Below are 144,179 nucleotides of genomic sequence, written 5' to 3' on the forward strand. Positions count from 1 at the left end.
ACTAATCAGTAGCCTCCTTCACATGAACGTCTTTTGCCACAGAGCGAGTGTCCGTGTGGATCACATGCGTGTCCATGTGATCCACACGGAGACAAGTCCATTTTTGGCCGTCACCACGGATGTCACACGGCAAGAATCGTGGTATGTGTTAAGGGGGGGGTCCACTGAGACTCTTTCGCCCGGGGCCCTCAAAAACCTGGAGCCGGCCCTGCACCAGAGGACCATGGAACAGATCCTAGACCCTCACAATAAGTATGCCACAGCTTACCTGGATATTGTGATCTTCGGACCGGATTGGGTAAGTCAGGTTGTGCTGAGGAAGGCGGGGTTTACCATAAACCCAAAGAAGTGCCCCATGCAGAAGGAGGAGGCCAAATACTTAGGCTATATTGTCATGAGGGGCAAAATAAAGCCACATGTGAACAAAGTAATGGTAATCCAAAATTGGCCGTAACCAGTCTCCAAAAAACAGGTTAGGGCATTTCTTGGAATTTTGGGATTCTATCTGCAGTTTATCCCAAATTTCACCATGATAGCCACACCCCTGACCAACTTTCTTAAGGGCACAAAGAAGTCAATGGCCAAGTGGTCATGCAAAGAGGAGACAGCATTCCAAGGGTTGCAGCTTGCCCTGTGTAAACAGCCAGTCTTGGTTGCACCTGACTTCAGTAAGGAGTTCATGGTCCAGTCGGATGCTTCAGAAGTTGGGTTGGGAGCCGTGTTGTCCCAGGAAATGAATGGTGAGAAACGTCCAATCATATACAGTACCTTGTCACGCCGCGCTCGCCTGGAGGCAGGACCTTCACGCCGCGCTCATCTGGAGCCGGGACTTTGGTCCCGATGTCATCTCTTCCGGAGCCGTGGTCGCTCCAGGGGTCCCGTTGGGTGCGCACGCGCACTTCTCGTACCCAGGCTCCCACCTCCTCCATGTTGGTTATGCGCTTGCACGCTCTTGTCAGTTCAGTCTCCAGGTCCGTCCTCTCTATGGTAATGGAGGCCTTGACCCAGAAGCTTTAGTGGTTATGTGCTATATCAGGCTACCTCCCCCTAGGGGAGGTGCCTGATTATTGTTGTGCTTGCTGGCTTGGTCTGGTGTGTCCCTGCCTGGCTGTGCGCTGTATTCAGGCCCTGTCCTATACTCAGCCGTGCCTCTCGGTACTCGCTCTGAACCTGCACTCTGTCTTGGACTCTATCGTGCCTCTTGGCACACGCTCTGAATCCGCTTTCTGCTTTGTACTCAGTTGTGCCTCCTGGCACACACTCTGTCCCTGTACTCTGTTACACCTCCTGGCACACATGCTGCCCCACTCAGTACTCTGACGCGCTCCTCGCACGCGTTCTGTTTGGCTCACCCCCGGATGTACTAGTCGCTGCACGCCATACGTGCTGTCGTGTACCCATCTTGCACTATCCTGTATCTAGCGCACTCCCGTGTACACACCCTGTGTTCCCGAGTACACCCTGCACCTCCCTGCAGACACACTCACGCGTGTCTCCTGTGAGCCGGCCGCCTGGTGCCAGCAGTCTTGGTACCTTATCCCCTGGGGCTTGCTCCTGACACTTTCTGTATAGGGGTGGTCCTCACTAGGCCAGCTCGCCCTGGGAGGGTTGGTGCCACGACCCAAGGGTCCACTCCAGGAGTCGTCACATACCTAAGTAGGTAACTCTACTCTTGTGAAAAGAATTATGCTATAGTAGAAAAAGAATACTTGGCCATCAAATATGGAACAAATGGAAATGGAGGACAGATGGTGAAGTGAACATTCGTTTAATTAAATTTTCGTGGAACCACAGGACCACTGTGCAGGGGGCTCCGAAGGGGGCGTGACTAAGCAAACCCCAGACCCCCGTAGCAAGAACCCTCAAACAGGGCCAGGTTGGAATGCCCAAGGGACGCAAGGAGCTACTGTTAGGACGGCGGAACGCACCAAATATAAAATAACAGGAGGTGCGTTCGCCGCCCGGAGTCCACAGTGCGGTAGGTGACAAGACCGCTGCTGAACAATGGCAGATGCACCTAATCAATGAGGTACTGCGCTCGGGTTAACGTCACCCGAACGCTAAAAACAGCTCTGTTCTGGCACAGAGTCGCAAGAGGCAATGTGATGCCGAGACGCGGCTCTGTTAATGTCACAGAGGCCTGCGTGTGGCGTCGCAACAGCGACCAAGAGTAGCTGCGGTTAGTGCAGCGCAGCGGCAGGTAAAGCCGCAGACGTCGGAGCTGAGACACAGGCGCCGACGGACGTTAGTGTAGGCGAGGATCACGTGGCGTGTAGCTTGCCACAAGCTGAGACTGACTATCCAACTCTCTGTCACCATTCGTAATATCCGAGGGAAGGGGTTTCATAATGCGTCAGTCACCAGTCCACACATCCGTCACCATACACACACAGCATATTATGCTACACTAGCGCATCGCCGAGCCGCCATGCGGGCTTTTTATAGCGATGCGCTTCTGGGACCTTCCATTAGCTTGGGAAGGACCAATCAGATCCGACGTAGGACCTGATCATGTGACCCCTGCTCTCCAGTGAGAGGTCAAGTTGCGGGCATGCCCAGTAGCACGGCATGAGGACTTAGCCTCAGGAGCAGTTCCCTGCAGAGCAGGTTGCGCTGCTATTACTACACCAGAGGTGGCAGCAACATCCAGGCTGTCAGAGCGAGTCTGAGCAGCAAGCCTGGCTCGCCATGTTTGCTGAGCAACACCTGGAGCAGTCGAGGAAGAATGGGAGACCGCAGGATGTCTGGCTCTGGACTCCCGCTGTGCAGTGCCAGGAATCCGACGCCTAACATTACCCCCCCTAGGGTCCCCTCCCCTCTGAGCCTCACTGCGCTCAAAAGCTGCGACCAGGAGCGGTGCATGAATATTCTCCACCGGCTCCCAGGTCCGAGCCTCGGGACCATGACCCTTCCAGTCCACCAAATAGAACTTTTTGCCACGGACAAACCTGCGCCCCACGATGGCGTTAACCTCATACTCGTCAGCAATTTATTTTATCTGTAACTGAAATTTTGTTAAAAAACAACTACTTTATGTTTAAAAGGAAAAGCAATTTGTTCCTTCAATTACAAGGATGTGCGATGGGGGCGAAATTTTCCCCATCGTTTGCAAATATATTTGTTACTTGGTGGGAGGAAGAAAAAATTTATGGTCAGGAAAATATTTTTATGGATCATATAGAATTTTTTGGAAGATTCATTGATGATCTGATAATAATATGGAAGGGTGATCCAGATAATATAAAAGAATTCATAAAATTCCTTAATACTAATAATCATAATCTCAAATTTACATATCATATGAATAAAGAACGAATTGCTTTTCTTGACATGATGTTGATTGGAAATGAAGCAGATTTTAGGGTTGAAGTATGTTTATATAGAAAACCGCAATCAGGTAATTCTTTGCTGCATGCTAGCAGCAACCATCCCAAACATGTCATTAATAATCTCCCAGTAGGTGAATTTGTGCGTGCCAAGAGGTGCTGCACAACTGATTCATTTTACAGACAGGAATGTGAAGTAATTGATGAACGATTAAAGACTAGAGGTTATCGCAAGCATCAAATTAATAGGGGTAAAATTGTAGCAGAAAGAAAAACAAGAGATGATTATTTGGAAATAAAATCAAAATTTAGTAATTTTGAGGAGAAACCAGTTTTTATTACTAAATATAGTGATCAATTTAATCAAATAACGGAAATTATTAAATCAAATCTACCTATTTTACGGGTGGATCCAACTTTGAGAACTATATTGGATAAAGGCTGCAATTTTATTCCTAAAAAAGGAACTACAATTGCGAATATTTTGTCCCCCAGTGATCACACTTTGCGTTTTTCATCAGAAAATAATTCAAGCTGGTTATCTGTCTCTGGTAGCTATCGTTGTGGAATAAGATCATGCGGTTTATGTAAATTCATGTATAATACGTCTACATTTAAATCCACAGTTACAAAAAATGAATATGTCATAAATATGTTTGCCAACTGTAGTTCCACATATGTTATTTATTTAATAACATGTGAAACATGCTGCATTCAATATGTGGGCAACACCACACGTCCTCTTCGCAAAAGGATTTCTGAACATCTTTATGATTCATGTAATAAAACTACAAGGAGTCCCTCGGGAGCCTTTCAGCATTTTATTTCTGTACATGGAGGAGATGTCAGTACTTGTAGGGTTAATATAATAGAAACTGTCCCAAACCCCAAGAGGGGAGGTGATAGAAAAAAGGAATTGCAGCGCAAAGAAGCAATGTGGATTTTTAAGTTAAAAACACGATATCCCGCAGGCATGAATTTAAAATCTGATCTTTTATATATATATGATTAACATGATGTGGTGATTTCCTCCATGTTCAGATACTATGCCTTTTTTTTTTTTTTTCTTTTTTTTTTTTGAGAAAATCCTCCCTTCCTGCTATTGTGGACCTCCGCCCATTTTGTTTCCCTCCCACTTTACTTCAGCCAGCAAGTGTATATAGGTATATGCTTATTTGTAAGATGTTAAGCTATGAGTAAGGACCCTCTAGTCCGAAACGCGTAAGCGTCTGTCACATTGGTGAACCATATGTTTTTTATGCATCTATTCTGTTTTTAATCATTTTTTTGGAATAAAGTCTTTTGATTTTAACCAACCTTTGGTCGAAGTTGCTGGAACATCTCCCAAGTATTGTGCCTACAAGATTTTCCGGAATCCAAGTTCCCTGCACCGCCCAGGATTGATTGCATTCCTCCAGACTTCGCATTTGCTATGGTTTGGTGAGCTGACAAAAAAACTTTTTCCTTCGTCAGACGATAAGTCTGATGACCCGGTGGATGGCTCAGAAAACCGGACCATGTGAACTGGTTTGAGGAGGGACACATGAAACACGTCCGATATGGCCAAATGAGGAGGAAGAGCCAGGTGGTAGACCACTGAGCTAAGTCGCTCGAGGACCTTGAACGGTCCAATGTATCGTGGTGCAAACTTGGGAGACTCGACCCGCAATTTAATGTTCCGAGTGGAGAGCCACACCATGTCGCCAGGGGAGAAGCTTGGCGCGGGTCGCCGGTGCGTGTCGGTGGACGCCCTCATCCTTTCTGTAGATGCCCGGATAGCATCCTGAGTGCGATCCCAAATGTCCCAGGCCTCCACTGCCCAGTCTGCCACCCTGGAGTCAGTGGAGGACACCGGCACTGGGACAGGGACGCGTGGATGTTGACCATAATTTAGGAGAAAGGGCGTCTGACCAGTAGAATCGGCCACCGCATTGTTTAGGGCAAATTCAGCCCAAGGCAGCAAGGATGCCCAGTCATCCTGCCTGGCAGAGACAAAATGTCGTAGATAGGTGACCAAGGTCTGATTGGCCCTTTCGACCAAGCCATTCGTCTCGGGATGGTAGGCGGAGGACAGATTTAGCTCGATGCTGTGTAAGCTGCAGAGCTCCCTCCAAAAACGAGACGCAAACTGGGGACCTCGGTCACTTACGATTTTGTCCGGCATACCATGTAAACGGAATACATGCTTAATGAACAGGACGGCCAGACCTCGGGCGGAAGGTAGGCGTGCGAGTGGCACCAGATGTACCATTTTGGAAAAATGGTCGGTAACCACCCAGATGACCGTACTGCCACTGGACTTGGGCAGGCCAACTATAAAGTCCATGCCCACCATTTCCCATGGTCTATCCGCTACTGGCAGGGGAAACAAGAGCCCCGCCGGCCTCTGTCTAGAGGGCCTGTTCCGGGCACACGAGACGCATGCTTTCACGTATGCCTTGACGTCTCGAGCCATATGTGGCCACCAGTATGACCTTGCCAGGAGTTCGGTGGTCCGTTTATTACCAAAATGACCACCTAGCCTGGATTCTTTAGAGTAAATTCATGGACTTCAGTGCGCTGCTAGACAAATTCACTGAGTACAGACTGTGTCTCCTCCCCTCTTCAAACAGCAGGAGCTCGACCCCAGGTACAGCAGGAGCTCGACCCCGGTACAGGTGGGGGGTCCCTCCAGAATTAATTAAAGACCTTTGATTAAGCAACGGATAAGGACTAGAGGATCAAGAGGGAAAGAGGAGAGAGGTGGGGAATTGTATGTATGTATATGCCTATTTGGGGGTCAAGCTCCTGCTGTTTGAAGAGGGGAGGAGACACAGTCTGTACTCAGTGAATTTGTCTAGCAGCGCACTGAAGTCCATGAATTTACTCTAAAGAATCTGAAGTTTTACGGTCACAGAGCTGACCTTTGGACGTGCAGCAAGCTGACTATGGATCTTATATGCCTGAACCTCTCCTGAAAAGGGTGAGTAGATTTTAATTTATTCTTCTAATAATAACCCGGATAAGACCCTATTGCGCTTTTTGTTCCTTTAGTTTGATTGCACCTAGCCTGGAGGCATGTGCCCAGGCAAGAACCTCCGGCCGTAGCCGAGAGGGCACCAAGGTCTTGCCTGGCGGTACCAACTCGAGAGCGATAGGAGCCACGGTCGTAAAACTCTCCGAAGGGAGAATTAACCGGGGCTCAGCCTCTCCTTCTTCCGCTGAGACCACCGAGCACGAGAGGGCATCTGCTCGGATGTTCTTCTCCCCGGAGAGGTAGTGCAGGGTGAAGCGGAAGCGAGAGAAGAAGAGCGACCACCTGGTCTGACGGAAATTCAGGCGTTGGGCCGTCTGAAGATAGACCAGGTTTTTGTGGTCTGTGAACACCTGAGAGGGGAACCGGGCTCCCTCCAGGAGATGTCTCCACTTGGAGAAAGCCAATTTCATGGCCAGCAGCTCCCTGTTGCCGATGGAGTAATTTTTCTCCGCCGGTGAAAAGGTCTTAGAATAGAAGAAGCAAGGATGCTTCCGACCTTGAGCATCCTTTTGGTAAAGGACTGCTCCTGCACCGACGGAAGAAGCGTCTACCTCAAGAATAAACGGCTTATCCACATCGGGACGGTGTAAAATGGGAGCGCCTGCAAAGTGGGACTTTATGGAGGAATAAAGCCTTAGAACCTGTTCGGTCCACGCCTTAGGATTAGCTCCTTTTTTCGTGAGAGCATCCAAAGGAGCTACCAGAGTGGAGAAGTGGGGTATAAACTGACGGTAATAATTAACGAACCCCAAAAAGCGCTGCACCGCTTTAAGAGAATGGGGTTCCTGCCAGTCCATAACCGCTTGCAGTTTGGCCGGATCCATAGCCAACCCCTGGGCCGAGATGACGTAGCCCAGAAATGGCAAGGACTCCTGCTCAAACTGACACTTCTCCAGCTTGGCGAACAGGGAATTCACCCGCAGGAGGTTGAATACCCTGCAGACATCTTTCCAGTGGGTGGGCAAATCTGGCGAAAAGATGAGGATGTCATCCAGATAGACCACCACCGAGGTAGAAAGCATGTCACGGAAGACGTCGTTGACGAAGTCCTGGAAGGCAGCGGGCACATTACAAAGGCAGAAGGGCATGACCAGATATTCATAATGGCCATCCCGAGTATTAAAAGCTGTCTTCCATTCGTCTCCCTCGCGAATACGGATCAGGTTGTATGCCCCTCGTAGGTCTAGCTTTGTAAATAGCCGCGCCCCACGCAACCTGTCGAACAACTCGGAGATCAACGGGAGAGGGTACTTATTCTTTACCGTGATGTGTTATGAATGAGTCACCGTAGGAGGCAGACACAAAAATAGAAGCTACGTCCAGAAAACCAGAGAAGTTGGCAACTATCAGATTGCAGACCCCTGAACCTATCAACACAACTAGCAGTAGCTGTGGGGGGTTCCTACGGTGCCCTAGACCCCTCGATCACAGCCGGAGAGCTAAATAGCCTAAAGACAGAAAAGGAAATCTAAACTGCTCCAGAGCAGACCCCAAAGTAAAAGGCAGCCCCCAACATATAATGACGGTGACGCAAGATGAAAAAACACTCACACAGACAGAAAGATAGGCTGAGCAAACGATGGGGCCCAAGCTAAACTAAACAGGACAGGAAAGGAAGGTTGCTGTCTGCAATCTGCCAAAACCCTATCAAAGACATAAGCCAACAGCTGATATGGAAAAAGACCCTGAAGCAGCTAGGCTTCAAAAACTATACCAGCACTCAGGTATCTTCAGAAGACAGAGCTAAAGGAATTGTTACACCGCTCGGCCATACTCACCCGGCCTCCGCTCCCACGCCGCAGTCGCCCTCCGGTCCCACGCCGCAGCCTCTCTCCACCCGACGGCCGCGGCGGTCACCTGAGACAGGCCCGCGACCGATGCCTTCCCTGCATGCTATGCGCATGCGCCATAGGCCGCGGCCGCGCCTCCTTCCTGCTTCTTATGCTCCGGCTGTGCCCTGACCCGGAAGCACCTTTGGACCAATGGCTGACCAGACGGGGCCATATCAGGCCGCTTCCCCCTGAGGGAGGCGCCTGATCGTTGTGTTTCCTGACACTCTGGCCTCGCTCCATCGTGCACACTCTGCTCCTGCAGTTCCTGTCTCGGCTGCTCCTCACAGCAGCTTCTCAGTCCTGCTACCCGTGTTCCTGGTTACCTACTCCAGTCCTGCCTTGTGTTCCTGCCGTCCTACTCCAGTCCTGCCTTCAGTGTTCCTGTCGTCCTACTCCAGTCCTGCCTTGTGTTCCTGCCGTCCTACTCCAGTCCTGCCTTCAGTGTTCCTGCCGTCCTACTCCAGTCCTGCCTTGTGTTCCTGCCGTCCTACTCCAGTCCTGCCTTCAGTGTTCCTGTCGTCCTACGCCAGTCCTGCCTTGTGTTCCTGCCGTCCTACTCCAGTCCTGCCTTCAGTGTTCCTGCCGTCCTACTCCAGTCCTGCCTTCAGTGTTCCTGCCGTCCTACTCCAGTCCTGCCTTGTGTTCCTGCCGTCCTACTCCAGTCCTGTCTTCAGTGCTCCTGCCGTCCTACTCCAGTCTCAGTCTTACTCCGGTCCATCCTGAGCCGCCCCTCTCGGTACCGGCTACCGTGGTACTCGAACCCCTGGGCCTGCTCCTAACGGTCCCTGTATAGGGGTCGGTTCCACCTGGCAGCTCACCCGGGGCCCCTCGGTGCCACGGTCCAGAGGGTCCACTCTCGGAGTTCCCGCTCCTGACCACCCGCGCTAACAGTACGATCAGGCCATGGACTCCGCCGGTACTACGGCTGCTACCCAGAAAGAGTTGCTATTCCTACGGGAGAATCAGGGGCGCATTATGTCAATCATGAAGTCGATGGACACCCGTTTGTCGGCCTTACAGGTGGCCGATTCTGGAAATGCCACTCAGCTGGCCAGTCTCCAACAGGAGCTGGGTCAGCAGCAAGATGCTCAAACCCACATTTTGTCCTACATGGCCTCCTTTGATAGTCGCTTGTCAGCCCTCCAGGCTGCCGCTGCAGTGCCGACTCCTCCCCCTGCGTCTACTGCTCCTCCGACGCCCCGCCTCGCCAAGCCGCCTCGTTTCACCGGGGATCCCAAGCTCTGTAGGGGGTTCTTAAATCAGTGTAGTCTCCACTTTGAATGGCTGCTGCAGCAATATCCCTCGGACCGGGCCAAAGTGGCCTTCATCATGTCCCATCTGGAGGGAGAGGCCCTTGCTTGGGTAAACCCGCTCTGGGAACGTGACGACCCGGTCGTTTCGAGTCTCCCGGTTTTCCTGGATACGTTTCGTAAGGTTTTCGATGAGCCGGGCCGGTTAGCCTCTCTCACTGAGTCACTCTTTAACTTACACCAGGGCTCTCTCACGGTCGGACAGTACGCTATTCGCTTTCGCACTATTTCCTCCGAGCTCGGCTGGAATAACGCAGCTTTGGTGGGGGCATTCTGGCGCGGTCTTTCTAGTAAAATAAAGGATGAACTCGCAGGTCGAGATACCCCGTCCACCTTAGAGGACCTTATCTCGCTGGCTACCCGCATTGACCTGCGCTTCCTGGAGCGCGCTCGGGAGTCAGTGAGAGACAGGCGCTCCTCCAGGTCAGTTTCTCCTTTCACTCAGTCGGCCAGCTCACGTTCAGTCGGATCTTCTTCCCTCTCTTCGGGTGAGCCCATGCAGATAGATCATCTCAGGTTGGCCGAGTTACGTCAGAGAGAGAGACGGGCACAAGGTCTGTGCCTCTATTGCGGTCATTCGTCACACTATATCCGCACCTGTCCTAAGAGACAGGGAAACGACTCCACCTAGGTCAGGTAAGAGAGGCCTTCCTAGGTGATGATGATGATTCCTCTCAACCCCTTACGATTTCTGTGCTTTTGGTATCAGGAGGGAGGCGTGGTTCCGAGGTGGCCTACGTGGATTCGGGCTCAGCGGGTAACTTCATTCGGACGGAAGAGGTAGACAAATACCAAATTCCTGTAGTCACTCTATCTAACCCAATTCAGATTGCCACCGTGGATGGCAAACCGCTACAGGTGACCGTCACCTTGGTCACTGAAGAGGTGGAATTGCAAATCGGAGCCTTACATCGAGAGAAGATAGCCTTTTACGTTTTACCTAAGCTCTCTCACGCCATTCTACTCGGTCTTCCATGGTTAAGGACTCATCAGTCTGTTCTCGACTAGTCTTCTGGGGAGATACTCCGCTGGGGGCACCCGTGCCAAGCTCGCTGTCTGACTCCTGTCCGCCTGGCGGCCGCTCCTCGGTCACCTCCAGACCTCCCGGGTCTTCCTCCAGCTTACAGCTCCTACGCCGATGTTTTTGATAAGAAGGAAGCGGAGGTCCTCCCTCCACACCGGCCGTTTGACTGCCCAATTGAACTTGTTTCTGGTTCAACCCCCCCAAGGGGCAGAATCTACCCTCTGTCTCCCGCGGAGACCACCGCCATGTCTGAGTACGTCCGAGAGAACCTCGCCAAAGGCTTTATACGGAAATCCTCTTCGCCCGCGGGAGCCGGGTTCTTCTTCGTCAAAAAGAAGGTCGGGACTCTACGGCCATGCATTGACTATAGGGGCTTGAATGAGATTACCATCAAGAACAGGTACCCTCTTCCACTCATTCCAGAACTGTTTGACCGTCTCAGAGGGGCTCGGGTCTTTACCAAGCTGGACCTCAGAGGAGCCTACAACCTGGTCCGTATCCGTGCAGGTGACGAGTGGAAGACCGCTTTCAACACTCGAGATGGCCATTACGAGTACCTGGTCATGCCCTTCGGTCTTTGCAATGCTCCTGCAGTCTTTCAAGAGTTCGTCAATGAGATCTTCCGGGATCTCTTGTACTCCTGTGTGGTCGTGTACTTAGACGACATCCTCGTCTTCTCGCCGGACCTCTCGTCCCACAGAAAGAGTGTCCGCCTGGTGCTTCAGCGGCTTCGGGAGAACCGTCTGTATGCAAAGATCGAGAAATGTCTCTTCGAACAGACCTCTCTGCCATTTCTGGGATACATTATCTCTGACGCTGGTCTAAGGATGGATCCCGAGAAGTTGTCTGCCATCCTCAAATGGCCTCGCCCCGTCGGATTAAAGGCGATACAACGATTCCTCGGGTTCGCCAACTATTACCGGCAATTTGTCTCCCACTTCTCCGCGATCACAAGACCCATTTCTGTGCTCACCCGTAAAGGGTCTACTTCCAAGGATTGGTCTCCTGAGGCAGAGGAGGCCTTTCTTACCCTAAAACGGGCTTTCTCCACGGCTCCGGTCCTGCATCGCCCTGAGAGCGATCGACCTTTTGTACTCGAGGTGGACGCTTCCTCGACTGGTGCCGGGGCGGTGCTGTCCCAGAGAACCGCCTCCGGTCGCCTGCACCCTTGCGGCTTCTTCTCGAAGGCCTTTTCTCCATCCGAGTGTAACTACTCGATCGGTGACCGGGAACTTTTGGCCATCAAGTTGGCCTTGGAGGAATGGCGCCACCTCCTGGAAGGAGCTGTCCATCCTTTTGTCATCTTCTCGGACCACAAGAATCTGGCCTATCTCCAGTCTGCCCAGAGACTAAACCCTCGCCAGGCCAGATGGTCTTTATTTTTCGCCCGATTTGATTTCGAGCTCCGATTCCGTCCCGGCAACAAGAATTCCAAAGCCGACGCCCTGTCCAGGGTCTTCCAACCACACGAATCCACGGAGGAACCGTCACATATCATTGATCCCACTAGGATCATCACCGTGGCTCCAGTGAACTGGCTTACTCCTCCGCCTGGCAAGACGCTTGTGCCAGAGAATCTCAAGCAAAAGGTTCTTCTATGGGGGCACTCCTCCAAACTGGCCGGCCATGCCGGAACTAAGAAGACCCTTGACCTTATCAAACGTCACTACTGGTGGCCCTCACTTCGCCAAGATGTACTTGACTTTGTGGCTTCTTGTCCATCCTGTGCAAAAAAACAAGGTGCCACGGAGATCTCCGTCCGGCTTGTTGCTTCCGTTGCCTGTCCCTACGGTTCCTTGGGAGAACATCGCCATGGATTTCATCACCGACCTACCCTGCTCTGCGGGCTGCACAGTCATCCTGGTGGTGGTGGATCGTTTTTCCAAGATGGCTCACTTCATCCCTCTGCCCGGTCTTCCCTCAGCGCCAGAGCTGGCCGAAATCTTCATTCATCAAGTCTTCAGGCTTCATGGACTACCTCGACGCATTGTGTCTGATCGAGGGGTTCAGTTTACCTCCAAGTTCAGGTGTTCGCTTTGTAAGCTCATGAACGTTTCCCTCGACTTCTCCTCGGCCTACCATCCACAGTCCAACGGACAAATAGAGCGTACCAACCAGACGCTTACGGGATACTTACGCCACTTCTCTAACGCCCACCAGAACGATTGGGTCAACTTAGTCCCCTGGGCAGAGTTCGCTTATAACAACCATGCTGGTGAGTCTTCGGCCAAATCTCCGTTTTTCATTGTTTTTGGCAGACATCCTGGTATTCCTCTTCCGATAACCCCTGCCTCTGAGGTACCCGCGGCCAATGCCTTGTCCTCGGAATTTTCTAAGATTTGGGCTGAGACCAACACATCACTCAAGAGATCCGCTGATCAGATGAAGAACTATGCAGACAAAAAGAGGTTGGATTCTCCTCCGTATCGTGTTGGCGACAAGGTCTGGCTCTCCTCCAAATTCGTCCGACTAAAACTGCCCTCCTACAAGTTGGGTCCACGCTACATTGGTCCGTTTGAAATTCTGGGACGTATTAACGAAGTTGCCTACAAATTGAGGTTGCCTGCTTCGCTCCGGATCCCGAACACCTTTCACGTCTCTCTCCTGAAGCCTGTGGTACTGAATCGTTTCCATTCCTCGCTTGATCTTTGTCCTCAGCCGGTGGGTGCTGACAACATTTTTGAAGTGCAGGACATCCTCGCTGTGAAAAGGGTTAGAGGTAGGACTTTCTTTCTCGTTGAATGGAAGGGCTTTGGTCCTGAGGAGAGATCCTGGGAGCCTCGGGAGAATATTAATGCTCCCCGTATCCTCAAGAGGTTTCTTGTTAACCTCCGGGGGGGGCGGCTTAGGGGAGGGGGTACTGTTACACCGCTCCGCCATACTCACCCGGCCTCCGCTCCCACGCCGCAGTCGCCCTCCGCTCCCACGCCGCAGCCTCTCTCCACCCGACGGCCGCGGCGGTCACCTGAGACAGGCCCGCGACCGATGCCTTCCCTGCATGTGCGCATGCGCCATAGGCCGCGGCCGCGCCTCCTTCCTGCTTCTTATGCTCCGGCTGTGCCCTGACCCGGAAGCACCTTTGGACCAATGGCTGACCAGTCGGGGCCATATCAGGCCGCTTCCCCCTGAGGGAGGCGCCTGATCGTTGTGTTTCCTGACACTCTGGCCTCGCTCCATCGTGCACACTCTGCTCCTGCAGTTCCTGTCTCGGCTGCTCCTCACAGCAGCTTCTCAGTCCTGCTACCCGTGTTCCTGGTTACCTACTCCAGTCCTGCCTTTTGTTCCTGCCGTCCTACTCCAGTCCTGCCTTCAGTGTTCCTGTCGTCCTACTCCAGTCCTGCCTTGTGTTCCTGCCGTCCTACTCCAGTCCTGCCTTCAGTGTTCCTGCCGTCCTACTCCAGTCCTGCCTTGTGTTCCTGCCGTCCTACTCCAGTCCTGCCTTCAGTGTTCCTGTCGTCCTACGCCAGTCCTGCCTTGTGTTCCTGCCGTCCTACTCCAGTCCTGCCTTCAGTGTTCCTGCCGTCCTACTCCAGTCCTGCCTTCAGTGTTCCTGCCGTCCTACTCCAGTCCTGCCTTGTGTTCCTGCCGTCCTACTCCAGTCCTGTCTTCAGTGCTCCTGCCGTCCTACTCCAGTCTCAGTCTTACTCCGGTCCATCCTGAGCCGCCCCTCTCGGTACCGGCTACCGTGGTACTCGAACCCCTGGGCCTGCTCCTAACGGTCCCTGTATAGGGGTCGGTTCCACCTGGCAGCTCGCCCGGGGCCCCTCGGTGCCACGGTCCAGAGGGTCCACTCTCGGAGTTCCCGCTCCTGACCACCCGCGCTAACAGGAATTCTGCTCACCCCAGCAGGGAATGGCAGAAGTCCAGAAAAACAAAGCAAACAAAGTCAAAGCACAAATGCAAAAAGCAGACCAGAAAAACTTAGCTTTAGAAGAGCAGGAATTCAGACTGGTCTCCAAGGATCCCACAGAGAAATCACCCGCAGGGCAGAAGGGCGTCGGCAGCCTTATATCCAGTCCGTAACTCCACTCAGCCAGTCATCATCATTAGGCTCAGGTGGCAGATAATCAGGCTCATTACCTTTCCTTACCAGAAGAGGGAGTTCATCAGGCCTCAGTAGTGAAGGGGAAAATGAACTCACAACAGTGATGGCATTGAGACCCTGGTAGTCGATACAGGGACGTAACTCCCCGGTCTTCTTCTGAACGAAGAAGAAGCCTGCCCCAGCCGGTGACACCGACTTCCTGATAAAGCCCCGCGCCAGGTTCTCCCGGATATATTGGGACATTGCCTCTGTCTCCGGAAGAGACAATGGGTAGACACATCCTCGAGGAGGTTCTGTGCCCGGCAGGAGGTCAATCGGGCAATCATAGGGACGGTGCGGCGGGAGTGTCTCCGCAGACTTCTTAGAGAAGACGTCCGCATACTGATGGTAAGGTTCAGGAAGCGTGGAGAGATCTGTAGGCAGCTCCGTAGACGCTACCCGAAGACTGTCCCTTAGACACCTTCCCTCGCAGTCCTTGCTCCAGCCCAGTATTCTCCCCGACGCCCAATCAATGTGAGGGGAGTGACAACGAAGCCAGGGAACCCCGAGGAGTACCTGATCGATACCATGAAGCATAATAAGCAAGGACAGGGTCTCCCGATGTGAGGGGGACATGGCGAGACCGAGTGGGACCGTCTGATGGGTCACTTGAGACGGCAATGGTGCCCCATCCACCACCCTGATGGTCAGAGCTTGTGGGAGTAATACCAGGGGGATAGAGTGATTCTGGGCAAAACTCGAGGACATAAAGTTCCCCTCGGCCCCGGAGTCCAGAGTAACCTCTGCCTCCCAGGTGGAGGAACCATTATCCAGAGTACCCCGGAATACCGGCTTAGGCGAAAAGGGCTCCATCTGGGACTGGCCACCACCTACAACCATGGAACGGGGTCGTCCCTTTGGCCGCTGAGGACATGTGCCAGCCGAGTGGCCAAAGTTTCGGCAGTGATAACAGCACACAGAGCCCCGCACCTGACGTGGCTTAGTACCGGTGCGAGATACCTCCTTGGGCTCGATGGAGGGAGGCTCCTGAGCTGAATGGCTCAGCGGTTCGGTAAAGGTGGGAGCCAGATTAATCTTACGTCTGGATTGAGTCCTCTCCAGCCCGCGCTCCGTGAACCGGAGATCAATACGGGTGGAGACGGAGATCAATTCCTCCAGAGTTGTGGGAATATCTCGGGTGGCTAGAGCATCCTTGACGTGCTCAGCTAGGCTTCTCCAGAACACTGGGACTGACACTTTGTCCGGCCACTCCAGTTCGGAAGCCAATGTCCGAAACCGGACAGCATAATGGCTAACCGATTGTGACCCTTGTGTTAACGCTAACAGTTGGAGAGCCGTATCGTGTGTGACCCGTGGTCCCAAGAAGACCTGCTTCAGAGCCGCCAGGAACTGAGCAGGCCCCTAAACCATGGGATCATCACGTTCCCACAACGGTGTGGCCCACTGCAATGCCCGGCCAGCTAACAAGGAGACAATAAAGCCCACCTTGGCCCGCTCTGTAGGGAACCGTGCAGCCAGCAACTCCAGGTGAATGGAGCACTGACTGACGAATCCCCTACAGGTGGCGCTTTCACCCGAAAACTTATCGGGGAGTGGGAGAAAAGAGATTGTTGGCGAGGGCAAAAGTGTGGGCACACGTGAGACGGCCTCAGCGACCGTCTGGGCGGCAGCTAACACAGCATTCGCAGCTGAGTTGGTGCTCTCGATAGCCGCCAACCTGCTCTCCAGCTGCCGAATGTAGCGCTGCAGCTGCTGCACGTCTGCCATTGTCAGCCAGACCCTGGCGCTAGTGTAATGTTAGGATGGCGGAACGCACCAAATATAAAATAACAGGAGGTGCGTTCGCCGCCCGGAGTCCACCGTGCGGTAGGTGACAAGACCGCTGCTGAACAATGGCAGATGCACCTAATCAATGAGGTACTGCGCTCGGGTTAACGTCACCCGAACGCTAAAAACGGCTCTGTTCTGGCACAGAGTCGCAAGAGGCAATGTGATGCCGAGACGCGGCTCTGTTAATGTCACAGAGGCCTGCGTGTGGCGTCGCAACAGCGACCAAGAGTAGCTGCGGTTAGTGCAGCGCAGCGGCAGGTAAAGCCGCAGACGTCGGCGCTGAGACACAGGCTCCGACGGACGCTAGTGTAGGCGAGGATCACGTGGCGTGTAGCTTGCCACAAGCTGAGACTGACTATCCAGCTCTCTGTCACCATTCGTAATATCCGAGGGAAGGGGTTTCATAATGCGTCAGTCACCAGTCCACACATCCGTCACCATACACACACAGCATATTATGCTACACTAGCGCATCACCGAGCCGCCATGTGGGCTTTTTATAGCGATGCGCTTCCGGGACCTTCCATTAGCTTGGGAAGGACCAATCAGATCCGACGTAGGACCTGAGCATGTGACCCCTGCTCTCCAGTGAGAGGTCAAGTTGCGGGCATGCCCAGTAGCACGGCATGAGGACTTAGCCTCAGGAGCAGTTCTCTGCAGATCAGGTTGCGCTGCTATTGCTGCACCAGAGGTGGCAGCAACATCCAGGCTGTCAGAGCGAGTCTGAGTAGCAAGCCTGGCTCGCCGTGTTTGCTGAGCAACACCCGGAGCGGTCGAGGAAGAATAGGAGACCGCAGGATGTCTGGCTCTGGACTCCCGCTGTGCAGTGCCAGGAATCCGACGCCTAACAGCTACCTCCAGTTAGACCCCGAACAAGTGGAAGCTGACTCAACTGGACAGGCAGGCTGGCAGGAGCTGCAGGCGGAGTGGAACTAAGCACATGGCAGAAGGTGGGAGTGAACAACAGGCAACCGCTGGCAGGGACTGGTGCAGGAGGTACTGGCGTAGTTTGAAGAAGTGTGGTGAGACTCGGCAGACACTCTTGTGGAGACAAACCGGAGTTTAGCAAGATGCTTGCAGAGTACTGGCATGCTGATACAGGAACCTGAGAATAGAATCGGGAATCACTTGTTGCTCAGGTACCTACCTAAGGGCAGAGGTGCCTGAAATAGTGCAAGATACTCACCCATTGGTTAAGACCTAATCCAGGAAATAGTGTGATGTCTCTTTAAGAGACCGGGAGTGCACGTGCACGCCCTTAGAACCGTGCCCGGAGACCTGCAGGCTGCACGCTGGGACCAAGAAGCGGTAGCAGAAGAAGACAGCGTGGGACATGGGACGGAGGCCTCCGGGGAATGGGACCGGGAGGTAAACCTAGGCGCGGTGCTACAAAACGGTCAATTAACAGTCTGAGGTACTACCTGCTAGACTGAAAGCTCAGCCTAGTGTCAGACCATGCGCACCTGAGATGGATGAGAGAAAGGAAAAGGACGAATGCCTGGTGACTAGGTGGTTTTTATTACTCCAGGACTTCAGCTTCCATGTGGAACATAGGCTGGGAAACTACACGGTAATCCAGATGCCCTGTCTAAACTTGTTTAGTGACTGAAGGTGCCAAAAACCCCAACTTTGGGCAAAAAGAAGGGATATGTAAGAAGGTCACTGGTAAAATACTGCAGGGGAGAAATGTGTCACAGCGGATGTTAGCCTCAGTGATGTGAACCTGGAAAAATGCTCCAGCATATAGTGCTGGCAGGGGTTAATTGGCTATGTTAAGGGATAGGTTTAGTGAACAGCTGAAGAGTGGGTGGGAGGCTGTTCACCTTATCTCCATCTTGGTGAGGTTCAGAAGCTAAATGTGGATCCTTTAGACTCATTCACTGTCTGTGTCTGGAGATGAGAGAGAACTGAACCGTGTGGTTTTTTTCCTGAGAGGGCAGATCCCCGCAGCCACACAGACTGTACTGTATGTTATTTTGTTCTTCCCATTATGCCAGAAGGGTAGTGTTTATTTACTTAACTTTGCACTGGTTTATGCAGTACGTTTTTAATAAGCCAGTTGAAAACTTAAATGAAAAGTGTTCCTGTGACTATCTATGGTAGCATCTGAGTGAGCCGATCTACCACAAGCGATACTAGATTTATATTGGATTTTTATGTTTAGCAGCTGTCACACACGAAAAGATGCTTTCTTAAAAAAAAAAAAGAGTTTTTACATCCCCATATTTTTAGAGCTATAATTTTTCCACATTTCTGCTGACAAAGTCATGTATGGGCTTATTTTTTGCTGGTTGATGTTTTTATTGGTACCATTTTTGAGCATATGACATTTTTTGATTCCTTTCTATTCTATTCGGATTTTTGGGAGGCAAAGTGAACAAAGACCAGCAATACAGGAATTGTATTTGTCTTTTTTTTTATGTTATTCGCATGTGGTAAAATTGATAAGGCAGCTTTATTCTTCTAGTCAGTACGATCTTACTGACTTGCTAGTCCTGGTGACCCGGATGTTGTCACAACGATATCGGGTCACCGTGGCAATGATTTGCCCCTCAAGATGACATCGCTGGGGCGCCGTTCAGAGGGCCGAGGGAGCCAAGAGTAGTGCGGGCGGAATAGGGCTAAGCAACAGCACATGTGAAAAAGACTTGGGTATACTAATAGATCATAAACTGAACACGAGTTAAACGTGTGATCACGTGAAGTCATTATTGTTAGGCGCCAGGTTTCTGCGTCTTCTCTGCAGGAATCCAGAGCCTCACATTCTGCCATCTCCTGCTGTCTATCTACTGCAGAGAAGATAACTTTGCAGCAGACCGCTCCAGAGACTAAGTTCCTCTGTGCTCATACTGTGCATGCTCATGAGACGATCTCCCATTGGAGATCGGGAGTCATGTGCCCAGGTCCTGCTCCAGATCTCATTGGTCCATCTTGGAGAGCTGGAAGGTCCCGCACGGCTATAAAAAACGCGCATGGCCGTTTGGCCATGAGCTAGTATAGACTATACTTGCTATGTGTGAATGGTGACAGATGTATGATTCTGGTGACTGACTTATTAAGAAACCCCTTCCCTCTGATATTACACATGTGGATAGGGAATTAGTTCAGCAGTCAGCTCCAGTCAGTGGCAAGCCTTAGGCCACTGTGCACACCGCACCTCTGTGCTAGCATCTGACATTGCGCCTGCTTTGTAGCTGTGTCGTCCTGCGGCAGTGTCCTACGCCGTGCTGCAGTTGCAGCCCTTCTTGGCGCTCGCAGTAGGGACGCCGCACACACGGTAGGTCTAGACGGACGCAGCTCCTCTGTCTTAGGTCCTGCTCCTGTGACCTGATACCGTGTGTGCATATTAACTGAACTCTGTGACACTAACAGGTTCAGTGTTCTTTGTGTCTTTGTGTTGCGGCATCTGTGTGTGTGAACAAAGCCCGCTCTGCGCACTATGGGTGAAGTTAAACCCGTGCGCATTATACCGCCATATTGCTCCTGCCATCACTCAGCAGCGGTTGTAACACCTACTTCACGGTGAACCCCGTGCGGCGAACGCACTTTATTATCATTTTTATTTAGTGCGTTCCGCCGTTCCTAACAAAGGGGGAGGAACAACATGGGCCTATGTGCTTTCAAATGCCAGGGCTGAATATCATTCCCAGTCGATTCCGGCTAATAAGCGTACAATTATATTGAGAACTAAACCATTAGATCAATCAAGTACATGGAAATATTTTGGATTACGTGCACATGATATTATCAGTCAGTCACTTAAAGCATTACTAAAAGCTCATGGGCCCAGTCCAAAATCTTCAACGGGGCCTTCAGCTATCTCTGGTATTCAGTAGGATCAACGTGTCGACTAAATACCCTGTATTTGTTATCCAGCACTTGCTGATTACTGACATTTTTTATTGCAGGGTATTTTTGCAAATCTGTCATTCTGTGTTTTCTTGTTGTATCTCGGTTAGTGGGTGGTGTGAGCATTGTCTGATCGACGTGTTCACATTTGTGCATGTCACATGTGTTTTTGGTCCATTTTTTTCCTTGCTTAGCATGGTTTGAGAGACCCCAACTCTCTCTTGTGTGACGTGCACATAAGAGCTGTCTCAGACCACAAGCCCATACTTGGGAGCAGCCTGTCTGAATCCTGTTCATATTAGACACTGTTCACATGTTCAGGTTTTTAATACATTAGATAGGGACTGCTTCAATAGGGGTTACCTTGACGTGGTGGAGCGACTTGGTGTACATTTTTTTGCGCAAAGGAATGTGTCGACTAAATACCCTGTATTTGTTATCCAGCACTTGCTGATTACTGCCATTTTTTATTGCAGAGTATTTTTGCAAATCTGTCATTCTGTGTTTTCTTGTTGTATCTCGGTTAGTGGGTGGTGTGAGCATTGTCTGATCGACGTGTTCACATTTGTGCATGTCACATGTGTGTTTTTGGTCTGATACCGTGTGTGCATTTACCTGAGGCCTGTGATACTAACAGGCTCAGTGTTTTTGTATGTTTATGTTGCGGCGCCTCTGTGTGTGAACAGAGCCCGCTTTGCGCACTTTGGGTGAAGTCTAACCCGTGCGCGTTATACCGCCATATTGCTTGTCTGTCATTACCTAGCAGCGGTGTAACATCTACTGCACGGTGGACCCCGAGCAGCGAACGCACTTTATTATTTATTTTTATTTAGTGCGTTCCGCCGTTCCTAACAAGTATTACCCCCTACTGCTCTTTGGTCAGACCTTATCTGGAATACTGTGTCCAGTTTTGGGCACCACATTTAAAAAAAGACATCAACAAACTGAAGCAAGTTCAGAGAAGAACGACCAGAATGGTGACCGGTCTGCAAACCATGTTCTATGAAGAACGGTTACGGGATTTGGGAATGTTTAGCTTGCAAAAAAGAAGACTGAGAGGAGACTTAATAGCTGTCTACAAATATCTCAAGGGCTGTCACATTGTAGATGCATCATCTTTATTCTCATTTGCGCAAGGGAAGACTAGAAGCAATGGGATGAAACTGAATGGGAGGAGACACAGATTAGATATTAGAAAACACTTTTTGACAATTAGGGTGATCAATGAGTTGAACAGGCTGCCACGGGAGGTGGTGAGTTCTCCTTCTGGGTCGCCCTCCCAGGGCAGCGGGGGTTACTCGGTACCGGGCCGGTGTCAGGGGGATGTGTCACAGCGGCGGTGACCCGGTCCGTGGCCCTGGGCGCCCAAATCAATGGTGGTTTTTAATGTAGTTTATGAGAATAGTTCGTGACGCCACCTGTGGTGTTCGGCAAGGGAGATGTTAAGCCGACGCTGCATGCAGATCCGCTGGGACTGATGGTGTGGTGCAGCAAAGATGGTGTAGCTCCCCACAGGTGGAGCTGTAGTCCCAGGACAGTGTAGGCGCTATGGATCAGGAGAGGCGCAGGATGGTAGGGATGCTGGTACCCAGATGTAGCGGTACTGAAGGTGTTAGCGCACAAATAAATGGAGGACACCAGAGCTTGCAGTTTCAAAGCTTTACTCACAGTTCGTGGTACACACTGGTGCCTGCCTCTGCGCCGTGTCCTCCGGGGTAAAGACTCAACCAACCTCCCGGGCAAGTCAGGGCTCTCCTCTCCAACACTCCGCCAACATGTACCTTCCTGAACGACTCCGCCAATGCGCCTTGTAGTGTGAAGCACTCCAGTACTTAGTAACCCTGGAATGCCTCCTAAGAGATGTTCCTAGAACTCTACTTGCACGGCAGACAGCTGTAGCCTGCTTCGGAGACGCCTCACACCCGGCTCTCTATCTGTGTTGCTGCTGTGCCTCAAGTCTTGGATGGGAGTAATGCATTTACAGCCAACTACTCCACCAATGTCTGCTGCAAATCCATAAGTGTCCATACAACCTCGGGGACTGGGCCCCGGCCTTGCGCTGAGAACCTATAGGCAGGGTTCCTCTTCCAACCCACGTCTCCTCTCTGTTCTCTACTCCTTCATTCCGTACTTGACTCTCTTTCTTATGGAAACTTAGGTTACAGTTCTACGTCTTTCTCCTTTCTCTCCTTTCCCGTGCCAGCTGGCTCAGGTCACTGAGGCAGCTGCAGCACTGCTTCCTCCATCCCTTCTTCCAGGGATCCCCACTCCTCTCCGAGTGGGTTCCTCCCTCAGACTCCCCGTCTGACTGACCTCCTGTCAGACTGAACTGTAATTCTAAACCTTCCCAGTCTTTTAAGTATTCTAACTCCACCCACCTCCCAGCACGTCCAGTGTTCCAAGCAGGGAACCACCAAAGGTGCTCTGCTACTCTCTAAGTACAGAGCCGCTTGTGGCTGTGCAGAACTACCCTGTGTGTGTGGGGTGCGAGCGAGTGTTGGAGCGTGGAAAGGAGCTCCCAACTTACCCAGACGGTGGGGCACTACACCTTAGGAGAAGGTGCAGTACCTCTGTGGCGACTGAGCCTCAGGGGCGCCCCACTTCCATGGAAGTCTTCAAACAGAGGCTGGACAGACATCTGTCTGGGATGATTTAATGAATCCTGCTTTGAGCAGGGGGTTGGACCAGATGACCCAGGAGGTCCTTTCCAACACTACCATTCTAAGATTCTATGATTCTATGACTGAGTGATTAGTACTTACTTTGATTGAGGTGTAAGAAGTTGAAAGTGTTTCCCACGTTTTCCCTTGAAGACATGAGTATTGCTATAATGCGTTATGATGTTTGTGGGTTTAACTACAGTATTTGCATTGCTATGTGCTGAGGTTGCATTATGCCCAGCAGCAGGGATTTAATAGGGAAAGATAGGGATAATAGTTAGGACTAACCCAGAGTGGGAGAGGCTAAACTGACGATACAGGAGAGAGGTTCCTGTTAAGGGTCAGATAAGGATGAGCCTGCAGTAGTAGCAGACCACAGATCTGATTGAGGAGCTGAACCATGTGCAGTGGGTGTCCTGTGGCAATAGAGAAATGACTAAGCGGATAGTATAATCCTACAGAGAAGGGAGTCGCAGTCTGAAGTTGGTTCAGAGTAAAAGGGAGGAAAGAAGTATTGGGCAGGAACCCTAGCGGGATGGTATGTAGTTGTTTGTCATTTGGGTAACGGGACAGAGAAGGAAGGACAAGCGGCACAAAATGGAAAAGCCCTGTGTTGTGGTCCAGAGGTGTCAATACAGGAAGAAGCTAAGTAGCAGCCATATTGGCATAGAAAACTCTCCTAAGGGGAGTAAGGCGCTGAACCGTGGGTGAAAGCATAGGACTCCTGCTTGGTGGACTGTATTGGTGCCGTTATTGGGGGACGGGGAGACTCCCAGGTAGTGTTTTGAGCTGTGTTGAGACAGAAGAGCTAAGAGAAGCGGAAATATAGAGTGACTCCAGGAAAAGAGAGGAAGAATGTGTGATACTGTGCCACATCATTCCTCAGAAGTCATTTTTCATAAAAATATGTTTCTTTATGGACCATGGCCTCTCTCACTGAACTCTGTAACCCCTGGTGCTGGTTGGCCAAAAACAAAGGCCCCATCCACACCCAGCCAGGATCCCCATTATTACATAGCGTGCAGGGGCATAACACACAAGTACCTCGCCCATGGCTGCCAGGAGGGTACATGGGCAACACTAGCACTGGAGCAGCGGGGGATCGTAAAGTATCATTTCTTTATATCAGTCTCAGACCTTTACCAAAAATGTTGTGGTGCTGGATCGTCCCTTTAAATGCCCAGTGGGTCACTATGATTGTTCTTCATATAATCTGCGACTGAAATCTGTGAATAAACCTGTGATTCCTGCCTCAGAGCTGTTGCTTGATTACAGCATGGATGATCCGTGGTTTTTCCGTGGAGTGTTTATACACATGTTCTCATCACATCATAAAGCGCTCACTTCTCCCAGTGCAGCGGAGTCTCCGCGGGCTCAGGATTAGGTAGAATCCTATGTACACATCTGCAGTCAACTGGAGGCAAAAAATGGGGCATTATTTAGGGCATTATTATTATGATGTGATATGTCTGCCAGCTGCCCCCACCAACCATCAGGCCCTGGCTATACCTCCTGCCACTGAGATCCTGGCACTAACCCCATACACACCCACTACTCAGTATAAGGGGACATCGTGAGCCTGATCCGTTCTACTCACATGGTAAACTCCCGTAACACTTGTCTATTCCAACTCAGAGCAAACACATATACAGCTCTGGCAAAAATTAAGAGACCACTGCACAGTTTTAAAAAAAATCAGCTTCCCTACATGTCTGACAGCCGTTCCATTGCATTGTCAGTTGAATTCCAACCAGAGTACACCTCATTCTACTTAAAGGGAATCTGTCACCTGGTTTTGGCAGGCTATTTAAATGAGGTCTGTGTGGTCCGATGGGCGGTGTTTCGGATCTTTGCCTCCTCCCCATCCTTGGCTGCCGTCTGCAGTTTTTTCATGAATAGGAGTAGGTGTCCGCCATCTTTCGCGCGTGCGCTAAGCATCCTTGGCTCGTGCATGCGAAGTATGCTTTGCCCAACTGCGGGCAAAGCCGAAAAGCCTTACTGCGCATGCGCCGGTTAACTAAGCCCCGAAAGTATTTTGCGGTGTTCCGGGGCCTTCTTATTTAACGAAGGAAAGTATAAAAAACCCTGCTGTGGTGTTCACAATCCTCTTGCAATAGGACAAGCTGGATGGCAAAACAAGTGCTAGTAACATTCCAAAAGTAATAGGAATGAAAAAATAACTTTTAACCATGCCAAATGAGTTGGAAAGAAAAGTCTTGAATGAGGAAAAGAAGGGCTCAATTCTGGCTTTACTAGCAGAGGGATATAGTGAGTGTGCAACATTCCTTAAAATTTCTAAGAAGGCAGTCCATTACAAGTTCAAGCAGCAGACATTGGGGAAAACAAAGCTACAGACCAGCAGAGGGTGAAAACGATTCCACTGACCGGGATGACCATCACCTTATTCGAATGTCACTCAGCAACCGCAGGATGACATCAAGTCACCTACAAAAGGAATGGCAAATGGCAACTGGGGTGAAGTGCATGGCACTAACAGTTTGTAACAGGCTCCTAGAGACAGGGCTCAAGTCATGTAAAGCTAGAAAAAAGCCTTTCATCAATGAGAAGCAAAGGAGAGCCAGGCTGAGGTTTGCCAAAGACCATAAGGATTGGACCATAGAGGACTGGAGTAAGGTAATCTTCTCTGTTGAGTCTAATTTTCAGCTTTGCCAAACAACTGGTCGTCTAATGGTTAGACGGAGACCTGGAGAGGCGTACAAGCCACAGTGTCTTGTACCCATTGTGAAATTTGGTGGAGGATCGGTGATGATCTGAGGATGCTTCAGCACAGCTGGAATTGGGCAGGTTAATCTTTGCGAAGGACGCATGAATCAAGCTACATACAAGGTTATCCTGGAAAAACAGTTGATTCCTTCTGCTCAGGCAATGTTCTCCAACTCTGGGGACTGGTTTTTCCAGCAGGACAATGCGCCATGCCACACAGCTAGGTCAATCAATGTGTGGATGAAGGACCACCACATCAAATCCCTGTCATGGTCAGCCCAATCTCCAGACCTGAACCCCACTGAAAACCTCTGGAATGTAATCAAGAGGAAGATGGATAGTCACAAGCCATCAAACAAATAACTGCTTAAATTTTTGTACCAGGAATGGCATAAGGTCACCCAAAAGCAGTGTGAAAGACTGATGGAAAGCATGCCAAGACGCATGAAAGCTGTGATTAAAAATCAAGGTTATTCCACAAAATATTGATTTCTGAACTCTTCATGAGGTAAAACATTAGTATTGTTGTTTCTAAATGATTATGAACTTGTTTTCTTAGCATTATTTGAGGTCTGCATTTTTGTTATTTTGATCATTTCTCATTTTCTGAAAATACAAAATTTATTGCTTTGCAATTCAGACATGTCAGTAGTTTATAGAATAAAAGAACAATTTATATTTTACTCAAAAATATACCTATAAAGAGAAAAATCAGACAAACTGAAAATGTTGCATACATATATAGCAATACCAGCAGCTATCAGCTGGAGGCGCCATTTACACGGTATGCACCAAAAAAGCCAGACCCCCAAACGTCACCATCACCACTTAGCCTTTCCTATTGGAAGGCGGAGCCACCGCCACTGCACAAAGACGACGAAAGGAGGGAGGAGCCAGATAAAATTCACCCAGTAAGCCACACTCAGCAGGGGCGGGGCTACTGACAGGTCATGTGACATTCCTGGAGTTTCCGCCTCCTGTTACTTCCGGGTTGTTGTTGTGCGCCGCGGCTGGTGGAAGATACAAAGTAATGGAGCGGTAGAACGTATGTATGGGAGAAACCACTGAGCGCTCACTGAGGGGGGTTCTCTGCTTCTTACGTATTAGGACGGAAAGCGCTAGTGTCGTTGTATGCGGGGAGTCCTCGCTCATTGATATGAATGGTTTGCACCGGCGATAGAGGGTTCTAGTCGTCACGCTGAGCCATAGTGATAGGAGCCGCTGTGTCGGGTCATACAGTGAACAGTCCATATTTGCTGTCTGTAAGGACAGTGTGGGGTCACAGCGCTGCTTGCTGTCAGTGAATGCAGCTGCTGCGGTGTCATGTGACGGTCACACCAGGCTCAGCGCGGCTGTGTGTGGTCACATGACCGGGACAGGTTCTCATTCACTGCCAGCAAGCAGAGCCCTGCAGAATGTGTCAGTGAGGTGAGAGGAGGGCGGGCATTGTGCTCACAGCTTTCCAGAGAGTCCTGGTGCTCCAGTGATATGCGGACATGATTACAGAGCCTGGTGACGTGAACATGTAGAGACCTGTCCAGTCGGCGGACCGGACATTACTGTTAAGGCCCCGTCTCACTAATCAATCTCGGTAGCGAGATCGCTGCTGAGTCACAACTTTTGTGACGTAACAGCGATCTCACCAGCAAGATCGCCGTGTGTGACAGCGATCAGCGAGCGGCCCCCCTGCCGGTATCGCTGATCGCTGCAAGAAATCTCTGGACATTTCTTTGGTCGCTGGTCTCCCGCTGGCCAGCACGCATCGCTGTGTGTAACAGGCGAGAGACCAGCGATCAGGTGTAAAAAATATAGTTATTCTCACCTTCCGATGTCCCGTTCAGCCATCCCGCCTCTCTCCACGCTCCGGTCCCAGTGATCCTTTGCACGAATGACCGCGAGACTTTGTTATCCCGCGAGACTGTGACATCTCGCGGTCATTCGTGCACAGGATCACTGGGACCGGAGCGTGGAGAGAGGCGGGATGGCTGAACAGGACGTCGGAAGGTGAGAATAACTATATTTTTTATTTTGATTCTATTTGTTACAGGGATGGCCAGCGATGCCGGGCGCTGGGCGTCGCTGTGCTGATCGCTGGTGAAGCTGTCTGTGTGACAGCTCACCAGCGATCACATAGCGATTTACCAGCGATCCTGACACCTTCATATCGGTGTCGGGATCGCTGGTAAGTCGCTTAGTGTGACGGGGCCTTAAGACTTACATATGGGCTTTAGTGACTTTATTAGGGCTGGTACAGACACCTGTTCTCTCTCCATCCAAGAAACGCATCCTGATCAGAGCAGCATCAGGGTTCCTACATCCTGTCAGTTTGGGAGAGTCGGACCGGGCCGAGACGTCGTCGTCGGTTTGGGAGAGTCGGACCGGGCCGAGACGTCGTCGTCGGTTTGGGAGAGTCGGACCGGGCCGAGACGTCGTCGTCGGTTTGGGAGAGTCGGACCGGGCCGAGACGTCGTCGTCGGTTTGGGAGAGTCGGACCGGGCCGAGACGTCGTCGTCGGTTTGGGAGAGTCGGACCGGGCCGAGACGTCGTCGTCGGTTTGGGAGAGTCGGACCGGGCCGAGACGTCGTCGTCGGTTTGGGAGAGTCGGACCGGGCCGAGACGTCGTCGTCGGTTTGGGAGAGTCGGACCGGGCCGAGACGTCGTCTGAATGTGGTCCCATGTTTTTCAAGGACCCATAGACTCACTTTGCTGACTTTGATCTGACACTCGGACCATTCACACATGTGTACAGCCCCATAAAATATCATAGCTGTGAGTGTGATCCGTGAAAACCACAGAACTCGTCCGAGAAAATGGGTCTTGTGGCTGAGCCCTCAGTGCTCAGGCTGTGGAGGAGGGAGCACTTAGCACACACGGTGTCAGTTTTCCCTGCTTGTCCCAATCTGCCTTTTCGTGTTTCCTCTATATATGAGTCATGCTCTGTCCACATTTGCTATAGGGGTCTGTCCAGCGCCCCCCTCACAGCACGGCGTGTGATGCCATATTATCCAGTAATAGACGTACGCCACAATGGAGACCCAACGACACCCTACTACATGACGTGCTGACAAGTGTCAGGTGTAATGGATGATATGCGTGACAATATGGTCCTGATACCATACCGTGTAGGTTTCTTTTGCACACTGAGTCGAGCGAGCATGCGGATGGGGATGGCTGCTATCTGTATGGAGACCTTTGTGGTCACGTTCTTCGCACTGCAGACGAGCCGTTCTTGCCGCTGCAGATATTGGTGACTGCAAGGCGACATTCACACTTCCATTTGTTTCTGTTTTGAGGAACAGCCACACAGAATTTGTCCAAAACGGATCCGTTGAGAAGTGACGCAAGATATAATTATTTTGTGGACCATCTGAGGTCAGGTTTCTTTTAGTTTTCATTCTAAAATCTCTGCACAATACAGCTGTCCTTCTGTACTAAATGCAGACACACATCAGACCCTCCTCACCCCTCTGCTCCCACTTGTATCAGTTATACAATGGTTCTGTTTTGGACATACATGTTGTTTGTTTCTCTCTGTACGGCAGTGTGAAGAAAGCCGAATTCCACAGATCCCTTTTGCATTGACGGATGAATTTCGCCCTGGCGTACACGGATACGTTGGCAAGATGTAATTAGAAATCCTGTTTTTGCTGCATGTGTTTTTGCCTCGTTTGTATGGAGATTTCTTAAATCCCTGTTTGTCCCGAAAAATGTACTGATTTGTTTTTCCTGTGGAAAATCAGGACCGAGAATCCTCTATGTTTACTATGAAGCCAATTCCGTAGAATCGCTATAGCATAAGCAGTTGTCCGGGAACAATCTGACTGTTCACACGCAGCTGGTTTTATTTCTGCTTTTTTTTTCTGTAGAAGCTTTGTTTTACAAGATCAGCAAAAGCGATGAAATTACACAAATCTCGTGCACTTGTTTTATTTTCTGACTGAATTTGAGAACTGCTGCGTTTTTGAAACCTGCAACGTGTCACTTCTTTCAGTGTTTTTGCAGCATTATTTCGCCTATAGGAAGAATGAGAGCAAAAATTTTTCGTTGCATTTTTCTTCTCTATAACTACCTTTTTTATTAAACATGTACTGTAGACAAATCACACATTTAATCCGCACGAAAAAAGTAGCAAAACCTGCATTTAGAACAGCGTGAATAGAGCAGGTTTAGGCTGCCAAAAAAAAACCCTGTGACATGTGAACATAGCCTTAGCGGGCTGCATCCGCGCTCCGTGATGTGTTGCGGAGGATTTCGGATAGTGTCTGGTAGTAATTATCCTGTTATCCAGTGCTGATCTGCTGGACAGATGATATCAGGTCCCTGCTGCTTGTGGTAAACTGACATTAATATAACTGTCATTGGAACGAATCTCTTATTATCACATCATTATACTTTTCAGCAGCACATTATTTGTTTTGCTCCCTGAGATACAGTAGCTATTATACTAACTGTAGGGTTTAGGTCAGTCTTCTAATTGTAGACTTGGGATTGGCTGATCCGCACCTGATATGACATTGATAGATAAAATATTCAATTAACCAGTTATTTTTTTTGCCTTTGGGTGATTGGCACTGTAAAATCTTTGTAATTCCCTACCGTACTGTTGAGTATGATAGAATGCTTTCACATCGCTGGGTAGGATGGTATTGTGCACATGGTGTCTTTTAGTCACCAGCGGAAACATATAGTTTTCCAAGTAAAAAAAGCATTTCAGGAAAACGCAGGCAGCCGTGTCCCTGAAGCATCCTCGCCAGTGTTTTTTCATTAATTTTTGCGGCCAACTTAGCTCTGTACTTTCAGGCAAAGACTGAACATGTTACTACTTTTAGCCTCTCCAAAGCTTCCAAACTCTTAAGCAGTTAAAAGTGACCAGGGCTGTGGGGTCTGCAAGCCAAACCTCCAACTCCGCAATATTCCTGACTCCAACTCCACAGCTCTGGTCACTGCTGAGCATGTACATAAATTGCAGCCAGGGCCGGATTTGGCATTCATGCTGCCCTCTGCACTTTTAAGTGGTCACGCCCCCTATTGGTAAGTCAAAGGCCCCATGCAGGTGTCTGTGTTACATGTACAGATTAAATCCGTATTTTTCACGGCTACAACAGGTAACCATTATAGTCTATTAGGCCGTTCACGTATCTGTGATTATTTTCAGACATTGTGCCCATGCAAAACCTACAGAGAGATGTCCGGTTTTTTACAGTACAACATATGAACAGTGTTAATGCAAGTCTATGGGTCCAGAAAAAACAAATATAGCACACAGTATCAGTATACAGTCTGTGCCATCCGTGTGCTGTCTGGTCAATATTGCAAAGTATAGGAGAATCTTTTTCATTTATCTATCTGTGAAAACCACTGCTGATGACTGATGGCAAAAATGGGCGCACGGCCCGTATGCTGGTGGCATCGGAACAATTTTGCACGCATGTGTTTAAACACAAACGTGACTGATGGCTGCGAGTTTGATCATTCCCTTTAGATAGCAGTTAAGGTCCCCATACACATTAGACTAAGGTCGGCAAAACCTGCTGATATCGCCGTGCTCGGCCAACAATCTGATGCTAGATTCACACATCTGTGTGTTACAATCTGAGAGAAACACTGATTTTTATTTTCTCAGTTGACATCCTGGTTGCTTCTTTCATTTATATATTTTTCTTTCCTTCACTGAAGAGGTGCTCACCTCCAGCCAATACAAAACCCTTGGAAGGCCACGTTCACTAAGCAACAAATGCAATCAATTAAATTTTATTGAGAGAAGCTTAATACACGTAGTCGGCATGTGACTGCAAATATGTACATTGCATGCACGCGGTGACATTGCGTCCTGCTCTCACCACTAGTATTCGAGAATCCTGACTGCGCGCCATGCACATGCTGTGGAGATTCAGGAGTCTGCAGTCACAGGCTATTAAATGGCTGCCAATCGGCTTCATATAACCGGTCGACGGTCGTTTATATACAGCGATTGTCCAGTCTTTCAGAGTGACAGCAGCCAAACATAAAAACCCAATATAAATCTGCTATCTCTGTAATCACTCTGACCCAAAGAATAAAGTCATCTAATCGCATTACAAGGGACGGCGTAAGAAAGAAAACAATTTTTTACTTACTGTTCATGCTGCCTCTCAAAGATCGCAGCAAGGCTCGGCACACATTTATCCTACGCTCTACGCTGAGCACTTACATCTTCGTTTCCGTGTAAATCTCTGAAATATATGACTCAGATGGAGCCCATGACATACAGTGGGGCAAAAAAGTATTTAGTCAGTCAGCAATAGTGCAAGTTCCACCACTTAAAAAGATGAGAGGCGTCTGTAATTTACATCATAGGTAGACCTCAACTATGGGAGACAAACTGAGAAAAAAAAATCCAGAAAATCACATTCTGTTTTTTTTTCATTTTATTTGCATATTATGGTGTAAAATAAGTATTTGGTCAGAAACAAAATTTCATCTCAATACTTTGTGATATATCCTTTGTTGGCAATGACAGAGGTCAAACGTTTTCTGTAAGTCTTCACAAGGTTGCCACACACTGTTGTTGGTATGTTGGCCCATTCCTCCATGCAGATCTCCTCTAGAGCAGTGATGTTTTTGGCTTTTCGCTTGGCAACACGGACTTTCAACTCCCTCCAAAGGTTTTCTATAGGGTTGAGATCTGGAGACTGGCTAGGCCACTCCAGGACCTTGAAATGCTTCTTACGAAGCCACTCCTTCATTGCCCTGGCGGTGTGCTTTGGTTCATTGTCATGTTGAAAGACCCAGCCACGTTTCATCTTCAATGCCCTTGCTGATGGAAGGAGGTTTGCACTCAAAATCTCACGATACATGGCCCCATTCATTATTTCATGTACCCGGATCAGTCGTCCTGGCCCCTTTGCAGAGAAACAGCCCCAAAGCATGATCTTTCCACCACCATGCTTTACAGTAGGTATGGTGTTTGATGGATGCAACTCAGTATTCTTTTTCCTCCAAACACGACAAGTTGTGTTTCTACCAAACAGTTCCAGTTTGGTTTCATCAGACCATAGGACATTCTCCCAAAACTCCTCTGGATCATCCAAATGCTCTCTAGCAAACTTCAGACGGGCCCGGACATGTACAGGCTTAAGCAGTGGGACACGTCTGGCACTGCAGGATCTGAGTCCATGGTGGCGTAGTGTGTTACTTATGGTAGGCCTTGTTACATTGGTCCCAGCTCTCTGCAGTTCATTCACTAGGTCCCCCCGCGTGGTTCTGGGATTTTTGCTCACCGTTCTTGTGATCATTCTGACCCCACGGGGTGGGATTTTGCGTGGAGCACCAGATCGAGGGAGATTATCAGTGGTCTTGTATGTCTTCCATTTTCTAATTATTGCTCCCACAGTTGATTTCTTCACTCCAAGCTGTTTGGCTATTGCAGATTCAGTCTTCCCAGCCTGGTGCAGGGCTACAATTTTGTTTCTGGTGTCCTTTGACAGCTCTTTGGTCTTCACCATAGTGGAGTTTGGAGTCAGACTGTTTGAGGGTGTGCACAGGTGTCTTTTTATACTGATAAGTTTAAACAGGTGCCATTACTACAGGTAATGAGTGGAGGAAAGAGGAGACTCTTAAAGAAGAAGTTACAGGTCTGTGAGAGCCAGAAATCTTGATTGCTTGTTTCTGACCAAATACTTATTTTCCACCATAATATGCAAATAAAATGAAAAAAAAAACAGACAATGTGATTTTCTGGATTTTTTTTTTTCTCAGTTTGTCTCCCATAGTTGAGGTCTACCTATGATGTAAATTACAGACGCCTCTCATCTTTTTAAGTGGTGGAACTTGCACTATTGCTGACTGACTAAATACCTTTTTTGCCCCACTGTATATAGGGTGCTTCAACATTACAGTAGTACAAAGGCATTGGATAAGCGCTATGGCTCCTTACCCCTTAAAAGAAATTCAGCAATTTCTCTGCTCCTAAATCCAAATGCCCCCCTCCTTTCTGAAACCCACAGTGTGCCTAAATCACATCTGGCGCCCACATGTTTTGCATTTCTGTAGTGATGATGACCCACCTAATTTACAGGTTCATGTCTCCAGAAGCATGAGCTGGGCACTACAATGTAGTGGTCACTAAACCTTTCTGAGCACTACAACGTACAGGGGACTACAACGTACTATTCACTATATTGATAGTTTGAAATTTTTCTGCTGCCCATGACAGCAGCAAGGAGAGTGGGGATCCGCCCTTCAACATAAGGGCAGCTCCTCTCTCTGCATCAGTGGTTTCCTGTCCTTGACGGGCGATCCTTTAGTCCTGCATGGCAACAGAAAGAAGACAAGTCCCCAGACCTGGTCCAGTTGGTTAGGGCAGGGCATTGGCGGAAGCCGGCACTGGGAGTGCTGAAAGCACCGTGGGAGGCCCGATGGGGTCTCGTTCGTTGGACGGGTGAAGGTCTGCGGCGCCATCACCGCATGGTAAGCCAGCAGCCACACGTCCTGGTGGGTCACAGAGCGCGGCCAGAAACCAGAAGTCGTGCTCTGATACGGCCAGGACCTTTTGCCTGGACTACTTCCTGGGTGGGTACCGGAAGCTGCAGATCCCTTGGAGTATGATACTTAAGGGTGGATCAGGGGCACGTGTGTAGACATGGATGCACAGCAACCCTCTCCACAGTGGCAGCATCATATGGCATTGCAGCTACTGCAGCACTTGGAGCCAAAGCAGCCACAGCGTCTCCAACCCCGGTGTCAGAAGTGTCCTCCGAAGGAGCGGCCACACCAGGATAGGAGTGTCGGATGCTCAAGTGGGAGTACACAAGTCCAAGGACTCCAGGACAAGTCAGCCCAGTTTAAGTAGAATGGAAGATTCCGTGGTCTCTAGAGGAGACATTTCTAAGATAAGATAATCCTTTAATCGTCCCACCATGGGGAAATTCAGAGCATTACAGCAGCAAGGCAGGAACAAGTACAGATACAGATGCATAAAGGCATTACTTTAACAGTAGGTAGGTACATATACGGAAAAAAAATATATATATATATATATATAACCGGACTATCACAACTTTGGATCTATCTATTCTGCCTCCTGTTCCGGTACCCTTCATTTGCTCTGAGTGGCGAGTGAGCTACGAGAATATTATTTTAATAATGAAAGTCTCTTTCTCCTTCTCACTCTGTCCCCTTACTTCTCTGGCTCTGAACCCCCTAGAAAATGTGCAGAAAAAACAAAATGCAGGTCTTGTGCTCTGTGCGGTCAGGGATTATCTAGAGTATGGCACAATTTTTTGGGACAAGCATGCATCAATGATACGATAGCAAATGAGACTCTGGATTTCTCCTCCAACTTAAAGACCTCTAGGACAGAGGTAGAGAACTCGCTAAGATCCCTACCCAGTTAGAGGAAGCACCCCACAGAGACAGGGCTTCATGTCCTTCAAACAGTCCTTTCGGAGGAAAAAGTTCAGCGGAAGGAGACCGGCTGCGCAACACAATAGGTGGGACGATCGGCCCAGGAAAGGCAAGGGATTCTTGTTCGGTTTTCCATCCCAGGATAATAGAAAACCCCCTAAATGACATTGTTCCCCAGGTGGAAGGAAGACTCTTATCTTTTCCTTCCAGCCTGGGAGAAGATTTCCTCCAGCACTTGGATTCTCAGTCTGGTAAAATCAGGATTGAGGTTGGAGTTCCTAAAAATCTCCACCAGAGAGGTTTCTCATAACTGCACCACGAGTGTCCATCTCGAAACAGAGGTACTGCTGCCGGCACTCGGGACCAGAGTGTGCGGCTGCATGTATTTCTATGCAGTTGAACGTTCCGGTCCTGAAAGCCGGCGGCTGTGCCGGGTATTGAGGCGAGAGACTTGAGCGGGTTTCTCTTGCATTGCAGTTGCAAGTGTGACCCTGGCCAAAAGTGTTTTATTCTGCCCTGTTTCTGATAAAGAATCCAGGTGGCTCATACAGGACAATTATCAACCTGAAAGGCTTGAACAAGTTTCCTGGTTGTTATATGGCCATCCTATACCTAAGAGACGCATATCACCACATGCCAATACACGCAACATTCCAAAAATTTCTCAGGGTCGCAGTAACAATAGGGGGCATCAGAAGGCACTTTCAATACAGAGTCCTCCCCTTTGGCCTGGCACCAGCTTCTTGTATGTTCCCGAAACTAATAGCAGAAGTTACGGCGCACTTCAGGGAAGAAAACAGGCTGGTCATCCCATACTTAGACGATTTCCTAATAGTTGGACGTTCGTTCAGTCATTACCAGAGGCAGGTGGAAGTGAGAGAGCCACCATCTTAAACTTAGGTTAGTGTTTAAGCCTGGAAAAATCAAGGTTAGACCCACGAAGCACACAGATCTTTGAGTCTCTTGCTGGACTCGTACTGACGACTGACGGGAATGTCTCCTACAGGATCAGAAGAAGTTAATCAGTCTCCTCTCTACATTAATACAGGATCGATCTGGTAATGTCCCTCTGGAAAGCTATGCCCCTTCTGGGTTCCCTCACCTTCTGTATCCCGGCAAGAAAATGGGCCCAGATCCACTCGAGGGAGTTACAGTGGCATGTATTAGAAAGCCAACATTCCTTGCCTGGTTATCTGGAAGGTACTTCCTTAGGAAGTAATACACTTACTCCATTGGAGATTAAGGATAGAATCCCTCCGGGAGGGGGTCCCTTGGGTTCCTAACATCTCCAGGGTAGTTGCCACAGATGCCAGTCCCAGGGGATGGGGAGCTAATCTGGGCAACCATCTGGTCCAAGGAACATGGTCAGGAGTAGAAAGAGAAGGGCTCCTCAAACATGTGGGAGCTTCTTTCAGTAGACAATGCCCTGTACAGTCTTCTACCCTTCCTATGAAGACACCATGTAAAGTGTAGTGCAGCAGTAGTACACTTATGCAGTGAGAAGGCAGTGACCCAACAGCGTTTCAACACAAAGTCTCTTTAATGCGGTTACTTCACAGCATTAATATTCAGTTCACACAAGTATATATCATTAAAGTCCAATTCACAGCACTTCATAATACACAGTATCCTCCGGATCGCTGCCGGGCACTAGACAGTCCACCTCTGAGACTGTTGCCGTGGGCGACTGCACCACCGTGTTAAATGTCTCTTTATTCACAGCTTTTCACAGTACATGATATCCTTCAATTGACAGTCACTAAGCTCGCCAATCCTCTGACCGTTACCGTGGGTGACTGCACCGCTGTGGATGCCAGGCGTCTCGGCTCCCCTGGCTGCTTGGCTCTGTTTGCCTGTGTTTCCTCACACAGGAGCTCTGCAGAGCCGATTGCTCTTCCCTCTAGCATACACCAGACGGTTATTGACTCTGACCCTGGACCTGACACACCCAAACACTTTCCTGCAGGGCTTTTAACAAAGAAACTTGTGGCCTTCAGCCACATGGAAAACCCAGGCCTGGAATGAAACAAACTGCACGACTACTATCCTGCAGTCTGTTTCACAACAGAACATCCCAGAGCAGGTTTTCCCTGTACGTCCAAGACTAGCTCTCTTTTATTATTTCTAGTCTGCATTGCAGCCACCGCTACACTTGTGACTGCCATGCACTCCTATGGCCTTCATAAGCCTCCCTGCACAACCTGGGGAGAACACACAGTGACCCCTACCTGTGACATCAGTCACTGCTTCACCATTGCAATCACAGCTACACCTTCGACTGCAATGCCTCCTCATGACCTCAATACACTTTCGTGCTCATCCTGAGGAGCACAAACAGGGACCCCTACCTATGACACCAGTCACTGCCTCTCAAAATGTTTTCTCGGACAACCAGGTCACAGTCGCTTACTTAAATAATCTGAACCATAATGCAGATTACAAAGCGCCTTTTCAGCCTTGTAGAGGCTAACATTTTATCATTATCTGCTCTTCATATCTGATGGAAGTACAGCATCAGGGCAGATTTTCTGAGCCGCAAACTGTTGCTACAGGGCGAGTGGTCCCTCAAGAACACGGTGTTCAGACAGATCGTGGCCATGTGGGGTTAACTGCAGATCGACCTTTTTGCAATCTGGCAGAATAGCAAGTTAAAGTTGTTTTTCTTGGACCCAAAAGAAAACCCTCAAACAGTGGACGCTTTTCTGATCAAATGGGACTTCTCTCTTGCCTACACCTTTCCCCCGATTTCTGATTCCAGCTGTACTAAGGAAGGTTAGATAGGATGGGGCGAGGGTGGTTTTCATAGCTCCCTGCTAGCCCAAGAGACCTTGGATCTTTTGGCTGAGGATCACGTTGGTCACAGACCATTGGGTCTTCCAGAGATCCCGGACCTTCTGGCCCATATTCCATCCTCAGGTGACTGGACTGTACTTAACAGCCCGGAACTGAAACATAAGTGCTAGAAAATAAAGGGTTCTCTCCCAACCTGGTCTCTACCTTACTCAGTAGTAGGAAACCAATCACTATGAAGATTTATGGTAGGACTTGGAAAAAGTTCCTGTCATCCACAGGGTGTACTTTGGGGGGAAGGGTGCCCCTAAAAGAAATTCTGGAGTTCCTTCCGAGGGGGCTTGAGCAAGATCTGGTAGTTAGCATTTTAAACAGGGCTGTGGAGTCGGTAAGCCAAACCTGCGACTCCGACTCCTCAATTTCCCTTACACCGACTCCAACTCCGTCTCCACGACTCCGACTCCGACTCCCACACATATTGCTTATATTTAAGTGAAAAATTTATTGTAGTACAATGTGAACCTCAGACATTTAATCATTTTTATGATCCAATAATCAAGATATTTAGATAGAACAGAATATATATTGGTGTACTACCCGGTTTTCATTCTTTTTGGTACAGATACGATATGGATAGACAGATATGGATAAATGGATAGATATAGCAGATTTCTAATCTGTTTTTGCTATTGAAAACATTATCTATGAGCTCAAAAACCTTTCAGGTGATGCAGTTTTTTAAAAAGATGATCAACTTTTGCAGCTGAAAAACGTATCCTCAAAAAACACAGGAAAAACGCTGTGTGTGAATGTAGCCTTAGATCAGGAATATAACAGCCATTTATAGGACATTTCATAACTTTCCCAAACTCCTATGAAAAAATATTCAGCACATCCTGCATTGAACTACTGTGCCCAATTTATTATATATTTTAGGAGTCGGTCCATTTTATACCGACTCCAACTCCGACTCCGACTCCACCAAAATGAGCTCCGACTCCGACTCCACAGCCCTGATTTTAAAAGACCAAATTTCTGCCCTAGGTGCGTCTTGCGTGTAATCAGTGGGTGGTTAGGTTTTTTAAAGCTTGTGTTTGATCCAGACCAGTCCCGGTAGCTAAAACCCCTCCATGGGATTTAAATTTTCTTCGAAATGCTTTAATAGAAGCCCCCTTTTAACCTGTGAGTTCAGGGTCTATAAAATTGATCACTCCTTAGACTATACTGTTGGTAGCCCTAACATCAGCCCGCAGGGTGAGTGATATTCAAGCTTTGTCTGCAGACCCTCCCTTTACCCTGTTTATGGATGATAGAATAGTCTTAAGACATGACCCAGCTTATCTGTCTAAAGTAATATCCAAATTCCATAGGTCACAGGAGATAGCTCTGCCGTCCTTCTACCCTGACCCCAAGAATAGTAAAGAAGTTTCACACTTTAGATATTAGGAGGTGCCTTCTTCACTATTTAACAGCGACAAAGCCTTGGAGGAAGGATGGGGTTCTTTTTCTCCTTTCAGGGCTCTAGGAAGAGAGTCTCATAAGGTAACCTATCCAGGTGGATAAGAGAGGCCATCAAGTTGGTCTATGCAGGCGCAGGAAGACCAGCTGCGGACAACCGGAAGGACCAGTCTACGAGAGCAATGGCAGTGTCTTGTGCAGAAAGAGCAAACCTGTGCATTGAGCAGATCTGTACAGCAGCTATGTGGTCATCACCCTCTACTGTTTATAGCCACTATAGACTAGATCTATCTGCCTCTTCTGATCTCACCCTTGCGAAAAGGGTTCTAAAGGCTGTGGTCACTCCCTAATATGAGTATGAGTAATTCTCTGTAAGTCTCTCGTTGGTGCTGTGATAAGTGACAGAAAAACACGTATGTTACTTACCAGTAATGTGGTTTTTTGGAACCCATGACAGGACCTTTATATTTCCTCCCTATACTAAGTTCATCACCTTCCGATTGGTGGGGTTTTTTTTTATATCTTGCACCACTTACGGTTGTTAGAAATAGTTTGTATATGTGTATAGATGTGTGTACACTAACTCGGAGGTCCTCTCATGCCCTGTAATCTGATGATGCGGAGATAGGCGCTGGCCTTTTTATCTTGAAGGTTTCCTGTCCTTGAAGGAAACATTTTAAGGCTGTGTGCCCACGTAGCGATTTTTAAGCGTTTTTGCCACGATTTTCGGCACGAAAACGTTTAAAAATCGTGTACAGAACGCCCCCCATGCATTCCTATGGCATTCCGCACATGCTGTGCTAATGCTGCGCTTTTTTCCGCGGTGGAATCGCATCGCGGAAAAAAGCGCAGCATACTCATTCTTTTGTGCGGAATCGCAAAGAATTGCCGCGATTCCGCACCCATAGGAATGCATGAGAATAGCTTACTTCCCGCATGTGGCTATGCCCACCATGCGGGAAGTTGAGCGTCTCATGTGCGGTTGGTACCCACGGTGTGGAGGAGAGGAGACTGTCCTCCAGGCCCTGGGTACCATACCCCTGTAAAAAAAAGAATAAAAAATCGGGGTATATTTACCTTCCGGCGTCCTGCGCTGCATTCCCGGGCCACAGCGTTCCCAGTAATGCCTTGCGGCAAGGCCCTGTAATGACGTAGTGTCGCATGACTCTAGCGGTCTCTCGAGATCGCTATAGCAACGTGAGACTACGTCATCACAGGTCTCGCAAGGCATTACTGGGAACGCTGTGGCCCGGGAATGCAGCGCGGGACGCCGGAAGGTAAATATACCCAGATTTTTTTTTTTTTTTTTTTTTTTTATTTTTTTTATTTTTTTTTTAGCATTTTAACATCCTATCTTTTACTATTGTTGCTGCATAGGCGGCCTCAATAGTAAAAACCTGGTCACACTTGTCAAACACTATGTTTGACGAGTGTGACCAACCTGTCAATCACTTTCCAAGCGATGCTTCAAATCGCTTGGAAAGTGCTTGAATATCGCACGCGAAAATCGCGGCAAAATCGCGATCATAATCGCGGTGAAATCGCGCAGAAAAAAACGCGCGATTTCTGGGAAGGAGTCCGGTTTTTAGTGAGCGTTTTAAAACGCTACGTAGGCACATAGCCTAAAGGATAAAAATCAACAGCCACAATTATAAATAATAGTGAAACCGAGTGGTATTTTACTGTTGGGAGCCTGAATGGACCAGTGGGTATTAACTACTAGGACAGTCGAAAACTACTGAAAAAGGCTAAAACAAAAAAACACAAATCGACCAGAAAGTCCCAGATAAAATTATAAATTTTATTAACCCCTTACCTACAATGGACGTAATATTCCGTCCATGTGACCCTGGACCTAATTACCATGGACGGAATATTACGTCCCAGTGATCAGCGGCGCCCACGTGGTGAGCGCCGCTGATCGCGGCGGGGTGTCAGCTGATTATCACAGCTGACACCCGGCACAATGTGTCAGGGGCGATCACGGACCGCCCCCGACACGTTAACCCCTTGTACACCGCGATCAAACGCGATTGCGGTGTACCGGGGGTTAAAGGGAAGCATCGGCAGGGAGGGGGCTCCCTCCGTGCTTCCCTGAGCCCCCCACAGCAGCGCAATGTGCAGCGCTGCTGCGGGGGTCTCTCCCTACAGGCCCCCGGATCCAAGATGGCGACGGGGGCCTGTAGGGAGCTGACTTCCTCACTGCCTGCAAAGCGCAGGCATGAGGAAGTCTGCAGAACTGCCTGTGACAGATTGCTGATCTGTCACAGTGATCTGTAATGTGACAGATCAGCGATCTGTCACAGGACAGTGATGTCCCACCTGGGACAAGGTAATAAAGTTAAAAAAAAAAAAAAAGTGTTAAAAATAATTTTAAAAAAATCGCTAAATAAATTAGTAAAAAAAAAAAAAAAATATTCCCCAATAAATCCATTTTTTCAAAATAAAAAAAAACAATAAAAGTACACATATTTGGTATCGACGCGTCCGTAGCGACCCGCCCTATAAAACAGTCCCATTAGTTAACCCCTTTAGCGAACTCCTTAAAAAATAAAAATAAAAAACGAAACAAAAAATGATTTATCATACCACCGAACAAAAAGTGCAATAACGCGCGATCAAAAAGACGCATATAAATATCCATGGTACCGCTGAAAACGTCATCTTGTCCCGCAAAAAACGAGCCGCCATACAGCATCATCCGCAAAAAAATAAAAAAGTTATAGCTCGCAGAATAAAGCGATACAAAAATAATTATTTTTTGTATAAAATTGTTTTCATTGCAAAAAAACCGACAAAACATAAAAAAACGACCTAAATGAGGTATCGCTGTAACCGTACTGACCCGAAGAATAAAACCGCTTTATCAATTTTACCGCACACGGAACGGTGTAAACGCAACCCCCAAAAGAAATTCATGAAACGCTGGTTTTTGTTCATTCTGCGTCCCAAAAATCGGAATAAAAAGCGATCAAAAAATGTCACGTGCCCGAAAATGGTACCAATGAAAACGTCAACTCGTCCCGCAAAAAATAAGACCTCACATGACTCGGTGGGTCAAAATACGGAAAAATTATAGCTCTCAATATGTGGTGATGCAAAAACTATTTTTACAAAAAAAAGCGTCTTTTAGCGTCTGACAGCCGCCAAACATAAAAACCGCCATAAATAGTAAATCAAACCCCCCGTTATCACCCCCTAAGTTAGGGAAAAATAATAAAACTAAAAGAAAATGTATTTATTTCCATTTTCCCATTAGGGTTAGGGCTAGGGTTAGGGCTAGGGCTCAGATTAGGGTTAGGGGTGTGTTGGGGTTCGGGTTGGAGTTAGAATTGGGGGTTTCCACTGTTTGAGCACATCAGGGGCTCTCCAAAGGCAACATGGCGTCTGATCTCAATTCCAGCCAATTCTGCGTTGAAAAAGTCAAATGGTGCTCCTTCACTTCCAAGCTCTGCCATGCGCCCAAACAGTGTTTTACCCCCACATGTAGGGTATCGGCCTACTCAGGACAAATTACAAAACAACTTTTGGGGTCCAATTTCTCCAGTTACCCTTAGGAAAATAAAAAATTGGGGGCAAAAATATAATTTTTGCGGAAAAAAAATGATTTTTTTATTTTCACGCCCGGACGTTATAAACTTCTGTGAAGCACTGGGGGGTTCAAAGTGCTAACGACACATCTAGATAAGTTCATTAGGGGGTCTAGTTTCCAAAATGGGGTCACTTGTGGGGGATTTCCACTGTTTAGGTACATCAGGGGCTCTCCAAAAGCAACATGACTCCCGCAGACCAATCTATCAAAGTCTGCATTCCAAAACGTCACTACTTCCCTTCCGAGCCCCGATGTGTGCCCATACAGTAGTTTTCTCCCATATATGAGGTATCAGCGTACTCGGGACAAATTGGACAACAACTTTTCGGATCCAATTTCTCCTGTTACCCTTGGGAAAATAAAAAAAATGGGGACTAAAAGATGAGGTTTGTGGAAAAAATACGATTTTTTTATTTTCACGCCCGGGCGTTATAAACTTCTGTGAAGCACTGGGGGGTTCAAAGTGCTCACCACACATCTAGATAAGTTGCTTGGGGGGTCTAGTTTCCAAAATGGTGTCATTTGTGGGGGGTTTCTACTGTTTTGGTACATCAGGGGCTTTCCAATCGCGACATGGTGTCCGATCTCAATTCTAGCCAAAAACGTCAAATGGCGCTGCTTCCCTTCCGAGCTCTGCTATGCGCCCAAATAGTCATTTACACCCACATATGGGGTATCAGCGTACTCAGGACAAATTGCACAATAACTTTTAGGGTCCTGTTACCCTTGGAAAAATAAAAATTGGGGGTGAAAAGATCATTTTTGTGGAAAAAATATGATTTTTTAATTGTACCGCTGTACGTTATAAACTTCTGTGAAGCCCTTGTGGGTTCAAAGTTCTCACCACATATCCAGATAAGTTCCTTGGGGGGTCTAGTTTCCAAAATGGGGTCACTTGGAGGGGTTTCCACTGTTTAGGTACATCAGGGGCTCTCCAAACGCGACATGGCGTCCGATCTGAATTCCAGCCAATTTTGCATTGAAAAAGTCAAACGGCACTCCTTCCATTCTGAGCTCTGCCATGTGCCGAAACAGTGGTTCCCCCCCACATATCAGGTATCAGCGTACTCAGGACAAATTGCACAATAACTTTTGCAGTCCAATTTCTCCTGTTACCCTTGGTAAAATAAAGAAAATTGAATTTGAAGTATTTTTTTTTGTGAAAAAAAGTTAAATGCTATTTTTTTTTTTAAATATTCAAAAAATTCCTGTGACGCACCTAAAGGGTTAATAAACTTCTTGAATGTGGTTTTAAGCACCTTAAGGGGTGCAGTTTTTAGAATGGTGTCACTTTTGGGTATTTTCTATCATATAGACCCCTCAAAGTGGCTTCAAATGTGATGTGGTCCCTAAAAATAAAATGGTGTTGCAAAAATGAGAAATCGCTGGTCAATTTTTAACCCTTATAACTTCCTAACAAAAAAAAAGTTTGGTTCCAAAATTGTGCTGATGTAAAGTAAACATGTGGGAAATGTTATTTATTAAGTTTTTTGTGTGCCGTATCGCTGTGATTTAAGGGCATAAAAATTCAAAGTTGGAAAATTGCGAAATTTTCAAAATTTTCGCCAAATTTCCGTTTTTTTCACAAATAAACGCAAGTTATTTGAATGCAATTTTACCACTAACATGAAGTACAATATGTCACGAGAAAACATTGTCAGAATCACCGGGATCCATGGAAGCGTTTCAGAGTTATGACCTCATAAAGGTCAGAATTGTAAAAATTGGCCCGGGAGTTAACGTGCAAACCACCCTTGGTAGTGAAAGGGTTAATATAGTAGGAATATAATAGAGAAAAGCATCATTGTACAGATTAAAAAAAATTTTTTTGTATATGTTAAAAAAAAATTGGGGCAATACTATCCTGATTATAGGGGCGTACCAATACAACAAATGGTGCTAATAAATAATTACCTACCACTGTGTAGTGACTTAAAAATTTAAAGATAAAAATAAAAACCGCATCAATGTGAACTAGATGGGCATTTCCTGAAGGAAGTACATCTTGCTTGAACTGCGCTGCCAGCTTTACAGCAGTATATCAGGCGTCGACTGTAAGAAAGTAAAGTTAGAATATGAATGCATTACACATCCCCGTTCTAGTGATTTGGGCTGTTTCTAAGTAATTTTTTTACACAGTCAGCCTTTGGGGGGTGCCCTGATCCTAATGCACACACTTAAAATGAAATCTGTGATGAAAAAGTCACTCAGACCCCGTTTTTCGGGGTATTTTTTCGTCGCAGTCGAATGTTAATGTGTGCAGTAGCATCAGCTAAGGATTCCTCAGATTTTCCCGCAAAAAACGCATGCGATATTTGAAAACCGCATGCGTTTTTAAAAAAATCTGATGCTACTGCACACATGAAAATTGCACTGCGATGCCAAAATACCCCGTAAACCGGGGGCAGAGTGACCTTTTCTTCACAATCACCTCTGAGAACCTGCCCCCAGGCTCTTCCAGCCTCTGAGAACCTGCCCCCAGGCTCTTCCAGCCTCTGAGAACCTGCCCCCAGGCTCTTCCAGCCTCTGAGAACCTGCCCCCAGGCTCTTCCAGCCTCTGAGAACCTGCCCCCAGGCTCTTCCAGCCTCTGAGAACCTGCCCCCAGGCTCTTCCAGCCTCTGAGAACCTGCCCCCAGGCTCTTCCAGCCTCTGACAACCTGCCCCCAGGCTCTTCCAGCCTCTGACAACCTGCCCCCAGGCTCTTCCAGCCTCTGACAACCTGCCCCCAGGCTCTTCCAGCCTCTGACAACCTGCCCCCAGGCTCTTCCAGCCTCTGACAACCTGCCCCCAGGCTCTTCCAGCCTCTGACAACCTGCCCCCAGGCTCTGACAACCTTCCCCCAGGCTCTGACAACCTTCCCCCAGGCTCTGACAACCTTCCCCCAGGCTCTGACAACCTTCCCCCAGGCTCTGACAACCTGCCCCCAAGCTGCATTTGCATAGCTGCCATCTTTGTAAGGTCACTGCACCTGCGCTGTGGCTTCAATCCATGTCAGTTGCGGGTCATGGAAAGGTCGCCATTAATTCCTATGGGAACATTTTGCTTAAAATGAGATTTATTTCTTTTTTTCTACAAATCGGATCATAGCACACCTGTCCCCACTGAGGGCTTCGAAAAGCCGCCTGAACGGGGTCTCTGCACCAAGCGGTTCAGGCCGCATTAAGTGCAGAAAACGTGGAGAAGAAGTAGTAGAATAAACCAGATGTGTATTTCCTGAAGGAAGTACAGATAGTGCTTTGAAATAGTGCCTGGGCTGGCCCTTTAAGAGAGAATTGCCTGCTGCCCCTGCAAGACTTTCAACTCAGGATCCGTTTTAACTGTGGGTGCCTCTCAGGGGCCACTTTGGCCTCAGGGTCTGATTTGGTGGGTGGGGCCCCTCAGGATCCGATTATGTGGCCTGGGCCCCTCGGGGTGCGATTTTGTGGCCGGGGCCCCTCGGGGTGCGATTTTGTGGCCGGGGCCCCTCGGGGTGCGATTTTGTGGCCGGGGCCCCTCGGGGTGCGATTTTGTGGCCGGGGCCCCTCGGGGTGCGATTTTGTGGCCGGGGCCCCTCGGGGTGCGATTTGGCACGCCGGCCCTTTAAGAATCACTTTGGCGCCTCAGCCCTTTAAGAGCCAGTTTGGCTCACTGGGCTTCTAAATCCACTTTGGCACACATTCTCTCTCAGGGGCATGCGTCATGTGATGAAGCTAGATTTGCATTTGTGCTGTGGGTTTCGCTTTAAGAGCTGATATTATCTGCCAGAAACTGTGTCCTGGGGGGGTCATGTGACGTTCGTAGGCGTTGGCATAGTAACTGGGTCTGCCTGCGCATATCAATGAGCTTAACTGCCATTTGAATCGCCTCAGGGCATGTTTTCCCTGTGGCAACATTTTCCCATTGAAATGCATTGAGGAAAATGTTTTTTCAAACGCAAATTGCGCAAAAACTACAAATCCGATCGACACAAAAATTACTTAGCACACCACTTGTGGACGCTGGCTTCGAAATGACACCTCAACGGAGTCTGTGCGTGTAGCGGTTCGGGCCGCGTTAATTGCGGAAAATCAACTGAATAATAATAAGAAGCAGAAAAAGAAGAATAAGTTAGCAGCGTTCGGATTACATGATAGTGCTTTCTTTAAACCACTATAAATATAAGAAATCAGATTACAATATGTTGCTTGAACCTAGAGGTTCAAGCACCATAATTATACATTAATAATCTGCATAACTGCCTACTATTGTACATTGACTTAAAAAATAAAAACAGCAGCAAATTGAAACATACATTAATAATGTGCATGAAAATATATAGTATTTATAGGGTTAAAGTGCAACAAATAAGTGCAGTGCAAATACAAAAAGCACCAGTAGGTGTCAGTATAAGATATGCCTCATTAGAGATTTAGCCTATTACTTAGACACCAAAGGGTGTACTAGTGTATATAGACCAGGAAAACAATAATAATAAAGGTACAGTTGTAAAATAGAGGTTAATAGTGACTCACAATATGTATAGCTCCTGGATAGACGTCCTCCCCAACGCGCGTTTCGGCATGTTGCCTTCCTGTTGCCTGGGACTTTTTGGTCGATTTGTGGTTCTTTCTGTTTTAGGCTTTTTCTGTCCTTGAAGGGCGGATCACCTGTCTTTTTGATGCTGTTATGGGTTCCGAAAAAAACACATTACCTGTAAGTAATATACATGTAATATACATGTTTTCACTTGACCTCATCCACTACTACTTGTTTCCTGAAAACACCCATGGAGTCAAATCTTCACTTAAGGCGGAGTCAAACAGCTGACATCACCACCGGAGCCCACCTCAAAGCAGGGGATACTGACCGCTGACATACTATCCTGTCAGCGATCAGTAAGGGGTTAGTTCCTAACAAGGCACAATTTTTGAAACATCTACTTTTATGTAAAGTAGACATTTGGCAAATGTTATTTATTAACGCTGACATAACTCTCTGATTTAAGTGTATATAAATTAAAAGTTTGAAAATTGCTAAATATTTAAATTTTCAAAAAATTTCCGTTATTTTCACAAACACAAGTCATATTGAACAAATTTTTACCTTTTCACATGAAGTACAATATGTCCTGAAAAACATTCTTAGAATCAGTAGGATCCGTTGAAGCGTTCCAGAGCTATTACCACATAAAGTGACACTGGTCCAAATTGAAAAAATTGGTCATTAAGGTGAAGACAGGCTCGGGGGGTGAAGGGGTTAAAGCACCACTGGAGTGGAGTGGTGAACCCTGCCCACGCTGCAGTTGTGCTTTAAGAGTGTAAGGCTATGTGCACACGTTGCGGATAGTAAGCGTTTTTCCGCGTTTTTTGCCGCAAAATCACATACAAAATGCAACCCATTGAATTCAATGGCATTCCACAATGCTGTGCTAATGCTGCGTATTTTTCCAGGGCGGAATCACATCGCGGAAAAATACGCAGGATGCTCATTCTTTGCGGTATTGCCTCAGAAATTTCCGCCGCAATTCCGAACGAGTGCACATAGCCTAAGAGATTGTTCACATGCTTCATTTTTGTCATGTTAAGAAATGCAGTTTGTTACAGTACCATCTGAGTGAATGACACATCTTTAAAGGGAATCTGTCACCCCATTTTAGCCCTATCAGCTGCGGCCACCGCCATCAGGGGCTTATCTACAGCATTCTGTAGATAAGTCTCCGATGTTACCTGAAAGAGAAGAAAAAAAGAGTTAGATTATACTCACCCCGGCATCCGGTCCGATGGGTGTTGCTGTTCCGTCCGGTGCCCCCATCTTCATACGATGACGTCCTCCTTCTTGCTTCTCCCTCGGCTCCTGCGCAGGCGTGCTTTAGGGCAAAAATGTTGAGGGCAGAGTTAAGTACTGCAGTGCGTAGGCGCTGAACCTCTCTGATCTTTCCCGGCGCCTGCGCACTGCAGTACTTTACTCTGCCCTCAACAGGGCAGATAAAGTACACCTGCGCAGGAGCCGAGGGAGAAGCAAGAAGGACATCATTGTATGAAGAGAGGAGGCGCCGGACTGCGACACCCACCGCACCCGACTCCGCCCCCCGGTGAGTATAATATAACTCGTTTTTCTTCTCTTTCAGGTTACATCTGCTGTAGATAAGCCCCTGATGGCGGTGCCTGCAGATGATAGGGCTATAATGGGGTGACAGATTCCCTTTAAATGTCATGCACACACTGCTTATTTTTTCATTACAGATTTGAACCATCGAAACGTTTTTTGTTTTTTTTTCAGATTTGCAGAATTCCATTCTTCCAGTGTTTTTTGCAGCATTTTTCAACCACTCAAATGGATGGGGGGGGGAAATGCTCCAAAAACACATTAAAAACGGACATATTTTATGCAGTGTTTTGGTTACAGAAAAATCTGCTGCAAATACTCAACATGTGCACTCAGCCTGATTGGGATCTGTAGTGCAGTAAGTTCTGGTCATTACCTCCATTTTACAGCTACAAATGGTGGCTAAACTGCTGCCGTGTCCAGCAATCCTGAATAGGGACCCGAGATGTCTGTCAACAAGATTGTTGACTGTTTCCATTGAAGACAAGCAATATTTTCGAAAGATGGCAGCTGTTTCTTTTTTAATCACTCTTGATGTAATCTTCTTTTCTCTGCCCCTGACAGATGGACCACCACTTCTGATACTGAAGGCCTCTCTCATTGCCAAGATGAGTAAATTCCCAGAAGATTTCAGATCTGACTTGGAGAGGAGTCTACCAGCGATCGCCTCCATCAACTCTTCCTTGAGTCAGAGTTTCTCACCGCAATTCTACCTCCCCCCGGAGCAGCGCCGGGCGATCTCGGATGTGCGCCGTACATTCTGCCTTTTTGTCACATTTGATCTGCTCTTCATATCTCTCTTGTGGATCATTGAGCTGAATGTGAGTACAATATACTTCAGATAGCACACTCGGGCTTTCGTAGTTCGCTACTGATGTGACCGCTGAATTTGTCATTGTAAGAGGCATCATTATAATATAACTTGTGATCTGTGTTGTTTTTACATGGGACTGCAGGAAAACATTCTACACATTATTTTTAAAGGAGTTTTCCACTGCTTTATTACTATAAATGGGCTCAGGGTGGGGCTTACATAAAAAAAAAGTGTGCTTGCTTATCAGACCTGGGACAATCCTCTGTACTTATGTCAGTGTCCCTGGTGTCCTCCTGGCATCCTCTTCCAGGCAGAACATTGGGTGACTCAATCACAATCTGGTAGGGCCTTAAAGAAACCATCTCCTAACTCATTCTGCCAGCACGGACAGTCTATAATCGCTGCAGCTAATCAGTGGCTGCTGGCAGGGAGCAGCGGTCACTGACACCCCTTCGGAAGAGTTGGAAAAAGGTCAGCAGGGGTCACTGTCAGCAGTATGGAGGAGCTGCAAGGGTCTTCTGGACAAGTAGGGATTTTTATTTGTATGTTTCCACCACCATAAGCATTTGCAAACCAAGTTAAAACAGTGGACAACTTTTAATACAGAGTTTTCACAATCTAAAAACACCTCAACAAACACATTTGGCTCTGTGTGTAGTCTCCTGGTTTTACTATACATTGTTTTAACTTGGAAATAAGTATTTAAAAAATAAAAGGGATTTTCCACTTTCAGGAAAGTGGACCCTCAAAAGCTCTATAATAAAAAACAGAACAGGTACTCGCCCTCCCCGCTCCCATTTTCCAGTCAGTACTGGGTTTCGTTGTTTTTACTGAAGGCATGACGTCACGTTGATCACCGCTGTAGCCAATCACTCAGCTTAGTGGCTTGTGGCATCTACCACCGCACAGCCACTGAGCTCTGAGATTTGCTTTTTAATACCAGTAATTTCATGTTCATGGTGCTGTGATCAGGCATACAAAAATGTCTGGCCATAGGTAGATCTATTCCTTTTTCTTTCATTGTGTCGCAATGAGAATGCATCCTTGTTCTAAGCTTTTGCCCTCTCCCTTCCACTAAGCTTTTGCCCTGTCACCCCCACTTGGACATTTAGTACAAATAATTAAGTACACTATATTAGATGTGATGCAGCTGAAAGTACCAGGGATCGTGTAATCCTGATGTGAGTTGAAGATCTTTATCTTGTCCATGGTCATTGTCAATGGACATGTTTTACAATTTATTTTAAAATGACTTCAAATCTCAGAGAGACAGAGGAGTCTGGGTGTACAAACTTATGACAACCTTTGGCACACTTCATGCAGGAATGAATGTGTCTCATGTATTTGTCTTTCTATATCCACTACAGAATTTGCTCCTCAGACCTTGTGGGGGCATCACAACACAGAACCAGACCCCAATCAGAGGACAATAAAACATTCACACTCCTTATCTATGAAGTGCTCCAATATTTACAGCCACAACTGTAAATCCCTCTCCCATAATGATAGTTCTGCTTCCCTTTCACTTGTCTTATCTATTGCATTATTTCTGTGCTGTGTTGTGTATAAATGTGATTCTTCAGATTGTGTTATTCTATGCCTAATGAAGAGACCTGAGTAGTCACGAAAGCTTGCTACTGTTACCTTTAATGGCTAACTGGAAAGATGGTATTAGCCACTGAGGACTCTCAAATCTTAATACTTTATGCCCCTAATAAACGCCAACATTCATCTTGTTTAAGGGTTCATGTTATTTTTAGTAGAGAGATAACGGGCTGCCAAAACCTACTGGTTTCACTTATCAGGGAACAGGAAGGAGTCAAGAGGTTAATATGAAGTCAGTCCAACCATTGTGTACCCTGACTGCACATGCCAGAGGTATACTGTAGCTGCTGTATCCTCTCACACACACAGATAATTCTGCTGCCATCATCCAGTGTATGTAATGTGCAGAACCAGCTAATGGGATTAGGGCTCACTCACACTGCCGTATACATCAGACAATTGCTATTCAATTTTTTATTTTTAAATTCTAATTGGATAGCACTCGGACCAATCTTAAGGCCCTTTTACATTTAGCGATGCACCAGCGATCCGACGAGCGATCCGACCCGGTCAGGATCGTTGGTGCATCGCTAAATGATCGCTAGTGAGCTTTCACACAGAAAGACCTCACAGCGATGCAGCAGCGACGCAGCGCACGATACTCACCTTTCACACACAGCGATCCTGGCGTCCTCCCGCCCGGCTCCACGCGTCGCTCGTCGTCACAGCAGGAAGCTGACGACGAGAAAAGGAGCCGGACATTCTCGCGCGATCAGCGATGGACAGCGGGGGAGCCGGTCGGAGGTAAATATCACACATAGCGATATCGCTAGCAATATCGCTATAATGTCACAAAACCGGTGACGTTTTAGCGATATTGCTTAGTGTAAAACCCCCTTTACTCAATGAGACAGCGCTGATGACCAATTTTTTTCCACTTTACAGAATCTGTTAGTGAGAAAAATCACAGCATGCTGCAATTTCACTTTGAAATTAGATCATGCACAGCTATCAGAGTCTATGGGTGCTTGGAAAACATCGGCCTGCACTCAGGTGACATCTGAGTGCAGTCAGCTTTCCGCGCACTGACACAATGGAAACATTATGTTCTCCATCTTCTCACAGTGTACTGCAATTCTCTTATCTGAGCGAATCAAATCGCACTATATTGACAGGTCAAAGATTAATCAGAGTCATTGGCATAATCGACCCGATTCTCTCGTGTGACCCTGCCCTTAGAAAAAAAATGGCTGCATTCTTCTGGAAAAAGCAGCACACTGGTTGTTTGGTTGCGTCTGGAACCGCAGCACACCTCTATTGATGTAAATGATGCGGAGCTGTAATACCAGAGTCAACCTGAGAAGAAAGAAGGCAGACACATTTTTCCAGACCTCTCTATTATCTCCCAATATATGAGCAGTGTTCTAGCATCAATAAATAACCTTGTCGAGTAATTCTGCCCTTTGGAGCTTGCAATCCACAGAGGCCATCCAGGTTATTGTTTTACAGGTGACTTTGACAAATGAGCTTCACGTTTCTGCTTCTAGCTTTCCCCTGATAAGGTCATTTATCAGTATGAAATGTGGAAATTGGGATTTTATGTGCAGCAGGCATAGTGCCCATCCATCTATCACTGGCTAATAGGGCAGGTAACACAGTTAGTATTGACTCTGCCTCCTGCTGGGACTTATGGTAACGGCAGTCACATTTCCACTAAGAAAATATCTTCGTGCTATTTTCTCCTTGACTTACAAAGCGATTGTATTTAGAACATAAATTGGTACCGAGTGCCCCATGATTATCTCGCATACAAAAAACCCTTTCATCAAAGCCAAGTATTTCTTGAAACTCGTTACAAAATAACCCTGTTACACAAAGTATTAACGGGGCATGAGAACCAAACTATAGACAATAGATATATCCAAAAGCCAAGTGGGTAAAAGTGGTCCCCGGGGGCTTGTGTACCTATATACCAACGCGTACTGATCGAATGCACTGTGTATGTACCAGGCAGGCAGTTTAAATGAGCGCTTACGTCGCCTGCCCTGCCTCACCCTGGAGGGTCACTTAAAGGAACTCTGCCCTCCTTTTCGTGCAGTAGAAAAAGATGATTTATTTGTGAGCAATCCAAAAACACAGTCATGGCCGAAAGTGTTCCAGAAAATGGAAGTATTTCTCACAAAAAATTATTGCAATTTTTATATATTTTGTTATGAACATGTTTATTACATTTGTGTGTATTGGAAATTGGAAAAATACAAAAAAACAGAAAAAAAGGAAAATTGCGCACAGTTTCACACAAAAGCCCCAAAGTCGGTGGGACAAAATTGTTGGCACCTTTCAAAAATTTTAAGCAAACTATTTTGTTTCAAGCATGTGCTGCACATTCAAACTCACCTACAGCAAGTAACAGGTGTGGGCAACATAGAAATCACACCTGAGACCAGATAAAAAGGGGAGAAGTTGACTCAATCTTTTAATTGTGTGTTTGTGTGCACCACACTAAGCATGGTGAACAGAAAGAGAAGAGAATTTTCTGACCACTTGAGAACCAAAATTGTTGCAAAATATCAACAATCTCAAGGTTGCAAGTCCATCTTTAGAGACCTTCATGTTCTTTTGTCTACAGTGTGCAACATAATCAAGAAGTTTACAACCCATGGCACTGTAGCTGATCTCCCTTGACATGGACGGCAGATAAAAATTGCTGAAATGTTGCAATGAAGGATAGTCCGGATGGTGGATAAGCAGACCTAATCAAGCTTTACTTCAGGCACAGAGTGCATTAGTGTCAGCGCGAACATCTGTCAACATTTTAATGAAATTAAATGCAATGGCAGGAGATCTAAGAGGACCACATTGCTGACACAGAGACCTAAAAAAGCTTGTCTGCATTTTGCCAAAATGTACGTTAGTAAGCCAAAATCCTTCTGGGAAAGCGTCTTGTGGACAGTTTAGACCAAGATGGAGCTTTTTGGTAAAACATATTCTACTATTTAACAAATACTGATGAGGCCTACAAAGAAAAGAACACAGTACCTACAGTCAAATATGGTGAAGGTTCAAATATTTTTGGGGTTGTTTTGCTGCCTATGGCACTGGGTGCCTTCACTGTGTGCAAACCATCATGAAATCTGAAGATTACCAATGGATTTTAGGCCGCTATGTAGTGCCTAGTGTCAGAAAGCTGGGTTTGTGTCCTAGGTCATGGGTCTTCCAGCAGGATAATGACCCCAAACATACATCAAGAAGCACCCAGAAATGGATGGAAACAAAGTGCTGGAGATGTCGGAGTAGCTATTGAGGGAGGGCTAAATTAACCCTTCACGGTTGAGCCAGTGATGTCCAAATTATTCCACAGAGTGTTGCTAGCAACTCAAATGACCACACGGAGTTGCTAGCAACTCAAATGACCACACGGAGACGGGGGTCTCTGTACGGGAGGATCGAGACAGATCACCAGTCCCCTTTATTTTAGTCACTTCTTTTATAATCTTTGCTTAATTATGCGAAGTTCTCAACTACCAATAGCATCATTTCACTTTATAAGCCAATAATATTGCAAGAAAACTGGAAACTACATATATGTCCGTATCCAAATAGAAACTAGTATAATGGCATATTCTTCAGAGTTCTACACCCCCGGTTCCCTTATCTTGCATCTGATGGGAACACTCTGGTTTCATGACAGCCCATCCCAATTACAAAAATTTATCTTACAGCAACAAAAATGGAGAAACGAAACCTTCAGAGAATGGATACAACGAAACTTCAGCTTTGATTTTAGTTTTAACCCTTCACAATCCCCCCTAGATAAAAAATTTTTTAACACATGCAGCATCAGAGGTGCTATCCCAAGCTAACAGCATGAGGGGTACTGGTCTTCACATGACTGATGCCGTGTTACCAGTTATGGCTGTCGCGACGCACCCATCCCCCTGTATACTGCAGTTCATGAATAACAATTTTTGATGACGGTGGTGGAGATCTCTTGTAGGTTGCCATGTGCTTGGCTTCAACATCTTCATCAAGTAACTTTTTGAGATCGATGTAGAGAAGAGCAGGGGTGACAGCGTCTTTGGTATCATCATTAGCTGTCTTAGTGCAGAATTTCCTAATACATACAGAAATACACCAAAGAACAAGTTTTAGTATCACATATGCAACAAGGATACAGGCAGCAATGTGGCAGCTTTGCAAAAGATCCCAGCTACCCAGCTCTCAATTCCCTTAAATCAATTGGCTGGATTGAGTAAAGAGAAAGTGTCTGACCACCAACTGTCCTTATTACGATCATTATCTTTATCGTATTGATCTCTGAGTCTTTGAATATCTTCTAACTTTAACTTTTAACTTCTACCAATAATAATATGGAAAATGCGAAAAACCAAAACATTATGCCCCTTTATTTGCTATTGGCTGGTTGGGTAATGAGGAGAACTTGATAGGGACCGTCATACAAGGGTTCTAGTCCGTGCTTCCTGACATGCCTTTTCACGACTACCAAATCACCAGGCTTCAGGTTATAACAGGTATCGGTTTCTGCTGAATCTGGAAAAGAAGAGGAAACTAGAGCATAGGTGTTAGCAAGATTTTTACTAAGCTGAATAACATATTGAACAGCACGGTCAGTTTCTTCTGATAACTGCTGAGGCTGGAAATTTGCAACTGGGGGCCTACTACCAAACAATATCTCATATGGGGACAGGCCATATTTTGTAATAGGGGTAGTACGAATATGGTATAGTACAATGGGTAGGAGCTCTGGCCATGGAGCCATAGTCTCCTGCATCATTTTGGTCAATTGTCCCTTCAGTGTGCCGTTCAACCTCTCAACTTTCCCACTGGATTGTGGGTGGTACGGAGTATGGAGGGCTACAGTGGATCCAAGCATTGTCAGAACTTTTTGGTACACATGAGAAGAAAGGGCCGGGCCTTGATCACTTTCAACAACTTCTGGAACCCCATATCTGCATATGACTTTCATCACCAGTTTCTTCGCTGTGGTCTTCGCAGTCATGTTGGTAACAGGGAATGCTTCCGGCCAACTGGAGAACCGGGGCCCAGTAGAATTTTTGCACCAGGGCGAGGGCCTGATTCTTTCCTCGATGTGTAGGTCCATGTGCCCATGTGGCAATAGCAGGGTACATCCGCTTAGGGAGACACACGAGTTGGTCCTTTTTCCAGAGACCATTATCCATTCATGCCCCGTCAGTCTTTCATTGCTTCACCTCTTCCTTTGGAGACATTCTCTGCGTTGTCATTAAGCGGTCTCGCAGGGTCCGACAGAAAACTTCAGTCTGTTGTAGATCATCAGGTTCTTATAGGGTCAATGCTTCTTGTAACTGTTTACGCTGAGAGCGTGTGGTCACCATAGTTGGTATGGTTGGTTCAACAGGTAAGAGAGCGGCGGCTTTTGCTTGCATATCCGCAAATGCGTTGCCAACAGTCTGTGGTCTGGTCCTAGGACCGTGCGCCTGAACTTTGATAATGGCCACCTGAATAGGTAATTTGATCGAGTCCATGAGGGTTTTAACAGCTTCAGCATTTTTCACTGGGGTTCCGGCAGTAATAATAAACCCTCGATTGGCCCATAGAGCCCCAAAATCGTGAGCAATACCAAATGCATACCGTGAGTCCGTGTATATATTAGCCCGTCTGTTCTTGGCCAAAGTACATGCAGTAGACAGAGCCTGGAGTTCTTCTTGTGCTGACTGTGAGGGCGCCAGATCAGGATTTGGGAGTGAATTCTCACTGACATTTGGTGGAGTAGCTGTTTCTTCAGTCAGAAGTTGGGAACAATCATGTTGGAGATAATCCTCATCACTGCCATCTTTCCTTATAGTTCATTATACCATCTTTCAAGGCATTGTAAAGGGTTGGATTATGCGGGATGCATCCGGTATCCACTGACAACAAGTGCATAGTCCAAGAAAACGCTGGAGTTCAGTTTCATCTCGTTTCATCTTTTGGGAAAGAAAGGGAGCTGACAGCTATTTTTCTTTCTTCTCCGAAGTGTCTGGCACCCTGAAGGAGACAGTAACCCAAGAATATCACTTGACCAAGGCAGAACTGAAGTCTCGAGGCCGAAAACCGACAGTTCAGTGCTGCCAGATGCTTGAGGAGGCTAACAGTGGCAACAATGGCAAAAGACACCTGCTCATATATATATATTTTTTTTTTTTTTTTCAAACTGGTTGGGACTGTTTTGGGCCCCTTGTGGAATCTGTGGGAAAGGCATGCAAAATACAGATTTTCTCACTGTTTTCATCAACATAGGGATTATATAACATAAGAACCATCTGACCATCATCTTGGAATTGTATTCTGGAGCGGAACTGTGATCATAAATCTGCCCCTAGTAAATTTACTGGACATGTGGGTAGTAACATCGGGGAAAGGTCCCACAGGGATGGGGTTTATAAAAGTATATTAATTGGGTCTGCCATCTACTCCAATTAAAACAGCGGCCTGTATGACAATCTGTCTGAAAGTGTCCGAATTGGGCACAGCGCCAGAATTGCAGACAAGAATTAGCAGGGAGGGGCTGGGGTTTGCGGTGTGTGAACGAGCTGCGGTGGGGGCGATGTGGGAGGGGGAGCTGGGATTGGAGGGAGAACTGGAGCAGCTGCAGTTGCTAGCTTGCTTTCTTTATTATTTTTTTTTTTCTTTCCCTGCTGATACAGAGCTGGTTAAAGTCTTCTGAAAACTTTTTTTTTTTTTTCTGGATCTGGAAGGGGGTGGATACTCATAACCACTAGCAATATTAGGCATAATAGGGACTGAGGCTGGCGGCGGGGGCTGATAATAGATACCGTGAGCGTTTAACAAAGAAAAGGTGAGGGCTGCGACTCTCGGTTTCCTTGTACAATTGTCATCTAGCAGGAAGACCTCTTCTTTCAAATCATTCTTAACTATTTATCTGCCTGACACATTAGTCTCGATATCAGTTTCTTCTTTAATCACTTCCTCAATTCTCACACCACAATCACTTTCTTGAACCACAATACATCCAGTCCCTGTCATAATAATAGACAATTTTTCCTTCTTCAACATAGCAGTAACAGAAACAATCAGAATTCACTTCCTCTGTTCTTCCTAACACCTTTTGTCACACAATTCATGTGCCAAGCCACAAAATTCTTCTTTTCCTTCCACGGATTCTCTCATTTAGAGCTAAATATCTTTACTTCAGTTGTGCACTGATCTGGAGCGGCCGTATCAGTCTGTTCCACAGGGTCAATAATCCCCCTCTGGGATTGCCCAAGATTCAACGCGGTACTCAGTGAAAGGAGGAGGGTGTCTCAGATTAGCCCTCCGGACACCTCTATTTATATTTATCTACCTATATATACCTGAGTTACGTATCCTACCCAGTCTTCGATCACATCACCACGCCTGACTCTAACAGTGAATTCAGGATTTCAGGATATTTTGACTATAAAGAGAATCGCAATCACTGGTCAATCCAAGGTGTCCGTCCCTTATGAGGTACGGTTCGAGCACTGGGCCCCCAATGGGACTGCACCTCTATATGATTCCACCCATGAATCACCCCACCACGGGGACAAACCTCAGATCCTCTTTGCAGCAACAAGCACAGGAAAACCACACCAACGGTCAGTCTGAACAGTATAACTGCCAACTTACCGTGGTTGTTGTGGGGGATGATCAGTCCCAATTTTCCAGCACCTGTGTCCGCTCCGAGGGTCCTTTGTCTTGTTGTCCTCCGGGGGCAGAGGCGTCCCTATTTGGGGGCCCCACGTTGGGTGCCAGCTGTCGGGGTAGCTATTGAGGGAGGGCTAAATTAACCCTTCACGGTTGAGCCAGTGATGTCCAAATTATTCCACAGAGTGTTGCTAGCAACTCAAATGACCACACGGAGACGGGGGTCTCTGTACGGGAGGATCGAGACAGATCACCAGTCCCCTTTATTTTAGTCACTTCTTTTATAATCTTTCGCTTAATTATGCAAAGTTCTCAACTACCAATAGCATCATTTCACTTTATAAGCCAATAATATTGCAAGAAAACTGGAAACTACATATATGTCCGTATCCAAATAGAAAATAGTATAATGGCATATTCTTCAGAGTTCTACACCCCCCGGTTCCCTTATCTCGCACCTGATGGGAACAGTCTGGTTTCATGACAGCCCATCCCAATTACAAACATTTATCTTACAGCAACAAAAATGGAGAAGCGAAACCTTCAGAGAATGGATAAAACGAAACTTCAGCTTTGATTTTAGTTTTAACCCTTCACAGAGAGTTCTGAATTGACCAGCAATGAGTCTGATCTAAATCCCATTGAACACCTGTGGAAAGATCTTAAAATTGCTGTTGGGAAAAGGCACCTTTCAAATATGAGAAACCTTGAGTAGTTTGCAAAAGAGGAATGGTCCAAACTTCTAGTTGAGAGGTGTAAGAAGCTTGTTGATGGTTATAGGAAGCAAATAATCGCAGTTATTTGTTCAAAAGGGTGTGCAACCAAATATTAAGTTGATGGTGTCAACAATTTTGTCCAGCCCATTTTTGGGGTTTTGTTTAAAATTATGTCCAGTTTGCTCTATTTTCCCTGCTTTTTTGTGCTGTTCCAATATACAGACAGAGGAAATAAACTTGTATATAGCAAAACAATACTTGCAGTAATTTTCTGGGATAAATACTTCATTTACTAGAACAATTTCACGGGTTCCAACACTTTCGGCCATGACTGTAGTTACATGTGACTTTTCGGTCAACAATCCGGAACATCATAACACAGGACAGATCACAAAGTTACTAGTGATGAGTGAGTATGCTCATGGCTCGGGTTTCCCCGAGCATGCTTGTGTGATCTGAGTCTTTTGGCGTGCTCGGAGATTTAGTTTCTGTCCCCGCAGCTGCATGATTTGCGGCTACTTGACAGCCTGAATACATGTGGGGGTTGCCTGTTAGGGAATCTCCACATGTAAGGGCTGTCTAGCAGCTGCAAATTATGCAGCTGCGGGGACAGAAACTAAATCTCGGAGCAACAAGCATACTCGCTCATCACTAAAAGTTACTAGTAGCAAGAAGGCACGTCGGTAGTGCTGAAGGCAGTGACATCTCTCGCCATGAGACAGGTGCTAGTCCATGGAGATTGGCACCCTAAATATGATGATGTTATGGTGCCCCCCCCTCCTCATAGGCTCACCCTTCGTGATATGCGCTTGCTCAATTCTCAAATCTAGCGGAATACAGATGCTTCAGGTGTTGTGGTCCCTATATGATGTTGGATTTCATATGCCTCTTTTCGGCGCATTTCATTTTTGTGTTGGTATTGTGTTTTACCCAGGAATGCTTACTGTACTTTTCCTATTGGCCCTCCTGGAGACCCTCAACGCATTTCATTATACCCACATTTGTGTCCTGACATAAACCACCGGAGGCAGCACGTTATCAGATTAACTTCCAGCAAAATGGCGCCTCTGGCGGTGCATGCGCAGATCGAGATCTCGGAGGGGTTATTGCACCAAAACATATAAAGTGAATGAAACAAGAACCAGGCTATGGATTTTTTCACTATAGAGATCAGTAAAATATGTACAGTATAACGGGGCCATTATGGCCATACCTTTTACTTTTAACAGGTTAAATTCTGATGACAGGTTCTCTTTAACAGATTTTTGATACCTTGATAAAAGATGATTGTTTAAAGGCCTGAATTGCCTTGGATGTCACATGTTAGAATGGGGAGCTACGTACAAGATCCTTTTCTATGAGCTATATAGCGGATTTCTACAAAGTATGAGGTGATAGAACATGTTTTTACTCCAGAATTAGTGATCCCTGCTAGCGATGATCTTCGGCGTACTTGAATGCATTGTTCGAGTCCCTATGGCTGCACATCTTGTGGCTGTTCAACAATCGTAACACATGCAGGGATTGGCTAACAAGCAAGCAATCCATGCATGTGTTGAAGCTGTTGAACAGCCGTGAGACGTGCAACCATAGGGACTCGAACATCGGATTCAAGCACACTGAAAATACTCTATTAGCACATGAGCATGCTCGCTCATCACTAATCCCTACCTCTTACCAATGATCTCCATTGTTGGGGAAAATTCACAAGAAATAGATCTCCTGATAGGTCCCATCTTCTGCCAGGAATACCAGTAGTCAGCTGTGATCTGTGGGGAAACTTAACTGGTGTTTTAATTTCCCTGCATTTCTCCCACAAGAGAAATAAAGAATGACTCAGTTCTCATTGAAATCAATAGTCTGGCTTCTGCAGATGTGTGTCTGGTCCTCCAGGCTAGAAGTGTTGTCACTTTTCTACTCTCTGGCTAATGTATGAGGTCCTAGCCCCAACTAATCATCAACACAGAATTTCCTAATTCCATACAACTGACTTATGTACTTTCTCTTTCTGTCTTTCAGACTAATAATGGGATTGAGAAGAACTTGGAAAAAGAGATTTTGGATTACCAGTTTAGTACCTCGTTTTTTGACATCTTTGTAAGTTATTACGCTCTCCGCTGTACTGGACACCATGTTCTTAGCTTAGGAGATCCACGTAGATCTAGCTGTGTGTAGTATGCAGTGCCTGTGCACATGACTGTCCATATAAAACTTTACTTGTACCCATGGATCTGAGTCGCACAATATTTATATTGTTTCCAGATTTTCCCTCCCAAATAATGATTAATTCTACTATAAGAAGTCTCACATACACAATAGACTATCAGCCGAATCTGCATATATCGACTGTGTATGTTGCTCCCGGAGGACTGATTGATTCCTCCCGGAGGACTGATCGGGCATGTCCAATATCGGACTGCCGATAGCGTTGTTCTCCCAGAGATGAGCCATTGTCAGTCCTGTCTAGCGACGGCTCTCTCATAGAGTACACTGGAGCGCTGGGCTGAGTGAGTGCTGCTGTGTATGGGAGAGCCGGAACCATCATTCTACTGACAGCCAACTCGTGTGTATGGCGGGCTCGGTACTGCCAAACCTCTTTGCCTTTTCTCTGATCTTAGTTTAGTTCCAGTTGCACTCTGAGCTGAAGACCCAAATGATCTACAGCAGTATAGATACTAGAGATCCTGCTAGAAATCCATTGAAAACTAATTTTTTTTCTCTGTTGGACAGGATTTATCCATTTGGCTCGGAGCTGGCGGCAAGTGGTGGCTTTGTGCTAGCTGATCAGTGTCAGCAGTAGTAATGTTCTGTCTTCTGTGCTTTTAATCAAATCATTGTGAAAAAACATTTAGGTGGAGAATTTCCCTAAAGGGTCTGTAGGCAGGGCTTAAGGAAGTGGTACATGAGATATGCATTATTTTTACTATTTATGGAATAGCTGTGTCTTGTACCGTACCCTTAGAACCAGGTTTAAAGGGATTATCCGAATTCCGTAAAACTTAGGCATGCTAATGCTTTACATTACCAGTGTATGTCCCGGCGCTTTACCAGTGTATGCCCCTGCAGCTCCAGTGCTGCTTCCTGATTGGTCGACGTTTACAGGGCTGCAGTAGTGATATCTTGTCTGCATCACGTGATTGCTGCAACCAATCATTGGGTTTGGTGGGCTTGTGTTGTCTACCATTGTTGAGACTAGTAATTGGTAGCTTCAGTAACGTGTTGTAGACATAATGACCCAGAGCCATTTTCAGGTGAGCTTATTCATTTGCTTAGTAGGAGACAGTGGGACACGTTGCAGAATAGGTTTTATCTAGAGCAAGGTTGGGAAATCACTTTTCCCAAGGAGACACATGAGACTGTGACTGTTGCGTAGGTTTTAACCAACCTTCTGCTCATTATTACTGTTTTATATCACATTTTAGCACTTACCGTAATATTGAGCTGAATTAAGTTGGTGACTAGCTGCTAAATCTGATATGGTATCAAAGGGTTTATATAACGTGTATTTGTACTTGTAGCAGCTAATCAAAACCATATAATTTACTGCTTTTTATAAACTTTTTATACAAAGCAATAATTCATACTGTTCCTGTTATTCAGCCCTTTTTACAACAATCAACAGCTCATGACACAGTATGATGTCCTTGCATAGCCTCTCAAATAGTATGATGTCCCAGCACAGCCCTCCATGCAGTATGATCTCCTCACACAGCCTCCCTTACATAGTATTATATCCCCACACAGTCCCTCACATGGGCCCTTTGGGGCACAGCACTTTGATTCCCACAATATACTGTTAGGGAGGGAAATAAACCACAGCTACTTGTGTACCCCTGTTCCCCCCGCTCCTCCGGTCTGCGCTGTGTACTGCGATGCAGCTCACACAATGTTATGACGTCAATTCTCAGATGCACGGGCCCAACGATGAAAGAGGGAGCTGATCGTTTCCTGTTCTGTCATTGTGCTCACTGATATCTGTATCCCGAGGATGCAGATACCAGTGAAAGTGAGACGCCCACATGGTGCAAGCTACAAATCCACGAAGCCCTTTGGCTGACCTGGTCTATGAGCCGCATCTGAACAGCAAAAGAGCTGTACCGTGCCCAGGTCTGATCTATAAGGATCTGTGGCTTAGTCTTGTTTATTTGCTGGAATGCCAACGCAGTATTCACATTAAATAGATTTATTGTCCTCTGTGTTGTAGCCTTAACATTGTATGTTTCATATTCTCAGATCCTGGCAGTCTTCCGGTTCTCTGTTCTGCTGCTAGGATATGCGATCCTCCGACTTCGACATTGGTGGGCTATTGCTGTAAGTCCTTCTGGAAATAAGTATAAGTACTAAATTAGAATATCATTAAAAAGTTAACTTATTTCAGTTTTTCCATACAAAAAGTGAAACTCATATATAGAGTCATTACAAGCAGAGTGATCTTTCTCGTTCGCCTTATTGGGGGACACAGAGACCATGGGTGTATGCTTTGCTGCCACTAGGAGGCTGACACTATGCACAAAAAAATGTTAGCTCCTCCTCCGCAGTATACACCCCACCGACCGGCACCAATTTCCTCAGTTTAGCTTAGTGTCAGTAGGAGGTGGACACGGGTCTTTCATTAGACCCATATCTACCTCGTCGTGCGTCGTTCCTTTGCAGGTTCTACGGAGGGATACAGAGTGAAAAGTTACACCTGTACTCCCACATGGAGTCTGCGAGTACGGCGTGTACTGCCACCCCGTATCCTTGCAGTTCTCCGCGGCAGGACCAGCCAGACGGACGCCGACACCAAGACGTGCCAGCGACTCCAGGGGTCCTTGTCGCCAGTCTCCCTCCCACTCGCCTACCAGAGCCTGTCGGTTGGATGAGACGCAGGACTTCTTCAGACCCAGGTAACGGATCGGGGATGGGTGAGTATAAATTTTTTTTTTTTTTTTTTTTAATTTTTATTACCTGGCTGCTCATTCCCGACGGACAGGGGGCCTCTTCAATGGCACAGGGACGCGGGCGCTGCGGTCGCTCGCAGTCGCCCTACATCTATAGGCACACCATGCTCTTTTTTTTTTTTTTTTTTGCTGGCCCTGCATTCCCCCCTTCTCCTCCCCCTTTCTGGGGACAGGGAGCACAGGGCCTTTCCTTTCCTCCCCTTGAGAGCGGCTTGCGGCTGCGGCGTCACCTTCTTCCGACCTCCGCGCCGACCCCCTGCTGACAGGCTGCCGCCGCAACTATTTTAGGCCCCGGCTTCAGTTCGGGCCTACCGCTGCGTCGCGGCCACGCCCCCCGCCCCTTTCTTCTAAGCGGGCTTCTCTCCCGCTCTTCCCAGGCCCTCCCACCGCCTGTCCTTCACCTGCCCAGCCTGCTATTGGCTAGAGGCCAGTAAATTTTAACCCTGCGATGTGCTCCGCCCTCCCTCCTCTCCTGGACGCGCGCTCTTTCTCAGGCAGGCGCCATTTTACCAGCCTGTTAGCCGGACACCAGCTCGTTCCCGGATCATCTGCCAGCTGTTTTTTTTTCCGTTCAGGAGGTCTATCGGCCGGATTTCGCTCTGACCTGCATCCACTGACAGGTCGCAGAGCATCGCTTCTGGGGACACCGGACCGTGAGTAGCTCTGCACTGCAGACTGACCCTTCTCCGCCATCTGTCCCCCAACCTTCCAGCATTACCTCAGCTTTTCACTATGTCTACCTCTAAGTCTGATCGTACCCGCTCTACTGCCCCCCCCTGCACTTTAGTCAAGTTCTTTGCATGTTCTTCGTGCAATCGCAAACTTCCCTCAGGCCAGTCCACTCCCCTCTGCCTGGATTGTAGCAACCCAATTCAGCCTGATGCTGTCCAGGAGCCATCTACGGCTCCAGGTGAGAGTGAACCCCCCCCCCCCATGCCTGGCTGGGCCTTCTTGCTATCTCAATCAGTGGCAGACCTCACCAAGGTGTCTCAGTCCCTGGTGGCCGTTCTTGATAAGTTGCCCCTGGACTCTTCAGCAGGGCCAAGCAGGTCCCAAATTGTTCCATCTGAGTCAGCCAGCGTTAGTCGCAAAAGACCCAGGCAAGATGCCCAGCCGGATTCCTCTCCTAGTCCCATCTCACCGCGTAGCCCTTCTCAGCAGCCTCCCTCTCGGGCCTCCTCTCCCGAGTCAGGTGAAGCGCTTTCGGACAGGTCATCTGAGGGGATTTTAGAGCTGGATTCAGACCAGGATGCAAACATGAAGGTCACAGTGCAGAACCTCATTGCAGCGATCCATCATACTTTCGATATTGCTGACTCCCCTGCGAAATCCTCAGATCAGGAGGTTTCGTTCAGACGGGCAGAAACTCCCTCCAGGGTTTTTCCTTTCCATTCCGAGTTTGGGAAGATTTTTACCAAGGAAATAGAGGATCCGACCAGACGCTTTCAAAGAGGAAAACGTCTAGGCGTACTCTACCCATTTGCTAAGGAGCTCACAGACAACTGGTCGGCCTCTCCCTCGGTGGATCCGCCCGTGTCCAGGCTTTCCAATAACACGGTTCTCGCGCTTTCAGGCGTGGCGTCCCTAAAGGATTCTAATGACAGGATTATAGAATCCCTGGCGAAGTCTGCCTTTGAAGCGGCTTCAGCGGCTGTGTGCCCAATCTTTGCTTCATCCTGGGCAGCAAAGGCCATAGCCACATGGGCAGACGACCTTCGTCAAGGCGTCTTAGATAAGGCGCAACCGGAGCGTTTGGCCGATCCCGCCAATCAGATCTCCCATGCTGGGGACTATCTTCTTTCCGCTTCACTGGATGCCGCATCCTGTGCTGTTCAGGCGTCAAGCAACGTAGTTGCAATTCGACGTACAGTTTGGCTGAAGGCCTGGCAAGCGGACTTGTCTTCTAAAAAGTCCCTCACTAACCTGGCTTTTCAGGGGGTGCACCTCTTTGGGTCCCAATTGGACCAGATTATTAAGGACGCCACCGGAGGCACGAGTTCACTCCTCCCTCAGTCCAATCCTCGCAGACCTCCTCTAAGGCGTCAATTTCGACCCTTTCGGACTTTCCGCCGTTTCAATACGGCGGACAACTCCAGCCAACAGAGACCGCAGGCTCGCCAGGAGAGAAAGTTTCCTTCAGACCCACTCCTTCCTGGCGATCCCACTCTTCCCAGGGCAGACCGTCCAGATCTGGACGGTCTACTTCAGCATGACTATCGTTGGACACGCGAGGGGCCTTTCCAATTGGGAGGCCGACTTCCTTCCTTCAGGGACGTTTGGCTGGCCTCCGTAGAGGACGCTTGGGTCAGGGAGGTCGTATCCTCAGGATACAAGATACAGTTCGTCTCTCTCCCACGGGATCGTTTCTTCTAATCCCGGCCTCCAAAGGATCCAGCCTTGATCCCGGGGTTCTCTACGGCTATCGCCTCTCTCCTCAGACAGCACCACTACCAGCTCGTCGCACTGCCCTTCGGTCTTGCCACCGCTCCCAGACTCTTCGCGAAGATCGTGGCTGCGTTGATGGCTTTGTTGAGAGTCAGAGGTCTCGTTCTTTTCCCGTACCTAGACGATATTCTGATCAGGGCTCCCTCATTTCAGCAGGCTCACCAAAGTTTGTCAATCGTCCTGGACACTCTTTCTGATTTCGGGTGGATCGTCAACAGGAAAAAGTCCTGTCTGGTTCCTACCCAACGCCTGGTCTTTCTTGGCCTTCTGTTCGACACTCGTCGGTCAAGGGTCTTTCTCCCACAAGAGAAGATTCTCTCTCTGCAGCAGGAAGTACGATCGCTGCAGATCTCACGATTCCCGTCCCTCCGTGCAGCCAGGAGGGTCCCGGGAAAGATGGTGGCGGCGATAGAGGCAGTTCCCTTTGCCCAATTTCACGCCAGACCTCTCCAGCAGGATTCTTCCTTCCCATTCGCTGGCAGATAGTAACCACAGATGCCAGTCTCCTCGGTTGGGGCGCAGTGTTCCGCAACCACACTGTTCAGGGTTGATGGTCGGATCGGGAATCAGTACCAATCAACATTCTGGAGATTCGAGCTATCCATCTTGCTCTCGTTCACTGGGAAAGGCTCCTCAAGGGACTGCCGGTACGGATTCAGACAGACATCGCCACAGCGGTGGCATATGTCTACCGCCAAGGGGGAACACGGAGTGTCTCAGCCCTGGCGGAGGGGTCCAAGATTCTTCGTTGGGCGGAGATTTCCGTTCGACAATTTCCGCGGTGCGCATTCCCGGCGTAGACAACTGGGCCGACGATTTTCTCAGCCGCAAGGGTCTCGCGGCGGGAGAGTGGTCCCTCCATCCGGAGGTGTTTCATCTGCTCTGCCTTCGGTGGGGAACCCCGGATGTAGACCTCATGGCGTCTCGCCTCAACAGGAAAGTCCCACAATTCGTGTCCAGGTCTTGGGACCCTCTGGCAGTGGGCGCCGCCGCCCTGGCCGTTCCTTGGTCCCAGTTCGACCTTCCCTACCTGTTCCCTCCTCTGCCTCTTCTTCCCAACCTGTTGAAAAAGATCAAGGCAGAAGGAATTCCAGTCATTCTCATCGCCCCGAATTGGCCCAGAAGGTCTTGGTTCGCGGACATTGTCAACCTTCTCGCGGATGCCCCCTGGAAGCTTCCAGACAGAACAGATCTGCTGTCTCAGGGACCAATTTGCCACCCCAATTCTCGGCCGCTCAATTTAACGGCGTGGCTGTTGAGACCGAGGTTCTGAAACGGGCAGGATTTTCCGACCAGGTAGTTCAGACCATGATCCGAGCCAGAAAGCCATCATCTTCCAAGATCTACTACCGTACTTGGAAGGCCTATTTCACTTGGTGTGAGACCAATGACATCGCGCCCATGTCCTTTTCGCTCCCTTCAGTCATAGCGTTTCTTCAGGCGGGATTGGATGCGGGCCTTGCCCTCAGTTCCCTGAAGGGTCAAGTTTCGGCGCTGTCCATTCTATTTCAGAAAACATTGGCTTCCTGTCCTCAGGTTAAGACCTTTCTTCAGGGCGTGGCTCACACGGTTCCGCCGTACCGGACGCCCGTGGATCCATGGGATCTTAATCTGGTTCTTGGGGTTCTGCAAGGTCCTCCCTTTGAACCCAGCAGGGATAATTCCCTTTCTCTCCTTTCTTGGAAGGTAGCCTTTCTGGTGGCCATCACCTCCGTCCGGCTCGTGTCGGAATTGGCAGCTCTTTCGTGCCGCTCCCCTTTTCTGGTGCTCCACCAGGATAAGGTAGTTCTGCGGCCTCCGCCCTCTTTCCTGCCGAAGGTGGTGTCCTCGTTTCACCTCAACGAGGATATCGTGCTACCATCCTTTTGTCCGTATCCAACTCATCCCCGAGAGCGGTCCTTGAACAAGCTGGACCTGGTTAGGGCGATAAGAGTCTATCTGTCTAGGACGACTTCCTTGCGAAAGACAGAGTCTCTTTTCATTATCCCTGATGGGGCGCGGAAAGGTCACTCGGCGTCAAAGGCCACTATTGCTCGCTGGATCAGACCGGCAATTTTGGAAGCCTACCGAGTTAAGCGTCGCGGAGCCCCTCCGGGGATCAGGGCCCACTCTACTCGGGCAGTGGGTGCCTCCTGGGCGGTGCACCACAGAGCTTCCGCGCTGCAGCTTTGCAAAGCTGCAACATGGTCATCGGTTCACACGTTTGTGAAATTCTACAGAGTCCACACCTACGCTTCGGCGGACGCCAGCCTAGGTAGACGGATTCTGCAGGCCGCGGTGGTGAGTCCGCTGGCCTGATGGAAATTTGTTTCCCACCCCAGGGACTGCTTTGGGACGTCCCATGGTCTCTGTGTCCCCCAATAAGGCGAACGAGAAAACAGGATTTTTTGGGTTGCTTACCGTAAAATCTGTTTCTCGGAGCCTTCATTGGGGGACACAGCACCCTCCCATGTTTTACAACTCCTGTTCTTATGTTTGTCAGTTGGTTACAGTTGAGTTGTCTGTTCTGTTTTCATTCTGTTTTGTTACTTCTCCTACTGCTTTCTCACTAACTGAGGAAATTGGTGCCGGTCGGTGGGGTGTATACTGCGGAGGAGGAGCTAACATTTTTTTGTGCATAGTGTCAGCCTCCTAGTGGCAGCAAAGCATACACCCATGGTCTCTGTGTCCCCCAATGAAGGCTCTGAGAAACAGATTTTACGGTAAGCAACCCAAAAAATCCTGTTATTTCAAGTTTATTTCTGTTAATGTTGATTATGGCTTACAGCCAATGAAAACCCAAAAGTCATTATCTCAGTAAATTAGAATACTTTATAACACCAGCTTGAAAAATGAATTTAAAATCTGAAATCTTGGCCTACTGAAATGTATGTTCAGTAAATGCACTTAATACTTGGTCAGGGCTCCTTTTGCATCTATTACTGCATCAATGCGGCGTGGCATGGAGGTGATCAGCCTGTGGCACTGCTGAGGTGTTATGGAAGCCCAGGTTGCTTTGATAGCAGTCTTCAGCTCGTCTGCATTGTGGGGTCTGGTGTCTCTCATCTTCCTGCTGACAATACCCCATAAATTCTCTATGGGGTTAACCCCTTAACGACCCATGACGCCTACGTAGGCGTCATGAAAAGTCATGCCCAAACGACCTATGACGCCTACGTAGGCGTCATGCTATAAATAGCCCCCCTGCGGGTCGGGTGACCGGGGTCACTGAAAGGTCACCCGACCCGCACACAAAGGACACTCTACAGTTAATCCCTGGGGGCGTGGCTTAGCCCCCACGTGCCTACGATCGCTCTGATTGGCTGTTAAAAGTGAAACAGCCAATCAGAGCGATTTGTAATATTTCACCAATGAAATTTGGTGAAATATTACAATCCAGCCATGGCCGATGCTGCAATAGCATCGGACATGGCTGGACACCGACCCCCCCCCACACACGGGCTGGCGGGGCCGATCGGCCCCCGCCACCGATGGACGGCGGCGATCGTTCGCCGCCGTCATCATCTGCTCCCCCTCCCCTGTCTATTGCTCCCTCCCACCTTCAGATCCCCCCAGGACCTCCGATCGTGCTCCCGGTGTCCCGCCGTGGCTCCCGGCGTCCGGATCATGGGCGCCGCCATCTGGCAAAATGGCGGGCGCATGCGCAGTGCGCCTGCCATTGTCCAAGATGGCGGCGCCCATGAATTTGCCGGTTGCCCATTCATTTTTCATTTTGATCACTGTGATACACTCTCACAGTGATCAAAATGAAAAAAAAAGTAAATACACCCCCCTTTTATCACCCCCATAGCCAGGCGCAAATAATAAAATAAAAAAAATATTTTTTTTTCCATTTAGGGTTCGAACTAGGGTTAGGGTTGGAATAAGGGTTACAGATAGGGTTAGGGTTAGAAATAGGGTTAGGGCTAGAATTAGGGTTAGGGTTGGAATTAGGGTTAAAATTAGGGTTAGGGTTAAAATTAGGGTTAGGGTTGGAATTAGGGTTAGGGCTAGAATTAGGGTTGGAATTAGGGTTAGGGCTGGAATTAGGGTTAGGGCTGGAATTAGGGTTGGGGTGGGTTGGGATTAGGGTTAGGCTTGTAGTTAGGGTTAGAGTTGGGATTAGGGTTAGGGGTGTGTTGGCGTTAGGGCTGTGGTTAGGGTTATTATTAGGGTTGGGCTAGGGTTAGGGGTGTGTTGGGGTTAGGGTTGGAGTTAGAATTGAGGGGTTTCCACTGTTTAGGCACATCACGGGGTCTCCGAACGCGACATGACGCCACGATTTATTCCAGCCAATTTTGCGTTCAAAATTTCAAACAGCACTCTCTCCATTCCGAGCCCCGACGTGTGCCCAAACAGTGGTTTACCCCCACATATGGGGTATCAGCGTACTCAGGAAAAATTGCACAACAACTTTGGGGGTCTAATTTCTCCTGTTGCCCTTGGGAAAATAAAAATTTGGGGGCTAAAAAAATGATTTTTGTGAAAAAAATTGTTTTTTTTTTTGTTTTCACGGCTCTGAGTTATAAACTTCGGTGAAGCACTTGGGGGTTCAAAGTGCTCATCAAACATCTAGATAAGTTCCTTGGGGGGTCTAGTTTCCAAAATGGGGTCACTTGTGGGGGGTTTCCACTGTTTAGGCACATCAGGGGCTCTGCAAACGTAACATGACGCCCGCAGACCATTCCATTAAGTCGGTATTTCAAAACGTCACTACTTCCCTTCCGAGCCCCGACGTGTGCCCAAACAGTGGTCCCCCCCACATATTGGGTACCAGCGTACTCAGGACAAACTGGACAACAACTTTTGGGGTCCAATTTCTCCTGTTACTATTGTGAAAATAAAAAATAGCGGGCTAAAAAAAATCATTTTTTGAGGAAAAAAAAATATTTTTATTTTCACAGCTCTGCGTTATACACTTCTGTAAAGCACCTGGGGGTTCAAAGTGCTCACTATGCATCTAGATAACTTCCTTAGGGGGTCTAGTTTCCAAAATGGGGTGATATGTGGGGGAGCTCCAAATTGTAGGCAGACAGGGCCTCTCTAAACACGACATGGTGTCCGCTAACGATTGGAGCTAATTTTCCATTCAAAAAGTCAAATGGCGCTCCTTCCCTTCTGAGCCCTGCCGTGCGCCCAAACAGTGGTTCCCTCCCACATATGGGGTGCCACCGTACTCAGGACAAACTGAACAGCAACTTTAGGGGTCCAATTTATCCTGTTACCCTTGTGAAAATAAAAAATAGCGGGCTAAAAAATCATTTTTGAGGAAAAAAAAAAGATTTTTTATTTTCATGGCTCTGCGTTTATAAACTTCTGTGAAGCACTTGGGGGTTCAAAGTGCTCACTACACATCTAGATAAGCTCCTTGGGGGGTCTAGTTTCAAAAATGGGGTCACTTGTGGGGGGTTTCTACTGTTTAGGCACATCAGGGGCTCTGCAAACGCAACATGATGCCCGCAGAACATCCCATCAGTCTGCATTCCAAAATTGCGCTCCTTCCCTTCTGAGCTCTCCCATGCGCCCAAACAGTGGTTTCCCCTGACATATGGGGTATCGGTGTACTCAGGACAAATTACACAACAACTTTTGTGGTCCAATTTCTCCTGTTAGCCTTGTGAAAATAAAAAATAGCGGGCTAAAAAATCATTTTTGAGGAAAAAAAATTATTTTTTTATTTTCACTTTTCTGCATCATAAACTTCTGTGAAGCACTTGTGGGTTCAAAGTCCTCACCACACATCTAGAAAAGTTCCTTGGGTGGTCTAGTTTCCAAAATGGGGTCACTTGTGGGGGAGCTCTAATGTTTAGGCACACAGGGGCTCTCCAAACACGACAAGGTGTCCACTAATGATTGGAGCTAATTTTCCATTCAAAAAGTCAAATGGTGCTCCTTCCCTTCGGGACCCTGCCGTGTGCCCAAACAGTGGTTTATGACCACATATGAGGTATCTGTGCACTCAGGAGAAATTGCCCAACAAATTTTAGGATCCATTTTATCCCATTGCCCATGTGAAAATGAAAAAACTGAGGCTAAAAGAAAATTTTTGTGAAAAAAAAAAAGTCCTTTTTTTTTTATGGATCAATTTGTGAAACACCTGGCGGTTCAAAGTGCTCACTATGCATCTAAATAAGTTCCTTGAAGAGTCTAGTTTCCAAAATGGGGTCACTTGTGGGGGAGCTCCAATGTTTAGGCGCACAGGGACTCTCCAAACGCGACATGGCAACCGCTAAATATTCCAGCATATTTTCCATTCAAAAAGTCAAATGACGCTCCTTCCCTTCTGAGCCCTGCCATGCGCCCAAACAGTGGTTTATGACCACATATGAGGTATCGGTGTACTCAGGAGAAATTGCCGAACAAATTTTAGGATCCATTTTATCCTGTTGCCCATGTGAAAATGAAAAAATTGATGCTAAAAGAAATTTTTTATTGGAAAAATTAAAATGTTTATTTTTTCCTTCCACATTGCTTTAGTTGCTGTGAAGCACCTCAAGGGTTAATAATCTTTTTGAATATAGTTTTGAGTAGCTTGAGGGGTGCAGTTTTTAGAATGGTTTCACTTTGGGGTATTTTCTGCCATATAGACCCCTCAAAGTGACTTCAAATGTGAGGTGGTCCCTAAAAAAAAAATGGTTTTGTAAATTTTGTTGTAAAAATGAGAAATCGCTGGTCAACTTTTAACCCTTATAACTTCCCAACAAAAAAAAAATTTTGTTTCCAAAATTGTGCTGATGTAAAGTAGACATGTGGGAAATGTTATTTATTAACTATTTTGTGTCACATAACTCTCTGGTTTAACGGAATAAAAATTAAAAATGTGAAAATTGCGACATTTTCAAAATTTTCGCCAAATTTCCGTTTTTTTCACAAATAAATGAAAACATTATTGACCTAAGTTTACCACTAACATGAAGCCAAATATGTCACGAAAAAACAATCTCAGAATCGCTAGGATCCGTTGAAGCGTTCCTGAGTTATTACCTCATAAAGAGACACTGGTCAATATTGCCAAAAATGGCCAGGTCATTAAGGTCAAAATAGGCTGGGTCATGAAGGGGTTAAGGTCAGGTGAGTTTGCTGGCCAATCAAGCACAGTGATCACGTGAAGTCATTATTTCACTCTACTCCTCTTTGGTCAGACCTCATCTGGAATATTGTGTCCAGTTTTGGGCACCACATTTTAAAAAAGACATCAACAAACTGGAGCAAGTTCAGAAAAGAGCGACCAGAATGGTGACCGGTCTGCAAACCCTGTCTTATGAGGAAAGGTTGCAGGATTTGGGAATGTTTAGTTTGCAAAAGAGAAGACTGAGAGGAGACTTAATAGCTGTCTACAAATATCTAAAGGGCTGTCACATTGTAGAAGGATCAACTTTATTCTCATTTGCACAAGGAAAGACTAGAAGCAATGGGATGAAACTGAATGGGAGGAGACACAGATTAGATATTAGAAAAAACTTTTTGACAGAGTGATCAATGAGTGGAACAGGCTGCCACGAGAAGTGGTGAGTTCTCCTTCAATGGAAGTCTTCAAACAGAGGCTGGACAGACATCTGACTGGGATGATTTAGCGAATCCTGCCTTGAGCAGGGGGTTAGACCAGATGGCCCAGGAGGTCCCTTCCAACTCTACGATTCTATGATTCTATGATACTGTTGTTTGTAAACCAGGTATTGGTACTTTTGGCAGTGTGGACAGGTGCCAAGTCCTGCTGGAGAATGAAATTTCCTCCAAAAAGCTTGTCAGAGGGAAGCATGAAGTGCTCTAAAATTTCCTGGTAGACGGCTGCGCTGAATTTGGTCTTGATAAAACACAGTGGACCTACACCAGCAGATGACATGGCTCCCCAAACCATCATTGATTGTGGAAACTTCACACTAGACCTCGAGCAGCTCAGCTTTCCATTAATATGGATACAGCACTCTGTGAACAGCCGGCTTCTTTAGCAATGACCTTTTGTGGCTTACCCTCCTTGTGGAGTGTGTCAATGATTGCCTTCTGGACATCTGTCAAGTCAGCAGTCTTCCCCATGATTGTGGAACCTACTGAAACAGACTAAGGGACCTTTTTAAACGCTTAGGAAGACTTTACAGGTGTTTTTTGTTAATTATTCTAATTTACTGAGATAATGACGTTTGGGCTTTCATTGGCTGTAAGCCATAATCATCAACATTAACAGAAATAAACACATAAAATAGATCACTCTGTCTGTAATGACTCTTTATAATTTGAGTTTCACTTTTTGTATTGAAGAACTGAAGTTAACTTTTTGATATTCTAATTTAGTGAGAAGCATTTGTATTTCCTTATATAATAATTCAGTAACGTAGATGACGTCTGAAATGACATGGATGACAGTTGTAAAATTTAAAGAATAACTAAACTTCCTTCATGTTTTGTTCTTATTTAGCAGGCACTAAAATTGCCTGCAGATTAGTGAGGGATCCGGATTCTGAGATAAGTGGAGTGCGGCTCGTCACATATGCTCAGTTGTTCTCCCCACAGTCAGGTCATTGTATAGTGATCGTAATCACCAAATAGCTATAATAAGCAGGGGAGAGAGCATTCAATATCACAGTCTCCTGCTTGGAGTTGAGCTATGTTCACACTGTGTTTTTACAGCTCCTTTTTTTCTGCAGCACAGAACTTGCTTTTTACAGTAATGGCGAGAACTATGAGGGGGGAATTTCTGACTGAATTTCAGCATTGCATCATTTTTTTAAATCTGCAGCATGTAAATTCTCTCAGCGTTTTTGCAGGATTTTTTTTCACCCAAATAAAGCAGTGAGTGCAAAAAAAACCACAAAAAAGGTTTTACAGTGTTTTATGTTGCATTCTTGGTGATTAAAGCAATCTTGTATTCAACATGTGCTGTAAGCAAATCACACACGCAATCTGAACCCAGAAAATGCTGCATGTGAACATAGCCTTGGAGTTCTGAGAGCTGCCAGGAAGGCAGCCATTCACTTCAATGCAAAGCGTGTAATACTCCTTCACTTCCTTGATGGGCACATAATTATTTTTTTATATAACCCGCTATGACATTACAGATCCTTGATGCATCATTATACAATTCGCAACCTCTCCACAGCAATGTATTATGGATCTGACCCAGTTAGCAGGCATTGCACCCTCGTGCCCCCTACTCACTGTAGTAAGCAAGATACAGATTTTTAGCTGAGAAACTAGCAATCTTGTTTCTTTTATCAGATTACAACCCTGGTGACCAGCGCCTTTCTCATTGTTAAAGTCATTATGTCACAAGTAAGTAGTCCACAGTTCCAGACCTTGTATGAGAGAATTAAAGTCAAATGTTAAAGTGGTCTCATCTTCTTAAATGGGTAAAATTGCAAAGTCCCTGTAAAATCAAACAACTTTTCTATTTACCTTTTATTAAATATCTTTCCTTTCTCAAGAACGAAGGCATTTTTAATTCTATAATTTACTGCGCGTTGCCTAGGTTACGGCCACCTCTGCATTCTGATTTTCTAGAGAAGCATAATTATGCCTACAAATATCCACCTTTGCTATAGCGCTTGTAAGGTCTGCTCTGAAGCTGGTGGGACCGGTGGATTCGGCCAGCTTCAGTGCCCATGCCAGAATACAACAGTTAGTTTTCTTATATTGCATTACTATATGTCTTAAAAGTTAAATTACCAGACTATGTACAGATATTAATTCGACACAAAATTCCTAGAGATTTCAGCTCTGAGTTGTTAACGCAGCTCTGGACTGTGACACAGATAGTAATTCATTATCACTGCAAGATAAGTATTGCACAATATTTACAAGTAACTCAACATTTTGTACCGATTTATTAATTCTACACATATGAACTTCAAAACCTTTGTTTTTATTTCTCATTCTCAGCTTTTATCCAAAGGGGCTTTTGGGTATCTTTTGCCTATTATTTCTTTTGTATTGGCTTGGCTGGAAACATGGTTCCTGGACTTCAAGGTTTTGACTCAAGAAGCAGAGGAAGAGCGATGTGAGTGACTGCCACTATAAAGGTCTTAATAAGGGTCGATATCCATAGCCAAAAATGAAATGTGACCAGGCTAATAATGGGATTACGACAAATAGTTCTGCTTATGATGGTGGTATATTTCTCCTCTCATGGTAATCATCTGTATTGTCTTATTCAGGGTATCTGGCTGCACAAGCTGCCGCTCTTCGGCCCTCACTCTTGTTCCCAGGCGCTCCCTCAGAAGGGCCGTTTTACTCCCCACCAGAGTCCTTTGCAGGTCAGGGTTTCCCTATTGTTCTGCACCTTGCATGTTGTGACATATGCCTTTACTTCCTGCCATTGGCATCCTTAATCTATAATTCCTAGACATTGTCCCTGAGGCTTGATCAGTGACAGATTACATTTGCCTCCTCTGTCACCATAGGGTCAGATAATGAGTTTGATGACGACGATGAAGCTGTGGGCCGGAAGGCTGTTACCCTTCAAGAACGAGAGTATGTAAGGAAGGGAAAGGAGGCAATGGAGATCGTAGAGCAGATATTGGCGCAGGAAGTCAGCTGGAATTTTGAAAAGAGCAATGTGAGTATCCTGCGTCCTCCTCTTTTATAACCACAAGTTTGATTGTGGCCTTGCAGTTTGACTTTAAAAGGTCATTCCCACTCGGCAATCCCATAGACAATAAATAAAGCCAAGGCTATGTGCGCGCACCTCTTCTTTATTCAGGATGGCTGCAGAGCCCTGTTCTTTGGTTTCTAAAGTCCCAATCTCAGGTTCCTAGTGGTTATAGGTAGTATAAGGTGTGATGATTATCACAGGGAATCGGACAGCTGTGATCATCAGCAATCTGCTGCAAAGTGCGATGACCCAGCAGCAAGTGTTCAATCCTCTGTTGGGGAAATATGGCTTTACATGTAATGCCGGGATCCTACCTAGTTAGAGACGTTCTGGCTAAAGGGCTGTTTACATGGACCGACCAGCGGCATAATACGACTGCCGATCAGTAAATTTTACCAATCGGTGGTTATTTAAATGCCATTTAACCCAGGCAGACCAAAGTAAATGATGCGCTCTCATACTCGATCGCTCAGTGCGCGTAGGTTGCCCTTGTCCTCAGCAGCCCGAGTCAACTTTGCACAGGACGATGCGTTGCCGAGAATGGCGATCTTTAGCAATGCACAAGATCATTTCACCCGATGAATGAGCGATTTTCTTGTTCATCTGGTGATCTGCAGCCTGTTTATCCTGCAGGAAACAAGCGTTTTTAACACCCGTTCTTGATAATCTTGCAATGTAAATGCCTCTTAAGAGCTGAGGTTTCATATGGTGGATCCTCACTTCTAAGGGTCCCGTTTCACATAGCGACGCACCAGCGATCCCGACAATGATACAACCTGGTAGGGATCGCTGGTGTGTCGCTACATGGTCGCTAGTAAGCTGCCAAACAGGCAGATCTCTTCAACGACGCACCAGCAATCCCGACAACGATACGACCTGGTAAGGATCGCTGGTGCGTTGTCACACAGCAGCTATTCTGAACGATTCCAGCCTGCGTCCCTGAGATCTGCGTCGCCAACGAGGTCGCTAGTCGGCGTCAAACACAGCGATGCATGCTGGCCAGCGGGACGCCGACGATGAAAAAATGGCCCAGGACATTCAAGCACGATCAGCGATATCCAGTGGGGGGGCCGGTCGCCGCTATGTGTCACATGTAGCGAGATCGCTGTTGCGTCACAAAATCTGTGACACATCAGCGATCTTGCTAGCAATCTCGCTATGTGAGACGGAGCCTTAAGCATATTGGTTTTATGCTGCGTCTGATAATTGGATTTCTAGATCAGACCAACCACTTAACATCTCTGCATTTTAGGATGTTGGAGACGTTGTGTACACATTAGACGTGCCTTTCCATGGAAGATCGTTCATCCTAAAGGTAGGGTTCGAGGATCCATTCCGACTTTATTACATCTGTATGATGTATGTTAATATGATCACACTCTGGTTTGGTTCTCAGGCTCTGATTCAGTGCCCTGCAGAGGTCGTGTACCAGGAGGTCATCCTACAACCTGAAAAGATGGTCTTATGGAACCGAACAGTGGCTGTTTGTCAGGTCAGCTATTACTTTTGTAGTGCTGGAGAATTTAATGAGGGCTTTAGGAGAAATATTAAATGGCCCCGTCTTTCCCCACAGACTATTTTTTTAGACTCTTGCTATATCCCATATTAACAAATGGCATAATCTTTCCAGTTCGATTCTAGAAATGTATTGCTTCCCATGTGTTCTGTTTGTCAGATCTTACAGCGTGTGGATGATAACACCCTTGTATCGTACGACGTCTCTGCGGGGGCAGCCGGCGGAGTAGTGTCACCCAGGTTAGTATCTATTTGTTTCTGTTTCCTAATTTTGATATAGGCTCTTACAAATACCCTATTACATTGTAGAGATTTCGTTAATATACGAAGAATCGAGAGAAGAAAAGATCGCTACTTGTCAGCTGGCATTGCAGGGACGCACCATACGAGACCTCCACTGACAAAATATGTCCGGTGAGCCTCTTGCATGTTCATTATAACGTGCACCTGTAAAGAGCAAAATGTATTATTTATGAAGTCAGTGCCAAAACCACAACCACCAGCAAGCTGGAGAGCCCATAGATGAAGACGACTGATCTAAATCAGTGCTATCTGATCCATAGCTTTGTAGATTTCAGATATTTTTCATATGTGCCCACTAGGGGCTGCTGCACATCCTTAAAGACTAGAGGTGGGGAGCAAAAGGCTTGTCTGGGGGAATAATGGCCAGATTTTGGAATATAAAGCAAGTAATTAATTTCTCTATAATGTATCAAACTGGTTATACATTATTCCTGCCCCCTCCACCTGTAAGTTATGTCCTATCACAATAATGTGCAATAACTTGCCAATTGATGTGGGTCTGACTCCTTGAACTTCAACCCGTACACAATATCTTATAAGTATCACTTTCTTTCAGAGGAGAAAATGGACCAGGAGGTTTTGTAGTGCTTAAAAGTTCTCGAAATCCCTCTGTCTGCACTTTTGTATGGATTCTTAACACTGATTTGAAGGTAGGCCTGTCCGGCTCAATTGATCTGAAATTCTGCTGGGAGATAGTATGTATTTTGTGAGTTGTATAGAGCTTGCGAGACTAAAGAAAATGTCTTTCAGAGGGGATGTTAACATGTTTGGTTTTTTTCAGGGGTTCCATGCCAAAATCCCTGTTTTAATCATATGAGATCTACTGTGCATCCTATATATGTGAAATGAGGTTTCTGTAGCCTAGTTTATTTGCATTGAAAAATATCTGGGTCGAAAAAATTCCCGCCATGGAAATAAGTGGTATTTCACTTATTTCAGTCCGTAAAGGAGGAGGATTAGTCCCACCACATTCATGGCAGAAATGCAAGGGAACAACCTCTGATTACTATCGCACAATTGCCGAACTTGCACTATAACTTCCCTCTATAGGTGGAGAACCTTCTTTTCTTACAAATGCAAGCCATCATTACAGTATAGAAAATCCACCTTTCATTGTTTTTGAAACACAGGACTATCCTCCTCTGGGAATTGTATGGCTGTGTCATTAAAGAGTAATCCCAGGTACAATTAGCTTAGCTAGTCCTGACACCATCAGTATTGTGGGAATTGTTGCTTAGGGGTAAATGGAGACCTTATTATTGGGAATGTGTCAGTAGGATCAGCTCTCCTAAGCAGTCTATATGGGCATGTAGGTCATAGGAAGCTGAAATCCATATTTTTCCCTTATATGTAAATGAGCTGTTGAAGGCTATGGGGAGGACACTGATCTGCATGAGAATCTGTCCCCAGAGTTTATTTTAAGTGAAAGGAGAAGTTACCAGTGTAAGACAAGTAACAAACACAGTACAGTAGAACTGAACCTTGTCTCCTTACAAACACGTTTTCTTCAGCTCTCACAGCTCTGCTGTATAGTAACACTAGCTGCCTGTGAGATGGAAAGTGAAGCACTCAGAGGAGTCTGCAGATGTCAGGTATAATCACACACAGCTCTGCAGTGAGATCAGGAGAGCAGCCATTACATGTCACACTGGTAACTCCCCCAAATGTAAAATAATCCCTGAAGGCAAATTCTCAGGGAGATCTATGTCTGGCCCACATAGATTAACAAGTCATTTTAGCATTGAGAAAATTGTGGATTTCTCTGGAATAAAACATTGGATTGCAGATATCAAGATATAATATTAGTCAGCTTCCTATGACCTGCATGACCATATAGATGGTTTAGGTGAGTTCATTCCTACTGATAGATTTCCTTTAATGATGACATTTAACCCCTTTCTGACATGACATACTATCCCATCCATGTGCCTTTGGCTGGTTATCACAGCTGACAGCCGGCACGAAGTGCCAGGAGCGGTCATGGACCGCTCCCGGCGCTCTAACCCCTGGCACACTGCGATCATATGATTGCAGCATTCTGGTGGCATAGAGAAGCATCGCGCAGGGAGGGGGATCCCTGCGTGCTTCCCTGAGACCCTAAGAGCAACGCGATGTGATAGCGTTGTTCTGAAGTTCTCCCTGCCTGCAAACCCCCAGATCCAAGATGTCTGCGGGGTCCTTCCGGGTCCTGCAGGGAGGTGGTTTCTCAGTTCCTGCTGAGAGCAGGACCTGAGAAACCTCCTTCCCTGCCTGTCAGATCGCTGATCTGACACAGTGCTGTGCAAAGTGTCAGATCAGCGATCTGACTTTGTCCCAGGTTGGGACATCACTGTATAATGTAAAAAAAAAAAAAATTATACTGTGTAGAAATATTTTTTTTAAAAATTCTAAATAAAGAAAAAATAAATATTTTCCCTATAAATACATTTCTTTATGTAAATAATAAAAAAAAAAACAATGAAAGTACAAATATTTAGTATCGCTGCGTCCGTAACATGACCTATAAAACTGTCCCACTAGTTAACCCCTTCAGTGAACACCGTAAAAAAAGCGATGCAAAAATAATTATTTTTTTTATTGTATAAAAGCACCAAAACAAAAAAATTATATAAATGAGGTATTGCTGTAATCGTATTAACACACAGAATAAAACCGCTTTATCAATTTTACCACGCGCGGAACAATGTAAACGCTCCACCCAAAAGAAATTCATGAACTGCTGGTTTTTGTTCATTCTGCCTCCCAAAAATCGTAATGTAAAGTGATCAAAAAATGTCACGTGCCCGAAAATGGTACCACTAAAAATGTGAACTCGTCCCGCAAAAAACAAGACCTTACATGACTCTGTGGGCCAAAATATGGAAAAATTATAGCTCTCAAAATGTGATGCAAAAACTATTTTTTGCAATAAAAAGCGACTTTTAACTTGTGACAGCTGCCAAACATAAAAACCCGCTATAAATGGTAAATCAAACCTCCCCGTTATCACCCCCTTAGTTAGAGAAAAATAATAAAATAAAAAAAAGTATTTCCATTTTCCCGTTAGGGTTAGTGCTGAGAATAGGGTTGGGGTTGGAGTTAGAATTGGGGGATTTCCACTGTTTAGGCACATCAGGGGCTCTCCAAACGCGACATGGCATCCGATCTCAATTTCAGCCAATTCTGCGTTGAAAAAGTCAAACTGTCCTCCTTCCCTTCCGAGCTCTGCTGTGCGCCCAAACAGTGATTTATCCCCACATATAGGGTATCTGCGTACTCAGGTCAAATTGGACAACTTTCGGGGTCCAATTTCTCCTGTTACCCTTGTGAAAATAAAAAATTGGGGGCGAAAAGATCATTTTTGTGAACAAAATGATATTTTTACGGCTCTACATTATAAACTTCTGTGTGGCACTTGGAGGTTTAAAGAGCTCACCACACATCTAGATATGTTCCTTAGGGGATCTAGTTTCCAAAATGGGGTCACTTGTGGGGGGGTTTCCACTGTTTAGGCACATCAGGGGCTCTCCAAGAGCAGCATGGCGTCCGATCTCCATTCCAGCCAATTTTAGTTTGGAAAAAGTCAAACGGCGCTCCTTCCCTACCGAGCTCTGCCATGCGCCCAAACAGTGGTTCCCCCCCACATATGGGGTATCTGCGTACTCGGGACAAATTGGACAACAACTTTTGGGGTCCAATTTCTCCTGTTACCCTAAGGGATTAACCCTGCTGTTATGTTCGGTCAAAAATGACCGTTGTTGAACTTTGATATTTTTTAAAAAATCCATTATGCGGTTCTGAAACTTGTGGTTACTTCTATTTTCCTAATTTGAGGGGTTCTTTCTTAGGGTACTTTTTTTTTTTTTTTTTGGTTTAGTTTTTGCGCCACATTTTTTCTTACACTTGTACTGTTCCAGTCAATAATGACCGAATAGCATTTTATGCTAATTTCAGCCATTTTTTGAGTAAAACAAATGAGTTATAATTTCTTTTGAGACTACTTATTGCATCTACTATTGTTTATGAAGTAAACAGTTGCTTTAGGTGCAGATTTACACATGCTTTCAGTACAAACCATACGCATTGGCTTTCAGTACAGCTCTGTGCAATTTTCTTTCTCTGTATGTTATTTACCCTGCTTTTTACCCTGATTTACTGAAAAAAAAACTGATTTTTTTTTTTATTTTTACTATTTTTTTTCAAAATGTTTGCACGCATTTTATACTATAGTTAATTTTAGTTATAGTTAGGTATAGTTGTTATAGTAGTAGTAGTAGTAGTGTAGTTGTGTTAGTTAGTTAAGCTCAAATTTGTAATTTCTGTGCAGAATTCAATAAGCCCTTGTAACCTTTATAAACACAAAATAAATAAAAAAAATTGAGTGTTTTTTTTACGTATTTTTTTTTTTTTATAATGACCAACCATGTTCACATACAGTATAATAATGCAACAGGTATTCAAAAAAAAATTTTTAAGTAGCTAAAACAGCATTTTAATAGGTCCGGTCAAAAATGACCGGAGCAGTACAAGTGTATAGTGGAAACGATCAGAACAGCAGGGTTAATAAACTTCTTGAATGTGGTTTTGAGCACCTTCAGGGGTGCAGTTTTTAGAATGGTGTCACTTTTGGGTATTTTCTATCACATAGACCCCTCAAAGTGACTTCAAATGTGATGTGGTCCCTATAAAAAAAAAAAAAAGTTTTGTAAATTTTGTTGTAAAAATGAGAAATCTCTGGTCAAATTTTAACCCTTATAACTTCCAAACAAAAAAAAATTTTGGTTCCAAAATTGTGCTGATGTAAAGTAAACATGTGGGAAATGTTGTTTATTAACTATTTTGTGTGACATATTTCTCTGTTTTAAGGGCATAAAAATTCAAAGTTTGAAAATTGCGACATTTTTCACATTTTAGCCAAATTTCCTTTTTTTACACAAACGCAAGTTATATCAAAGAAATTTTGCCATTAACGTGAAGTACAATATGTCACGAAAAAACAATCTCGGAATCACCAAGATCTGTTCAAGCGTTCCAGAGTTATTACCTCATAAAGGAACAGTGGTCAGAATTGTAAAAATTGGCCTGGTCATTAACGTGTAAACCACGCTTGGGGGTAAAGGGGTTAAAGTGTACCTTTCTTTTTAAATTTAGTAGAGTTATTAGTAGGCCATATCCAGGGTATTACCAAGCTGCTTGCCTGACATTGTATACATAATGTGTGTGCATATATGACGCCGTGATTTGCTCTTCTCTCAAAAGGGTCGCCTTCCCCGCTACCTCATCAACCAGAGCCTGGCCGCCACCATGTTTGAATTCTGCAGCTTCCTTCGGAAGAGAGTCAGCGACGTTTACAGTGGATTATCATAGTTATACTATATGCTCCCTGACGCTACAGCACTGGCTTCATGCTGTTGTATGCACACTATCCCTTCCTTCCTTGCGCTTATATTTTTTGCCTTTTTTGGAACGTTCTTGGGGGAAGAACCGTCCCACACAAGACTCTATCCCCTAGGTCTAATGACAAGTCTTGCCAATGCATTTCATGATGAACATTAAGAAAGATGATGACTTGTGTAAGCTGGTCATGGCATCATTGATGAAGGTACTGAACAGAGTGGAAGCATCTGAGCCACTTAGCAAGTTTCCTTTTTTTTTTTTTTTTTGTTTTTGTTTTTGTTTTAATGCAACTGAATGACTGACAGGGCTTCCCGTTTGGGAGGAGTGACATTTACCCCGTGCTGGGCATGTAGGGTTATCTTCTCCCAAATCTCGTAATTTTCATGGATTCCAGAGGTCCAGTTTACAAATGACTGATGTTTAATTTCCCTTGTTCTGTAGCTGTGATGAGCTAGGAGGGGGATGGGTGTCCGCCCCTGAGAAGTAAGTAGGGAGATGCACTGAATCGTACAGAAAGTGTGTGCACTAAATTATTGTTATTATTTGGATGCCTTCTGTGCCAGTGGTCGACATTGCGATAACTTTAACACGTCTTAATGTTTTTCTCTCACAATGTAATAATTTTTCACTTGGTTTTATTTCATAATCTTGTTTTATATGAACACCGACCAGTGCCTATCAGCCCTCATTTACGTTTTATGGTTGAACCTCCTGCAGCTTCGATCTCGACTGGAAGGGAGTGGTAGGTCACTGCGGGACAAACGCAGGCCGCTGATAACTGGCCATAGACATGATATCTTTTTCAGAGACCACCCCCCTCCTCATTGGCATTTATTAGATTAGACAAGTTGTATTTCAAATAATGGGTGGCGTTTGGCGACCACTCATCTCTGCTCCCCCAGTATATACCCATAGCATTCATTCATTGTTAACAAGTCATGTTTGATGGTGTTGGAGAAGAGATCTGGTGGCCGGGCAATTTTAGCATGTCTATGACCAGCCTAAAGGAATAATCCAATCAACTGGAACATGGTCTTATGTTAAATGCACGATTATAGGAGCAAAGGAGGACACAGATTCTCATTTTTGGGTTCTTTGACTCACTGTATCATTCAGTGTCCTCTCCAGTCCTCCTTGACATATAAGTGTTAAGTTTGTTCAAACTATTCCTTTTACAAGACCGGGACTGTTCTCTTGACATGTTATATTATGAGGAATAGCATTTATGTATTATAACTGTCAATTCTGAAACATTTTTCCTTGGAACGCTACAATGTGCCCGTCCTGTTACTTCTCTTGGAAATGTAGCACTCGGTTGACATTACCATTCCGTTTACAGGTTGTGTGTTGCTTACAGCCAGACATGGTCTACTCGGTGCCGATACTTTGACACGAAGATCAGTAATTGCCTGTTATCAATTTCCAGGAAGAATATCCGGAACAACACAATGTAGTGCTTTAAGAAATGGTGCTCTTACCTTGAAACCCCATGAAAGAACAAGGTATTTGCCATGTCAGGAGAGCTGATAAGCCTGTGTTAACATTTTGTGTACTGACAAGCATGTCAAAGGGGTATCATGCAAGTGGTTGGTCCTCCAGTGGTGTTTATTCCTTAATTACAGATTCCTGTAAACTGATGCAGATTTGAAATGGTTTTTTTTCTAATGACTAATTTTTTTTTTTTCTGACTAAATTTAACAAAAATCGATAAACATGTTAAAATAAATTTGTGTTTATTTAATTTTGTAGGGAGGGAGGAGAGGTATGAGCATGAGGTGCCTTAGTATGGATTAGAATCCCTTCCATGCACTTGCATTTCCATTGTACACACAGATTTCTGACCGAACTTACAGATGATGAAATTGAAATCCAACTTGAAGGGGTTGTCTCCTTTTAAGATAATACTGCTCGTCCCTGCCTGCAGTTAAAAATAAGAAACCAAGCTATACTTGCCTTGTCCCGGGACACCGGTGAGCTTCCGCTGCTGCTCCCATGGTCTGGCATTTGCTAAAGCGTCAACATTCTATCAACAGCGTATCAGCCGATTGGCTCCACGGTTCTGAAGGGGGGGGGGTGTTCCATTTACCCTGAACACAGTGATTGGCTGTCGACATGAAATCCGCACTGAATAGAGATTGTTTATTTGTTTGGGGTTTTTTAAACAAACCTTCAGCCGGTGCCGAACATTACCTAAAAATTATCAACTCCTATAAATGTCCCCAAACAAGCTTCCGTACAAAAAAAATATACTGGATGCACTTTTGCGAAACAAGGAATAAACCAAGGTGGATTTTGCACTTTACACAATACAGTTCTTTGTAACTGTGAGCCTTTTATGTATTACGAAGTTTGTCATCGGAATGACTTAAAGGTGAGCGGATCTTTTGAAATTCAAATTCGCCAAATTTTCCCCAAAAATTAAATTTGAGTGAATCTCAATAATGGAAAGCTTGTAAGTGCTCAGAAAATACACGTGGAGAGAGAGGACTCTAACCAGAAGAGCTTACATTCTACAGGAGAGACATAGGACCCTGCTCACCAGAAGAGCTTACATTCTACAGTAGAGAGAGCATGAGGACCCTGCTCGCCAGAAGAGCTTAGATTATATAGGGGAGAGAGAGCATGAGGACCCTGCTCGCCAGAGGAGCTTACATTCTACAGGAGAGAGCGTACAGACCCTGTTTGCGAGAAGAACTTACATTATACAGGAGAGAGAGGACCCTGCTGAGCAGAAGAGCTTAAAGGGGACAACCCCATCTTAATCTAAATGTTTGGCGCTGATAAAATATAAAAAAAAGTTATACTCGCCTCCCGTGCCATCGCTGTTCCAGCAGTGTTGGCACTCACATTCCCATGGCTCTCATGCGGTTGTTATGACACATGAGCCCAGCGCCCAATTAGCGCTGACATCATTGACCCCGCCTTCAGACAAATCGAATATTAAGAGGCAGTAAGAGAGCAGATGCAGCCCTGACTTCCTCTTGATATTCCATTTGTTTGAAGGCCGGGACAATGATGCCAGAGCTAATCATGCACTGGGTTCACATATCAACAATCACACGAGCGTACCGGGAACGTGAATGCCGACACCACTAAAACGGTGCTGGCACATCGGGTGAGTATAAGCTTTTTTTAATTTTATCAGGACCAAACGCAGGATCTGAGAGGGGGTTGTCCAAGTAGTGGACAACGTCTTTAAACTCTCCAGGGGGGAGGGAGGAGGGTTAAATTCTTGAGATGCTGCTGCCTAGGAAAAAAATTTGAATGCAGAAAAAATTTGCATACATAAAAATTACTCTAAAAAAAAAAAGTAATGACTTTTTTTTATATGTACATAGAATTTTTTTGCCAGAAAAATTTTAATTAAAAAAACAAACCGTGAGCATACTCTAAAGTTGTGGTACTTTCCAAACCTTCTCTCCGTGCATGGAACTAAAACATGGCACCACTGCACAGCATAATGCCAGATACAGGAAGTAAACTACTGTCCAATTCAGCTGTTGTCTGGTGGTCATATTCAGGAGAGGGGGTCTTTTTTTTTTCCTCCTATTAATGGAGTGACAAGATGGAACAGGTGCAGCTTTACGGTAATTCCCTTGCTGCTAATCTGAACATTTGTCTGCTGGCAGCTATATAGTGGAGAATTTCAATCACTCCAGTTTTCAGATGATTATGTGAACGTAGCCCTATGTGTCATGTATGAACTTTGCGCGCCTTCAACCCTGGGTCATATTTAGTCACAAACATTGCGGATTTTTTTTTATGTATTTGTTCTAAAAACATTAAACTTTGATGTTAAATTTCATAAGTCTATGGGTGGCATATTCATAATGTGGCATGTATCCACTTTTAGATTAGAATGGGGTTTAATGTTGTTGGGTTTTTTTTATGATATAATTTAGGTTTATTTGTAGATGTTAAGTATGAAAATAGTTCTGAAATACTTTACAGCATAATGGTTTAAACAGATTTCCCAATACAAAACCGCATACATTACTGAATAGCGCTCGAAGACCTGATGAGGCTGGTGTACATACCTTTTAAAAACTCATGTCACAATTGCTGTGTAAGTCTTCCTGAAAGTATAACACAATCTTTGCCCACCTATCCTGATTTACAGCCAGTGTCCCTCCTCCCTGCTGAATTCTCACATTACTCAGAACACGCTGAGATTGAAAACACCTGGACTCATGTTTCTCTCTATTACTGGTTTCCTAAAATGTTAATCTTAATATTAGTTACACCAATTTGTCATTGATTTTCAAAGTAAATACACCAGTGTTATCAGATTTACAAGATTTATCTAATGTTTGTATTTTGTCTCTTATCGTAAACGTATCGAAGTTGTCGGCAGTTGCCATCTAGTCTTGGCATGCTATAGTGTAAGCCTAGTTTGAGGCGGCATACTGTAGGTTTAGGTCACATATCAGTCCTCGGAGCCCACGGCCAAGTAATCACCCACAAACCATATGGCATTGCTGCCTTCCTGGTAGCTGAGCCCCTTTTCGTCAGATAGCAGACATTCATCTACCACATTCTACTAGGAGCTAGTGATGTCACGAAGATACTTGAGAGATCGGCTGCATTCTCTGGAGTCCATATCCAACTGACATCATGGTGTCTGCTGCTCTGTAAATAAATGTTGACCTGGGGTCTTGTCATACGATAATGTAGCGGATCAGGCTGACTGTGATGTGTTTACATGGCTTGAGAACCAATTGTTACATTATTATTCTACAGTAGGGGTATATTCCCATGTACTGTAGCACGAAGATGAAAGCAAGCAATGTATAGACTTATTTGTTTATGCTTGGAATTCAGGCTCCGAAAAAGTGTTCCCTTACCAACTACATATTGGGTTCCCATACGAATAACCTAGTGGGTCAAAAACTTGGGCGGGATTGGAAGGGGGACTTTTCCTCCTCACGTGCCCGTCACATGTACAAGTCTGTATAATGAGTGACCACTATTTATTTTACTCTTATTATAGAGTATAATTCCACAGCGCTTTACAGACATTATCGGCACTGTCCCCGATGGGGCTCCCTATCTAAATTCCCAATCAGTATGTCTTTATACCGCAAGTTGTTTTCCGGTCCTAATAAAAAATTGGCTGGCTGTATCGAGGATGTGCTGGGATGGTAGGAAGGGAGCTTTAAAAAGGGCTCTAAATCATAATAGTGGAGGTTTGGGCACTTTCGTTTAATATCTGTTGAATATAGTGCAATGAATCGGTTTTTAGGAGAAGAGAAAAAGCTGGTATACACAGGGCCTTAATCTAATACTTTACTGTAGCGTTCGCTGTTTCAGCACAACGCAAGCTGAATGCTGTACAATCATGAGGACTGAAATTTCTAGTAAGTATGTAGCAAGCTTGGTTCTGTTAAGGTATTTTTGTATATGCATTTGGTTCCGTGACTGTATCAATGTATAGAGCAAGCTTGTTTCTGTCACCAAATCTATGGTATGTTGCAAACATCATTTTGTAATGTTCTGTCGGCAAGAGGCAGGGTTCTGTTACTGTATGTAATGAGCTTTGTTCTGTTATTGTATGTAGTGAGTTTGGTATTAACAGTTCAATGACGTGTTTGTGGTTGCACAGGGACATGCAATTCCAACATAACAATAGCCCCAGCTACATCTTTAGCGCTGGCCAGATTTAACCATGCTTACATCTGCTGTCGTCCAGAAGGCAGACTCATGGCTCTTCTTGGGTCATTTTACTTACCTACAGGCTAAAAGCTGGCCATACACATTAGTTCAACCAACTGCTATCCATTACTTGGCCGCTGGCCATTGCTCTCATCCCTGGCATACATAGAAATGCTAACCTTGCCTGAGCCCTCCTGGGTTGTTTTGAGACCTGCTACAATCTCTGGATTATAAGCATGTGGTTGTCTTTCTAAACTATTGAAGCAGAAACAAGAATGTATGTGTTCTAACAGATGAGACCTTGCACAACCCAAAGGCCATTGATTGTGTACCCCTTGTATCAAGCAGTCTAATTTCTGCTTGTCCAAGATGACCAACTAATGGGCATACCTGTTTTCTTTATATATTGGCAGAAATACCCAATAAGACCTCTTCACAAGGGCACCTTATACACTGCTCAAAAAATAAAGGGAACACTAAAATACCATATCCTAGATATCACTGAAATATTCCAGTTGCAAATCTTTATTCATTACATAGTGGAGAATTTGTTGAGAACAATAAAACATAAAAATGTTCATTGTAAACCAAAATTAATATCCCATGGAGGTCTGGATTTGGAATGATTCTCAAAATAAAAGTGGAAAATTAAAGGATGATCCAACTTCAGTGGAATTGCCTCAAGACAAGGAAATGTTGCTCAGTAGTGTGTGGTGCCTCCACGCCTGAGCATGCTCTTGATGAGGCAGCAGGTGTTCTCTTGAGGGATCTCCTCCCAGGCCTGGATTAAAGCATCAGTCATCTCCCGGACAGTCTGTGGTGCAATGTGGTGTTGGTGGATGAAACGAGACCTGATGTGCTTGATTGGATTCAGGTTTGGGGAACGGGGAGACCAGTCCATTGCATCAATGCCTTCATCATGCAGGAACAACTGACAGTTCAGTCATATGAGGCCTAGCATTTTAAGGCATCAGAAGGACCCAGGGCCCACTGCACCTGAATATGGTATCACAATGGGTCTGAGGATCTCATCCTGGTACCTAATGGTAGTCAGGGTACCTCTGGCTAGCACATGGAGGGCTGTGCGACCCTACAAAAATGCTTTTCCACACCATTACTGACCCACTGCTAAACCAGTTATGCTGGAGGATGTTGAAGGCAGAATGTTCTCCACAGCGGCTCCAGACTGTCACGTCTGTTACATGTATTCAGTGTGAACCTGCGCCAATATCGAATCTGCAAATCTTGGTGTTCTCTGGCAAATGTCAACCGCCCTGCAGGTTTTGTGCTGACATCCCAAAACCATATTTGTGGACTTCTGGCCCTTATCCCACCCTCATAGTCTGTTTCTGACAGTTTGAGCAGACACATGGATGTTAGTGGCCTGCTGAAGGTCATTTTGCTCCTCCTGTTCCTCCTTGCACAAAGGAGGAGGTAGTGGTCCTGCTGCTGGGTTATTGCCCTCCTAAGGCCCCCTCCACGTCTCCTGTTGTACTGGTCTTTCTCCTGGTATTTGCTCCAAGCTCTGGACACTGCTGACAGACACAGCTACCCTTCTTGCCATAGTGCGCATTGATGTGCCATCTTGGATGAGCTGCACTACCTGAGCAACTTCTGTGGGTTGTAGACACTGCCTCATGCTGCTGTACAGTACCTCTAGGGGTGAGAGCAATGACAAAATGCAAAAGTGACTAAAACAGCCAAAATGGATGAGAACAGAAAAATGGTCTGTGGTCGCTCTGATTGGCTATTTCACTTTTAACAGCCAATCAGAGCGATAGTAATATTTCATCAATGAAATTTGATGAAATATTACAATCCAGCCATGGCCGATGCTGCAGTAGCATCGGACATGGTTGGAGACCGCGATCAGACCCCCCCCCCACCGATTGACGGGGCGATCGGCCACCGACTGACGGTGGCTATCTGCAGCCGCCATCACCATCTGCTCCCCCTTTCCCCCGCTCCCCCCGCCTTCCGATCCCTCCACCCCCCCGGTACCTCCTGAGTCCCCATATCGCACCCGGTGTCCCGCCATCCCTGATCATGGGCGCCACCATCAAATGGCGGGCACATGCGCAGTTCGCCTGCTGAATCTGCAAAGCTGCAGATTCCATTTATTCATTTTTATCACTTTGATAGATCCTATCAAAGTGATCAGAATTAAAAAAGTAGTAAATCACCCCCATAGGTAGGGACAAATAATAAAATAAAGAAAATATTTTTATTTTTCTTTTAGGGTTAAGATTAGGGTTTGGGGTGTGTTGGGGTTAGGGTTGGGATTAGGTTTAGGATTGTGGTTAGGGATGTTTTGGAGATAGCGTTGTTAGGGTTAGGGGTGTGTTGGGGTTAAGGTTGAGTTAGAATTGAGGGGTTTCCACTATTTAGGCACATCAGGGGGTCTCCAAACATGACATGGCGCCACAATTGATTCCGGACAATTTTGCGTTCAAAAAGTCAAACCGTGCTCTCTCTTCCTTCTGCGCGCTGCCATGCACCCAAACAGTTGCTTACCCACACATTTGGGGTATCAGCATACTTAGGACAAACTGGACAACTTTTGGGGTCCAATTTCTCCTGTTACCCTTGTGAAAATAAAGATTGTGGGCTAAAATATAACTTTTTGAGGGAAAAAAAGATTTTTTATTTTCACGACTGCGTTATAAACTTTTGTGAAGCACTTGGAGGTTTAAAGTGCTCACCACACATCTAGATGAGTTCCTTGGGGGGGGCCTAGTTTCCAAAATGGGGTCACTTGTGGGGGGTTTCTACTGTTTAGGCACATCAGGGGCTCTACAAACGTAACACGACGCCCCCAGACCATTCCATCAAAGTTGGCATTTCAAATCGTCACTACTTCCATTCCAAGCCCCCGACGTGTGCCCAAACAGTGGTTCCCCCCCACATATGGAGTACCAGTGTACTCAGGACAAACTGGACAACAAGTTTTGGGGTCCAATTTCTTCTGTTACCCTTGTGAAAATAAAAAATTCCGGGATAAAAAATCATTTTTTGAGGAAAAAAAACTTCTGTGAAGCACTTGGTGGTTCAAAGTGCTCACCACACATCTAGATGAGTTCCTTTGGGGATCTAGTTTCCAAACGGGGTCACTTGTGGGGGAGCTCCCATGTTGAGGCACACAGGGTCTCTCCATACGCGACATGGTGTCCGCTATCGATTGGAGCTAATTATCCATTCAAAAAGTTAAATGGCGCTCCTTCCCTTCCGGGCCCTACTGTGCCCCCAAACAGTGGTTTATGACCACATATGAGGTATCAATCTACTCAGAAGAAATTGCCTAACAAATTTTAGGATCCATTTTATCCTGGTGCCCATGTGAAAAAGAAAAAATTGAGGCTAAAAGAATATTTTTGTGAAAAAAAAAAAGTACTTTTTTATTTTTACGGATCAATTTGTGAAGCACCTGAGGGTTTAAAGTGCTCACTATGCATCTAGATAAGTTCCTTGAGGGGTCTAGTTTCCAAAATGGGGTCACTTGTGGGGGAGCTCCAATGTTTAGGCACACAGGCTCTCCAAACGCGACATGGCAACCTCTAAATATTCCAGCATATTTTCCATTCAAAAAGTCAAACGACGCTCCTTCCCTTCTGAGCCCTGCCGTGCACCCAAACAGTGGTTTATGACCACATATGAGGTATCGGTGTACTCAAGAGAAATTGCCCAAGAAATTTTAGGATCCATTTTATCCTGTTGCTAATGTGAAAATGAAAAAATTGATGCTTAAAGAAAAATTTTGTTGGAAAAATTAAAATGACTTTTTTTCCCTTCCACTTTGCTTTAGTTCCTGTGAAGCACCTGAAGGGTTAATAATCTTCTTGAATGTAGTTTGAGTAGCTTGAGGGGTGCAGTTTTTTAGAATAGTGTCACTTTTGGGTTATTTCTGCCATATAGACTCCTCAAAGTGACTTCAAATGTGAGATGGTCCCTAAAAAAATGATTTTGTTTTAAAAATGAGAAATCACTGGTCAACTTTTAACCCTTATAACTTCCTAACAACTAAAAAAAAATTTTGTAGATATGTGGGAAATGTTATCTAGTAACTATTTTGTGTCACATAACTCTCTGATTTAACAGAACAAAAATTTGAAAATTGCAAAACTTTCAACATTTTCGCCAAATTTCCAATTTTTTTCACAAATAAACGCAAAAATTATCGACCTAAATGTACCACTAACATGAAGCCCAATATGTCATGAAAAAACAGTCTCAGAATTGCTAGGCTCCGTTGAAGCGTTCCAGAGTTATTACCTCATAAAGGGACACTGGTCAGAATTGCAAAAAATGGCCTGGTCATTAAGGTCAAAATAGGCTTGGTCATGAAGGGGTTAATAAGATGTGTAGTTGAGGGGTTACAAGGACACCAAACACAAAGGAAACGGGAGACGTTTATTAGCATCCTGATTAGAACCTGTGCACAATATATACCGTATGGGAATAAACATGCTAGAAATAGGAGGAAACCACTATGGCTAAATAGAGCTTATGGGGCGCAATAAGTGACAAAAATAAAGCATTTAGAGAATTAAAGCAAGTAGGTAGTGATGAGACATTAAATAAATACAGAAAATTAAATACATTCTGTAAAAAGCAAATCAAGGCAGCAAAGATTGAGACAGAGAGACTCATTGCCAGAGAAAGTAAAAATAATCCCAAAATATTCTTTAACTACATAAAGAGTAAGAAACTAAAAAATGATAGTGTTGGCCCCCTTAAAAATAGTCTGGGTGAAATGGTGGATGAGGAGGAAAAAGCCAATATGCTAAATGACTTTTTTTCAATAGTGTTTACACAAGAAAATCCCATGACGGATAACATGATCAGTGATAAAAATTCTCCATTAAATGTCACCTGTTTAACCCAGCAGGAAGTACGTTGGCATCTAAAAATCACTAAAATTGACAAATCCCTGGGCCCGGATGGGATACACCCCCGAGTACTGCAGGAATTAAGTACAGTCATTGGTATTATTTTTAATCTTTAAAGATTCCATGATAACAGGGTCTGTACCACAGGACTGGTGTATGGCAAATGTGGTGCCAATATTCAAAATGGGGACAAAAACTGAACTTGGAAATTATAGGCCATTAAGCTTAACCTCTACTGTGGGTAAAATCCTGGATGGTTTTCTAAGAGATATGATACTGGAGTATCTGAAGAAGAATAACCTCATGACACAATATCAACACGAGTTTACGAGGGACCATTCCTGTCAGACTAATCTGATAAGCTTTTATAAAGAGGTAAGTTCTGAACTGGACCAAGGAAATGCAGTGGACATTGTGTACATGGACTTTTCCAAAGCTTTTGATGGTGCCACACAAAAGGTTGATACATAAAATGAGAACAATGGGGATAGGGGAAAATGTGTAAGTGGGTTAAGAGCTGGCTCAGGGATGGTTATTAACAAAGGGTGGTTATTAATGGAGCACACTCAGACTGGGTCACCCACTCAGACTGGGGTACCACAGGGGTCAGTATTGGGCCCGATTCTTTTTAACATATTTATTAATGACCTTGTAGGGGGCATAGAGAGTAGAATTTCAATATTTGCAGATGACACTAAACTCTGCAGGGTAAGCAATACAGAGGAGGACAATTTTATATTACAGGAGGATTTATGTAAACTAGAAGCTTGGGCTGATAAATGGCAAATGAGCTTTAATAAGGATAAATGTAAGGTCATGCACTTGGGTAGAATGAACAAGATGTATAATTATGTGCTTAATTGTAAAACTCTGGGCAAAACTGTCACTGAAAAAGACCTGGGTGTATGGGTGGACGACAAACTCACATTTAGCGGCCAGTGTCAGGCAGCTGCAGCAAAGGCAAATAAAATAATGGGATGCATTAAAAGAGGCATAGATGCTCATAAGGAGAACATAATTTTATCTCTATATAAGTCACTAGTGCGACCACACTTAGAATACTGTGTACAGTTCTGGTCTCCGGTGTATAAGAAAGACATAGCTGAACTGGAGCGGGTGCAGAGAAGAGCGACCAAGGTTATTAGGGAACTAGGGGGTCTGCAATACCAAGACAGGTCATTACACTTGGGTTTATTTCGTTTGGAAAAACGAAGGCTTAGGGGTGATCTTATTACAATGTATAAATATGAGGGGACAGTACAAAGACCTTTCTAATGATCTTTTTACTCTTAGACCTGTGACGGGGACAAGGGGGCATCCTCTACATCTGGAGGAAAGAAGGTTTAAGCATTCTCACAGATGGGGATTCTTTACTGTAAGAGCAGTGAGACTATGGAACTCTCTGCCATATGATGTTGTAATGAGTGATTCCCTACTAAAATTTAAGAAGGGACTGGATGCCTTTCTTGAAAAGTATAATATTACAGGGTATATACACTAGTTTCCTTAATATTGCGTTGATCCAGGGAGCTAGTCTGATTGCCGTATGTGGAGTCGGGAAGGAATTTTTTCCCCCAATGTGAAGCTTACTGTTTGCCACATGGGTTTTTTTTTGCCTTCCTCTGGATCAACATGTTAGGGCAAGTTAGGATAGGATATGGGTTGAACTAGATGGACTTAAAGTCTCCCTTCAACCTTAATAACTTACTATGATTTCACAGAAGTGTGATTGACTTGGAGTTACATTGTGCTGTTTACATGTTCCCTTTATTTTTTTTGAGCAGTGTAGTTAGTGTTATTTATTCTAAGTGGCATTATAGCAGATCTCGGCTTTCTGTAGATTTAAGGGATTCGAAAATTAAGATTGTACTCCTATAATGACTCCCTCAACCTCACAGATTAACCCCTCTATAGTCTTCAAAACGAAATATTCCTCTACTTTTCATCTTCACACCGGGAAATGATAGGACATGTCTAGAAAACCCATACTTATCACGCTTCTTAGCTGGAGGCTTATAGTTGTGCTGATGCCCATGTGACTCTCTTGTTCTTTCATTCCAATTACAGTGAATTTTTTGTATATTAACAACACCACCCATGCTAAGACCCCCATCCTACCATTCCTATGCCGTGCAGTACTGACCCCCAGTATGGCAGTGCGGAGGACCTTTTATCGCTTCCTTTGCTGCTGCTATCATGATGAGGCTCCAGAGCAGATCCCTTTAATCAGGTAACTTATGATTAGGCAGTATTTCTGATTTTGTATAGTCCATACCTATAGTGATATATATCTATATATGCTGCTTCTACAGTGTCTTGTATGATACCATATATGTTTTACTAAGGATTACTCTAATATTACAAGTACCCAACATATCAAATTCAGTCTGCGTAGTTGATGGTGTACTACAAATCAGTTTCCTGGCACTCCGGCTCTTTTCAAGGCATCATAATTCCATTATGTACTGACATTTCCAGGGTATGACGATGTCAGCTACATTTATACTAGGGCAATTGGGTATATCCTTTACTTGCCCATGACCAAAATGTATAGAGATTTTCCAAGATTATGAAAATTGGGTCTGTTTTTCCTCCAATAAAACAGCAGCACCCCTAGTCTACGTGTGGTTTCCAACTAACAATAATTTATTTCTATAGCTCCGACACATTCCGCAGCACTTTACATTTCAGAGGGGACTTGTACAGATAGATGATAGACATTACAGCATAACAATAACCATATAGATCAAAACAGATACCAAGAGGAATGAGGGCCCTGCTCGCAAGCTTACAATCGAAGGTATTTATAGAGATGAAAATGTGTATGAGTGGGTGTGATCCTGGAAGTTCCATTGTTTGCCTCATCTTGGAAAAATGGTGCTCTTATGAAGTTGTGATCACCTGAATTGCAGGAGAAATAGGTTTATGATATGATGGAAGACCAAATACCCGAAGCAGACACCACTAATTGCCTCCAAAGAGCAACGAATCTGGTGGTTTGGAGCTAAGACGCACCCCCATTCAGCACTCTGAATCTGTAGATTGTTAGGGAACCAGTACTCCAATTGTTTTTTTTCCAGCAGTACAATAGACAAAGGAGCAGTGATGAACTTACACAGCTATCGCTCCAGCCAACGGCTATTGTAGTGCCAGTCCATGGGATTGCTGGTGGGGTAGGGTGTGCAGGAGTCGGACACCCATCAGTCCGCAACTTGTCTATCCACCAGATAGCTGATCAGTTGCAATGTTGGGAATAACCTTTTATATAGGAAAAACCCAAGTACAAGAAAGCATATACCTTTGACCAAGCTTATCGGGGTAGTTACGGACAGAGGGATTGGGGCCCCAATTCATGTTGATACTGACCACATTTTAATAGGCGATGGAACCTATGTAAGGATGTGGTCACCCATTGTGCTGCCATGTTGGCATACAGAAATGGTAGAAGTGAGCTTGATTCATGAAGATAAGATGGGGGCCAAGAACCTCCTGTGGGTGGTTATGAGAGTAGTGGAGTCAAGCCACAGTCTGATAGAAGCCTACTTTTTTATCTTTGTAATGGAGACCCTTAATCCTCCATGTAGGCCACAGCCATAATGCACAATGTGTCAGATAGGTAGCAATATATCCTAGTCTTGTTTTGGGCACACTCTCAAAGAATTGGATGGCACCACCAATTGACACCGTTAACATGGCTCATACATGTACTGTAGAGTGTTTATTCCCTGTTCCTGCAAGTAGTAATATTGCTGCTCTGGGATCTTTTGCGCTCATTGTAAAGTTAGGGTCCCTCTTTTCTTCCTTTCCATCTCACAATATTTTTGTATATTTTCTTTACCGCTTTCACAATAGTGCTGTCTACTGTCAGTATGTATGACCTGTTACTGTATGGTCAGGCCATGATAGTCCGAGTCACACTGATAGCTCAATGAGTTAGTATTGTAATAAAAATATATACATATATTATAAATATAAATTAGCCTAAACAAAACTGATGCTTATGAACAGTTAACTATATAAAGAAAGGCTAGAAGTTGCCCATATATCCTCATTGAATAGTGAAAATTGCCATGAGCATACTGTGATACTCACCTTTGCACCAAACCCTATATCCTACTTTTTTGCTGGAACAAGAAGATTTGAAAATTAAACTGTCATGTATGGGCCTGAGTATACCTAGACCTCTCCACTAACAATAAGGCATGTTGGACACGCAACAACACAATCTGCCTCAAAATGTACCACCTAACTGGCAGAGAAGACCAAGGGTGATGGACTTTATTCATTTTTTACACTGCTCTGGTCAAATCAGAGCTGAGGTCTGATTAGATGCTATCAAAGAAAATTTCACTCTGATGAATAAGATTTGAAAAACATTATCCTGTTCAATGAACCTAAGGGAAACCGAGATCTTTTTTGTATTATGACCCACCATGCAATTTGGTATTTGCAGAATTGACCTCACCATGGGAATCACTGCATACCCCCCCCCCATTGTCGTAATGATAATTAGAAAAATATTTCATATAAATTGCCTGTGGGGGCAATAGGATGAATTTATTATTGCCAGGTTTAATATTCGCTCTTGTCAATTTTAACACAACAGTAGGAAAATCAATTTACCAATTATATTTCATGGACTGACAAACTGGAGTGCTTACCTAGGGTGGCACTGTGCCAGCGACCGCAGTGCAACTAATTCATAGAGTGACAGTCCCTGTTCTTGAACCTTCACCATCAGTACAAAGTGGGCACCAATTCTGATTTTACTCTTCTATTAATACAACAGTAATGTATTTTCGCAAGAGAATCCACAAAACAGACTTACAGAAAATAATTCCCCAAAAGGATTAATTTTTTTATTAAATATTAATTAAGAGTATACAAGACACATATAATGCTAAACACAAATGCAGAAGGCAGTTGTCTCAAGGTTATAAGGCAATAGGAATGATAATAACCAGATTCTTACTATGTCCCTATACATAATCCTGCCGAGCAGCGAAGGTTGGCACCCTCAGAATAAACCATGCGAGATTGGCGCCACCACTCAGCATTGTCTTTCCCTGATGAAAAATTGTGCCCTAGAATGATATGCAGGTACAAAAAAAGAGACATGATATGAATGAAAAACATACAAACTTCTAGTTAATCTACCAACAAGATATGTGTACTAAACATAGCCATGGAATACAAAAGGACAAATGGCTTCCAGGGACCGGACATAAGGTGCATCCTAGATGACTATGTATATTTCCTAGGACTATTGTTCTACCCTAGTGTCCACAAAAAACACTTAAACCAAGGTACATCACCAGCACAGATAAATCTAAATTATTAGTCCTGTAATGATGATAATCCCTAGAAAAGGAATGTGTCTCGTCCCTTTAACCAGACGTACATTCCCCATTATTACCAGTCCCATGTCCCAAATGTTGGTTCTTGATATAAATCTATTGTAATGTGTCTTACTAGTTTAAACAGAGGTACATTCGCCATTGTTACCAATACCAAGATACTGTCACAGTTAACAAAGTGGAAACATTGTTTCGCCTCAATGCGTTTCCCCTTATAGATGCCGGTTCATCAGGAGGCTAGGGGGAATTAAGAGTGTTCCCTATGATGCCTGGATAACAGCTTTTAGTACTGCCCCTCTTGTGATTTGTAGTATATAGAGTGTACCGCTAACAGTTGTTACTATTGACTTAGTGACCGTAACATGAATGAGCTAAGTCCATGGTACAGCTGCTAGAAGATGTACTGGCTCGGGGCTATGTATAACTCATGTCCTGACATATGTATGTAGAATGTGTTGTATTGGTGAAGTTTCCAAGTGACCTAAAGTTTGGGTACAAACAACCTCTTCAGGAAAAGCAGATGCTTGTCAAATGTCACCCTGCATGAGGGAATCTTTGTCGTAACTTGGGACAGTTTGTATTCAGGGATCTGTTTGTATTGTAGCGATACCCTCTTTTACTTTGACCGGGAGGTGAAACGTCGAAGAGCAGAAGAAGCAAACTTGTGGAATGAGCCCCAAGATGTGTCTCATACAGAAAGAGACGACGATCGAGAGCTGTACAATTTACTGCAGAAGCGATTATGGACCCGGAGGGGCTCAGAGGTCAGTAAGTGACTGGAAATCGTGAATGTCACAAGCTGATTGAATAAAGAAAATGTACAAAGATGTATGGAACTGGAATAACTGTATAGTTCCATACTTACCAACACTGATATTTGTCAAATAAAGATGTTTAAATTCTGGTTTGGGAACAGCAAAATAGATTGCAAATTTTGGGGGTAAGGGCAAACGAAAACCTTGTTTCACTAAATTTGCCAAGATTGTTTCCAGAAAATTGGGACAGCAAATTTAGATGTAATTTTAGTGGTCAAACATCAACAGCCAAGTTAACTGTGGGGTATACACAAATCCATACAAAAAGAAAAAATATGGAGAAACCTTTACAAAAAGACCACCCTTTTTAATATACATATTTTTCAATTTCTTTGAGAAGACCCCACTGCATCACTATTTTTCAGTGCTATTTCCATGCAGGAGATTTGGCCCTCTATGCCAGAAAAATTGAGCTTTGGCCTTTTATGTACAGCAGAGCTACTCTGAACAGAATGTTGCATCTGAAAATGATAGTAAAATGCAAACATCTGCTTTCCGCCATGTTGCGGAAATAAGTAATAATAGGTCTTAAAGAGTACCTGTTGCCAGGTCAAGGAAAAATAGTTTTACCAGTTTTGTTGTTTTTTGTTTGTTTTTTTTTAAATCTGCTACACCGTTCCTTTTTGCATTGTGCAAATTTTATGGTTTTTACAAGAGGGTGTAATAATGCAGAGCACTTTAAAGACATGCCTCCAGAAAATCTGGCATGCACCACCCCCTTGTAAAGACTGTAAAAATAATCATCAAATAGAAATATCTCTCTAGTAACCGTATGGCGGATTTACAAAGAATAAAAAAAATGGAATACTCACTGGAGCAGTGGGCATAAAATCAGAGCAAAAATTTGTTTGCCTTTTTAGCAAAGTATTTATTGTTCACGATCGTAAAAAAGACCTTTCAACAGGTCAAAAGTAGAACAAAACTTTAGTCCCAATTGTACTGGCAGTTTTTGGGCTGATCATTGAATATAATTGGGAATTTAATATATTCTTCAGATTTTCAATATTAAGGTCACTGTGAAAATCACTGGAAATACAATGAAGGATTAAAGGCTAAGAATACAGACCTAAGATGACAGAAAGAGATGCATGAGCTTTGAAGTCAGTAATGGCCAGCATGCTCAGGAAGACAGGTGAAGAAGAACAGCGTTGTATCTTTGTATGAGATGCTTGTGATTTTCCATCTCTTACTCAGGGTTACAGCCGACTGAGTTTTGATATCAGCGCCCACAGACAGATACGTAAAGATGTGAAGGATCGTTGGAGATCTCTTCTGGAAAATCTAGGTGAGCCAATGATTAACAAATATGTTCACAAGGTTTATCCTGTAAACCTGACATGGCAAATAAAGCCTTATGCTGGGATCACACATGCGAGGAATACGGCCGAGTCGCGCATGTTAATACCCGGCACTGCCTCCAGCACTCAGGAGCGTGCCCACAGACAGATACGTAAAGATGTGAAGGATCGTTGGAGATCTCTTCTGGAAAATCTAGGTGAGCCAATGATTAACAAATATTTTCACAAGGTTTATCCTGTAAACCTGACATGGCAAATAAAGCCTTATGCTGGGATCACACATGCGAGGAATACGGCCGAGTCGCGCATGTTAATACCCGGCACTGCCTCCAGCACTCAGGAGCTATGTATTGCTATGTATTGCTATGTGCTATGTATTGCTATGTGGCCGCATGCTCTGATCTGAGTGCCGGGTATTAACTTGCGAGACTCTGCCAAATTCCTCACGTGTGATCCCGGCCTTAGACATTGCCTGTAGAATCTGAGGGCTGTCTAGATTGTTGCAGATTGTTTTTGAAAATTTCTGGTGGATTGTTCCAATTGAGTTCAATGTGGGGATGCGTAGGAGTCAAAATCTCTGACAAATATCAATTTTGGTTGTTTCTGTTGCAAAATATGTACCATACATCCAGATGAGTTAAAAATAAGAAAAGTTGTAAACTTCTCCTGATGGTCCTGTGACAAACATCTCCTTGTCCCCCTCCAGTATCTGTACTCCCAGCCTGTAGTGATCACTTGTGATCAGATATCTGTGCTGGTCGCCAAAAAATGTAGGGACCAGAGAAGTGTCAACAACTGCCAGGGAAGGTGAATGCAGTGCTTTTATATTGCAGATGCTTTGCTGTTTTCCACAGGAAAATTCAAAAAATAGATCACATCCAAAGTTTGCACAATGCAATAAGGCTGCAAATTTTCCTTTCATTTTCTATGCATTTGTGTGAATATACCCTTATTTTTCCAGTCTCTCAGATTCTTTCTTTCACACTCAGGTTTTCATAATGAAGCCGATTCTTTGCTCACTGTGACCTCCAACCACTCCTATAATAGTATGCGGGACCCCACAGAGGCTCGTCGTCTGCTCAACCAGTTGGCCCAAGAGACCAGCATATTTGAACAGCACAACCTTCCACCTCCTGAGAGGTACCTTTTCGTTCTGGTAAGTCAAGTGGAAGACTAAAGATTTAGAAATACTCCCTTGTATCCTATGACATCATTTAAGCTGACCATATCTGTTCTATAGCTGTTAAGCCATCTTGGGCATTCCCGTATACAGGATTGCTCGTTCTATGAGAAAGCCGCTGACAGACATATCTGCTGGTGGCTTATCTCTGGGATAACAATGTGATCGGCGGTCTGAAATCGGACATGCCTCATCAACATTTTCCCTGAAGATCAGTTGGCTGGTGACCTCTTACACATTAAATTGTTTTCCAAACCCATCAATATCGGCGGGTGCAGCTGACATTGATTTAATGTGTATGGAAGACCTTTAGACATGTATTACATTAGTACATATCAAAAAAGTTGTGTAAAATAGGAAAAACCTTGACTGTGGTTCAAAAAACAGTGCCACACTTGTCTACAGATTGTGTGAGATTTTGCAACTCGACCACATTTACATAAATGGACCTGAGTTCATTACAACAAGATACAACCATTGTGAGCAACAACCATCTATATATATAAACGCCTTATCGTGTCTGTCTGTAACCGAAATCGCGGGCCGCTGACTGATCGCGGCCGCCAGGCCTCCGCCAGGTTGCAACCAACCAGCGACAGGCGCAGCTGTTTGTAACTGTAAGCTGCGCCTGCCGCTGATTGTTCGTGGCCTGGCGGCCGCAACCTATCAGCGGCAGGCACAGGCCGTAATCTTTAAAAAAAGAGACTTAAAATTAAAAAAAAAAAGTTATTTTCACCTTCCAACGGCCTCCTGTCTTCTTTCCACGTGCCCGGCCTCGCGTTCCCAGTAATGCTTTGCGGCTTAGACCGCTGATGACGTCACTCTCGCAAGAAAGAAGACCGACGTCACTCTCACGAGAGCGAGAAAGAAGACCGACGTCATCAGCGGTCTAAGCCGCAAAGCATTACTGGGAACGCGAGGCTGGGTGCATGGAAAGAAGACAGGAGGCCGTCGGAAGGTGAGAATAACTTTTTTTCATTTTTTAATATTATTTTTGTACCGGGCCGCGGCAGTGATTGGTCGCGGACAGAGGGCCGCGACGCTGATCGGTCGCGGCTACACGGAAAGGGGGGTGAGGGGACCATGCATACCAGGAAAGGGGGTGAGGGGACCATGCATACCAGGAAAGGGGGGTGAGGGGACCATGCATACCAGGATTGGGGGCTGAGGGGACCATGCATACCAGGAATGGGGGGCGAGAGGACCATGCATACCAGGACTGGGGGGTGAGGGGACCATGCATACCCCAAAAGGGGGGTAAGAAGACCATGCATACCAGGATTGGGGGGTGAGGGGACCATGCATATCAGGAAAGGGGGTGAGGGGACCATGCATACCAGGAAAGGGGAGTGAGGATACCATGCATACCAGGATTAGGGGGTGAGGGGACCATACATACCAGGAAAGGGGGGTGACGGTGAGCATACATACCAGGATTGGGGTGTGAGAGGACCATGCATACCAGGATAGGGGGGTGAGGGGACCATGCATACCAGGATTGGGGGGGTGAGAGGACCATGCATACTAGGACTGGGGGGGTGAGGGGACCATGAATACCTCGAAAGGGGGGTAAGAGGACCATGCATACCAGGATTGGAGGGTGAGGGGACCATTCATATCAGGAAAGGGGGGTGAGGGGACCATGCATACCAGGAAAGGGGGTGAGGATACCGTGCATACCAGGATTGGGGGGTGAGGGGACCATACATACCAGGAAAGGGGGTGACTGTGAGCATACATACCAGGATTGGGGTATGAGAGGACCATGCATACCAACAAAGGGGGGTGAGGGGACCATGCATACCAAGAAAGGGGGGTGAGGGGACCATGCATACCATGATAGGGGGGTGAGGGGACCATGCATACCAGGATTGGGGGGTGAGAGGACCATGCATACCCGGATTGGGGGGGTGAGGGGACCATGCATACCCCGAAAGGGGGGGGTAAGAGGACCATGCATACCAGGAAAGAGGGGTGAGAGGACCATGCATACCAGGATTGGGGGGTGAGGTGACCATGCATATCAGGAAAGGGGGGTAAGGGGACCATGCATACCAGGATAGGGGGTGAGGGGACCATGCATACCAGGAAAGGGGGTGAGGATACCGTGCATACCAGGATTGGGGGGTGAGGGGACCATACATACCAGGAAAGGGGGGTGACGGTGAGCATACATACCAGGATTGGGTTGTGAGAGGACCATGCATACCAGCAAAGGGGGGTGAGGGGACCATGCATACCAAGAAAGGGGGGTGAGGGGACCATGCATACCATGATAGGGTGGTGAGGGGACCATGCATGCCAGGATTGGGGGGTGAGAGGACCATGCATACCAGGATTGGGGGGGTGAGGGGACCATGCATACCCCGGAAGGGGGGGTAAGAGGACCATGCATACCAGAAAAGAGGGGTGAGAGGACCATGCATACCAGAAAAGAGGGGTGAGAGGACCATGCATACCAGAAAAGAGGGGTGAGAGGACCATGCATACCAGAAAAGAGGGGTGAGAGGACCATGCATACCAGGATTGGGGGGTGAGGGGACCATGCATACCAGGATTGGGGGGTGAGGGGACCATGCATACCAGGATTGGGGGTGAGGGGACCATGCATACCCCGAAAGGGGGGTGAGAGGACCATGCATACCAGGAAAGAGGGGTGAGAGGACCATGCATATCAGGATTTGGGGGTGAGGGGACCATGCATACCAAGAAAGGGGGGGTGAGGGGACCATGCATACCAGGATTGGGGGTGATAGGACCATGCATACCAGGATTGGGGGGTGAGGGGACTATGCATACCCCGAAAGGGGGGTAAGAGGACCATGCATACCAGGAAAGAGGGGTGAGAGGACCATGCATACCAGGATTGGGGGGTGAGGGGACCATGCATACCCCGAAAGGGGAGTAAGAAGACCATGCATACCAGGAAAGAGGTGAGAGGACCATGCATACCAGGATTGGGGGGTGAGAGGACCATGCATTCCAGGATTGGGGGGTCAGGGGACCATGCATTCCCGGATAGGGGGTTGAGGGGTAGCATGCATATCAGGATTGGGGGTGGCGAGAACCATACATATCAAGATTGGGGGTGAGAGAACCATACATATCAAGATTGGGGGGTGCATTATTATTAAATCTTCAAAAATAAGCTGCATATATATTCTAGAATACCCGATGCGTTAGAATCGGGCCACCATCTAGTCTACTATATAATCGTCTAATTCTGTCTGTCTGTAACGGAAATCCCGCGGCGCTGATTGGTCGCACCCGGCCGGCCGCGAACAATCAGCACATTCGAACGACGCACGCCTCCGTCGGGAGATCTGCAACGCGGAGAGACAGATTCTAGAATACCCGATGCATTAGAATCCAGCCACCATCTAGTGTTTTTATAATCCTGCACAACCCTTTAAAGGGAATCTGTCACCCCTTTTTTGAGATATCATATAATGATATAATTCAGTTGTGTGTCACATAAGGATTCTCTTAGTACTTTTGCTTCCCCCTGAGCCCGCAACTTTCATGCATAAATGCCTTGTTTAGGCTGGTTTCACATTCGCGCTTTTTAAGCGCACGCACGGCCGGGGGTAGCTCCGCCCCCGAGCCGGCTCTCTGCCCGGCGTGCCCGCCCCTTCCTTGTAGCGCCGCCTCCTAGCGCACAGCGGCGCCTGCGATCGGCGCACCCTATCTTTAGCATAGGGTGCGCAGATCGTGCGCAGGCCGTGCGCTAGTTGCGCTTTGACCTGCACTGCGCACTTTTGACGGTGCGCCGTGCGCGCCAAAATCAAACTTTTCGGATTTTGGCGCGCACGGCGCACCGTCAAAAGTGCGCAGCGCAGGTCAAAGCGCAACTAGCGCACGGCCTGCGCACGATCTGCGCACCCTATGCTAAAGATAGGGTGCGCCGATCGCAGGCGCCGCTGTGCGCTAGGAGGCGGCGCTACAAGGAAGGGGCGGGCACGCCGGGCAGAGAGTCGGCTCGGGGGCGGAGCTACCCCCGGCCGTGCGTGCGCTTAAAAAGCGCGAATGGAAACCAGCCTTATATCGGTTCAGATGTATGTAAACTGCCGCTGTCCGGTCCGCTGGGCGGGGCTTATTCACCTGCTCCCCCCTCCCTTTCTTGCTCTACGCATTTCTTCTTGAGTAGAGCAAGACAGGGAGGGGGGAGCAGGTGAATAAGCCCCGCCCATCGGACCGGACCATGGCAGTTTACATACATCTGAACCGATATAAAAACGGTATTTATGCATGAAAGGTGCGGGGTCAGGGGGAAGCAAAAGTACTAAGAGAATCCTTATGTGATACGCAATTGAATGATATCATTATATGATATCTCAAAAAAGGGGTAACAGATTCCCTTTAAGAGCACATACAAGACCATCGTGTTATATAGCTCATTTATACTCACACGAAATTCAAAGCCAAGAAAAAAAGGAAAGTCCACTGACTCCACCAGGTAATCAGATATCAGGTGGGAGCCATACAACTTCAGTTTGTCTAACAGAAGATGTGGCTTTCTAAAGCCCCCGTCACACAGAGACACAAGTTTTGTGATGCAACAACGATTTCACCAGCGAGATCGCTGTGTGTGACACCGTGCCGGTATCGCTGATCGTTGTTGGAAAGCCCTGGACATTTTTTTGATCGCTGTTCTCCCGCTGGCCAGCACGCATCGCTGCGCGTGACAGGCGGGAGACCAGCGATCAGCGCGCTGGTAAGTAAGGTAAACGCAGGGTTTCTAAGCAGCGCGCTGTGCTTAGAAACCCAATGTGTACCTTAGTTACCAGCTCCCTGCATCAGCGCGATAGTAACTAACATACACAGCGACACCGCGCACTCTGCGTCACTGGTGCTGATCGCTGGTGAAGCTGCCTGTTTGACAGCTCACCAGCGATCATGTAGCGACTCACCAGCGATCCTGACAAGTTGATATCGTTGTCGGGATCGCTGGTGAGTCGCTATGTGTGACGGGGCCCTTAGTTTTGCAATAGTATTATTAATTTAATTTAGAACTTCCTCTTTCAAATACTGTCCAGTCCCTATTAATCGGGTTCTAAACAAATTATAGATTAATTTAAGGGAACCTATAATAAAACTAAATCCATATATTTGATATTGCTTAGAGCTATGTCCTTCTAGTTGGTATTTTATCGGTTCATGCCAATATGACCTCTTTGCTCTTGCCCCTGTGGCACGCTCCTCATATCTTACCACCACACATAGTTTACTGTAGAAGACCTGCAGAAAGGTGATGTTCAGTGGCCCTTCCAGGGATTTATATATTTTAAATGTTCTGTATCGGGGCATTTGAAGAAGGGAAGAATAATATATGTTGTATTTTTTAAGCATACCATTTAATATGCTATATATGAATCATATCAGTTTCTGATAATTAGAACTCATGTAAGATTTGTGTAGCACATCATAAAACATCTCCATATCTATGATGGCAACAATATCTGACCCTGGCTCTCCTTCTGAAGATTAACTTTTCATCCAAGGCTTTTGAACAGTATGTACAGTAATAGAATATCCATATTTGACATGGTGAGTCTCTGTAGTGCAGGAGGAGATGGATTTATGGTCTTCATTGAAAGGTCCCTCCATCGCCCCCCTCCCCCACCATCTTCCCTCAGGCTTGTCACACAATGTTCTGGATTGTGTGATTTGCAGTAAGTGGTGACAGAACAGACACTAATAACAAGTGTTAAATGTCAGCTCTGTAGTGTTTCATTCCACAGAGATCTGTTAGCGCTGATGATGAGGATGAGGAAGCCCTTATGGTTTTTGTTATGGAGAGTGTAACACTATAGAGAACAGAGATGAGTCCATAAAGGTGATACCATTTATTTATGTGACCAATGACCTTTTGACAGCAAAACGTAACGGTGACCACTCTCTGCTCATTCTTCTCAACCTATCTGCAGCTTTCGACACTGTTGACCACCATCTCCTACTCTCTAGGCTCCAGTCACTAGACATTAAGGACACTGCTCTCTCCTGGTTCTCTTCCTATCTTTCTGACTGCTCCTTCAGTGTTTTGTTCTCTGGCTCCACGTCATCTCCTCTTCCTTTCGCTGTCGGGTACCTCAGGGCTCAGTCCTTGGCCCCCTTCTCTTCTCTGTCTACACAGCCCCAATTGGACAGACCATAAGCAGATTTGGCTTTCAGTACCATCTTTATGCTGATGACACACAACTATATACATCATTCCCCGACCTTACCCCTGCTGCACTACAGAACACCAGTGACTGTCTGTCCGCAGTCTCCAACATCATGTCCGCTCTCTATCTGAAACTCAACCTCTCCAAAACTAAACTTCTTCTGCTCCCGCCGTCTACTAACCTGCCTAAATCTGACATTTCCCTCTCTGTGGGTGGCACCACAATAACAACCCGGCAGCAGGCGCACTGTCTGGGTGTTATGTTTGACACCAATCTCTCCTTCACATCCCATATACAATCTCTTGCTCGCTCTTGCCACTTACACCTAAAGAACATCTCTAAAATCCACCCTTTTCTCACCATGGAAACAACAAAAACCCTCACTGTAGCATTGATCCACTCCCGCCTGGATTACTGCAACACTCTATTAATTGGCCTCCCCGTTACTTGACTATCCCCTCTCCAGTCCATACTTAGATCACCCTGGCTGCTGCATTATCTGGCTAATCGGTACTCGGACACGTCCGCTCTTTGCCAGTCCTTACATTGGCTGCCCATTCAATATAGGATCCAATTCAAAGTACTTGTTCTCAGCCACAAAGCTCTCCAAAGTGCAGCACCCCCCTACATCTCCTCCCTCATTTCTGACTATCTGCCTAACTGACTGCTGTGCTCTGCAGACGACTTTCGACTAACCTCTGCACTAATCCGTACCTCGCACTCCTGACTCCAAGACTTCTCCCATGCTGCGCCAATCCTATGGAGTGCTCTACCCCAAGAAATTAGGACTATCCACAATTTGCATAGTTTCAGGCGCTCCCTCAAAACACCTTTGTTTAGAGCGGCCTATCACGTTCACTAATCAGTCATTCTATGTGTAAGTGTGCATGTGTAGCCCACTCACTATCTCCATCCATCCATCCATCCATCCCTCACTCCCTCAAGATGGCTGGACCATCATTGTAAATGCACCATTGTAAATACACACCTGTACTTTGTTTCTCCCCCACCTCATTGTAGATTGCTTTCACGAGCAGGGTCGTCTAATTTTGCTTTAATTATTGTATTAACGTTGTTACTTATGACTTGTGTTTTGAAACTGTTAAACTATAAAGCTATAAAACTATATATGTTGGCGCTATATAAATAAAAATGATGATGATTATTATTATTATTATTATTATTATTATTATTATTATTATTATTATTATTATTATTATCTAATGTTTTTCAGGACCGGCTTATCGTTCTCGATACGGGAACAGAGTTTGTATCTATTGCAAGACAATTTTACCCCCCTGAGACCTTGGACAGCAATGAGAAGGAGAGTGTTGGGCTTGGCACTGCTGTCCTGGTTAGCCCGGGCCAGCAAAAAGTGGAAAATGGTGAAGACAAGGAGGAAGAAGAATGTGTTGAGGTGGACGAAGAAAGTTTTCTGGTCAATCTTACCGAATGATAATGACCAATATTGGCCTCCATCTTTTAACTATTATCCTCAGCTTTCTGTTCTCCTCCACTCTATAGCCCACCATGCCACTACACTGCTCATCCTCTGCCAACCATGCCCACTTCCTCCTATACAATCATGATATAAATATAGATGTTTTCATCATTCAAATAGAATCTTTCTCCTGCCGCAGGGGTTAGCAACCGCCAGAACAACAGCTTTTGTGATACTACAGCTCACAGCATACCCTGATTGTGAGAAGGCTGAATCCTGTTTTACATTAAGATCCGAACATATGTTTATTTTAATAACAATTTTTTAGGTCAAAATACTTCCAAAAGTGACTGTTCTTTTTAAAGAGTCTGTCTTGTTTCAAGTTATTATATGTTTTATGTAACAGTTTTTCATTAATATCCCACTCTAGAGAAATATTATTTATTTTACTCATTTATATAGCGCCATTAATTCCACAGCGCTTTATAGACATTATAATCACTGTCCCCGATGGGGCTCACAATCTAAATGTTACAATTAATATGGTAGTCCGATCCTAAGGGTTGATTTAGCTTGTTTTGGTAAGTGGTATTACGTCAGGATCCCAGGAAAGGACAATGGTGACAAACCCTGTGGGAGAACTTGGGGTGGCTGTAGTGGATGCTACTAAGCTTTATCAGAAAAGAGAGATACCTAAAAATGTTCAGTGAGATTTGCTGTGTAAGCAAAAGATAGGCTGTCGATGAAGTTAAAAATAAATCTAGGATTTCTGATGATCAGAATCTAGAGCTCCACAGAGTGCTACAGCACATGCTCACATTTTTCCTACACAGTGCCATCCCTTTCCAAATACTTCAACTCAGCTAGGCTCTTCGGTGGGATTTCCACATTCATTACTCATCTCCTTTGTGTTTGTCTGAATCAACACTTCAGTAACGTAATAAACAGAATTATTCCTTGTCATAGTCGAGATTAGAGTGAATCTGCCTGCAACCCACAGGAGTAGAAACAATCTAAGAAAATCCATGCTCTGCCTAGAATATTCTGACTCCGTTGTGTCTTCAGACTGTGATATTACAGTTATAGAGGTAGACAATGAGGCCTAGAGCCTTAGAGCAGACAGGGCAAGGGCTCATGCAGAAGTCCATGAAGCTCGGTCCGAATTCGGATCGCAATGCACGGACTCTCCTTGAGTCTCCTGACTCAAACTCATACATGCCTATAAGGGAGTTGCGCTCAGGCCACTGGACAGTCTGTGCATTGCGATCCGTGCTCTGACCAAGGTTCATGGACATCTGCAATACCCCATAGCCTGAACTACTTCTCCTGATTCCCAAGACACCGTTTACCTACAACCTTTACTATGGAGATATGAACAGCAGAAGTCGGTGACCTCTAAGCAATGTATTAGGCTACTCTGTCCTGCCTTGCAGATCACTTACATCTGTCTACTGCCAGAGCAGATTGCAGCTGATCAGTGTGTATGGCAAGTGATGGAGAGCCACTACAATAAGTGCTGAGCTGTGCTGAGCAGTCTAAACAAGGAAGGGATGCAGCGCTCTCTTGTCGTTTGGTCCAAGTACAGAAGAAAAATGGGATGAGACGCCTGAGGTGCCGCTTTAGGGCTCGTTCTCATCTGCATATAAATCGGATGACTGCAATCCAATAAAAAATCGTATTGCACTCTGATGTTATTCAGTGCTCAACTGTGAGGTTTTTTTTTTTCTCCGCTCAGATTGGACTGAGAAAAAAAATCACAGTGTGCTGCGAGTGCCTGCGTATGTTGGATGAGACTCACCAATGCAAATCAATGGATGCGAGAAAAAAATTGCACAGCACACAGACCATGCTTTTGCGGTCAGATTTTTACACAGACATCTCAATGGAAACTCGATATTTCTTCAATCAAGTACACTAAATTCCCAGCTCGAACTGTCAGAATAGATATATAGATAGAAAGAAGTCAGTGAGATTTATAATTAGTGCTTTGTGTGTGTAGTTTCCTGTTCTAGCACATGACGTACTATCCTGTCCAGGTGACCCAGGCCCGTATGACCATTGACGGGATAGTACGTCATACCGATCAGCTGCGCTCACGGGGGAGTGCGGCTGATCGCGGCCGGGTGTCAGCTGATACTCACAGCTGACACCCGGCACTAAGTACCAGGAGCGGTCATGGACCGCTCCCGGCACTTTAACCCCCGGAACACTGCATTGCAGCATTCCGGGAGCAGGCAGAGAGGCTGTCAGGGGGGTCCCAATCGCTCCCATGGTAACCCGATGTCGTCATGATGACATCTGGTTTACCGGAGCTCAGAGACATCCTGTCATGCGCAGAGCATGTCAGGAAGTCTCGGAGGCCAGTGCACAGAAACTGCAGCACTGACAGCTTATATGGCATGCTGCTCTGCATGCCATATGGGCGATAAGCCTGCACAAAATGAATGTCCCATAGTGGGACAAGGTTTAAAAGTTAGAATGAAATAAAAAAAAATTTCTTTAAATAATTGTAAAAATATAAAAAAAAAATCAATATTTATTCCATCATTAAATCAATATTTGAATAAAATCTAAACCATAGAAGTACACATATTTAGTGCTGACGCGTCTGTAACGACCCAACCTATAAAACTGTCCCACTAGTTAAGGTTAGTTTCACACTAGCATATGGAGGAGCTGCGCAGGGATGTGGACTTCCACTGTGAAGCTCCGCCCACTGCCGCGCCTCCTCCGTTCACCTCCGCCTACATTGGCATGTGGCCTGCGTACCCTATCTTTAGCATCAGCATGGCCTGCGTACCCAATGGTAAAGCTAGTGTGATACTAGCATAACCCCTTTAGTGAACATTTAAAAAAAGCAAAAAAATAATGCTTTATCATCATACCGCCAAGCAAAAAGTTGAATAACACGCGATCAAAAAGACAAATATAAATAAACGTGATACAGCTGAAAAGGTCATCTTGTCCTGCAAAAAACAAGCCACCATATAGCTCCATCACCAGAAAAATAAAGATATAGCTCTCAGAACAAAGCGATGCTAAAACATAAAAAATTTATATAAATGAGGTATTGCTGTCATCGTACTGACCCGAATAATGAAACTGCTTTATCAATTTTACCACACGTGGAATGGTATAAACGCCCTCCCCCAAAGAAGAAATTCATGAATTTCTGGTTTTTGCTCATTCTGCCTCCTAAAAATCGTAATAAAAAGCGATCAAAAAATGTCATGCGCCTAAAAATGGTACCAATAAAAACGTCAACTCGTCCTGCAAAAAACAAGACCTCACATGACTCTGTGGGCCAAAATATGGAAAAATTATAGCTCTCAAAATATGGTGATGCAAATACTATTTTTTGCAATAAAAAGCATCTTTTAGTGTGTGACAGCTGACAAACATAAAAACCCGCTATAAATACCCGCTATAAATAGTAAATCAAACCCCCTTTATCACCCGTTTAGTTAGGGAAAAATAATCAAATAAAAAAAGTGTAGTTATTTCCATTTTCCGGTTAGGGTTGGGGTTAAAGTTAGGGTTAGGGGTGTGTTAGGGTTAGATTTGGAGTTAGAATTGGGGGGTTTCCACTGTTTAGGCACATCAGGGGCTCTCCAAACATGACATTACGTCCGATCTCAATTCCAGCCAATTTTGCATTGAAAAGTCAAATGGCGCTCCTTCCCTTCCGAGCTCTGCCGTGTGCCCAAACAGTGGTTTACCAGGATATATGTGGTATCAGCCTACTCAGGGCAAATTGGACAACAACTTTTGTGGTCCAATTCCTCCTGTTACCCTTGATAGAATAAAACAAATTGGATCTGAAGTAAATTTTTGTGAAAAAAGTTAAATGTTCATTTTTTTTAATCATTCCAAAAATTCCTGTGAAGCACCTGAAGGGTTATTAAACTTCTTGAATGTGGTTTTGAGCACCTTGAGGGGGGCAGTTTTAGAATGGTGTCACTTTGGGGTATTTTCTTTTATATAGACCCCTCAAAGTGACTTCAAATGTGATGTGGTTCCTAAAAAAAATAGTGTTGTAAAAATGAGAAATCGCTGGTCGAATTTTAACCCTTATAACTTCCTAACAAAAAAAATGTGTGTTCAAAAATTGTGCTGATGTAAAGTAGACATGTGGGAACTGTGATTTATTAACTATTTTGTGTGACATATTTCTCTGTTTTAAGGGCATGAAAATTCAAGGTTGGAAAATTGCAAATTGCATGTTCATTGGCCCCTTCCCAAGCTAATAACACCAGCCCTCAGCTACCTCAAAATTCGCACATCCATTAGATGCACCAATTCTGACGCTTGTCCTTGTGACCTTGAATCTTCCCAATTGCCCTGGTGCGGTGGTAATCGGGGTAATGGTTTTGGGGGGGTTGATGTCAACTATGTAATGTCTTCTGACATCAAGCCCAGGGGTTAGTAATGGAGAGGTGTGTCACCCCTATTACTAACCCTGTATTCAAAAGAAAGAAACATACACACATACAAAAGTCCTTCAGTGTGTTCCAACAGCTGTTGTGAGCAGTCATGTTACTGATGTCACTGCTCATCAAAGTAGGACATCCATATTATGGATTTACAACAGACCCTGTGGATTTTTTTTTTTACTAATAAATGGATAAAAGAGGGTAATTGTTAGGGAGTGCTTTTTTTTTTTACAATGAAAGGACTTTTGTACATTTTTCTGTCTTTTGATTATGGCATTGGTAATGAGGGTGACAGACTGACACACCTCTCCATTACTAACTCCTGGGCTTGATGTCGGTGAACATTACACAGCTGACATCAACCCCCAAAGCGTTAACCTGATTGCCACAGCACGAGGGCAATCGGGATGAGCTGAGGCGAAGTGTCAGAATTGGTGCATCTAATGGATGTGCTAGTTCTGGGGTTCGTATTATTAGTCTAGGAAGGGGCCAATATCCATGGCCCTTTCCCAGTTTATTAAGATAGCCTGAAGCTGCTTAGACTTTGCTGGTTATTAAAAATTGGGGGGTACCAATGTCATTTTTTTCGTGTTTTTTCCTTTTTACTAACCAGTAATGACTACGCAGACAGCTGTGAACTGTTATTAATAAGCTGTGAAGGTCCATGGATGTTGACCCCTTCCCTAAATAATAACACCAGCTCAAAGCTGTCTGCATTCCCTTAGCTGGTTATTAAAAAAGTGGGTTCCCACACCATTTTTTTTTTATTATTTATTTAATAGTGTTAATAAGACTTAACACCCTTTAGAACTACTTGAAAGGCACTAAAGTGTGCTAGTTTATTATATATAAGGGGATTGTGACATTAAATATCTACAGGACATATCCTGTTTATTCTATCTATATATCTATTTATTGGATCTATATCTGTATATAAGATTACTTTTAGTTTGTAAACTAGCTTTAACCCCTTATGACCGCCGATATGCCTTTTAACAGCAGCAGTTAAGAATTTTTCCTGTTGGTTCATTTTGATCACTGTCATAGACCCTATCACAGGTTTCAAAATATTAATATAAAAAAAAGTAAATCAAGCCCCCTTTCTTCACCCCCTTAGTTAAGTATAAATAATAAAATAAAAAAAATGCATTTATTTCCATTAGGGCTAGGGTTGGGGCTAGGGTTAGGGTTGGACTAGGGTAAGGTTGTGGTAATGGTTGGGATTAGGGTTGTGGCTAGGGGTGTGTTGAGGTTAGGCTTGGAGTTAGAATTGGGGGGTTCCACTGTTTAGGTAAATCAGGGGGTCTTCAAACGCGCCATGGCGCCGCCATTGATTCCAGCCAATTTTGCGTTCAAAGGGTCAAACAGGTTATCCCTCCCTTCTGAGCCATGTCATGCGCCCAAACAGTGGCTTTCCCTCACATATGGGGTATTGGCCGACTCGGGATAAATTGCACAACAAATTTTGTGGTCCATTTTCTCCTGATACCCTTGTGAAAATGAAAAAAAATGGTTCCAACGTAGATTTTTTTTTTTTGTCAAAAAAGTAAAATGTTCATTTTTTCCTTCCACATTGCTTTAGTTCTCGTGAAGCACCTGAAGGGTTAGTAAAGTTGTTGAATGTGGTTTTGTGCACCTTGAGGGGTGCAGTTTTAATAATGGTGTCACTTTTGGGTATTTTCTATCATATAGACCCCTCAAAGTGACTTCAAATGTGATGTGGTCCCTAAAAAAAAAATAGTGTTGTAAAAATGAGAAATCGCTTGTCAACTTTTAACCCTTATATCGTCCTAACAAAAAAAAATTGTTTCCAAAATTGTGCTGATGTAAAGTTGACATGTGAGAAATGTTATTCATTAACTATTTTGTGCGATATGACTGATTTAAGGGTACAAAAATTAAAAGTTTGTAAATTTTTCATAAATAAACGCGTCATAGCGTAGAAATTTTACTAGGCCGGAGTCACACTACCATAGAATAAGGATGAGTGCTATGCGAAAAAAAAATTGCATAGCACTCGGACCAATGTTAATCCATGGGGCAGCTCCCATCATTCGTTTTTTTTCTCGCCCGTATTATACATGCGAGAGAAATCGCAGCATGCTGCGATTTGCACTGTATTACGGCCGAGACTCACCAATGCAAGTCTATGGGTACGAGAAAAAAAATAGATTACACACGGACATGCGTGTGACTTGCGAGAAATATGCACCGGTGTCCTTTTAGAAAAGCCAGCAATTCAAGGCGCTGTAATGTAATTGCATATCAGTTATATTTATATATGTCAGTCACTAATAATCTTAGTAGTGTCTGTGTGTAAAATTTTGCAGCTGTAGGTTTTTAATAAAAGCATTTTTTCACGGAAATAAATGGTGTGGGCTCCCGTGCAATTTTCTCTGTCAGAGAGGGAAAGCCAGTGACTGAGAGCAGATATTAATAGCCTAGAGAGGGACCATGGTTATTGCCACCCCAGAAAAGGCGCATCTGTAAGATGCACCAATTCCGGCACTTAGCCTCTCTCTTCCCATTGCCCTGTAGCGGGTGTCATATGGGGTAATAAGGGGTTAATGTCAGTATAATATATATATGCTATGTGTATACATGTGTTCTATCTATTCTATTTTAATCTGTCAGTGTGATTTTACAGTATAGCACACTGAATTGACGGCTTTTCTAAGGGCTGGGATCCATTATATATCCATTTTTCAAGTCGGCGAGAAAATCTTGCCATACGGATGTCACACGGATGCTTAGATGAGAGAAAATCGCATCCTCGCATTGCACACGGATTACATACAGATCACTGTTCAGGGAACATTTCTGCGATTCTCGTCCGTGAAAAACGGACCGTTTTTTTTTTTTTATATGTTGTTTGTGACTCCAGCCTAACAGTGAAGTACAATATATCATGAAAAAACAGTCTCAGAATCAGTGGGATATGTTGAAGCGTTCCAGAGCTATAACCTCATAAAGTGACAGTGACCAGAATTGTAAAAATTGGCCTGGTCATTAAGTAGCAATTGGCTCTGTCACTAAGTGGTTATCACAGAATTACAATTAAAAATGGATTGCATATGCATGTCATATACTGTAGATGCTATGTGAGAAAAATTGCATTGTACTCGCCTGCTACTCATCCTACTTTTCTTGCTCAACACTGGAGTGAATTTTTTTTTTCCGCAGATTAGGGCGAGCCGTTAGTCAATAGCTGCAGAGCAGGAGGTGATTGGGTGAAGGTCACATCGTTTTGGCAACTACTTCAGCACAGTCTTGTAACATTCAGCAATAGTGATTATGGCCTGTGGTACTAAAGGGCTGCTGATATTGGATCTTGGATCATCCCTTTAACAATCTTGTTATAATGCATCAACTTAGTAGCTTAATTTTGTTTATACAGACAGACCAGGGGCTACATTTGTTTGGACACAGCAACGCTGTAAGATCAGGTTCTTGTAATACTTTATGCAGCGGCATCACCTGTCAATTATGACCATCTGCCAAGATGCTTTTCCAACATGTTGGGGAATCATTTGCACAGACATCTGCTAATGTGATTGGTTATCACCTATGAAATCATTACTGAATGGTACCATACATGTCAGTCTTAAAGCCGGTAACGTTGGGCACCTGGCTATATGGTCTCTCCAAAGTACCAGCCATAGCCAAACTAACATGCATTTGCTAGAAAACAAGTCTGATTTTTTTCATAAGAAAGCAACGCACAGATTCCTAACAAAAATAATTAGTAGCGGATTAAGTCGCTTTTTATCCCTCCAACAGAAGCAAGATAAGTGCTGGTGCCAGCAAAGTGGGTACAGGCTTTAAAATAACTTTCTCAGATTGCATATTGGCATGAAATCAGACATGGAGATTAATGGTGCTGAGCTTGTTGATTTCATAGAGGAGAATTGTGAAGGTCACATTGACATTGAAAAGCAGCCAGTTGATACTACCCGAATAAAGTGAGACAGCTGCACTAATAATGGAAGGAATGTTTATTAATCTTTAGATTAATAAAAAAAAAAAATGAAGAGATTAAGGATGCACCTCAATGACCCGAGAACGAGAAAACTGTGGAGAACGAGCCTATCGTAACGGGTGGAGGCAATGGATCCTTCTTATTTACTTGCAGTTTGCTATGAGCAGTTACAGACCCAGTCTTTAATCTCAGCATATGGACGACATCACTGGAGAAATGTTCAGGCAACATCATCAATCCTGTGACTGGAGGTACAAAAAAGTCACCAAACTGTAAATTAACGGCCAGAGTTCTATGAACAATTTCTTTCAATCCTCCCTCTCTGCTGCAGGGAAAACATGTTGTAAACCACCTGTCTTCCTTTAGCTGTGATTAACAGGTTACTCTTTTCCCTTTCTAAAATCAACAGGTTATCACCTGCCCTCCCACCACTGCCCAAGGACACAATTTTACCAGTAACCCATCCTTTCCACCACAGCTACCAGGTTACCTACATCTCCCTTGCTGAAAAGAGGGGAAAAATTACTTATACTACCATTCATATACATCTTGCGGTGGTCTCGTCTGGGCACGCCGGAAATGGCCACAAAAACCCACTCGGTTATAATCAACAGTGGTTTCATCCTGCCCAGCCAGCAATGTGTGATACTACCCTGATAATCTATAGTCAGGAGATTAATGTACATTATATAGAGATCCAGCACTGTGTGATCCTGTCCTGATAATCTATAGTCAGGAGATCACTGTACATTATATAAAGATCCAGCACTGTGTGATCCTGTCCTGATACTCTATAGTCAGGAGATCACTGCACATTATATAGAGATCCAGCACTGTGTGATCCTGTCCTGATAATCTACAGTCAGGAGATCACTGTACATTATGTAGAGATCCAACACTCTGTGATCCTGTCCTGATAATCTACTGTCAGGAGATCACTGGACATTATATAGAGATCTAGCAGTGTGATCCTCTCCTGATACTCTATAGTCAGGAGATCACTGTACATTATATAGGGATCCAGCACTGTGATCCTGTCCTGATAATCTATAGTCAGGAGATCACTGTATATTATATAGAGATCCAGCACTGTGTGATCCTCTTCTGATAATCTATAGTCAGGAGATCACTGTACATTATATAGAGATCCAGCACTGTGTGATCCTGTCCTGATAATCTACAGTCAGGAGATCACTGTACATTATATAGAGATCTAGCACTGTGTGATCCTGTCCTGATACTCTATAGTCAGGAGATCACTGTACATTATATAGGGATCCAGCACTGTGTGATCCTGTCCTAATAATCTACAGTCAGCAAATCACTTTACATTATATAGAGATTCAGCACTGAGTGATCCTGTCCTGATAAAGTACAGTCAGGAGATCACTGTACATTATATAGATAACCAGCACTGTGTGATCCTGTCCTGATAATCTACAGTCATCAAATCACAGCCCTGTGTGATCCTGTCCTAATAATCTACAGTCAGGAGATCACTGTACATTATATAGAGATCCAGCCCTGTGTGATCCTGTCCTGATAATCTACAGTCATCAAATCACAGCCCTGTGTGATCCTGTCCTAATAATCTACAGTCAGGAGATCACTGTACATTATATAGAGATCCAGCCCTGTGTGATCCTGTCCTGATAATCTACAGTCAGGAGATCACTGTACACTATATAGAGATCCAGCACTGTGTGATCCTGTCCTAATAATCTACAGTCAGCAAATCACTGTATATTAGAGATCCAGTACGGTGTGATCCTGTCCTAATAATCTACAGTCAGGAGATCACTATACATTATATAGAGATCCAGCACTGTGTGATCCTGTCCTGATACTCTATTGTGAGAAGATCACTGTACATTATATAGAGATCCAGCACTGTGTGATCCTATCCTGATAATCTACAGTCAGGAGATTACGGTACATTATATAGAGATCCAGCCCTGTGTGATCCTGTCCTGATTATCTACAGTCAGGAGATCACTGTACATTACAGAGATCCAGCACTGTGCGATCCTGTCCTAATAATCTACAGTCAGCAAATCACTTTACATTATATAGAGATTCAGCACTGTGTGATCGTGTCCTAATAATCTACAGTCAGGAGATCTCTGTACATTATATAGAGATACAGCACTGTGTGATCCTGTCCTGATAATCTATAGTCAGGATATCACTGTATATTATATAGAGATCCAGCACTGTGTGATCCTCTTCTGATAATCTATAGTCAGGAGATCACTGTACATTATATAAAGATCCAGCACTGTGTGATCCTGTCCTGATAATCTACAGTCAGGAGATCACTGTACATTATATAGAGATACAGCACTGTGTGATCCTGTCCTGATAATCTATAGTCAGGATATCACTGTATATTATATAGAGATCCAGCACTGTGTGATCCTCTTCTGATAATCTATAGTCAGGAGATCACTGTACATTATATAAAGATCCAGCACTGTGTGATCCTGTCCTGATAATCTACAGTCAGGAGATCACTGTACATTATATAGAGATCCAACACTCTGTGATCCTGTCCTGATAATCTACTGTCAGGAGATCACTGGACATTATATAGAGATCTAGCACTGTGTGATCCTGTCCTGATACTCTATAGTCAGGAGATCACTGTACATTATATAGGGATCCAGCACTGTGTGATCCTGTCCTGATAATGTACAGTCAGGAGATCACTGTACATTATATAGAGATACAGCACTGTGTGATCCTGTCCTGATAATCTATAGTCAGGAGATCACTGTATATTATATAGAGATCCAGCACTATGTGATCCTCTTCTGATAATCTATAGTCAGGAGATCACTGTACATTATATAAAGATCCAACACTGTGTGATCCTGTCCTGATACTCTATAGTCAGGAGATCACTGCACATTATATAGAGATCCAGCATTGTGTAATCCTGTCCTGATAATCTACAGTCAGGAGATCACTGTACATTATATAGAGATCCAACACTGTGTGATCCTGTCCTGATAATCTACTGTCAGAAGATCACTGGACATTGTATAGAGATCTAGCACTGTGTGATCCTGTCCTGATACTCTATAGTCAGGAGATCACTGTACATTATATAGATAACCAGCACTGTGTGATCCTGTCCTGATAATCTACAGTCAGCAAATCACAGCCCTGTGTGATCCTGTCCTAATAATCTACAGTCAGGAGATCACTGTACATTATATAGAGATCCAGCCCTGTGTGATCCTGTCCTGATAATCTACAGTCATGAGATCACTGTATATTAGAGATCCAGTACGGTGTGATCCTGTCCTAATAATCTACAGTCAGGAGATCACTATACATTATATAGAGATCCAGCACTGTGTGATCCTGTCCTGATACTCTATTGTGAGAAGATCACTGTACATTATATAGAGATCCAGCTCTGTGTGATCCTACCCTGATAATCTACAGTCAGGAGATTACTGTACATTATATAGAGATCCAGCACTGTGCGATCCTGTCCTAATAATCTACAGTCAGCAAATCACTTTACATTATATAGAGATTCAGCACTATGTGATCGTGTCCTAATAATCTACAGTCAGGAGATCTCTGTACATTATATAGAGATCCAGCACTGTATGATCCTGTCCTGGTAGTCTACAGTTAGGAGATCACTGTACATTATATAGAGATCCAGCACTGTGTGATCCTGTCCTAATAATCTACAGTCAGGAGATCTCTGTACATTATATAGAGATCCAGCACTGTATGATCCTGTCCTGGTAGTCTACAGTTAGGAGATCACTGTACATTATATAGAGATCCAGCACTGTGTGATCCTGTCCTAATAATCTACAGTCAGGAGATCTCTGTACATTATATAGAGATCCAGCACTGTGTGATCCTGTCCTGATAATCTACAGTCAGCAAATCATTGTACATTATATAGAGATCCAGCACTGTGTGATCCTGTCCTAATAATCTACAGTCAGGAGATCTCTGTACATTATATAGAGATCCAGCACTGTGTGATCCTGTCCTAATAATCTACAGTCAGCAGATCACTGTACATTATATAGAGATCCAGCACTGTATGATCCTGTCCTAATGATCTACAGTCAGGAGATCACTGTACATTATATAGAGATCCAGCACTGTATGATCCTGTCCTGGTAATCTACAGTCAGGAAATCACTGTACATTATATAGAGATCCAGCACTGTGTGATCCTTTCCTGATAATCGACAGTCAGAAGATCACTGTACATTATATAGAGATCCAGCACTGGGTGATCCTATCCTAATAATCTAGTCACCAAATAACTGTAAATTACATAGAGATCCAGCCCTGTGTGATCCTATCCTAATAATAATAATCTTTATTTATATAGTGCCAACATATTCCGCAGCGCTTTACAGTTTAACAGTTTCAAAACACAAGTCAACGTTAACAATGCAATAATTAAAGCAAAATAAGACGACCCTGCTCATGAGAGCTTACAATCTACAATGAGGTGGGGGAGATACAAAGTACAGGTGTGTGTTTACAATGATGGTCCAGCCATCTTGAGGGATGGATGGAGATAGTGAATGGGCTACACATGCACACTTACACATAGAATGACTGATTAGTGAACGTGATAGGCCGCTCTGAACAAATGTGTTTTGAGGGAGCGCCTGAAACTATGCAAATTGCGGATAGTCCTAATTTCTTGGGGTAGAGCATTTCAGAGGATTGGCGCAGTACGGGAGAAGTCTTGGAGTCGGTAGTGGAAGGTACGGATTAGTGCAAAGGTTAGTCGAAAGTCGTATGCAGAGCGCAGTGGTCGGTTAGGTCGATAGACAGAAATGAGGGAGGAGATGTAGGGGGGTGCCGCAATGTGGAGAGCTTTGTGGGTGAGAACAAGTACTTTGAATTGGATCCTATAATGAATGGGCAGCCAATGTAAGGACTGGCGAAGAGCGGACATTTCCGAGTACCGATTAGCCAGATAGATGACCCTGGCTGCTGCATTAAGTATGGACTGGAGAGGGGATAGTCGAGTGACGGGGAGGCCAATTAATAGAGCATTGCAGTAATCCAGGCGGGAGTGGATCAATGCTACAGTGAGGGTTTTTGTTGTTTCCATGGTGAGAAAAGGGCAGATTTTAGAGATGTTCTTTAGGTGTAAGTGGCAAGAGCGGGCAAGAGATTGTATATGGGATGTGAAGGAGAGATTGGTATCAAACATAACACCCAGACAGCGCGCCTGCTGCCGGGGTTTTATTTTGATGCCACATACGGAGAGGGAAATGTCAGATTTAGGGAGGTTAGTAGACGGCGGGAGCAGAAGAAGTTTAGTTTTGGAGAGGTTGAGTTTCAGATAGAGAGCGGACATGATGTTGGAGACTGCGGATAGACAGTCACTGGCGTTCTGTAGTACAGCGGAGGTAAGGTCGGGGAATGACATATAGTTGTGTGTCATCAGCATAAAGATGATACTGAAAGCCAAATCTGCTAATGGTCTGTCTAATTGGGGCTGTGTAGAGAGAGAAGAGAAGGGGGCCAAGGACTGAGCCCTGAGGTACCCCGACAGCGAGAGGAAGAGGAGATCACGTGGAGCCAGAGAACAAAACACTGAAGGAGTGGTCAGAAAGATAGGAAGAAAACCAGGAGAGAGCAGTGTCCTTAATGCCTAGTGACTGGAGCCTAGAGAGTAGGAGATGGTGGTCAACAGTGTCGAAAGCTGCAGATAGGTTGAGACGAATGAGCAGAGAGTGGTCACCGTTACGTTTTGCTGTCAGAAGGTCATTGGTCACTTTGATGAGTGCAGTTTCAGTCGAATGTAGGGAGCGGAGGCCGGACTGTGAAGGGTCTAGAAGGGAGTGAGTCGAGAGGTAACGGGTAAGGCGGGAGTAAACTAGGCGCTCCAAAAGTTTAGAGATGAAGGGGAGATTGGAGACTGGTCTGTAGTTGTTTGTGCAGGATGGGTCGAGAGCGGGTTTCTTTAGTAATGGAGTAACGATGGCGTGTTTGAAGGAGGATAAGAAAATGACCGAGGAGAGGGAGAGATTAAAGATTGCAGTTAGGTGAGTTGTGATGACTGGAGAGAGAGACTGGAGGAGATGTGAGGGAATGGGGTCGGTAGTGCAGGTGGTCGGACGAGAGGAAGAGAGTAGTCTGGAGACTTCTTCTGTGATGGGATCAAATGTGGAGAGTGAGCCAGGGGAGATGCAGGAAAGGATGGAAGTCACAGTACTTGGTGGTTGGGAGCAGATTTCCTGACGGATATTATCTATTTTTTTCTGTAAAGTGGGAGGCCAGGTTATCAGTACAAATGTCTGTGATAGGGGCTTGTGCTTTCGGCCTGAGAAGGGAGTGAAAGGTGTCAAAAAGTTTCTTGGGGTTGTTGACTAGTGAGATCAGGGTGGTGAAGTAGGTCTGTTTGGCGAGGTGAAGGGCAGCATTATAGGTTCTTAACATAAATTTGAAATGGATGAAGTCTTCTGGTGTGTGGGTTTTTCTCCATAGGCGTTCAGCACTCCTATAGAATCGCTGGAGAAGTTGAGTTTGCGATGTGAGCCAGGGCTGTTTTACTTTGTGCTTGGAGGTTCTGAGGGTGAGGAGAGCTACTTGGTCAAGGGTGCTTTTAAGAGTGTGGTTGTTGTGATGAACAGCCAGATCAGGACAGGAAAAAGAGGAGATTGGGGACAGTGATGAGTGTAGGGAATCTGAAAGTGTCTGAGGGTTAATGGCTTGTAGATTTCTGACTGTGTGGTAGGTAGGAGTGAGTTGGGGTGGGCGAGGATTTGTGAGCGTGAAGGAGAGAATGTTGTGGTCAGAGAGTGGAAGTGGTGAGTTATTTAGGTGGGAGATTGAACAGAGCCGGACAAAGAATAGATCAAGGATGTTACCGTCCTTGTGTGTCTCAGAGGTTGAAAGCTGCGAAAGGCCTAGAGAGGTGGTTAGTGAAAGAAGCTGGGATGCAGATGTGGAAGTAGGGCTGTTAATGGGGATGTTGAAGTCTCCCAGGATAAGAGTTGTTGTTCTGAGGACATGAAGTGCGGCAGCCAGGCTGAAAAGTGGTCAAGGAAGTGGGTGGGTGAGCCTGGGGGCCGGTATATGACCGCTACTCTGAGAGAGAGGGGACGGAAGAGCCTGATGGTTTGGACCTCAAAAGAAGGGAATATGAGGGATGGAACTGAAGAGAGTTTTTCAGAAAGTAGTTGTGCAGGGAAGGAAGCTTGTTACAAACAGAGCGTGCATTCCAGAGGGCACAATTAAAAGATGGAGATGAGGGAGTGCAAGTAATATTAATAAGATTATTATGGTTTCAATATGAGGTAGGGTAGGGATTGAGGTTGGGGGATCGTTGACCAGGGTTGGGGGAGATGTCCCCTGAAATCAGTAGGAGTAGCAAGATAAAGAGCAAATAGTTGTTTGAATTGTAAGTAGTTTTTTCTGCAATGTGTTTGGGCAAGATGGGCTGAGGTTTCTCTGGAAGGTGAGGAGTCCATGGGAGCTGTACATGGGAGAGGGAAGTATAGAGGGGTTGATGTGTATGAGTCGTGATGGAGGGGGATGGGGTGGTGAATATGTGTTAGACTGGCGGAATGCACCAAATAATAAAATGATAATGAGGTGTGTTCGCAGCCTGGGGTCCACCGTGCAGAGATGGAATACTGCTGTTAAGTAATGGCAGATACTATATGGCAGTGTAATAAGCGAACACACGCGGGTTAACGTCAACCGGTGTGTACGAGGCGGACTCTGTTGCCTCACAGAGCCGCACTACCGACATATATAATCGCCGAAGCCTGTTAAGCTCACAGAGCTCGCCAAAGTGAGCGCTGGTGTAAAGTCACAGGACTCTGCCCCAAGACACAGGGTCGGAGTCTCTCTAGACTCACCAGCACTCGGCGCCGCCGTAGATGAGGCACTTATGTGCCTTGCGCTGGATGGCACAATATGGCACTGGATGGCACAATATGGTGCTATGTGAGGTTCTGACCTGGAGCACTGTGGCCTAAAGCCTAGCCACTGACAGGTGCTGACTCTAACTACTAAACCCTAACAACAGGCACAACCAAGGGTAGGGGTATAAAATGAGTCAGTCACCAGATACATGCATCCATCATCATACACAACTTTAGCATAAGAGTCTATATTAGTGCATGGCTGAGCGGCCATGCAACTCTTTTATAGTGGCGTCCCTCCGGGACCTTCCCAGTGGTGGACCAATCCGAGCAGCCAGCTGCCAGCGATCTTGTCACATAGTAACGCTGCTCCTCCTCTGATCTCCTGTCAGTACGAGATCAGAGGAGAAGTGGCGTTACTATGAGTCAGGTCGCAGGGATCAGAAGAGAATCTGTGACAAGCACTGCTGGCAACAGCTGCACCAGGAAGCGATCTTGTCACAAAAAAAAGTAAAGAAAAAAAAATAAGCAGGTACGCAGGTTAGGGTTAGGGCTAGGGTTAGGGGTGTGTTGGGGTTAGGGTTGTGGTTAGGGTTATGGTTGGGATTAGGGTTAGGGGTGTGTTGGTGTTAAGGTTAGAATTAGAATTGGGAGTTTCCACTGTTTAGGCACATTAGGGGCTCTGCAAACGCAACATGATGCCCGCAGATCATTACATCAAAGTCTGCATTCCAGAACGTCACTTCTTCCCTTCCGAGCCGCACCGTGTGCCCAAACAGTAGTATTCTCCCACATATGGGGTACCAGCGTACTCAGGACAAAATGGACAACAACTTTTGGGGTCCAATTTCTCCTGTTACTCTTGTGAAAATAAAAAATTGGGGCTAAAAGATCATTTTTGCGGAAAAAAAATGATTTTTTTATTTTCAAGGCTCTACATTATAAACTTTAGTGAAACACTTGGGGGTTCAAAGTGCTCACCACACATCTAGATAAGTTCCTTGGGGGGTCTAGTTTCCAAAATGGGGTCACTTGTGGGGGGTTTCTACTGTTAAGGCTCATCAAGGGCTCTGAAAACGCAACGTGACGCTCGCAGGCCATTCCATCAAAGTCTGCATTCCAGAACGTCACTACTTCCCTACCAAGCTCCACCGTGTGCCCAACCAGTAGTTTTCTCCCACATATGGGGTACCAGCACACTCAGGACAAATTGGACAACAACTTTTGGGGTCCAATTTCTCCTGTTACCCTTGGGAAAATAAAAATTATGGGGCGAAAAGATCATTTTTGTGGAAAAAAAATGATTTTTTTATTTTCATGGCTCTACGTTATAAGCTTCTGTGAAGCATAGGGGTTCAAAGTGCTCACCACACATCTAGATAAGTTCCCTAAGGGGTCTAGTTTCCAAAATGGGGTCACTTGTGGGGGGGTTTCCACTGTTCATGCACATCAGGGGCTCTCCAAATGCGACATGGCGTCCGATCTCAATTCCATCCAATTCTGCATTGAAAAAGTCAAACGGCACTCCTTCCTTTCTGACCTCTGTCGTGTGCCCAAACAGTGATGTAGCCCCACATACGGTGTATCGGCGTATTTGGGAGAAATTGCACAAAACACTTTGTGGTTCATTTTCTCTTTTTACACTTATGAAAATAAAAAAAATTGGTCCTGAAGTAAAATGTTTGTGAAAAAAAGTTAAATGTTTATTTTTTCCTTCCACATTCTATTCATTCATGTGATGCACCTGAAGGGTTAATAAACTTCTTGAATGTGGTTTTGAGTACATTGAGGGGTGAAGTTTTTATAATGGTGTCACTTTTGGGTATTTTCTGTCATATTGACCCCCCAAACTCACTTCAAATGTGAGGTGGTCCCTAAAAAAATGGTTTTGTAAATTTTGTTGTAAAAATGAGAAATCGCTGGTCAACTTTTAACTCTTATACTATCCTAACAAAAAAAATGATGTTTCCAAAACTGTGCAGATGTAAATTAGACATGTGGGAAATTTTATTTATTAACTATTTTGTGCGATATGACTCAGAATCAGCAGGATCCGTTGAAGCGTTCTAGAGTTATGACCTCATAAAGTGACACTGGTCAGAATTGAAAAAATTGGCCCGGTCACGAAGGTAAAAACAGGCTCTGCTGCGAAAGGGTTAAATACAGTGCAACAAATGAATTATACCAAAGCTTTAGCAGGCACATTAAAATGTCGCAAAATGGTAAAGCGGCAGAAATGACAGCCAGCAGAGGTGGGGAGTTGTACCATTCAGGCTGCTTGCTAACAGTGAATGGAGTGAATACATGCAGGGTGGATCAGTCCTAATAATTTACAGTCATTTTATATATATACCCAGCTCAGTGTGATCCAGTCCCGATAGGATATAGTCAGGCGACCACTGCAAAAATTTTGTTGACAGATTCTTTGAGTTAAGAACCCCAGTAGTAGTTGGTAACAAATGACATAATGAGCACAACCTGTGCTGGGAATGTGTAACTTTGATCTGATGACAAAATGAATAGCAATGCTCGCATCTTGCTGTAGTGAGCATGTTCCCATAAACAGTGACATCTGGGCACAGTTCCATATCTGTCCTGTGTGTCTGTCAGTGGTCACTGTGTGGGCGTGAGGGGTTAGAGGGGGATGAGGATGAGTCTGTGGATAGATATAGATTGTTACAAAGCAGAATGAAAATAGACGCAGCCAAGTGTATATAAACCCAGAACACAACACTGTAGGGGAGAACAAGCCTCCAGAGGAAACACACAGCAAAAACTACTGTAACCTGTTAACACACACTTATCCCAAGATGGTGGGGAAGTCAGAGACACATGAAGAGGGTAGCACTATGGCTGAGCTGAGCTGTCAAGTGAAGGAAGACAACATGTCCCGACATGAGCACTATTCCGCAGAATGGCTGGATACATCAGTCTTCAGTAGACCCGAGGAAAGGTGAGACAATTGATCCAATTAAATTGTAACTAGTAGACCTATAGATGATGTGCCATGCCTCGCAGCCCCTGACTTTGGCACTGTGTTGAAAAGTTGCATTTTATTGAAGACTAGGGATGAACAGACCAGTGGAAGTTCTAGTTTTGGTACCCAACAAAACTTTAGTCCAAAGAACTTAACTTGAATTTGAACTAGAACCCGTACCCAATTTAAATCAATGGGGACCCAAACTTTGCAGCTGGAAAAGCTGGTAGAAAAAAATCTCTCTCGATCGGGTTGGGCTCATAGCTCTCTCTCAGTTAAGTTCAGGTTCGCTCATCTCAACTGAAGACCAATATATGGCACTGAAATCTAGAGTACAGACAAGGAAAAAGTACAATTTAATCTAACATGTAATATTACATAGAAGATGTGATTGACTCCCATTTCTTTGTCATTCAGCTGCAATGCTCGTGATGCCAATGTTTGGAGAAGAGAAAGCTTCAGACAGCAGGGCAAGACACATTTCCTGGTCCAACGTTCTCCAGCTCAGGTTATGAAAATGGGTCGGCTTGGTCACCGCCTTACTCAATATCAATTGCCCTACATGAGGACATTGCCACTGCCTATCTTCAAGCCAGCAGACCTCTCCTCCAAGATGGATCGCATGGCAACACCTCCACAGCTTCGTAGCATGATTGAGTTTGAGAGAGCCCTCAGCAATCCAGGCACTGATGGGTTGTGCCAAGACAAGGTACCCGTCTCTCAAATCACCAAAGAGTTGCCTCCAGTCATGCAGCCAGCACGTATGGAATTCTCTAAACCCGGCCTGGCATCTTCCTTCACCAGATCTATGTCTCAGGAGGTTCAGAGAGGCTAAAGGACTATGATGGACAGTGGCATGGGGAGTGTACCATCTGAAACATGTATTAGTCATAGGAAGGCCAGGTTTGAATGCAGTTTGTGTCTGCATTGTGTTTGCACTAGAATCTCAGTTACTGAGTTCATGCCCAGAAGCAAAATGTCCATTAGCAAATTAATTTATAGACAAATTGCTCAGATTGTGGTAGGAATATTGCAGAAGAAAGTAATATTTGTATCTGGAAGCCATTATGTTACATTAATGTACTGGATCATCATTTTACAGTGCTCAACTTCAGATCCTTTGTTATCCGCTACAAGTTTTAGAAGTCAATTAACCCAAAGTCTTGTTGGTTAGAACATCGGCTTTGCAGTGAGAGGTGGAACGTTCACTCATCTCTTCATTATTTTTAAGAAGGTTCTTAATGTCATGTGTAGAAATTAGTGGTTCAGAGGAAGATAGGTTTGTGGTACTTGCATTTTCTCATGTCCATGAACAATAAGTCATTGGACATTGGATACAGGTATAGATGAAGTGCAAAATGAATTGGTATTAGAAAGTATGAGGCATTGATTGGCCATGGAAGAGAAAGCTGGAGGATAAGAAGTTATAACTGTTCCAGAGGGATAGAATATTAAAACTGATCCTAAAGGATAAAATGTTATAACCAGAGGAACTTGTTCCTGAGGGATAGGACCTTATTGCTGAAAGGTTTTTTCACGGTCTGTTTTTTTGTAGATTGCCTGTGAATTTATGAGCTGCATCCTATTTGTATCTTTCATTTCAATAAATAAGCTACATGCAGCAGATTTAGGGTTCAAAGGTGCGAAAGAAAGATCTGAAGACTTTGGGGTCACTAGATGGGTGTTTAGTCAATTCTGTATACAGCTGGGGCCTATCTGTCAAAATTAATTATAAGCTACTGAATGCGAATTCTCCTGGCCTTTAATGGGGTCAATCCTGTGTAGTAATGAACACAGATTATATGTTGCTTTGGATTACAAATACTTTGCACAGTTGTAAATGTAGATATGTAATAAAGTCTATTTTTCTGTATTATATGTGTGTGTTACTAATGATTGCAATATTTATTATGATATAATAAATTGGTTATATAGTTACTTCTTGTCAGTCTTCATTCATATCAGATTAATTACATTAATTGCACAAGTTACAAACGCCCGACAATTATTTTGCATCCTCCGTCTAACCCCTGAATAGTTGGCACTCCCAGAATCCCTTCCACCAACCCAGTGCTGAACTCGCTGTATGGCAAGCACATATTGACTGTTGTAATTGGAGACAAATATTCATGTCATTAAGTCTGCACTTTGACTTTCTAGTTTCTTTTTCCTAAGATCAGAGCGAAAATTTTACAAATGTTTAAAAAAACATACAAATTTTGATTACATTTCTTTTTCATGTAACAATATAATTACCCTAGCTCTAACCCAATCCATGACCCTATCCCTAATTCTACCCTTAGCCCTAAGTCTAACCCTATACCAATCCCTAGCTGTAATCCTAGTTAGGGTTACAGAAGTGTAAAACTGTAAAAGCAGCTCTTAGTAATTAATGGAGGCATCATTGAATTGTCCTGCACCTTCATTCATTAGCGGCTCATCTTCTGTCATTTTGGTCACCACTTATGCAGAGTTGAGATGAGTTTGTCATAAGCTGCTGCACTCTGTATAGGCAGAGACAAAGAAGACATAGCTTACGTCTTGAGTCTCATTAGTATTTTCCACAAGCAAGAAAAACAAACCAATTATTTTGATCAGACTTTGATCAGAGTGTGGTCCGAGGGTCATCAGTTTTCTTCATACGAGAAAAAAAAAATTCTCCACTTCCTCCTTTCTGACAGTCTGTGAAAATTGGACTATATTTAGATGTCATCCAAGTGTGGCCCGATTTTTTTTCACGGACCTATAGACTTGGTCTGATCTGTCATTCAAGCACTGCGCAGTCTACGAATAAACCTGGACATGAGAAAGGCCCCATAGACTACCACAGGTACGAGTGCTGTACTTAAAAACCTTTGTAATTTCAGTTCCTGTCTATGCAGAGTGGAGTAGAAAAAGGCAAATTAATCTTGCCTGCTGTGTTCTGATTAATGTGAACCTGACAGCTGATCAATGCAGTCCAATATACAGCCAGCGTGTATAAGGCACTGGCCGTATGATCTCCACCAGGCATGTTTGACTCTGCAGGTTGCGGTGTTTCACAGAAAAACACACTTTAAGAGCCACCAGGGACCAAGCCATGCTGGAGACTAGTCCGGACAGACAGGTCTCCAGCAGCTTCTCCCTGCCCGCTACCCTTCAGTGTCTCCCTGTAAGTGCATGCACGCGCACCCAGCTTAAGTGTGTTCTCCAAAACATCTTTGTGAAACATGTAATCCCTATAAAACTAATATTGTATTAAAATTTATTAAAACACGAAAAAAAAGGGCAACATAAGTAAAAAAAAATAGACAACACAAGATATTCAGTCTGGTGGACCTAAAATATAGTGTTGTAGTTCAATAGATAATGCATATGGATAGATCCACCTGCAAAAGTATAAGTACTGTATATACCAGGCAACACCAAGCAACCTGTGAATCCCTGCTCTGATCACTTAAACTGGTACTGCCTAGCTGAGGAAGTTGGCACCTGATATAGGACAAGATGTGGCGCCCCTGCTCAATGGTGGCTCTCCCCAACTCTCCCTACTGTAACAGAATAATCAAACTTACGATAAAAGATAGATACAGCAGTGATGCAGGACGTGTGCTGATTACCGGGAGCCTACAGTTACTAAAGAATGATTATAGACAGAAGGATAATAACTTATCATTCATTGCTTGTGCCTCAACACGTTTTACAATTTTTTAGGTTCATCAGGAGGCTTGATGTATTCAAGAGTAGAAAATGAAGGTCACAGGTTCGTTCTGGTATGTCTGATCCTGATTCAACTAGGCTTTAAATATGTCTCCATAGTTAGGGCTTTGTTGGTTTCTCCCCACATGTTAAACTCCCCATTCAATATTGTAGATCTCCCCTGTCCCCACAAACGAAAGCGGGCATGCGCAAAAAGGAGTAGACATTATGCTAAACTGTAGAGTTCACATTGTTGGTCTCCCATCGCATGCGTGGTGACGTAATCAGGAGATCAATGCATATATATAGGGTGCCAACTTCCTCGGCTAGGCAGTACCAGTTTAAGCAATCAGAGCAGTGATTCACAGGTTGCTTGGTGTTGCCTGGTATATACTTATACTTTTGCACATGGATCTATTGATATCCATTACCTACTGAACTACAACACTATATGTTAGGTCCACCAGACTGAATATCTTGTGTTGTCTATCTTTTTGTCTAATATTGCATGATTTTTAGGTGGTTTTAATTTATTTAATAAGATATTAGTTTTATGGGGATGACATCACTACTTGCCAAGAGCACTCCGTACCTCTGGAGTCTCGCCTTATGGATAAGCAGTACTGTACAACCACATATGGGGTATTTCTACAGTCAGCAAAAATTGTGGGACAAATTTTGGTGCCATTTTTAGACTAAAATCACACTAGCGTTCGGGGGCTCTGCGGAGGGCTGCGTACTTCCTCAATTAAGCTCCGCCTACTTCCTGCATACCTATATTTAACATTAGGTACGCAGGATATGCGGATGTATGTGAATGCGTTGTTTTGACACACCTACCGACCGCACGGGAATGCAACAAGTTGCATTTTGTGCAGACAGCGGGCGCGTCAAAACGACACATGCGCAGGCATCCGCATACATCCGCATGTCCCGCATACCCAATGTTAAAGATAGGTACGCAGGATGCATGCAGAAGTAGGCAGAGCTTTAACGGAAGAAGTACGCAGCCCTCCGCAAAGCCCCCGAATGCTAATGTGAACCCGGCCTTACCCATTTCCCAGTGTGAAAATGTAAAGTTTAAGGAGAAAACAAAATTTTGGTAGTAAAAATTTTATTATTTTTTTTCTTCATTGGCCAATGGTATAAAATTCTGTGACCCACCTATGGTGTCAATATGATCACTGCACCCCTATGTGAATTCATTGAGAGATGTAGTTTGTAAAATGGGGTCTCTTGTGTGGGGTTCTGCTGCTCTGGCACCTCAGGGGCTCTGCCAATGTGCTAAAACCAGTCCAGCAAAATGTTAACTCTAATATGGCATTTATTCCCTTCTGAGCTTTGCATTATGCCTCCAAAAGTAGTTTTGACCACATATGGGGCATTGGCATTCTCAGGAGAAATTGCACAGCAAATTTTGGGGTATATTTTCTCCTGCTATCCTTGTGAAATTAAAATATAACATTTTTGTGGGAAAAAATGTGATTTGTTTATTTTCATGGCTCTACATTATTAACTTCTGTTCAAGGTGCTCACCACACATCTAGAAACATTCTTTGAGGGGACTAGCTTCCAAAATGGTGTCACTTGTGGGGGTTTTTCACTGTTTATCAGGGGCTCTCCAAATTAGACATGAGACTGGCAAACCATTTCATCAAAGTCTGCTTTCTAAAATGTCACTCCTTTTTTGTTAAATCTCTCATTTATTGAGTTTTGTATTTTAAATTACAGAAGGTACAATAATCATATACAATAAGTACCGTTAGCACTATAAGTACCTTTAAGGGTATAGACAAGCCAAACATTAAATGTTCATATTTAAAGAAATATGATATACAACTAGTAAAAGTATAAAGAAGAAGCATTACATTACATCGTACCACTTCAAGATCCTCTTTTTCATATTGACATGACCCTTCTGTGTTTCTATTAATGTTAATACTAGTAGCCATATATTTGTTCTTGTTTTTGTGAACCACATAAATGGATAAGCATATCTAGTATATTTACTATTAGTAAGCTTATAGAATAGAATAGGTATTGAACTTCTCTTGTAATCTAGACAAGCGGGTCCAGAAATACCTATCTTACCTATATTTGATAGTATAGAAACAATATATATAAGAAAGGAAGGAAAAAGAAGAAAAAAGGTTGGTATAAGAAAAGTTAGAATTGACGAAAGAAGGAGAAAAGAGAAAATTGGAGGAATAAGGGAAGGGGGAAGAGAAAGGGGGGACGAAAGAGAGAGTGGATGGGGGGGTGGGGATGGGATCGGGGCAAGGGGAAATCCCACACCACCTTTTAACCTGTGTGGCTTCAAATGAACAACCTCTTGAAGTTAGGGGAATTACGGAATACAATCCATTCACACCAAGTCACATTGAATTTATCTTGTGTGTTAAAGCATTCAGCTGCCAGCTCTTCCATACGAAAGATCATAGATATTTCCTCATACCAATCTCGTATAGATGGTTGTTCTGTCGTTTTCCTGAGCCTCGGGATAACTGCACGAGCCGCGGCTACGCAAAACCTTAAGATGTCTTTTTTAATGTGGTTCGGAGAACCTGGGAGCATAGGCAGTAGCGCCACTTCAGGGGTCCCCACAATAGTTATACCTGTAATCAACGTATAATTTCTGAAAACTTTATCCCAGAAACCGCGTATCTTCCCGTAATCCCACCAGATATGTAGCATGGTTCCTGTCTCTGCGTCGCAGCGCCAACACTTATCAGAATATGAAGAGGAAATTTTGCTAAGCTGGCTTGGACAATAATACCACCTTGTTAGGACTTTATAATTTCTTTCCTGCGCTACACATGGGGATGACATGAAGTGAGTACAAAAGAAGCTCCCCTTCCAGTCCTCCTCTGTATATTCTCTACCCAACTCTCTCTCCCAAGCTAGTTGGTAAGAAATTTTTTTCCTTTTTTGTTTCTAAAATCATATTCTGATAGAGCACGGATATTGCGTGTGTCAGCGGCGAGCTAGCAAGGAACAACCTTTCAAGCGAGCAAGGAGTAGAGCGAACTCTGCATGGATAAGTTGCCGATGAAAGAAACGATCTAAGTTGTGCAAACTCAAGCCAATTCACCCTGTAAGAAAGGCGCCCTCTGACGAAGCTCGGTAAGGGTAGGGATATTCCCATCTGATAGTATCTGTCCCAATCGGATCCCCTCCACACTCATCCAGCCCAGGAACGCCCGCCTGTTCATGCCCGGTGGAAAGTCAGGATTACAAAAAAGAGGCGCTAATGGGCTAAGAGTGCCCTTAGGTATGTAAGTGAGTCTGAAAGTATGCCAAGTCCTTAAGGTAGCTAAAGTGATCTCCGCTTCTGGTCCCAGCTTTCCAGTAGTTATTGGATCAATCCAGGGAAGGTGATGCAAAGGTATCCCCAAGTCCTCCTGCTCGACCCCCACCCATTTTTTAACATTTGATCTGAACTGCCAATCAAGCAGTCGGACAAACGCTGTAGCCCGGAAGTAGGTCTTAAAATCAGGCAAACCCGCACCTCCATTTCTCCTTGGTGCCATCAAAATCTTCAATTTTATTCTTGGTCTCAGTCCACCCCACACAAACCTAGTTATAACTGCGTTAAGTTTCGTAAAGAAGCTCCCAGGAAGATGAACAGGGGCTGTTTGGAATACGTATAGGAACTGTGGAAGGATATCCATACGTACTACATTGATTCTCCCCCACCATGACAATTTTAATGACTTATAGGAAGCCAACTGCTCCTCTACCTGTGAAAGTAGCACAAAGTGGTTGTAGGAGCTAAGCTTTGCCAAATCAGTTGGGATACAAATCCCTAGATATTTAATGAAATCCTCCTTCCACCGAAAAGGGAAGTTAGATTTAAGCTGGTGTACCTCTCCTGAGGAGAGAGATATGTTCATGGCCTCTGACTTTGAATAATTGACTTTAAAATTGCTTAAGGCACCAAATTTCTCAAATTCCCTCAAAATACTTGGAAAGGAAGTGTGGGGTCTGGACACATACATTAATAAGTCATCAGCAAATAGTGCCGTTTTATGTTGCGTTTTGCCTATTTGAATACCATGTATATCACTGTTATGCCGTATGGCCACTGCTAGATGCTCCATTACGATGACATATAAGAGCGGGGATAGTGGACACCCCTGCCTTGTCCCGTTACCAATACTGAAGGAGTCTGATAACACCCCATTGACCCTGACTCTTGCAGAAGGTTTTGAATACAAAGTAAAGACTTTAGACATGAATCGCGGACCCATTCCGATCTGTCGCAGCGCCTCCCTCATAAATCCCCAATGAACTCTGTCAAATGCTTTTTCGGCATCGACTGACAACAGGCAGACCGGTAATTTCCCGTTTTTGGCTTTATGCATCAGAAGTAATGTTTTGATTGTATTGTCTCTGGCCTCTCTATTTTTAACAAAGCCCACTTGATCAAGATTGATGATAGAAGGAAGGAACTGCGACAACCGGTTCGCTGAAACTTTTGAGTAAATCTTCACGTCCACGTTCAATAAGGAAATAGGTCGATAATTGGGGGCCATGGTTGGATCTTTTCCCGGTTTGGGAATTATGCTAATGTGAGCTTCTAGGGACTGTGGTGTCAAGTCCACACCTTCCTCTATAGAATTTAAAGTACTAAGCATGTGAGGTGTTAGTACCTCCCATAGGGTTTTATAAAAGGCTGGCGTAAAGCCATCTGGCCCCGGACACTTTGAAAGTGGCATTGTTTTAATAGCCTCCACTAGTTCCTCCTCAGTGAAGTCCGCCTCTAAGGTCATAATCATATCGTCTGATAAAGTAGGAAGTGCAGTGGACCATACATAATCCCTAACTTTCTTAATCAATTCATCTGGCTTCATGTCTACAAATTTGCCTTTAATATTGTACAAGTTATGGTAATAATTCCTAAATACTTCAAGTATCTCGGAGGGCTTATGAGTCATCTGATCCTTCCCCGTTCTAATTTTAGGGATATGGGTACAGTTTGTTCTGGGTGGAGCATGCGAGCAAGGGGGCGTCCACATTTGTTGGCGAATTTATAAAAATAATTCTTAGATTTCTCTAATTGTTGTGCATATTTTTGGTCCAGCAGTTTTTTGAGCTCCATTCGTTTCTGTACAAGGTCCGTTTTAACCATCTGTGACAGCGTCTGTTTATGTGTCGTCTCTAATTTATGGATCTGGGTATATAGATCCCGTATCTAAAATGTCACTCCTTTTTTGAACACTGCCGTGAGCCCAAACAGTGGTTTACTCCCACATATGGGATATCTCCATACTCAGGAGAAATTGCACAACAAATTGTATGGTCCATTTTCTCCTGTTACCCTTGCAAAAATGAAAAATTTGCAGCTAAAGCTACTCTTTTGTGGAGAAAAATTTATTTTTTCATTTTCGCAGCTCAATAATATAAAATTCTGTGCAGCACATGTGGGTTCAAGGTGCTCACCACGCCTCTAGATGCATTCATTGAGGGGTGTAGTTTCCAGAATGGATTCACTTGTGGGGGGTTTCCACTGTTTAGGCACATCAGGGGCTCTCCAAACGCGACATGACGTTCGCTAATTATTCCAACAAATTTTGTATTCAAAAAGTCTTCTGAGCTCTGCCATGTGCCCAAACAATAGTTTTCCACCACATATGAGTTACCAGCATACTCAAGGGCAATTGCACAACAACTTGTATAGTGCAAGTTTTCCTGTTACCCTTGTGAAAATGCAAACTTTTGGGCTAAAAAACATTTTTGTGGGGAAAATTTGATTTTTTTATTTTTGCTCAATGTTATAAACTTCTGTGAAGCACCTGGGAGTTTACGGTGCTCACAACACATCTAAATCACTTCCTTGAGGGGTCTAGTTTCCAAAATGTTGATACTTGTGGGGGGGGGTCTACAGTTTAGGCACATCAGGGGCTCTCGAATTGCAACATGGGATCTGCTAATTATTCCAGCAGAATTCACATTCAAAAAGTCAAATGGCGCTCCTTTCCTTCCAAGCCCTGTCATGTGCTCAAACAGTGGTTTTCCCCTACGTATAGGGTATTGGTACGCTCAAAATAAATTGCACAACAAATGTTGGGGTCCATTTTTTCCTGTTAGCCTTGCAAAAATAAAAAAATTGGGGTCTAAAGTAAAAATCTGTGACAAAAAGTTAAATGTTGATTTTTTCTTTCCACATTCCTGAAGGGTTAATAAACGTCTTGAATGTGGTTTTGTGCACCTTCAGGGGTGCAATTTTTAGAATGGAATCACTTTTGGGTATTTTCTGTCATATAGACCCCTCAAAGTCACTTCAAATGGGATGTTGTCCCTAAAAAATTGTTTTGTAAATTTTGTTGTAAAAATTAGAAATTACTGCTCAACTTTTAACCATTATAACTTCCGAACAAAACAAAAAAAAATGTTTAAAAAATGGGTCTGATGTAAAGTTGACATGTAGGAAATGTTATCTACTAACTGATTAGTGTGATATAACTCTGATTTAAGGACATAAAAAATAAAAGTTTGAAAATTGCAACATTTTTGCCAAATTTATTATTTTTTTTTTACAAATAAATGCAACTCATATAGAAGAAAGTTTACCAATACCATGAAGTGCAATATGTTACTAAAAAAACAGTCTCAGAATCACTCAGATCTGTTGAAGTGTTCCAGAGATATTACCTCTTAGGGCTCATACTCACTTGCGAGAGACTCGCACTATTCTCGTGCGAGTCTCTCGCATGAAAACCTGGCACTGCCGCCGGCACTCGGACCGGAGCGTGCGGCTACATAGAAATACATGTAGCTGCACGCTCTGGTCTGAGTGCCGGCGGCAGTGCCAGGTTTTCATGCGAGACACTCGCACGAGTATCGTGCAAGTCTCTCGCAAGTGAGTATGAGCCCATAAAGTGACAGTGGTCAAAATTTAAAAAATTGGCCTGGTCATTAACATGTAAACAGCCTTGGGGTGTAAAGGGGTTAATAATTATTCCATCACCTGTGCAATGCTAAGGATATTTTGGAAACATGACATGGAGTTTCAGAAACACTGGTCTGAATGATGGCAACAGATGGTTTTCCACAAAAAAAAGAGTGAAGAAACCTGGTGCCATCTGATGTATTTTTTGCAGCATTTTTGGCATCAGTTCAGACGCAAAATCTTAGCATTATGTGAACCCAGCCTTAAATAAGCCTCTCAACCATCTAAAGTGGCTGATAACAGGGAACAATATGGCTTAGTCATTACTAGAATACCTAGATACATAACACTTGTCCTTCCAAAATATAGCATAAAGCACAGGACTAGGGACTGGCTCTGTGCTATAGCAATAACACTTGTAGAGGTTGCAAATTACCCTCTCTGGAGTCCGCAGATCCCAGCACATAAAAGAGCAGCAGTGATATCACATATCATACTAATTGCAGTATGAGAATAAATGATCTATTATGTACTGTATGAAAAGATAACAGTGGGGGGAGGAGAGTGTTATATTTAATACCACTGTTTATGTGTTGTCCCAGTGGTTGCCGGAAAGTTGGCCGCTGTTAGGAATTCACACCTAGTGGAATGTCCTCTGCCGAGAGAGGGATTTAACAGGCTCTTTATTAGAAACCACATGTTAGAGGGGAAAATAGATGTTTAAAGAGATATTAACTCTTTAAGTACGATGGGGACATTGTTGATGTTTATATAAAAAGGTGCTATATATCTTTTATTTTATTGGTATTTTAGGAGTGGTATGATGTCGTAAATGGGTGGTCTTCATCCTATGCACTGGTTACGAATGCACTGACAACAGCCTGTTATTTTTGCATACTTACAATTATAGATTCCCAACATTTGGGGCTCCACAGTTTACAGACCACAAGTAAAGGCTAGCTATAACTGTATCACGAAGGTAGCCGTACATCTTAATGTGCCCAGATTAGCTCATTCAGCGCCCGACAGGTGTCTCTTCTGACTCCCCATTCCTGTGCTCTATATGGGGAGAGCAAACTAAGTGCTCACTTAGGATGCTAAACATGAGGAGCCTTCCTAGGCACTCTCGATTACTGATTATTGGCCTGTCTAAGCAAGACAGCAATCATGTGACAAATGAGTAGAATGCTTGTTTGTTGGGCGTGATGATTTTAAACAAAAGTAAAAATCATTGTTTTTGGAAGCATGTCACCACATGTGAGCAAGTTAAAACAGTTGAGTCGCCCTCCCAGGGCCGTGGGATACTCGGTACCGGGCCGGTGTCGGCGGGATGTGTCACAGCAGCGGTGACCCGGTCCGTGGCCCTGGGCGCCCAATTAACAGGGGAAGATTGAATGGTGGAATGTAGTTAATGGAATAGTTTGTGACGCTACCTGTGGTGTTCGGCAAGTGAGATGTTAAGCCGACGCTGCATGCAGATCCTCTGGGGCTGGTGGTGTGTTGCAGCCAAGATGGTGAAGCTCCCCACAGGTGAAGCTGTAGCCCCAGGGCAGTGTAGATGTAGGGGTAGAGGAGAGGCACAAGTGGTGTAGTAGCTGGTACCCAGATGTAGCAGTGCTGGGTGTGTTGGCGCAAGAATCAATGAAGGACACTAGGGCTTGTAGTTCCAAAGCTTTACTCACAGTCTGTAGTACACACAGGTGCCTGCCTCTGTACTGTGTCCTCCAGGTCAGAGGCCCAATCAACCTCCAGGTCTGATGGTATGCTCCCTTCCAACGCTCCGCCAACATGTACCTTTTTGAATGTCTCCTCTTATAGCGCCTTTAAGTGTGAAGTACTCCCAGTACTGAGTTACACTGGCGTGCCTCCTGACAGATGTTCCCAAGAACTCTACTTGTACGGCAGACAGCTGTAGCCTGCTTCGGGGACTCCTTACTCTTGAGTCCCGGCTCACTATCCAAGTTGCTGTTGTGTCCCCAAGTCTTAGATGGGAGTAGTGCATTTACAGCCCACTACTCAACCGGTGTCTGCTGCAGGACCATTAGCATCCATACAACCTCGGGGACCAGGCCCCGGCCTTGCGCTTAGAACTTCTAGGCAGGGTTCTCCTCTAACCCACGTCCTCTGTTCCCTTTTACTCCTTCGTTCCGTACTAGTCTCTCCTTCTCATGGAAGATCAGGTTTCAGCTCAATGTCTTTCTCCTTCTTTCCTTTCCCGTGCCAGCAGACCCAGGTCACTGAGGTCTGCTGCATCACCTCCTTCCTCCATCCCTCTCCCAGGGATCTTCTGTCCTCACTCATCTCTGAGTGACTCTCCGACTCCCTCTGCTCACTCACTGACTGACTGACTGTCTGACTGAAAACCTAAACCTTCCCTCTCTTTTATGTATTCTAACTCCACCCGCCTCCTAGCACGTTTCGTGTTCCAAGCAGGGAGCCACCAAAGGTGCTCTGCTACACTCCAAGCAGGGAGCCGCAATGTGGCTTTGCTGAACTACTGTGTTGTGTGGGATGCAGATGTTAGAGCGTGGTCAGGAGCCTCCAACTTACCTGGATGGTGAGGCACCACACCTCAGGAGGAGGTGCAGTACCTCTGTGGTGACTGAGCCTCAGGGGCGCCACACAATCGTACAATGAAAGTGCTGTCGGCCCATCTTTACAGGCTTTTAAACAAATGCCAAGTAGCTTGCATATAGGGGTCATCTAGCGGCCACTGTAGGCCTTTCTAAATGGGTCCTAACCCCCAACAAATCTCAT

General features: G+C 45.1%; 3 protein-coding genes across 8 annotated transcripts; all 3 read left to right on the plus strand.

Annotated features, from left to right (window-relative positions):
- Positions 1-17,638: 17,638 nt before the first annotated feature.
- On the plus strand, positions 17,639-86,516 carry STARD3 (StAR related lipid transfer domain containing 3). 5 transcript variants are annotated; one of them, XM_073572562.1, is made up of 15 exons: positions 26,526-26,661; positions 47,438-47,512; positions 49,469-49,725; positions 61,667-61,744; positions 63,881-63,958; positions 76,225-76,278; positions 76,885-77,002; positions 77,160-77,258; positions 77,406-77,560; positions 78,849-78,911; positions 78,993-79,088; positions 79,272-79,351; positions 79,421-79,525; positions 79,971-80,064; positions 84,653-86,516. In XM_073572562.1, the coding sequence occupies exons 3-15, from the start codon at positions 49,513-49,515 to the stop codon at positions 84,758-84,760; spliced, it is 1,341 nt and encodes a 446-aa protein (XP_073428663.1). In that variant the 5' UTR covers positions 26,526-26,661; positions 47,438-47,512; positions 49,469-49,512; the 3' UTR covers positions 84,761-86,516. The 5 variants fall into 5 exon arrangements, with proteins under 5 accessions (XP_073428662.1, XP_073428663.1, XP_073428664.1 ...); XM_073572560.1 differs by lacking the exon at positions 47,438-47,512 and adding an exon at positions 29,159-29,241 and having other exon boundaries at positions 26,538-26,661; XM_073572564.1 differs by lacking the exon at positions 26,526-26,661 and adding an exon at positions 29,223-29,241.
- A 10,616-nt stretch (positions 86,517-97,132) lies between these two features.
- On the plus strand, positions 97,133-112,548 carry LOC141086479 (melanoregulin-like). Of its 2 annotated transcripts, XM_073572566.1 has the most exons (5): positions 97,133-97,558; positions 101,290-101,449; positions 102,695-102,785; positions 103,788-103,954; positions 111,377-112,548. In XM_073572566.1, exons 1-5 carry the CDS (start codon positions 97,479-97,481, stop codon positions 111,596-111,598), a joined length of 720 nt encoding a protein of 239 aa, XP_073428667.1. In that variant the 5' UTR covers positions 97,133-97,478; the 3' UTR covers positions 111,599-112,548. The 2 variants fall into 2 exon arrangements, with proteins under 2 accessions (XP_073428667.1, XP_073428668.1); XM_073572567.1 differs by lacking the exons at positions 97,133-97,558; positions 101,290-101,449; positions 102,695-102,785 and adding an exon at positions 102,792-102,995.
- Positions 112,549-130,600: 18,052 nt separating this feature from the next.
- On the plus strand, positions 130,601-132,790 carry TCAP (titin-cap). Its single transcript, XM_073572568.1, has 2 exons — positions 130,601-130,828; positions 131,270-132,790. The coding sequence occupies exons 1-2, from the start codon at positions 130,686-130,688 to the stop codon at positions 131,685-131,687; spliced, it is 561 nt and encodes a 186-aa protein (XP_073428669.1). The 5' UTR covers positions 130,601-130,685; the 3' UTR covers positions 131,688-132,790.
- The last annotated feature ends 11,389 nt before the right edge of the window (positions 132,791-144,179 follow it).

The sequence above is a fragment of the Dendrobates tinctorius genome, unplaced genomic scaffold (assembly GCF_039654945.1).
Source record: "Dendrobates tinctorius isolate UK_male_01 unplaced genomic scaffold, ASM3965494v1 ptg000032l, whole genome shotgun sequence".
Taxonomy (NCBI): domain Eukaryota; kingdom Metazoa; phylum Chordata; class Amphibia; order Anura; family Dendrobatidae; genus Dendrobates; species Dendrobates tinctorius.

Excerpts from the sequence above, each read along its gene's own strand:
- LOC141086479 (XM_073572566.1), top strand. The coding sequence starts at position 97,479 with ATGGCAGTGCGGAGGACCTTTTATCGCTTCCTTTGCTGCTGCTATCAT. Across the intron at positions 97,559-101,289 it reads GAGCAGATCCCTTTAATCAG|CGATACCCTCTTTTACTTTG; the intron begins GTAACTTATGAT and ends TTTGTATTGTAG. Across the intron at positions 103,955-111,376 it reads AGAGGTACCTTTTCGTTCTG|GACCGGCTTATCGTTCTCGA; the intron begins GTAAGTCAAGTG and ends AATGTTTTTCAG.
- STARD3 (XM_073572560.1), top strand. The coding sequence starts at position 29,202 with ATGAATTTCGCCCTGGCGTACACGGATACGTTGGCAAGAT. Across the intron at positions 49,726-61,666 it reads TGTGGATCATTGAGCTGAAT|ACTAATAATGGGATTGAGAA; the intron begins GTGAGTACAATA and ends TCTGTCTTTCAG. Across the intron at positions 79,352-79,420 it reads GGCGGAGTAGTGTCACCCAG|AGATTTCGTTAATATACGAA; the intron begins GTTAGTATCTAT and ends ATTACATTGTAG.
- TCAP (XM_073572568.1), top strand. The coding sequence starts at position 130,686 with ATGGTGGGGAAGTCAGAGACACATGAAGAGGGTAGCACTATGGCTGAG. Across the intron at positions 130,829-131,269 it reads TTCAGTAGACCCGAGGAAAG|CTGCAATGCTCGTGATGCCA; the intron begins GTGAGACAATTG and ends TTTGTCATTCAG.